The sequence below is a fragment of the Pseudorca crassidens genome, chromosome 18, assembly GCF_039906515.1.
Source record: "Pseudorca crassidens isolate mPseCra1 chromosome 18, mPseCra1.hap1, whole genome shotgun sequence".
Lineage (NCBI taxonomy): Eukaryota > Metazoa > Chordata > Mammalia > Artiodactyla > Delphinidae > Pseudorca > Pseudorca crassidens.
This window is the reverse complement of record NC_090313.1, coordinates 65,120,526-65,264,704: the sequence shown is the minus strand read 5'-3', so window position 1 is coordinate 65,264,704 and position 144,179 is coordinate 65,120,526. Positions and strand designations below refer to the sequence as shown.

At 43.6% G+C, this 144,179-nt stretch overlaps 1 protein-coding gene across 1 annotated transcript; it reads right to left on the bottom strand.

Moving 5' to 3' along the window:
- Positions 1-51,238: 51,238 nt before the first annotated feature.
- FOXO1 (forkhead box O1) lies at positions 51,239-143,258 on the bottom strand. Its single transcript, XM_067713152.1, has 3 exons — positions 142,142-143,258; positions 55,085-56,440; positions 51,239-54,611 (listed from the first exon to the last, which is right to left on the bottom strand). The coding sequence occupies exons 1-2, from the start codon at positions 142,793-142,795 to the stop codon at positions 55,103-55,105; spliced, it is 1,992 nt and encodes a 663-aa protein (XP_067569253.1). The 5' UTR covers positions 142,796-143,258; the 3' UTR covers positions 51,239-54,611; positions 55,085-55,102.
- Between the last annotated feature and the right edge of the window lie 921 nt (positions 143,259-144,179).

Below are 144,179 nucleotides of genomic sequence, written 5' to 3'. Positions count from 1 at the left end.
CTTCAAGAACCAATTGAGGTTCTCTTCCTTCCAGGAAACCTTCTGTGCCCACCCTCATGCTCAGCCCTAGCTCGCACAGCACTCAGATCCACCTTGACCACCGTGCCCCTTACTCAAAAGCTGTCCGCCATTGCTGGCCCATGAGACCCCACCAGCGGGACAGACGCTTTCCTTTTCTGTGTCACTCATGCCTGGAACAGAGCAGGATCTCAAGATAAGCTTATTGAACTGAACAGACTAACCCCTCTCCTCAGCGTTGATACCCGCTCATTCCGTCACCTACAATTCCCCAGCTCCTGGCCCTTCACAACACAGGCTGGACCCAAATGTATTCATTTTCTCTATTTTTACAAGATGATTATCAAGCATAGCTGGGCTTCACATTAAGCAAACTGGTGTTAGGAAAAATCTGTATTTTAAAAGAAAATCTCGGGTGATTCTCTCTCTTTACAAAAGTCTGCTAGCTTAGCTCTCCTGATCTAGGGAGCTCCAAGTATGTGGAGAAATGCATGATAGAGCGCTGATCTTGATCTTGAAACTATGAACGGTGATCACCTTGGGATTCTCTTACCTTCTTTATATTTTTATATATTATTTGAATCTTATATAATGATCATGCTTTATTACTTAAGAATCAGAAAGAAAACATAAATCCCTGTTCATTGTAGGCACACAGGAAAAAATTATAGGCCTCCAGATGATTTTTTTTCTTCTTTAAATAGATTTTAAAAAGTAGAGTTATGAAAAAATAAGACCCCAAGTCTCTTAATCTCTGGGCTCACTAGCAAGAATGAATTACACTTTTGTAGCACTTTATGCCCAAATGCATGTTAAATCGTTCAATTTGAAAACTGTTTCTTTCTTTATAATTTCCAGGGGCCAGTGTTTTAGAAATGGCATTTGCTATCAGGTCATTATTGTGACTTGAAAAATGCAGACTGTATAGCATGGAGCAAGTTCACAGTCAAGGAGCCTCAAATATCAATCCACACAGTAAACTAACTCTTGGCAAGTCAATTGAGTTCTCTGAGCCTCCATTGCTTTAAGTGGAAAATGGGGTAATCTCTGCACCATCCACTTTTTCCAGTAAAAAGAAGAAAATGAGATAATATATGTACACTTGCATTAGAAGCTAAAAGACTGAAGATGCCATGATAATAAGTGGTAGAAGGTTATGATTAATAATAATAATCTAGCAGCAGCCACTGCCCCCATCCCTCGGAGGCCCTGCCCTGTTCCCCTTGAGTACCAGCCATCTCCATCCCTACATTACACCATTGCATCCTTTCCAGGCTGGGAGGCAAACTGTCTGATCTCCATGAGTTTTCTGCATGATAGATCATCAAGTATCTTGGATTTAACCACACAGCCTGTGAGTGAGGGTGACGGGGCCAGAACTAGGGGCTCCAAACCAGAACTGCTTGGCCCATTGCACAATAAATGTTGCTTTCTCTTTTTTTCAGTAGGTTAAAAAAAAAAAGGGGGGAAAAAGTGTCTGATAACGACAAAGTAAACACATCTTCAGATACACCTCAGGACCTGGCAGAAATATGCCATTAAAAGAATTTAGCTTTTTTTTAAAAATCTCTGAGATACATCCTATAAAGTAACAATAACATCTTTGTCAGGGTTGGGTGGGGAGGAACCCTGGTTTATTTATAAGGATTGATATAAATTATATGGTAAGCACAGGAGCAGAAAGGAGCCAAGGTTCATTAGCATCAAGAAATCAGTAGAGGGACTTAACTGGTGGCTTAGTGGTTAAGAATCTGCCTGCCAGTGCAGGGGACACGGGTTCGATCCCTGGTCCGGGAAGATCTCACATGCTGCAGAGCAACTAAGCCCGTGCGCTACAGCTACTGAGCCCACGCACCCCAACTAATGAAGCCCGTGCACCCTAGAGCCCATGCGCCACAACTACTGAGCCTGCGTGCTGCAACTACTGAAGCCCACGTGCCTAGAGCCCATGCTCCGCAACAAGAAAGCCACCACAATGAGAAGCCCGCGCACTGCAACGAAGAGTAGCCCCTGCTCACCACAACTAGAGAAAGCCCGTGCACAGCAATGAAGACCCAACACAGCCAAAAACTAAATAAGATTTAAAAAGAAAGAAAAGAAAGAAAGAAAGAAAGGAAAGAAGGAAGGAAGGAAGGAAGGAAGGAAGAAAGAAATAAAGAAAGAAATAAAGAAAGAAAGAAAGAAAGAAAGAAAGAAAGAAAGAAAGAAAGAAAGAAAGAAAGAAAGAAAGAAAGAAAGAAAGAAAGAAAGAAAGAAAGAAAAAGAAATCAGGAGAGTAGAGAGACCAAGAGCTTAGATTTTAGAGGCTGAAACACTTGGGAACCCTTCCCAGCATGGCTACAAATGCACCATGTGAACATAGACTAGTTACTTATCCTCTCCTTGTGTCGCTCTCCTCATTTATGAAATGGAGCTGAGGGTACCTGACTCATAGAGGGGTGATGATTTGATGAGCTAATGAATGCAGAGCACAGAATAGGGAGCCTGGTGCATACTGAACACTCAGAACATTAGCCATCTTCATCTTTATCATCATCTTTATCATCATCATCAGGTATCAGCAACCCCAAACTTCCAATCACTTGTTACATTCAAAGAACTGTCCAAGGCACTGAAGGAGACACTTTGAGGCTCCCTTTAGGAAGCATGTCCGAGAAACTTAAGAGGTTATTTATCAAACTAACAATGAATTTAAACGTGTTCGAGAAACAGCTATCACTATCGCCACTTTTGTGAACTACAAAGCAGATTATATCCCATCAGCATTAGCTTTTAACCCTATAAATAATTCAAACTCCTTTGAAAAGCAGGTAATAACAAAGAAGAGCCCATTTGCCTGGGTATTCGTCAGCTAGGTGCTCTAAGGCTGAAGCCGGTTATTTCTTGGGAGTTCACCCACAGTCCCATTGAATGAGAGGTTTATAACTATAGTAATCTTACTTCTGCTCCTTTAATTTCAGAGTTCATAGAGGTAATACTATAGCTAAGTGGTCCTCGTCACTATATAGTTATATAAACTATATAGTTCTATAACTATATAGTTCTATAACTATGTAACTATATAGTTAGAATGTCAACTATAAATTTTTATGAAACTTTTGTTCACTTCTCTGATCCTTTGTTTTAGGACATTCTCCCTTTTACCCCAAACGTGGAGTCACCTCAGCCAGCTCGCTGACAACCATACAGAACAGCCCGTACCTCATAATGTAAGAATGTTCCACCCTATTGCTACAAGCCATTAAACTTTAAAGCACAGAATAGCATCCGTGTTTCCAGCTTTGGAAGAAGATAAAGCACTGACTTCATAGCCATTTGTCTCAGAATTTACTCACATTACAGCCCTGAAAACATTCCACTGTTTTGGCCTAACTGGCTTTCTTGAGAGAGGAGTATACACTCTTACAGCAGAACCACTGTGTCGGTTCGCAGGGTTAACCGAAGTACACTCTGGCTTTGGCAAAATTCCCAACAGCTGGAGCTATGGGCCCCAGATTAAGGGCCATTACTGTGTCAGCCATCCTCACCATCCAAGCAGCAATGGACCAATTTGGAAGGAGCCACTGGAGGGCTTTGTACTTAACAGATAGTTACAAGATTAGTAACAGAGAGTCATGACCTCTACTGAATGTTCAAAGTACTTCTACTCATCCAGAGACCCACGAGGCAGCCGACCTCGATGTGCTGAAAAGCAGAGTGAAGGGAAAATAGATTTGTTATGAGACAGAAGGTCTTGGAGCCCAAAATTAACTTACTCCAAACATCCATCCTTGTTCCCAGTCAGTCACACAATTCAGCCAACACCAGCTTCCAAAGAATTAACAAGGAGCTGCCAGTCCCTGTGCTTCGTCAGAACAGAACTCTCTAAGCCTCCTACCCAATTTGCAAAACCCTAAGGAGAGGGGCCCTCTCTCTTGTGTCTTTACATTCCCATTCTTAACACAAATGGCTGACCAAGCTCACCATAGATATTTGTGAAGTGAGTTGAATCAAGGTAAGCTTCACATTCCGGGGTTTGGTTTTCTGAGGAATCCCCCAAGCTATTGAAGAATGGCAGTGTGACCTCACAGCGCCAGTCACACCATGACTAGAGATGAATATTCAGCGCCACAAACAGCCCAGCCCTCACCCCCGCCAGGCCCCATTGTTTCCCTAAGCCAGAAGTCAAGTACTGGGATGCAGGCTTTCTGGAACGCACCTCCCTGGAATTCCCAGCATATGTTGATTCTATGAGTAATCGTCAGACATTGGCTACCACTATCTGTCATCAGATAATATCCTTTTCCTCCCACTAGCCAACTGGATCGTGAACCTGAAATACCCTTAGAAGGATATTTTCATTTCAGTTCGAGGTCTGGCTGCAGCCTCAGCTAGGCAGGCAGGCAGGAGGCAAGGTCACCACATATCCCTCCCAACTCTGGAAGCACAGCCCTCTCACGACCAGGGCTACGCCAGCCCACATCCACCCATAGCAAAGACATTCACCTCGCTCACGGGCCAACTTCCTCTGAGCTCTATTATTTGGAGGTACTTGGCTCATTCTTGTTCCTGTGGGGTGGCCTAAGTGGGAGGCTGTCTTCCACACGTCACAAGGCTGTGTTTCATCTTCTGTTGTCTGGCATCTCTCATACACTAGCTATATGACCTGGTGTGCCGCTCTCTCTCCAGGGTTCTTTAAGAATTGCTTTCCTGCGTAGCCGCTATGGAAAATGGTACGGAGGGTCCTTAAAAAACTAAAAATAGAACTACCATATGACCCAGCAATCCCACTCCTGGGCATAATTCGAAAATCTACGTGCACCCCAACGTTCATGGCAGCACTATTCACAATAGTCAAGACATGGAAACAAACTAAATGTCCACTGACAGATGGATAAAGAAGGTGTGGTACATACATACAATGGAATACTACTCAGCCATAAAAAAGAATGAAATCATGCCATTTGCAGCAACATGGATGGACCTAGAGATTATCATACTCAGTGAAGTAAGTCAGACAGAGAAAAACAAATATTATATGATATCACTTACATGTGGAATCTAAAATATGATACAAATGAACTTATTTACAAAACAGAAACAGACTCACAGACAGAGAAAGCAAACTTACGGTTACCAAAGGGGAAAGGGAGGGGAGGGATAAATTAGCGGTTTGGGATTAGCAGATACAAACTACTATATATAAAGTAGATAAACAACAAGGTCCAACTGTATAACACAGGGAACTATATTCAGTGTCTTGTAATAACCTATAATGAAAAAGAATATTATATGTATAACTGCATCACTTTGCTGTACACCAGAAACTAACACAACATTGTAAATCAACTGAACATCAATAAAAAGTAATAATAATTTTTTTTAACACGGTCTTTCCTGAATGTGCTTTCCAAACACTGGTCTCCAGTGTGGGAGCAGCATTTAGATTTCTCATCAAAAATGTTCTGCCGGGGGCTTCCCTGGTGGCGCAGTGGTTGAGAGTCCGCCTGCCGACGCAGGGGACACGGGTTCGTGCCCCGGTCCGGGAGGATCCCACATGCCACGGAGCGGCTGGGCCCGTGAGCCATGGCCGCTGAGCCTGCGCGTCCGGAGCCTGTGCTCCGCAACGGGAGAGGCCACAACAGTGAGAGGCCCGCGTACCGGAAAAAAAAAAAAAAATGTTCTGCCTGTTCTCACAACTGAGAGACAAGGGGCGCCTGGCTCCACATGGACTTCTCCCCTTGGAGTGGGCAAAGCGGGAGAAGAGCTAGAGCTGGGTCCTGGGAAGCAGGTGCCCACAGCAGAGAGGCCCACCCTGCTGGGGTCCAGGGGTGACAGAAGATTTGTTCTTCATTAATTAGAGTGTCAAGAATCCAAGCGTGTATCCATGACCTCTTTTGAAAGATCTTAGCTTCTTCTTCTTCTTTTTTTTAATTTATTTATTTGGCTGCACCGAGTCTTAGTTGCGGCACGCGGGATCTTTTTTGCCGAGTGCAAGATCTTTAGTTGCAGCATGTGGGATCTAGTTCCCCAACCAGGGATGGAACCCGGGCCCCCTGCACTGGGAGCTCCGAGCCTTAGCCAGTGGACCGCCAGGGAAGTCCCTGAACGATCTTCTTAACATCCTGCTGCTTTTACTGTGATCTGAAATGTTTTGTTACAATTCACTTGTTTAACATCAAAATATTTCTATGGACTTCCTATGGAAATGCATGAAAAATAATTTTTACATGGTACATTTATAACTGAGACGCTGCATTATCGAGTACATACTGGATAGGAGAGAACTCTTTTGACGAGGCATGGATAAGAACTGAATCCTCAGCTTAAACTTTTACATATCTGATAAACGAATAATTTACTATAGAATAGCTTCCGGCTCCTTCCATTTCCAACCCCGATTATCTTCTACTACCCACATATTTCTAGTGCCAGGTGCCTCAGCACCTGTTCACATGAAATACCAGCTCAGTCATGGCACTGGTGGAGTCAGTATAATGGGCATTGGGAGTATTTCTGGAAACCACTCTTAATAAGAGCAGCCAGAGACACTTAACTCTGCACGGAAGTGACTGGGAGTCTCATCAATATACGCTTCTAACCCAGACTGAACGTTTGCCCAACTCCACTTCCCTTAGCATGATCCAAAAAGTGCCTGTAGCCACCAATTCAAGGAGACGTGTATGCAGACAAGTCCCACAGAAGGAGGGAGTGGTCTTAACCAAGTAGAATTAATTTCTCTTAGGTGCACAAGTTTTACAAAAACACATGACCGTGGCAATGAACACATTCCTAGGGCCGTCACACAGCTGTGAAAATAAAGGGTTCTGAAGCTGAGGCCTGACTACCTTTATGTAAGTCCACTCTGGCACCAACCAATCAGAACAAATGCTGGGTGTAATCAACCCGCTCCATCATCTGGCACATGCTGGCTGAATGAACATCCCTGAATGCCGACTCCTGACGTTTATAAGTATCCATAGACGATAAATGCCCATAAAGACCCAATTCTCATTCTAACTCGTTACAAGTTCTGTTTTGCCATCCTTTCTTTTGTTAAACTGTTCATTCTCGCCTTCCTTTAAACTCGTTTTCTGCATTCTTAATCTCTCATTTTTTATGATATTGCAACTTGATCTGGGTAAATTAGACATTTTAAAAGATGTGTTGTGTTCAGGGGCTTTGTAAAGGCAGCATCACAGAACAACATATCTCCAAAGGAGCTGGAAGAGTAGCTTGAATTAAAAGGCAAGGTCAGGCAAAGAAGAGTATGAAGCAGTAAATTGATGACCCAACCAACCAAGCTATGGGGAATCCTAGAAGCATCTTCCAACCCATTGCCTATCCTCAGATTGGGCCGGTCTGTTGACTGGTTTCCCCTCAGCTAGAACCTAAGTGTGTTGAGGGCAAGGATGGCATCCTTCGTCTCATGTGTCCAGCCTGGTACAAGCAAAATCAGCTTTATTGCTGGGCGAATGGATGAAAGATCAAGCATGGGAAACGGTCCTTGTTTGTTGGTGGTTAGGAGTCATTGGAAACCCTTGGCAAGTGTGATTCTGGCAAAGGTGAAGCAGAGGAAATCAGATCAGAGAAATTCCGGAAGAGTGTTGTTTATTAAGGAGACTCATTGTGCATGCATGCTTCAGGACGCAGGGAGGGAGGGGGGAGAGGAGTGCAGCTGTACACCGGGCCAAACATCTGGGTTTTATTTTACAAGAGAAGGTATCCAAAAATAAGGGCTAGGACCCAAAGTACAGAAGGGAGCTAGGAGGGAAGAGGCAGGGCAGGGAGGTGTCAAGATGTGGGTGGCAAAGGGCTTTCATGAAACCAGTGACTTAATGGGTATGTTTGATATGGGGTCCTGGATCATTACACATGCCTCCTGGCCCCTTGTAGGGAAATGCTTACCTCAAGGGCCACGACACCAGCACAAGTGAATGAGCTTCCTGGTGAAAAGGAGTGTGACAACACAACCTTCTCCTAGAGGGGGAAGGTGAGGTCGTCAGGGACATGACGTGATGGGAGAGAAAGCAACACATAGCACCTACAAATGGCAACAGCGGGATTAGAACGCTTGGAAAGGTACTGATGGGAAACAAGAAGCATTCTGACTCAGCCCAATTAATTAACACAACACAGGTTTTTCTACTCTTTCCTCTCATCACAAATCATTCATTCATTTTCTTCAGTTTCTCCAGGATCGCCATCCTCCCATTTCCACTCAGGATTCCCAAACGTGACAACATTGTTGACAGGGTTAGAACCATGCTGATAAGCAGTGAGAGAACAGTACAACCTAATTTACTCCATTTTGAATTTGTATTTTTACTTGCACCTCATCTTTCCCTCCCCTTCTGCTTCAAACTTCACAATAGCCCTTCCTTTGATGGGTGCATATTTTACTAAGTAAATTACTCTGTGGTTGTAACCTTTAATTTCATCTCGATTAACTGTGTCTCCTTCCCCAATTGTCCCAATCTATGTTGAGGTTTTTTTAAAATTTTTATTGGAGTACAGTTGATTTACAAGGTTGTGTTAGTTTCTGCCGTACAGCAAAGTGAATCAGTTATACATATACATTTGGCCACTCTTTTTTAGATTCTTTTCCCTTATAGGTCATTACAGAGGACTACGTGGAGTTTGCTATGCTATACAGTAGATCCTTATTAGTTATCTATTTTGTATAGTAGTGTGTAAATGTCAATCCCAATCCAGATCTATGTTGATTTAATGTAACTCTCGAGGGTGCCAACTTCCCCAGCCTAACACAGCGTCACACACAAACTGAATGTCTACCTATCCACTTACTCAGTCAGGTACAAGAACCAAAAAAGATGGATGCTAATTTCCTCTTAAATGAGCTTTTTCCACTTTCTTTTTCTTTATGCCTATTTGATTCTTTGACCTCAACATAAAGTGAACAGAAATCTAGAAAGAGAGAGAAAGAGAAGTCCATTCTAGAAGCAAAAGATAGAGCCTTTTCTATTTCATTGGCTGGTAACAAAGCCTGAAACTCCATCACTACGTTGCCTGGCAACCTAGAAAATATTGTTCTGATTAAACAAAAACTATCTGGAGTAAATTCACAATAAAACGGCTGAAAAGCATTGTATCACTCTGCATTCCACCATTAAGACATTCACAGCAGACACCTTGCGATAGTTCACTTTCAAGAAAACGAGAACAAATATACTGACATCAGTGAGAGGTAGCCTGGGGGTCAGGAAATGTACTGGACCGGGATCAGAAGTCCTGGGCAAGGCTCATAACCTTTGGGAGACTCGGGTTGTTTTTTTTTTCATGTGCAAAAAGAACAAGTGGAATTAATGAACTGTGACATTTCATGATTCAAAAGAAACACTAAAAATGGAGAGCACAGCACCAGACATCTTTTGGAACGGTAGCATTTACTCTACCTGTGTAGGCCAAGAACAAGGGTCCATGCCTAAAGGGTGAAACTCATCCATCTCACCTTCAATGTAATCCACAGTGGGGATTGGTTGGTTACCTATAGGCTATCGATGCCCTGTTATTACAAGAAACTCCCTTAATTTAGAAAAGCAGATGCTCAGCATTATGAAAACTGCTCATCTCATTAAGACAAAAATAGCTCCTGGAAATTTCTTCAAGACTATTCCAATGAGCAATCCCAGTGAAAAGGTGCCCTGGTGAAATTAAAGCCACTTGCTTCTGGAAATCACAAATGAATAGATCCTAAAGTTCTCCAAACAGAGAAGCTGCAGTCGAAAATTTAAAACGCCAGCAACCAAGCTTTGAAGAGTATAGGGTGGCTGTTAAAAAGCAGACTCTGGGTTCAAATCCTAACTCTACCACTTACTGGTTGAGCTGTTTTTTAACCTCTCTGCATCTCCGTTTATCCATCCTTATGTGTGTACAAAAAGAATACACACCCCTTTTACGGTTATTGTAGAAATGAAATGAGTTAGTAATGTGTTTAGAATAGTGTTTGACATACAGTGAGCTGCTGTTGTTATGTCTGGCATGAGCCACTAATTGTCCACAGCAGTGCTGGAGTCAGATGAACCTGGATTCAAAGCCCAGCGCCACTGGTTATTAGCAATGGCCCTTTGGGCAAGCTTCCTAACCTCTCTAAGCCTGGGCTTCTTGGTGTATAAAATGAGAATAATCATAGTGTACCTCCTGGAGTTTTTGTGAGGATTAAATGAGATCATGCTTGTGACAGGCACAGCACAGTGTAGCTGCCATGAATCATTACTGTCCAGGATTCATCAAGAAACTTCTCTGCAATTTCTTTAACTTCTCATTGTTGCTTTTTCCATGCCATAAGACATAACGATGTATGCCAAGACATTTCAATGAGGAAAGAATGGTCTTTCAACAAATGATCCTGTGAAAACTGGATATCCATATGCAAAAAAATGAAGTTGCACCCCTTCCTCACATCATATACTAGAATTCCCTCAAAATAGATCAAAGACCAAAACAGAAGAGTTAAACTATTAAACTCCTAGAAAAAAACACAGGCATAAATCTTTGTGGCCTTGGACTAGGCAACGGTTTCTTAGCTACTGTACCAAAGGCACAAGCAACAAACGATAATTTAAAAATGGACAGATCGGACATCATCAAAATCAACAACTTTTGCACTTGAACTGACACCATCAAGAAAGTGAAAAAACAACCCAGAAAACAGAAGAAAATAACCGCTAATCATATATCTGATAAGGGACTTGTATCCAGAATACATAAAGAACTTTTATAATTCAATAATAAAAAGATAAATAACCCAGTTAATAGATGAGCAAAAGATCTAAATAGACATTTCCCCAAAGAAGACATACAAATGGTCAATAAGCACATGAAAAGATTCTCAAAATCACCAACCATCAGGGAAATGCAAATCAAAACCACAATGAGATATCATTTCACACCCACTAGGATGAATATGATAAAAAAGGAAGAAATAGGAAGTGCTGATGAGGATGTAGAGAAATTGAAACCCTCTGCTAGTGGGAATGTAAAATGCTGCAGCCACCTTGGAAAACAGCCTGACAGCTCCTCAAAGAATTAAACATAGAGTTAACATACAATCCAGCAATTCCACTCTTAGGTATATACCCAAGAGAAATAAAAATATGTCCACACAAAAATTTGTACACTAACACTCAAAGCAGTACTATTTACAATAGTCAAAAAGTGGAAACTGATGTCCATCGGCTGATGAATGCATAAATAAAATGCGTTATATCCATATACTTGAATAATATTTAATAATAAAAATGAATGAAGTACTAATAAATGCTGCAGCATGGAAGAAACTTGAAAACCTTGAAGGAAGACAGTCACAAAAGACTACATGTTGTATAGATAGATTACAGACATAAGAAAAATCCAGAATCTCAATCGATCCATTAGATTAGTGGTAGATGAGTGGTTCCCTGGAGGTGGCGGTGTGGAGGAAAGTGATTAGGGAGAAATGGGGAGTGAAAGCTAATGGGTATGAGACATCCTTTTTGGATCAGGAAATGTTCGAAAATGGATTGTGGTAATGGCTGCACAGCTGCGTATACTAAAGATCATTGAATGGTGCACTTTAAATGGGTGAATTGTATGGTGTGTGAATCGTATCTCAATAAAACTGTTTTTAAAGATAACAATGGAAATTTCAGAAGCCTCCTCAGCTTGGAGGACCAATTCTGTGGAACTTCAGATGGGCGCCAGACTTTTATCTTCCAGCAGAAACAGTAGGGGCTGGCAACAGAACTGCCTGGATAGATCCAGAGAGAGAGAGAGAGAGAGAGCTTGGAAGAGCCTCCAGAACCAGCTGCTGAATCCGTGTGAATTCCCTGTACCCCTTCCCTTTTTGGATTCACTGTCAAAAGTTCTGTGGAGATGCAGACACACAGTACCAACCCTCTTCCCCCCAATAAAACAGAACTGGGTCACAACGCAAATAAGCAGCTCATTTTCCCTGCTCAAACCCAATCACATGAATCTACCTGTAAGAACCCTCAGGAGAGGGACCACGACGAGGGAGGCTGTGTTTTGGAAGATGGCATCCCAAGAAGTTGGAACTGAGGAAACTAGAGAATATGCCCGCTTAGCAACAGTGTACAAGTTGAGAGGATTCTGGTGTGGTATTTGAAGATTTACCTCTAAAGGGAGTATTGAGGTTTTGAGCTTTTAAGATAAAAAAAGCCATCTTCACAGAGTATTATTGCAAATTCCTCCTAACCACCTGGTAGTTAAAATTTGGGGTGTGTGAGATTGTGAGGAAAGAACTCAAAAGTTATATTGGAGCAGAAAAGTAGAAACTCAGAGAAACGGAAAATTTTAAGAACTCTTCTTTCCATCCTTTTAATTTCTCCTTTATTTAGTCTTATTTCTTCGCCTTTCTTCCTTTGTCCCTCTTTCATCTTGCTCTCTCCTGTCTGGTCACCACATTTTCCAGGAAGCAGCTGACCAACAAGTCAGGGCATGCAGACCACCCTGTCTTTGTATGCCAGCACCTACCACGGCACCTCATGAGACGTGGGAGCTCGAGATTAATTCTTGTTGGTTGAATTAAATGCTACTGCACAGCGATTGTTAGTTACACAAGCCCAATTTCTGTGCGTCAATGCCATTTCCTTGGTTTATGAAGCAGGAGAGATAGATATTAGACCCTGGACCTGGATGTCTAACTGGTTATTCTCCGGGCCATTATTCTTTATATGCACATTCCTATTGCTTCACAGGAGCCTCCTGTGAAAACACATCAAGGCATTTCATTCTTCTAGGTCAGAGTCTGTGGCAGACTGTATTTTCCAAAGATGACCGCATTATTATGTTCCATCCTTATAATGTGATGTCGACACTTCCCCATTAAAAGGCGGGGTCTATGTTCCATCTCCTTGAACCTGAGTGGACCTTTGTAACTCTTCTGCCAGTAGAGTACAGCTAATGGACTTCTAAGGCTAGGTTGGAAAAGGCAATGCAGCTTCCCTCTGGCTCTCCTTCTCTTGGGATGCACACGTTGGGAATCATGAGCCGCCCTATAAGAAGTTTAGCCCTCGGAAGCTGCAGAGGGACCGCACGGAGAGGGTGCTGCCCAAGGAGCCCCAGCTGTTCTAACCTTCAACTGTTTCAGTCTTTCCAGCCCAGGCACCACAGTGTGAATGAGTGAGTCTCCGGACGATTCCAGCCCCCAGGCTTCAAATCGCCCCGCTGAACACAGAGTGGAACAGAAATGAGCTATCCCTGCCCAGACTGAAGATTTGTGAGCAAAATAAATGTTGTTGTCGTTTTTAAACCAGCAAGTTCTCTTTACGGAGCTTCCTGGCACAGAATGTACTATGGTGCCTTCCCCTCAGTTACCACCAGGCAGAAGCTGCTCTGTAGGGCAGGGATAGAACAGAGAGGTTAAGCTAGCTCCTCAGAAATGCCTTCCGGGTGCGGGGGGGGGGGCGGTGTCCAAGGAATTAGACTTCTCCCTTCCTGGAAGTCTTCAGTCGGAAGTGCCTTCTGCGCACAATATGGAAATGTCCAAATAGCACCCATATGGGGATTGACACATATACACTACCGATACTATGTATAAAATAGAGAACTAATGAGAACATAACTGTAGAGCACAGGGACCTCTACTCCATGCTCTGTGGTGACCTGAACGGGAAGGAAGGCCAAAAGGGAGGGGATATATGTATATGTATGGCTGAATCATTTTGCTGTACAGTAGAAACTGACCCAACATTGTAAAGCAACTCTACTCCAATAAAAAAAGTAATTTAAAAATAAAAAAAACAAATAGCACTCATCACCTTTCCCATTTCTTTTAAAGGCATAATCTATTATATAATCTATTATATATGCTATTATATGTATTATATATTATATAACCTATGATATAATCTACTATATAAAAATATAATAGAGAGAAAGAGTACATAAGTATGATACCACTTTTATAAAGCTCAAAACCAACAAAACAAAATAACATTTTAGAGATACAAACAGATAAGGTAAAATTATAAGAAAAATGCAAGAAAATGGTCAAACACAAAATTAAGGGTAGAACCAGGGATGAGATCGGCACACAGGTGTGATTGTGAGTGGTAGGTAAGCGGTAGGTTCAAGGGTACTTATTTGAATGTTACGCTTTATAACTTACATATACATTACCTATATTCCGCTCTGTATCATATACTGTATAATAAAAAAAATGATTAAAAAATGAATGTTAGGGCTTCCCCAGTGGTGCAGTGGTTGAGAATCTGCCTGCCAATGCGGGGGACACGGGTTCGAGCCCTGGTCTGGGAGGATCCCACATGCCGCGGAGCAGCTGGGCCCATGCACCACAACTACTGAGCCTGTGTGTCTAGAGCCTGTGCTCCGCAACGGGAGAGGCCACGACAGTGAGAGGCCCAAGCAAAAAAAAAAAAGAATGTTAGGTTAATAAATGTTTCCAACTTATAAAAGCAAAGCACAACACTTGGCATCGTGCCCAATGAGTGGCCCAGTCCTGGCCTCACTACACATTCTGTCTCATGTTCATTTACCCATGTTCTTGCCCCGTTCACATGGACTCTGTCCAGTACCCAGCCCCGGTCCCCTCTCCGCAGGACCCTTGCTGAGTCCTCACAACTGGATCCCGGTCCACGTCTCCCTCCCTCAAACCCACTGCGGTCCAGTGAGCCTTCTTGAAGCAGAACTAAACCTGCCTTTCACAGCTCAGTAACCCTCAGTGACCCCTCGTGGCCCTGGCATTAAAATCTAGAGCCTGACTTTCTTAGCCTGCCATTCAAGGCCTCCACAATCCAGCTGCTTCATGCTCTTTAAGCTCCAGCCAAACCAGGCCATTTCCTACTCATGCCTCAGACCTCCCACCTCGGTGCCTTCGTCCTATGACTCCCCTCGCCTCTCTCCTACTTCTCCACGTTTCCGTCCTTGAAATCCCACTTCAAATACCTCCACTGACATGAGGCGTTTCCCGACCCGCCACCCGGGGTTAGTCACACGCACAGGTGTTCCCACCTCTCAACTCGGGTAAGACTCTCTGTTACCGAGTGGGGCTGTTACCACTTTCAGAGCCTCGCTATTGGGTAAGTCAGGTCTGTTCACCTCCCCTGTGAGACCACAGGTTCCTTTAGGGTGGAGGTCATATCTGATTCATTTTTTTGTCCTCACACTTCCTTACACATACCAACTATTCAATCTTTATAGAACGAATGTATCACACAATGAATGGATTCCACATCAAGATCTACCCTCAGCAAAACTATAAAGTGAAGAAAACTTGTCCTTGGTATCTCCAATTGCCCTTCCCCGTGAGGAGCTTAAGCCCTCCCTACCCAGCTACCCAGTACTTCAGACCTATGCCCAGACAGAACCTGCTTTGGGAAAAAGATGTGATAAATTCATTCCTACCACTGTATAAACTACTGAGAAGGCGTCTGATGGGACTGCCCTTTCCTGAGAAGTACTTATTTTGTTAGCAGAAGCCAAAGTCAAAGAATATATCTGTACTGGGTTGAATAGTATCCCCCTGAAATTCATGTCCCCCCCGCCTCACAGAACCTCAAACTGTGACCTTATTTGGAAAAAAGGTCTCTCTAGATGTAATTGTTAAATTAAGGTGAGGTAATACTGGATTGGGGGGGCCCTAAATCCAACAACCAGCGTCCTTATTAGAAGCCCATGAAAGACACAGACACAGAGGGAAGACAGTCACGTGAAGAAGCAGAAACTGGAGTGAAGCAGCTACAAGCCGAGGAATCCCAGGGATTTCCAGAAACCACCAGAAGCTAGAAAGAGGCAAGGAAGGAGTCTTCCCTAGAGCCTTCAGGGGGATCATGGTCCTGCCAACACCTTGATTTTGGAACTCTGGACTCCAGAACTGTGAGAGAACACATTTCTGCTGATTTAATTCACTGAGATTGTGTAGGTGTTTGGTTACAGCAGCCCAGAAAGCCATCTGAAATGCTGGATTACCAGGCACCAGGGAACCTGTGGGAGAGAGATATTGGGAGAAGATCCTCAGTGCCCTAGGAGAGACCTACCCCACCTGTTCTACCTGCCCCCAACCACGGGGCTTGGCAGGTGAGAGGAAAAAGTAAGACTGAGACTTGGGTGAACTCTCAGTCATCGCTACTGACACCTTGCAAAATGTCAATGGACGAACATCCACCTCTTTTTGCGGTGGGTTTGTTCAGCTGCCTGCTGGGCAGGCTGAGACCAAAGTCAGGATCAGGGCTAGGAATACACGGACTAATACAGTGGCTACTAAACGCTTGGTGTCATTAATCCCTCTGAGAACACGGTATGATCTAAGGACACTCTCCCAAGAAATACATGCACATATCCCCTCAAATTTGCATAGAGTTTCAGCAGTTTCACAGGTCCCCTGAAGCCCCTCCATGGGGTAAGAAGATTCGATTGTCTAATACAACAATGATATGGCTAAACTGAAACTTACAGAAGATGTACACTTCCTGCAATGATGAGTAGCTTTGTTTCTGTATATGAGCACTAAGTACAGGCGAGGAGGACACCAAGTCCTTGGCATTAGATAGATCTTGAGTCAAATCCCGGCACTCCTTTTCACTAATAAATTTATTTAAACTCTCTCAGCATCAGTTGTCTTGTCTGAAAAAGGAGGAATAGCAATACCTACCTCCTACAGCTATGTGAGAATAAAAGAGAAGTAAAGTCACTTACACACTCCCGACGTGCCCTGGCCTCCCCCTGCATAGGGCTTTGCTCTCTTGTAATCATTCAAATAGCAGTTGTTCAGTGGCTGTCGCCCCCAGTGGATCATAAGCTTCTGGAGAGCTTTATTCACAACTATATTCCCGGGGGCTCTATAATTGCTGACAGAATGTTTCGCTCAGCACCGTTCCTGGTGCACGGTATGGGCTTGATAAATGATAGCTCTTATTAACATTCAGCTCAAACTGATAAAAACAGGGACACATTGCTAGTCAGCCAAAGGCTATCTGCTGAGACCTTTGACCTCAGTATTGAGAAAGTAAGTGGACTCCATGAAAAAGGAACGAGTATTGTATCCTCTGTTGCCACCTCCAAGCAGAGAAGCAGGGGATTCAGAGGCGCAAAGTCTACCACCCACACAGTTCACCGGGAAATGAACTTCTGCCCCCAGTTCTGGTCCACACAGCAGCTCTTGAACCTCAGCCTGATCTGTGTGTCCAAATGAACAAGACACCTACTGATGAGTGGGAGGCTGTATCATCTACTGCAAGAGACCTAGCCCTTTCCCAACTAGGTGTTACTTTTGATTTCCTTCAAGTACGATCAAGGTGGGTGAAGTTGGGGGGGCTGCCAGAAGGCTGTGAGGTGTGGGCTGGCTGAGTCAGTACTGGTCACATTCCCCTTGGGAAATTCCCAGGGGGAGGGGAGCGGAGGGCAGTTGTCAGCTGGGAAATTAACCAGGCATGACTTCCAGAGCAATGGGTGGGTTATAATCCGGGTCTAATGAATGGATAGAATCCTGGGGTGGAAGTGAGATCTGTGTTTGGAATGAAGTCCTTCACCTTGACCCTCTCTGTCTCCAAATGATAGTCTTTCCCACCTCTCTAGTTCCCAGGAATGTCCTTAGTATAAATAAGATGGAATGATCAATACATATTTTTAAAAACGGAAAAAGTACTTATGAAGTAGACAAATGAAATATAAGAGAACTGGGTGGATTTTCACGTTGTGTTACTTTTATAAGCAAAAAGAAATTGTAAGAAAAATACTATTGAAAAATCTTTCTGCATGGTATTACAAATATTATTATACTAGCCTCCACTTTGCACCAAGGAACAGGTTCCCTCATTCTAGGGGATAGAGCCGCAGCCAAGGAATTAAGGTCCTTGGGCACTTTTTATTTGATTAGCTGCCCAAAGACGCAAAAATATACATGGCCAACCAAACAATTAAAAAAATGTGTTAGAGACATTTTAAGCTTCCTCCCATAGCCTCATGTTTTAAATAAACATGTATTTCAAATTCTTAAAGACAGACTGGTAAATAAACTTTCATAAAAGGATTACAGGGTAGAAGTTCAGGGCGCTGAGGGACTTCATGAAAGAAATCTCGTGATAAGGACCCTTTCCTCCCAAAGATAAGCTCCCAGGGAAAACTTCTCCCACAACATGGCTCTGGCTTTCTTGGGTGAGTGACTTCTGTGACACAAGACAAAGGACTATTCCCTGGGACAGGAGAACGAACAGGCTTTTCATTAATAATGATTTTCATTTTATCAGACATCAACTATGCGTTAGATACTTTCTGTGCATTACTGCCAACCCTCAACCCTCAAAACAAGCCACTTTCTGTGCATTACTGCCAACCCTCAAAACAAGTCTCAGTTTATAAATGAGGTTGAGAGGGCACAAGAGACATATGAGATCATTATATTTATGTTTATTATACTTAGGAAAGATCATTATACAAGGTGGCCCAGGTTTTGAACCCAGGCCCCTGTGCTCTGTCAGCTCAACCTTCCTTCTGCCACGCTTAAGGTCGTTCCCAGTGAAACCCACAGCGGGTGGCACTGCTCGCCTTGGAGGGTGAACATAATCACATGGGGTCCAGCTGGGCATTTCTGCGGGCTGGGCTATGCCTCTTCTCTAAACTAGGACACATACTGCCAGAAATCCAACACTGAGCTAGACAACCCCTTATTTTAGCTTCTACCCAGTAAAAAGAAAATTTAAAAACCAGACATGAAAAAAATATTTTTAACATTTTATTACAGAAAATTTCAAACACACACAAAAGTGAAGAAAGTGGTAAAAATGAACCCCCCTGTACCCTGACCCGGCTCCAACTACCATCAACAGTTTACCATTCTTATTTCATCTATTCCTCTTATTTTCTGGAATATTTTAAGCCAGTCCCAGGCCTCATATTATATTACCTGGAAATTTCAGTACTGATCATCACCCATAAAGACTTAAATTTAACATGATGACAGATCCGTTATCGCTCCCAAGCAAAGTAGTAATCATTACTTAATATTATTTCTTTTTTAAATTTTTATTGGGGTATAGCTGTTTTACAATGTTGTGTTAGTTTCTACTGTACAGCGAAGTGGAGCTCCCTGTGCTATACAACAGGTTCTCATTAGTTATCTATTTTATACATATTAGTTAGTGTATATATTTCCTAATGTATTCGATTTTCCCCCAATTGTCTCCGAAATGTCTTCTTACAGTCGTGGTTTTTTTGTTTTGTTTTGTTTCCAGCCTCCCAGCGCGGCCTGCAGGATCTTAGTTCCCCGACCGGGGATTGAACTCGGGCCCTCAGCAGTGAACGCTCGGAGTCCTAACCACTGGACCACCAGGGAATTCCCTAGAGTTGGTTTATTGAATTCAGTCCACACCTTACAAAATATGGTTGTTTCGGTCCTATCCGATTTCTTTTTTTAGGGAAAAATATTTCACAAACAAGGGAATCTGACTGCTGGGTGGTCAAAGATGTTCCTTTCACAGTGAGCTCAGGAAGACAGAACCACCCAAGCAAACGACATTATCTGAGCAGTGTCCTTCCCGTTGGTTGAAATTATCTCAATGTTATGAATAGATTCCTGTCACAGCTGTGGGCACAGAGTGTATTTTTATTGTAATGAATAATGTGTGGACCAATGAAGGAAACAGAATGTGTATAGCACGGGTGAGAAGTGAACTTGGTGATCGCCTGAATAACCAATGTGGTTGTCCGGAAGTAAAAGACCTTTTTCTTCAAAATAAATAAATATATAAATGCAGCACTAACAATCATTGCAAACTATCCTTTGAAATACAGAAATACTTTTTAAAATTAAGAATAAGTTTTACACTCTCCCTCCTTTAGAAAATAAGGCCTCGCTGTTGAAGTCATGTTTGTGTTTTCTAATTCACATAAAAGAAAATGAGGAACGGATAAACGACATTAGCACTCCCTTTGGGCCTCAGCTTCTTTAGCTTCACAACGGTGGCGTCTAGGAGGGAGACGATGATCTTCAAAAGGTGCTTCCAGGGGCTTCCCTGGTGGCGCAGTGGTTGGGCATCCGCCTGCCAATGCAGGGGACACGGATTTGTGCCCCGGTCCGGGAAGATCCCACATGCCGCAGAGCGGCTGGGCCCGTGAGCCACGGCCGCTGAGCCTGCGCGTCCGGAGCCTGCGCTCCGCAATGGGAGAGGCCACAGCAGTGAGAGGCCCGCGTACCGCAGAAAAAAAAAAAAAAAAAAAAGGTGCTTCCAGTTAACCAGCTGGGGTGGAGACCGGCCCCCCCTTCAACACTGGGACACTCGATCCCCAGGTTGCCTGGCATCTTGGCGGCCGGGGGCTCACAGATAGTCCCTCCACAGAAACTATTTGTGGCCCAAGTTCACATTCCCTTTCTAGGCGCTACCCACGGCCATTGACTAGTGGATGTGGAAGGTATGAAGGCCCAGGACCAAGCATCAACTGAGAAGACTCTGAAGGGCCTTCCTCTTTTATGGAAGGCCAAGCGTTCTGTGGCAAATGCTTCACAGTCCAGCATCTCTTTCTGCCCAGTCCGGCTCCCCTACCCCTAACAGGTAATGGACTCAAGAGCACTCCCCAATAAACATTCCCCGCACCAGCCTGAGCATCAGGGTCCGTGTCCTGGGCACCGACCTACAAGAGTATCTGCGATTCCACGAGCTGCAGGTCATCAGCTGGGACCCTAGTGAGCTTCTCTGCCTCTCAAATCCCAGCATTTACGGTTCCAGTACAATGGTGTGGCAGCCAGAAAGGAGGTGGCTCCCTCTTGAATACAAGCGTCCCAAGGCCACAGGGCTGAGAAAGCCACACTCAGAGCGAGCTGGCAGCCCAAATTCCTCCAAGGTCAGCTTATTTGCACAATCACACGCAGTTACAACTGTCATCCTCAGTTGTGAACTCAGAAAGAGTTGTAAACAAAACTGCCCAGAAATGACAAAGACAACAATATTTCTAGGTAATAATTGACGCAGCAGCCAGGTTGAGCCTTTTAAAACAAAAATCAGGTCATGTCACCCCCAAGCTCAAAACCCTCCAAAGGAGAGCCATTCTTCCCATCTTACTCAGAATAGAATCCCACATTCCTACCTTGGACTCTAAGGTCTAACATGATCCAGATTGCCTCTCTGGCCTCATATCCTACCACCCTCTCCCTTATTCACTCTGCAACAATGAACACTGGCCTTCTTGCTATTTCCAGAACATTCCAAGACCACTCCTACCTCAAGGCCTTTGCCTGTGTGGTTCCTTCCGAAGAGCTCTTCCCCTGGATGGCTACATGGTTCCACCCTCACTTCCTTCAGGTCTCTTATCCAATGCCACATTATTAAGGATGCCTTCCTGCCTTTTCCATAGGAGGATCCTCAAAATAGGGTACGTGCCTCCAGATATACGAAATCTTCCCAAGGAACACCTAGGCACTCATATAGTTTTAAGGGAAATACCTTTTGGAGCCTCAAGTTCTACCTTCAATCTCTCCTAAACTGTTTGACTTGACTAGGGTCAAGTACCTTACAAGTTCCTTCTTCTTACTTCCTCTTTCAAAACAGATCCTTCTCTCACTTTACAAAAGAAATATTTACCTCTTCCTCATCCCAGATCTTATAATGATGGCTTGTCCACGTAAAACCTCCAGGTTGCCAGGCAAAGTTTTACTTGGAAGGTTGAGGTTGCATCTGAGAAAGTGTACAACACTAACGAGTAAATAAAATATTTTCTTGCAGCTCAAGTAGTTTCTAATTCATTGTTTTTAACAAAATGGAAGACGTTCCTAATAGATTTATTCACTATATTCATCTAAAACTAATTTTTGATGAAAGATCCCCAAGTGATTTGGGTATTTAAATCAGAAGGAGTTCAGAGAATTGGGTGACACTGCTCTAATAGAATCTTTCCACTCCTATCTACTTACGTATGCAGACAAGATTTCTTAGCACTTACATCTCTAAAAATGAAAAATAGTTACAGAATCGATATCAAATCTTGTATCATTCAAACAACATTATATTCAGCCAAGGATATCTGAATTAAAGTTATATTCTTTACAACTACTAATGATAACATTTAGAAGTTCATTTAAAAATGGGGAGAATCAACACTACGGATCCCATAGACATTAAAAGGAATAAAGGAATATTATATAAAATTCTATGGCCACAAGTTTGATAACTTAGATGAAAAGGACCAATTCCTTGGAACACACAAACGAACAAAATTCACACAAGGAGAAATAGATAATCTAAATAGACCTATATCTATAAGAGAAATTGAATAAGTAATTAGTAACTTTCCTAAAAAGAAAGCACCAGGCCCAAGTGGTGTCACTGATGAGCATTAACCAAACTTTTGTGGAACAAATTATACCAATTTTCCACAATCTCTTCCAGAAAATAGAAGCAGAGGGAATACTTCCTAACTCATTCTATGCAGCCAGGATTACCCTAATACCAAGACCAGATAAAGATATTACAAGAAAAGAAAACTACAGACCAATGCCCCTCATGAACATAGTCACAAAAATCCCAACAAAATATTAGCAAGTCAAATCAAACAATGTATAAAAAGAATTACCACGACCAAGTGGGATTTCTGAACTGAAAATCTATGCTCTTTTACCAGCCTCTCCCTATTTCCCCCATCCCCAGCTGCTGGCAACCACTTTTCTACTTTGTTTCTGTGATTTTGACTTTTTTCCCCCTAGACTCCACATGTACGTGACACCATTGTTTTTCTGTGTCTGGCTTATTTCACTCAGCTTGATGACCTCCAGTTTCATCCATATTGTCACAAATGGCAGAATTTCCTTCTTTTTTTATTTTTAATTTTTTGCGGTACGCGGGCCTCTCACTGTTGTGGCCTCTCCCGTTGCGGAACACAGGCTCCGGACGCACAGGCTCAGCGGCCATGGCTCACAGGGCCCAGCCGCTCCGCGGCATGTGGGATCTTCCCGGACCGGGGCACGAACCCGTGTCCCCTGCATCGGCAGGCGGACTCTCAACCACTGCGCCACCAGGGAAGCCTCCTTCTTTTTTAAGGCTGAATAACATTCCAGTGTGTGTATATATCTATATCACTTTTCCTTGATCCATTTAGCAATTGACAGACACTTAAGTTGTTTCCATACATTGGCTAATGTGAATAGTGCTGCAATTAGTATGGGAATACAGATAGCTCTTCAAGATAATGAATTCATTGCCCTTGGATATATACCCAGAAGTGGGATTGCTGGATCATATGGTAGGTCCATTTCTAATTTCTTGAGGAGCCTCTATAATGTTTTCCCTAGTGGCTATAATTCCAGTTTTCATTCTCACCAACAGAACACAAGAGTTCCTTTTTCTCCACATCCTCACCAGCATTTGTTATATCTCATCTTTTTGATAATAGATATCCTAACAGGTATGAGGCAATATCTCATTATAATTTTTATTTGCATTTCCCTGATGATTAGCAATGTTGAGCACATTTTCATGTATGTGTTGGCCATTTGCATATCTTTTTTTTTTTTTTTGGAAAAATGTCTATTTAGGTAGCTTGCCCATTTTTTACTTAGGTTATTATTATTATGCTCTTGAGTTGTATGAATTTCTTGTATATTTTGGATATTAACCCCTAATCAGATATGTGGTTTATAAATATTTTCTCCTTTTCCCTGGGTTGCCTTTTCATTTTGTTGATAGTCTCCTTTGCTGTGTAGCAGCTTTTTATTGTCATAGTCCCATTTGTTTACTTTTCCTTTTATTGCCTTTGTTTTTGATGTCAAATCTAAAAAAATCATTGCTAAGATCAATATCAAGGAGCTTACCCTTTATATTTTCTTCTAGGAGTTTTATGGTTTCAGGTCTTATGTTCAAGTTTTTAATCTATTTTGAGTCCATTTTTCTCTATGGTGTAAGGGAGTGGTACAGTTTCATTCTTTTGCATGTGGCTATCCAATTTTCCCAATACCATTTATTGAAGAAACTACCTTTTCCCCATTGTGTATTCCTGGTTCCTTTGTCATAATTAATTAACTGTATATGTATGGGTTTATTGATCTCTATTCTGTTCCATTGATCTCTGTGCCTCTTTTTATGCCAATACCATACTGTTTTGATTACTCTAGCTTGTTAATATAGTTTGAAATCAGGAAGTGTGATGCCTCCAGCTTTGTTCTTTCTCAAGATTGTTTCAGCTATTCAGAGTCTTTTTTAGTTCCATACAAATTTTAGGACTGTTCTATTTTGTGAAAAATGCCATTGGAATTTTGACAGGGATTGCATTGAATCTGTAGATCACTTTTGGTAGTATGAGTATTTTAACAATTAATTCTTCCAACTCATGAACACAGAATATCTTTCCATTTATTTGTGTCTTCTTGACTTTCATCAACATCTTACAGTTTTCAGTGAACAGATCTTTCACCTCCTCAGTTAAAATTATTCCAAAGTATTTTATTATTTTTTTGTAATAATTGTAAATGGGCTATATTCTTCATTTCTCTTTCTTATAGTTCCTTGTTGGTGTACAGAAATGCAACTGATTTTTGTATATTGATTCTGTTTCCTACAACCTTAGTGAATTCATTGTTAGTTCTAACAGTTTTTCAGTGGAATATTTAGGGTTTTCTACATATAAAATTATGCTGTCTACAAATAAAGACAACTTTATTTCTTGCTTTCCAATTTGGATGCCTTCTATTTCTTTTTCTTGTCTAATTTTGCTCTGGCTAGGACTTCAAATACTATGCTGAATAAAAACGGTGAGAGTGGGAATCCTTGTCTTGCTTCTGATCTTAGAGGAAAAGCTTTCAGCTTTCCACCATTGAGTATGATGTTGCCTTGGGTTTGTCTCATATAGCTTTTATTCTGTTGAGGTACATTCCCTCTATACCCAGTCTGTTGAGACTCTCAATCATGAAACATGTTGAATTTTGTCAAATGCTTTTTCTGCATCTATTGAGATGATGATGATGATTTTAATCCTTCATTTTGTTAACGTGGCATATCACATTATTGATTTGTGGATGTTGAACCATCCTTGCATCCCTGAAATAAATGCCACTTGATTATGGTGTACAATCCTTTTAATGAAATGTTTAATTCAATTTGTTAATATTTTGTAGAGGAATTTGTATCTGTGTTCATCAGGGATATTGGCCTATAATTTTTTTTTCTTGTGGTGTCTTTCTCTGGCTTTGGTATCAGAGTAATGCGGGCCTCATAAAATGAGTTTGAAAATGTTCCCACCTCTCCTGTTTTTTGGAAGAATTTGAGATGCATTGGTATTAATTATTCTTTAAATGTTTGGTAGAATTCACCACTGATGCCATCTGGTCCTGGACTTTTCTTTGTTGAAAAGTTTTTGATTACTGATTCCATCCCCTTACCAGTAATTGGTCTGTTCAAGCATTCTATTTCTTCATGATTCAATCTTGGTAGGTTATATGTTTCTAGGAATTTATCCATTTCTTCTAGCTTGTCCAGTTTGTTAGTGTATAATGTTCATAGTAGTCTCTTATGATCCTTTGTATTTCTGTGGTATCAGTTGTAATGTCTCCTCTTCCACTTCTAATTATATTTATTTAAGTCTTCTCCCTTTTTTTCTTGGCAAGTCTACCTAAAGGTTTGTTTCTTTTGTTTATCTTTTCAAAAAAACAGCTCTTGGTTTCATTGATCTTTTCTATTTTCATTTTATTTTCTATTTCATTTATTTGCTCTCTGATCTTTATTTCCTTCTAACCTCGTTTAGTTTGTTGGGCTTTGTTAGGGCTTAATTTGTTCTTCTTTCTCTAGTTCCTTGAGGTGTAAAGGTGGGTTGTTTCTTTGAGATCTTTCTTTTTTCTTAATGAAAGTATTTATCACTATAAACTGCCCTCTTAGAAGTGCTTTTGCTGCATCCCATACATTTAGGCATCTTGTGTTTCCATGTTGTGTTTCCATCTTCATTTGTCTCAAGATTTCTTAAATTTCCTTTGATCTTTCATTGACCAATTGGTTGTTCAGGGGCATATTGTTTACTTTCAACATATTTGTGAATTTTCCACATTTATCCTTGTAATTGCTTTTGAGTTTCATATCTTTGTGACCAGAAAAGATGACTGATATGATTTTAATCTTCTTCAATTTATTAAGACTAGTTTTGTGGCCCAACATATGATCTATTCCAGAGAATGTTCCATGTGCACTTGAGAAGAATGAGTATTCATCTTAGATTTAATGCAAACCCAAGCAAAAAAATCCCAGCAGATGATTTTGCAGAAAACAATGAGCTGATCCTAAAATTTATATGGAAATGTGAAATGCCTAGAGTAGCCAAAACAATATTTAAAAAGAAGAACAAAATTGAAGACTTGCATCTCCTGATCTCAATACTTACTATAAACCTATATAGCTAAGTGTGGCTCTACTGCAAACAGTGTGGTACTATTGTAAAGACAGGCATATAGATGAATCAAGGAGAATTAAGAGTCAAGGATAAATCCTTATTTTTACGGTCAATTGATTTTCAACAAAAATTCCAAGACAATTCAACTGGGAAAAGATAGTTTTTTCAACAAATGGTGCTGGGACAATTGGATACTGACAAGTAAAAAAGATTAATTTAGACCCTTACCACACACCATATACAAAAATCAACTCAAAAATGGATCTAAGGGACTTCCCTGGCAGTCCAGTGGTTAAGACTCTGCACTTCCACTGCAGAGGACAAGGGTTCGATCCCTGGTCGGGAAACTAAGATCCCGCATGCTGCGCAGTGCAGCCAAAATAAATAAATAAATATCAATCAATCAGTCAATAAATGCTTTTAAAAAATGCCTCTAAGACCTAACTATAAGTGCCAAAACTTAAAAAAAAAAAAAAAAAGGAGCTAAAACTTTAAAACTTCTGGAAAAAAATATAAAAGAAAATCTACATGATCCTGGGGTGGGCAAAGACTTAAAAATCACACCAAAAGTATGGTCCATAAAATAATTATTATATTTGACTTTAAACCTTTAAAACCTTTTGTTCTTCGAAAGACACCATTAAGAAAACAAAAAGCCAAACCCCAACCTGGGAGAAAACATTTGCAAATCCTATATTTGACAGAGGATTTGCATCCAGAATATATAAAGAACTTATGCAACTCAATAATAAGACAAAAACAATTTCTAAAATTAGGCAAATGATTTAAATAGACATTTCACCAAAGAAAATATGCAAATGGCCAATAAGAACTTGAAAAGATGTTCAACATTAGAGAAATGCAAATTAAAACCAAAATGAGAAAGCACTTTACGCCCACTAAAATGGTTATAATCAGAAAGATAGGCTGGGAACAGGGCAAAGCAAGCATTGGCAAGGATGTGGAGAAACTGGAACCTGCATACATTGCTGGTGGGAGTGTGAAATGGTACAACCATTTTGGAAAACAGTTTCCACACCTAGGTATCTGCCTAAGATAAATTAAAACATATGTTTGGATGAAACTATTCATAGCAGCATTATTTATAACGGCCAAAATCTGAAAACAATCCAAATGTCTATCAGCTGGTAAATGGATACATGAACTGTGTTATATTGTACAATGAAATACTGTTCAGCAATTAAAAGGAACAAACGGCTGATAGAGAGGAGGAAGGAAATATAATTGTACAATAAATTAGGTTAAAAAACTTTATGCTCTTGAGTTTGAATTGGAAGTAACAGCATGAATTAAGATGTATTTTATCTTAAACAGTATGAATTAAGATGTATTTTACCTTAAACACTTTTTTCTAGCTTTGCCCACTAAAAACCCTAGTGAAAAATAACCTACCCAGTATTAATGAGCCTCCTAGCACCCAGACTATGGTCTCTGAATACAATTTTCCACAGAAAAGAACAAGTACTCCTTGAAGAAATGATTGACTCCAGATCTGTGGCACAAAATGTACCAGATGAGCCTGGAAATTTTTGTCATACCACCAAAAAAAAAAAAAAAGAAGTTACCAACAACTACAAGAGTCATGTCCAAAAGAATGGAGATGCCAAGTTGATTAGATTCCAATCTTCACAAAATGGAACAACCAAGCATCAAAGAGGACAATTACCACAATAAATCGAAACACTTCCAGTAAGTCTGAATCTCTGACTTTATAATGACAGTAAAAAACAAAACAAAACTCAATGGTTGTCTTTGGACGATGCTAGGGAATCAACTCATTATTTTGAAAAATAATAAAGCAAAAGAATTAAGCATCTATCTTGCCTTTCATATTCAAATTCATCCTTAGGAGACCAAATGGTTTAAGAGGACAAGTTTATCTTACAGAAGTAATAAAGGCAGACGTAGAAAACCACCATTTTGCAATCCTAATGAAATAATAGACTTAGGCAATGATTATCGAAGGTTGCTAACATCAAGAAAAGAGATAAATCACACACCATGACACTCTGTTGGAAGCACACTACACCATTCATGATGTAATCATGCTAAAGAAAAGAACTGAACTTGAACCTGAATGAGTCTCTAAACCCAACTTACAGGAAATACAGGGGGAGAGAAACATGTTGAATAATATCTCAACGATGCAGTTGACAAAATCTAGACTTCAGGAAATTCTAAAGGCAAAGACCTATTTCTTCACTTAAAAAAAAAAAAAAAACTGTTATAGAGGGCAAACCTATACATTAAAAGAGACTTAGAAGACATCACCCAATCATAGTATAAGGGCCCTAATAAAATCATGATGTAAACAAACCATTAAAAATGTTTAAGTGTTTTAGGACTGGATTGTGGTGATGTTTACACAACTGTACAAATTTACTAAAAATCGAGTTGTACATTTACAATGGGTGAAGTTTATAGTTTGTAAATTATACCTCAATAAAACTGAAAAAAAAGTGTGTCAGACTATCAGGGAAATGTGAACACCAATGGATAATAAAGAATTATTATTAACTGTTGATTTTTTTAAGGCATGATAATCATATTGTGGTTTTAAATAAAGAGTCCTTATCTTTTAAAGATTAATGCTGAAGTATTTGCAGATACAGAGAATTTGAAGCATTTGAATTCAAAGCTCTCTGGTGTGGGGTGAATGAGGGCTAGAGGTGTCAAATCTGGATAACAATACTATTCTACATTTGTGCCTGTTAGAAGTGTTCTATAATAAAAAGAGTGAGGTATAAAAAGATGATTGAGAAACAAAAAGGAAAAAAGAAAAAGTGAGGAAGAGAAAGTCTTTTAATAAATCAGTTCTCTCTTCCTTAATTATTTAGTTCTTATCTTTCCACCTTTGATGTTAATGCAAATGCCTTGTGGGAATGAATGGCATATAAAGAATAACACTGTAAACCAGATGCTGTATCTTCATAACTATACAATGCATGAAACTACTGCCTCTCACCCCAGGGATGTTGCAAGGAAACTGGAAACCAACCACGTACATGGACTTGACCCACAAGTGATGGGCAATGATCAGAGTATGTTTTAGTCGTGGTTTACACACGTCCCAATGCCGCATACAGACTTCATATGATTTACTATAGTCAGGCTGATGAAGTAAGATCCCCAGATCCATTCAACAGCTTTTTATAAAGTAAAATACTTCACACTTCATGGAAGTCAGAGCTTACGTATCCATGAGTAACGTTATAGCAGGAAGATTCTGAGTAGAGGTGAGCTTTCCCCACAAAATTTGGTAAAATAGCCCTGCAGAGTACCAAGGCCTCACAATAGCTTTGCGTAATGGTTCATATTGGTTTACACAGTTTATTTCATTCTAACTCCCCCACCTCTTTTTTTTTCTTGAATCCTAGATTATTTGTTCCAGAATCATCAGTTCCAGGAGCTGGTTTGGGGGATGTCATTCAACCCATAACAGCGTTAGTATGATAAACCATCTTTACCTCCCAGGGGCTGCTTGAAGTGTGGCCTGTGTTGGGTCACACCTGTCAGGTGTGTAATGTGGTTTTCCATATTTGAACATCACTTGCCCTGGACACTCAGCTACAGAAAACGACTGACATTTCTTCTGGATTCATCTGAGTTAGGTGGTAAAGAACACGGCCTTCGGAGTTAGACAGATGGGCTCTTTTTCAACAGGATGGAGCTAATTCTTCCATTTTCTAATCCTCACACTCTTCATCAGGGAAATGGGAATAAAAACACCTTCCTCTCAAGGTCGACGCAGGGGATAAAATGAGACAATGCAGGGAACGCTTTTAGCGCCATGCCTGACACGTAAGACATGTTAACCAAAAGCAGTTGCTGTGATGGTTCCTAACACTCATACTTGCAGAAGATGAAACTGGAGGTGGACCTTGCAGCCTGTTTCACTGGCAAAAAATAAAAATAAAAAAATAAAGCGCCTGGTCTGCTGGACGAGCTGGCAGGGCACATGTCTGATGAACAGATTTTTCCAGGCATGATTCGGTAAATGGCAAAGACGCTTGAAAGAGCTTCAAAGGTCGGCGCCGGCCTCTCGGGGCCCACACAGCCTGTTGACCTCCGGAGGGAGCCTGGTGTGACGGAAAGAGCGTGGACTGGGGCGTCTGCATCCTTGGCCAAGCTGCTTCACCTCGGCCTCCTCCCTTGAAAGTGAAGCTGGGAACATCTACCTCGTGAAGGACGTTAAAAGAAGGAAGGGTGGGAGCTCACGCTGCCCGGGACTAGACTCTGTACAGGGAGTTCACGGTCACTGTTACTTATTGAAGCCTCACAACCACCCGGAAAAGAACGCATCGTTATCTCATTTTATCAGGGAGGAAAGAAAGGCCCGGCTGGGAGAAGGCACGGGCCCAAGGTTACATACCTGTGTGTGGAGGCGCCGGGACTCGACACTGAGTCTGAGAACAGATCCCAACCCTCCAACCACTCCTGCCTACCGCCTGCCACTCAGCTTCCCGCTCTGGACACAGAAAGGCCCGGGACCGCACTCGTGCCGGGACGCGGTGTTTTTAGGTCTACACGAATCCCCGTGATTTCGTGACCCCTTATCACAGTGACACGAAGGAAGAGGTGGCAGAGGGCTGCCTAATCTCCCTCCCTAGTTTTGCTACCAACTCTCCATGAAGGAGTTAGTTCTAGTGTCTACAGTGGGCCCAAGTCAAAACACTAGGTTCCCGGAAGGTAAAGGGATATGTATTTGGCATCTAGAGGTCAGCTCCTGGAAGGAGACAGATGGTAATTCATCTCTTTAGAAAAGTAATAAATGGAAGGGCTGCTGTCAACAGAGCCTCCGGAACTGAACATGCAGAGAGCGTAAGAGTTTACTCTTCTCAGTACGTGCTGTCTCGTTGCTTGAACTCCTCAAAGCTGCAGCTCTAGTCTCAAGACCCCAGGGTTAACCTAAGTCCAAAAGTCCTGCAGTACCTGATCTACCTCACAGCTGCTAAGCTTTACAGCTGTCGTCAGACTGTTCAAACACAAGCAGAGCCAAACATCCTCCCAGCCAGCACGGCCCTGCTCCAGAGAGCCATGTGTTATGGTTTCCATCACGCCCAGCCATAAAGTCCCACTTGAGCTTGTCATCCCTGGGAGCCAAGTGACTGCTGGCACCTACCTGGGTGACCCCTGCCTCTTCCCTTGAGACAGGGCTTCTCAGCAGAATGGCCACAGTCACTGGCTACGATGAGTCACAAGTTCCCCAAATCTCCTGACACCGTGGGGAGCAAAAGGAAAGGGACAGCAAACAGGCCCCGCGGGGGGCTGTCTAGCCATGACATAAGAATCCAGCACATTCCTTCAGAGGAACATTCATGCCCAAATCCACCCCCACTTTGCGGGGGAAGGTGTAGGGGGAAGCTCCAGAGACAGCGTTTCCACTGGGAGTGAGAGGAACTAGGCCAAGCCCCACACATCCCCTCCAGACATTCAGCGTACCCACAGAACCTTCCCGACACCCCTGGACCCAGTGACTCTGTCAGGCCAACGAGCTGACTCCCAGAACGTGAACGAGCCTGACAAGGAGATGATTCTCCCTCTGAGCAGGCAAGGTTCCACGTCACAGCAGCAAGCCCTGGTGCTATGAGAGAGTCACAGAGCAGACAGTAGCCAAGGACAAAGACCTGGGGCCCGACCTGCTTCCCCAGTGGCCCAGCGTTCACGGAACAGACCCCCTGTGCAATGGGAATCTCACCCGCCTCTCTGCACACACTGGTCTCCTGGTCATTCCCCCACTGCGGCCTCAACCTCCACAAAGGCCTTTAAAATACACCATCTGTTCCCTCATCACACCTTTAGCTGTTCTCAGGGCAATGGGGACAGGTTCAGACTGTGTCCCTGATCCCTTCAGCGGGTGAAGTCTCCCCATGCTCGGCCCAGGAGTGTTCTCAACAGCCTCGGCCTGGCTCCTGGCCCTCCACCTACTGCCATGAGGGGCCTGGCTCCTGGCCCTCCACCTACTGCCATGAGGGGCCTGGCTCCTGGCCCTCCACCTACTGCCATGAGGGGCCTGGCCTCCGCCATTCCTCTTCGAGGCTGTTGACCTCCAGCCAAAGCTACCCACTCACTCTTTTCCTGCCCTCTCCCGCCCTGTGCTTTGGCCCAGACTTTTAAAACACCATCCACCTTAGAAGCCTCACCTGCCCAGCCCAAACATGCATGTCGAAATTCTCCCAGGCTTTAAGGCCCAGCCAAACACCCCCTGCCCAGGAAGGCAGCCTGATTCCCCATCCACGTCCTCCACCCAGGTCCATACCTCCCACCTGACGGCAGGTAATTCCATCCCTCCACCCCAGAGGGGATGAACTGTTTCTCCTTAAACGTTGGCCCTCTAATTTACTATTCATCAGTGGATCTTCCTACAATAATTACTATGACAATATTGTTTTTTTTTTTTTTTTTTTGCGGTACGCGGGCCTCTCACTGCTGTGGCCTCTCCCACTGCGGGAGCACAGGCTCCAGACGCTCAGGCTCAGCGGCCATGCCTCACGGGCCCAGCCGCTCCGCAGCATGTGGGATCTTCCCCGACCGGGGCACGAACCCGTGTCCCCTGCATCGGCAGGCGGACTCTCAACCACTGCGCCACCAGGGAAGCCCCACTGTGATGATGTTCTATCAGTAATCTTTATTTCCCTCACTCCTTCCACATTTATTCACTAGGATTTTTCTGTAAAGAAGAGTTGTCCCTCCTCCTCACATATTTATTTCAGTCACTTATATTGTACTTATCAGTATTAACTCAAGGATGCTTACTTTATATAAAATTAATATTAAATATAATTGTGCTATATATGACATTATGGAATATATAAATTATATATATTATATAATATATATAATTATAATATATATATTATATATATAATATATATATAATATATATAATTATAAATTATAATGTATTGTCTATAAATTATATTAAATTATATTAAATATAAATACTATCGTGATTTATTTTGTTGCTCAAATTGTTCTAGCTTTGGTCAGGGCGAGCTCGTCTGGATTGCTACAATTTGCTTTACTAGATTATAAGCTTTTTGAAGATAAGAATCATGTCTTACTGGTCTTTCCGTTCCCACAGTCCCAAACACAACGTCATGAATATAGTTGATTCTCAATAATAATATTTATATACATTTCAGTTTTTCAAATGTTTTCAGGTCAATTATCTTGATTCTTACATTGTTAGAAGAATGTATAAATGAATAAGGACCAGACTAATTCATGAATGATTTTTGTGTATATCCCAAAAAGTTACCTAAATTGAACTCACTTAGGAGCTCAACTTTTATCTGTCTTTCCTTGTTTGAGTCTAGAGCCGCTATTAGGCAAAACACTTGATTATTTTAGCTGTGTCCAGCTGTGTCCACTTCTGACTCAGACCAACTCTGTATAGGGCTCTTATGAGTAGATCTTAGGTTGTTTTTGCTTGCGTGTTTGTGTTTCAAATCAAGCTAAATTTCCCCTGCCTCTCTGCTCATCTGGACGATGCTAATCTGCTATGGTACACAGGTAGAGAGTACTGAGATACCCGTCTGAAGTGGACAGCATCCCCAGCCATCACACCCTCTTAATATTGTTCTCGATTGTTGGGCAAAAGCTTCTGGAGTATTATATCCAGCCGTGAACATCTGGCCTCATTTTGTAAGACGGCAACTCAGATCCATGTGGACAGCCTTACGTGGAGCATGTTCGTTGCTATCTTCTTGCTAAACTGGCTTGAAATATGCTGCCTCATGGTTGACTTGAAGTGGCTTCAGATGAAAAACATGTTTCCTAGTTATCAAAAGTAACAGGTCTAAAGAAGAATAAGGTGGCATTCTCAGTCTCATTGACCATATCAGAGGAACAGTCATGAAACACTAATGATTCTTTTATTCAAGAAGAGCCAGGAGGTCTTTTGCGCAACCTGCTGACTCTAATCTTCATTCCCCCTGGGCTCACTTCCACCATTTCATGGCTGGGCCTAAAGAAAAGTAATGGGTGACTAGTGAGTACAGGTAACGTGCCCACATGATGTTCATCTACACCAAGACACTTTTGAAAGGGAAAGAGGATACTATTAATAATCACAACTGGGTGACAATCATAAGTTGAGGCTATCTTGGAGGAACTGGGGTGTATCCTCATTCTACGTAAAACAGAATCCCACCCTTAAAGCAATGGAGACTGGTAAACTTTTACTAAACATATCTGTATCTTCAGGAAAGCCAACAGCAATCCTCAGTGAAGTTTTCAGGGAGAACAGATTGTCTTATAACGGAGTTAAATGTGCAAAGGAATAGAAACTGCTGGGTATGTGGAGGATATTTTTGTGGAAGGGACTCAAAGGCAAGGAAACAGAAGGAGGCACAAGCAGCTGAACACACAAGACATAATCCTGTTCCTCAGATCAAGAAAGAGAATGCAAGCCTCTCTGCCTATGAACCAGCTGAAAGGTACATCCCAGCAGAACGGACTGCTATGCAGCATAAACTCATTAGTCTTTCAAACCTTAAACACTTTCTTCTTTCAAGTCAAACCCAATTTTAAGTATTCTGTTTAATAATTTCCTTCAAACATCTAGTCACTTAGATCATTTCCTCTTAAAAGACACGAAGCTATAAAGAAGGAAAAATGGGGGCTCTCACCAGGGAAGGTGTGTTCTCTGGAATGTTTTTCTATATTCATTTGGGAGCAGTTACAGACCTCACCACCTACCCAAGCTGTCTCCAGTTGGTCTCTAGTAGGAAACACCTCTTTGGCAGCAAGTCATGACCCAGTATTATTTTTTCCCATTCTACCAAGGAGGAAATGGAGCCTTTGTAAGGGGCAAATGATGTGTTTAAATTTCTGGCTTGAATCAGTAAGCAGCCAGATTTGGGATTACTCATGCTGTAGCCACGGCCCTTCTCTTTCAACTTTAATGGGAAAGTCAACACCCTATTATGTGACTGTTTGTCCCGAGTTCATATTTTTTCACACAGGGAAAGGCATTTAATGATATAAATCTTTTCAAACCTATAAAGTTAAAGGAGGAGGAAAGTCTTCCACATATCCATAGTGGAGACAGTGGCCTGGAAGATCAGAGATCATTAGATAAGTCTGCTATCTTATGGTAGAAGCCATGAGGATCTATGAGTAATAATTTCCAACTCAGAATATCTGATGAGTGAAATGCATTGAGTGCTTAGGTTAGAACCTGTCCCCAAGGTGCTCAGCATGTAGTGATTATTATTGCTGTTGTTGTAACTATCAATAAGCAACAACTTCAGCCTAATGCCTTGCAGAAAATTTAAATCTAGTGATACAAAGCAGATTAATAACTCCAGAAACACTGGCATTCCCAGAACTACTCAAGATAAAGTCCACAGGACATCCATATCATTACTTCAGGGAAGTCTCTTCATTGAAAGTTTCAGCTAGTGAATTTAGAAGAAATGATGGAATATCACCATTTTATGACCCTAATGAAATAATCACAATAACAACGATCGTCAATGGCTGCTAACATCATACAAAAGAGAGAGAATCAAACACCATATACTTCCAGCCCTATGTATTCACAGAATACTATGAAGTACTCTTGACAAAAATTGAGCCTAAATATGATCACGCCTTTAGATCTATTAGTTTTCAGGATACACAGGGGATGAGAAATATAATAAACGACCCCGTGAAGATGCAATCTGCAAAATCCAAGCCGTGGGACACTCTACAAGTGACCCAGTTTCTTCAACAGAGTGCAAAAAAAGTGTGTGTGGGGGGAGATATATATAGCTTAAGAGAGATTCTTAGAAACATATAAAAATAGCAATATATAAATGTTATTTGCATTCTAATGTAAATGTCAAAAACTGTAAGGAAAAATTAGAAAATAATTGAGAAAATTTGAACATCATGCTGACTAGATACTTAATAATATTAAGAACTTTTTTATTCTTTATGTGTAATAATGGTACTGTGGTTATGTTTTTGTTATTGTTTGAGTTCTTGATCCCATGTATACAACAAAGTGATTAGAAGAAAACATAAGAGAATACAGGGGACTTCCCTGGTGGCGCAGTGGTTAAGAATCCGCCTGCTACTGCAGGGGACATGGATTCGAGCCCTGGCCTGGGAAGGTCCCACACGCCGCGGAGCAACTAAGCCCATGCGCCACAACTACTGAGCCTGAGCTCTTGAGCCCGCGAGCCACAACTACTGAGCCCGCATGCCACAACTACTGAAGCCCGTGTGCCTAGAGCCCAAGCTCTGCAACAAGAGAAGCCACCGCAATGCGAAGCCCGTGCACCGCAATGAAGAGTAGCCCCCGCTCACTGCAACTAGAGAAAGCCCGCACGCAGCAACGAAGACCCAACAACGAAGACCCAGTGCAGCCGTAAGTAAATAAATAAATTTATTCAAAAAAAGAAAAAAGAGAATACAGAAGTAGGTAAAGATTTCTTGGTGAACACACAGAAAGCACAAACCATAAAAGAGAAATGAATATAAACTGAACTTAAAAGTACTATTCATCAAAAGACACTATCAAAAAAATAGGTAGCAGATTGGGAGAAAATACATGCAACACGTATATCTGGATGGATAGATAGATACATAGATAGAACACCTATATCTTTTTTTTTAATAAGGTGTCTTTAAACAGTCACACACAAAACAAGGTTATGTATTGATTGGTTGAAACACCTATATCTTGTATCCACAATACATAAAGACCTCCTATAACTCAAAAATAAAAAGACAAACAACCCAATTAAAAAATGGGCAAAATACTTGAATGGACACCTCACAAAAGAAGACACACAAATGGCCAATAAGCACATGAAAAAAGTTTCACCATCACTAATCATCAGGGATAGGAAAATTAAAATCGTAATGAGATACCACTACACACACTAGCATAGCTAAAATTAACAAGATGAAAAATACTATATTTTGGAAAGGATGTGGAACAATCAGAACTCTTCATATGTTGCTGGTGAGAATGTACAATGGAGACAGTCACTCCGGAAAACCATTTGGCATTTCTTAAAAAGGAAAATAGAGAATCTGAGAGATAATACATATACACACTTTGCCACACACCTGAAACTAACACAATATTGTAAATCAACTATACTGGAATAAAAAAAGAAAAAAAAAACCCAAAACAACAACAAAAAAAGGAAAATATACCTATGACCCTGCAATTCCATTTCTAGATATTTACTCAACAGAAATGAAAATATATGTCCACGAAAAAAGCCCCGTACAAGAACATTTAGAGCAGCTTTGTTCATGCTCGTCAAAAACTGGAAACAGTCCAGATGTCCATGAACAGAAGAACGGATCAACCAACTGGCGTATCTATACAATGAGACACTCCTCAAAAATAGAAGGGCTCAAGCCACTGATGCAAGCAACAACCTGCTTGAATCTCAAAGTAACACACTGAGTGCCAGAAGCCAGGAGCAGAAAAGTACAGTATATGAGCCCATTTACATGAAATTCTAGAATAGGCAAAAAATAACCAGTAGCAACAGAAATCAGATCAACGGTTGCTTCTTCATGCAGGGCACTGACTGGGAAGGGGCACGAAGGGATGGGGTGATAAAAACATGCTGCTCCTTGATCTGCAGCTGTCCAACTGACTGAGTGGTACACAAGTTCTAAGGATCTGAATGTATGTAAATTATGTGGCCAAAAAATTTTTTTAACTTAAAAGAATTCTTATCTATATAATTATATATCTATTTTTAACCAAGTGAAATTATGAGATATATGGGGTTTTCTTCAAAATAATCCAGATGCAAGGGTGAGTATACATGGAACAAGTTTGGCCAGGAGTTGATAACTACTCAACCTGGGTGATGAGTCTGTGGAGATTCCTGATACTTTTTATTCCTCCTACTTTTGTTTATGTTTGGAATTTTCCATAATAAAGAGGGAGTGAGAGAAAGAGAAGGGAAGGGGTGAAGGGATGAGGGAGAGAGATGGAGGGAGGGAACGAAGGAGGAAGGGTCCAACCATGAGATCCACCTCAAAGCACTGAGGAGGAAGCCAAGCAGGACCCTGTGGGGCTCCTGGGCATGAAGAAAGCCTTTCTGTGTCCCCCGTTTCTTGTTTGTAGGGAATAGACTCCAGCTTCCATGACCTTCCCTGAGTTCCAGAGGGCAGGTTCAAACAATTGCTAATCAGGGAAGGGAGGGGATGCAGGGACAAGGGAGGGGCAGTCAAGAAACAATAGTGCAGCCTTGGGGCAGGGTCCTGGTTCTGCCTCAAGGGATACACATAAAACGGTATCTTTGAGCTCTTCTACAGAACTGAAACCCCCAAGAAATGGAAGATGCTAGCGTTCTTCATTCCACAGAAGATCACAATTTGATAACCTTGAGAAGCTCATCAGGACACCACCTGAAGCCAGATTAAAGGACTGCAGGCCCTGCGCCCTGACCCTTATCAGCCACCCTGCCCTTGAACCATTGCTATAAAACTCCTCACCAAATCCTCCCAGGTCGGGACACACAGTTTTGAGGGGCATGGGCCCGCTGTGCCCCGCTTTGCCTGGCAAAGCAATAAAGCTATTCTTTTCTACTTCACCCAAAACTCTTTCTCCGAAATTCAATTCAGCACCGGTGCTCGGAGGCCAAGTTTCTGGCCTCGAGGACACCTCCAGACATCAACTTGGCTCAATCATAGACATGCCTGTGATGACCCTGAACTGGTCAAGCTGAATTGGATATGGTTCTTTTTGCAAGAGAGACTTATGTCCTACTTTGGAGGATATTTTACAAACAAAATAGAAAAAATCCAGGCAACCACAGAGGCGGAGACTTCCAGTGATCTGGAACTGTTCCCTTGTCTGGGGCAGAGCTCAGCCTGGGGACACCACCCAAATGAAGTGTCAAGGTGCTATCATCACGGGGGCATGGACCCTGCCCCAGGGCCGTGGCTGCGGTTCCTCACCAGGGTTTGGAAGAGAGGCTCTCCACCCTGGAGATCTCCACCCTGGAGATCTCCACCCTGGAGCACTCTGCCCTGGAGCTGTGCAGGCTTGGCCCAGCCTGGCTCTCCAGCTCGGTATTGTAAGCTCATCTCAGCCGGGACATCTGGGTCCAGCTTACATTCCTTCGAAAATCTTGCAAGATGAGCTATTTCTCTCCTGCAGCTATTAAAAAATAAAATTAAATTGTTTTTTAAAAAAAGCTTCATTCCCAATGGAAAACAGACCCTATACAGACTGGGTTCTTTTCCTCAGACCTGGATGCGCTTAGCGCTGCCCTCTGGTCAGTAGGGATCAAACTGGCTGTGTTTCCAGGTCTGCCTCTTGGCTGAAGCTACTTCAGTGCCACTCCACAGTGTCACTCAGGGATGGATCCTGGTGCTGGCGAGAGGCCAGACCGGGCCTGGATTTGTTAGCACCTCGAGGACAGAAGGCCAGTCTTCTCAACGAGCTTACTCAGTATGCCCCGCAGGTTAGGCAGGTAAAAGCCTTTGATGGATGTTGGAAATTTTAGAGTTTCAGAACCAGTTATCAGGCCAGTACTCTACCTGACCCCAGTAGCCTATTTTTTTTTTTTTTTTTTACATTTGTTATAATTGATAAACCAATATTGACAAATTATTAACTAAAGTCCATAGTTTACATTACAGTTCACTCTTTGTGTTGTACAGTTCTATGGGTGAGATTGTCTTCTTTCACTTACCAATGTACATTTAAGGTTCTTCCATGTCTCTCTGTGACTTGATAGCTCATTTCTTTTTTTTTTTTTTTAAACATCTTTATTGGAGCATAATTGCTTTACAATTGTATGTTAGTTTCAGCTTCACAACAAAATGAATCAGTTATATATATACATATGTTCCCATATCTCTTCCCTCTTGCGTCACCCTCCCTCCCACCCTCCCTATCCCACCCCTCCAGGCGGTCACACAGCACCGAGCTGATCTCCCTGTGCTATGCGGCTGCTTCCCACTAGCCATCTACCTTACGTTTGGTAGTGTATACATGTCCATGCCTCTTTATTGCTTTGTCACCGTTTACCCTTCCCCCTCCCCATAGCCTCAAGTCCATTCTCTAGTAAGTCTGTGTCTTTATTCCTGTTTCACCCCTAGGTTTTTCATGACATTTTTTTTTTTCTTAAATTCCATATATATGTGTTAGCATACGGGTCTCTTGTAGACAGCAAATATATGGGTCTTGTTTTTGTATCCATTCAGCCAATCTGTGTCTTTTGGTGGGAGCATTTAGTCCATTTACATTTAAGGTAATTATCGATATGTGTGTTCCCATTCCCATTTTCTTAATTGTTTTGGGTTTGTTATTGTAGGTCTTTTCCTTCTTTTGTGTTTCTTGCCTAGAGAAGTTCCTTTAGCAGTTGTTGTAGAGCTGGTTTGGTGGTGCTGAACTCTCTCAGCTTTTGCTTGTCTCTAAAGGTTTTAATTTCTCCATCAAATCTGAATGAGATCCTTGCTGGGTAGAGTAATCTTGGTTGCAGGTTTTTCTCCTTCAACACTTTCAATATGTCCTGCCACTCCCTTCTGGCTTGCAGAGTTTCTGCTGAAAGATCAGCTGTTAACCTTATGGGGATTCCCTTGTGTGTTATTTGTTGTTTTTCCCTTGCTGCTTTTAATATGTTTTCTTTGTATTTAGTTTTTGACAGTTTGATTAATATGTGTCTTGGCGTATTTCTCCTTGGATTTATCCTGTATGGGACTCTCTGTGCTTCCTGGACTTGATTAACTATTTCCTTTCCCATATTAGGGAAGTTTTCAACTATAATCTCTTCAAATATTTTCTCAGTCCCTTTCTTTTTCTCTTCTTCTTCTGGAACCCCTATAATTCGAATGTTGGTACGTTTAATGTTGTCCCAGAGGTCTCTGAGACTGTCCTCAGTTCTTTTCATTCTTTTTTCTTTATTCTGCTCTGCAGTAGTTATTTCCACTATTTTATCTTCCAGGTCACTTATCCGTTCTTCTGCCTCAGTTATTCTGCTATTGATCCCATCTAGAGTACTTTTAATTTCATTTATTGTGTTGTTCATCGTTGCTTGCTTCATCTTTAGTTCTTCTAGGTCCTTGTTAACTGATTCTTGCCTTTTGTCCATTCTATTGTCCATTCTATCTCCAAGATTTCGGATCAACCTTACTATCATTATTTTGAATTCTTTTTCAGGTAGACTGCCTATTTCCTCTTCAATTGTTAGGTCTGATGGGTTTTTATCTTGCTCCTTCATCTGTGGTGTGTTTTTCTGTCTTTTCATTTTGCTTATCTTACTGTGTTTGGGGTCTCCTTTTTTGCAGGCTGAAGGTTCGTAGTTCCTGTTGTTTTTTGTGTCTGTCCCCAGTGGCTAAGGTTGGTTCAGTGGGTTGTGTAGGCTTCCTGGTGGAGGGTACTAGTGCCTGTGTTCTGGTGGATGAGGCTAGATCTTGTCTTTCTGGTGGGCAGGTCCATGTCTGGTGGTGTGTTTTGGGGTGTCTGTAGACTTATTATGATTTTGGGCCGCCTCTCTGCTAATGGGTGGGGTTGTGTTCCTGTCTTGCTAGTTGTTTGGCATAGGATGTCCAGCACTGCAGCTTGCTGGTCGTTGAGTGAAGCTGGGTGCTGGCGTTGAGATGGAGATCTCTCGGAAATTTTTGCTGTTTGATATTATGTGCAGCTGGGAGGTCTCTTGTGGATCAGTGTCCTGAAGTTGGCTCTCCCACCTCAGAGGCACAGCACTGACTCCTGGCTGCAGCACCAAGAGCCTTTCATCCACACGGCTCCTTAATTTGGGATGATTGGTTGTCTATTCAGGTATTCCACAGATGCAGGGTACATCCAGTTGATTGTGGAGCTTTAATCCGCTGCTTCTGATGCTGCTGGGAGAGATTTCCCTTTCTCTTCTTTGTTCTCACAGCTCCCAGGGGCTCAGCTTTGGATTTAGCCCCGCCTGTGCGTGTAGGTCGCCGGAGGGCGTCTGTTCTTTGCTCAGACAGGACGGGGTTAAAGGAGCCGCTGATTCGGAGGCTCTGGCTCACTCAGGCCCGGGGGTAGGGAGGGGCACGGAGTGTGGGGCGGGCCTGCGGCGGCAGAGGCCGGCGAGACGTTGAAGCCTGAGGCGCGCCTGTGCGTTCTCCCGGGGGAGTTGTCCCTGGATCCCGGGACCCTGGCAGTGGCGGGCTGCACAGGCTCCCCGGAAGGGCGTGTGGCTAGTGACCTGTGTTCGCACACAGGCCTCCCGGTGGCGGCAGCAGCGGCCCTAGCGTCTCATGTCTGTCTCTGGGCTCCGCACTTTTAGCCGCGGCTCGCGCCCGTCCCTGGAGCTCTCTCAAGCAGCGTTCTTAATCCCCTCTCCTCGTGCACCAGGAAACAAAGAGGGACGTAAAAGTCTCTTGCCTCTTCGGCAGTTCCAGACTTCTCCCCGGACTCTCTCCCGGCCAGCCGCGGTGCACTAACGCCCTGCAGGCTGTGTTCACGCCGCCAACCTCAGTCCTCTCCCTGCGCTCCGACAAAAGCCGGAGCCTCAGCTCCCAGTCCCGCCCGCCCCGGCGGGCGAGCAGACAAGCCTCTCGGCTGGTGAGTGCCGGTCGGCCCGATCCTCTGCGCTGGAATCTGTCCGCTTTGTCCTCCGCACCCCTGTTGCTGTGCTCTCCTCCGCGGCTCCCAAGCTCCCCCACTCCGCCTCCCGAAGCCTCCACCCGCGAAGGGGCTTCCTAGTGTGTGGACACTTTTCCTCCTTCACAGCTCTCTCCCGCTGGTGCAGGACCCGTCCCTATCCTTTTGTCTCTGTTTAGTTTTTTCTTTTGCCCTACCCAGGTACGTGGGGGGCTTCTTGCCTTTTGGGAGGTCTGAGGTCTTCTGCCAGCGTTCAGTAGATGCTCTGTAGGAGTTGTTCCATGCGTAGATGTATTTCTGGTGTATCTGTGGGGAGGAACGTGATCTCCGCGTCTTACTCTTCCGCCATCTTCCCGGAAGTCCCCAGTAGCCTATTTTTAAAGAACACTTCATGACGTCTTTCTGGTAAACCTCACTACACATCTGAAGAGGGCAGGAAACGGAAAGCCTCATGAAGGCAGAGGACGGGTCTGTCCTGTGCACCACACGGGGCATCCCAGCACAGAGGGCCAGGTACACAGGTTCTCAGGAGACATTTAACTGCTGAATGAATGAATGAATGAACGAACGAATAGCAGTTAATGTCGCAGTATCTCCAGAGACTGGTGGTGGTTCTCAAATTTCAGTGTTCACAAAAGTCACCTGGAATGATTAGAATGCAGATTTCTCAGCCATCATACCCCCCCTTCCCCCCATCCCAGATTCCTGAATCCATAGGTCTGAGGAGGAGCCCAGGAATCTGCATTTTTACAAATCTTCCCAAATGATTCTGTTGACCGCAATTGGTAGTTTACACTTAGAGAAACACCGTGTCTTACTTCAGCAAGTTTCCTCGGGGTCTCTAGACATCTTCCCTAGTCTGTGATCCATACAGAGTGGGTTTCCTCTGGTCATTTTAATTCAAAGGGAGGCTGAGGAACTAACTTCAGCAGATGCTAGGTATGGCCCATGCAAAATGCTACTAAGATCACAAAACCTTTGGAAGAAACAAACCTTTCCTAATAATCCACCCACTTTCCTTAATTATAGTTTTTCTTCCATAAGTCTTAGAACTGCCCTGGAAAATAACATTGGCTCATTTCTCAGAGAAGCACTCAATTCCAACACTTTTTTTGTGCTGGTCACTGACCAGCCCTACAGCTTTCAAACACTCCGTATTTGGAACATTCCCTCTCTGGAATCTAGAAGGTGGCAGGAGGCCTTCCCCTTCCCCACGTGGGCAGGCTCTCTGCAGTGGAAGCCGGCAGCTCCCTTCCCAGGTGGGGACATTTGAGACAGAGTCAGGCTTCATCTCAAGACGATTAGGTCAAAACAGCATCTTTGGGATCCAAAGCTGATACAAACTTCTTTTTGCTGTCAAGAATATTAAGAAAGTCTAATCCCAGAGGGAGTATTATTGTCCATAATAAAGGCTGAATTTTCATTCATTCAACTGATATCAGTTTCTCTGACACTCAGATCCAGCAGGGGGGACGATGGCTGGGTTTTGAGCCAACTTTTGGAGCAAAGTAAGGTAACTCAGACTCCAAAAGTATTACACAACTGAATGCCCAAGCCTGGAAACATTCCGAAGCCTTTTTTTAGTTACCCAGAAATGACAAAGGAAATTATTTACTCCAGGAAGGTTTGCAGATTGGCGTGGCTAAGGGATCCAAGAATGCATTTTTTTTACATCTTCCTCCCTATTCCTACTCCTGCCAGTAACCAAGTGACAACAGAATTATTGCTAGCCATCTATTTTTTTAATCATGTGATTTTCTTACAAAAGACAAGGACAATTGTTGTTTCCAAAGAAAGGCACATGATAGTTACATGAGATTCCATACAGCTGTTAAATGCCTCCAGCCAGTCCAATCCAGGCTTTTGAAAATTATTCATGCTTTTAATGCAATATCAATCAAGACAAAGAAAAAAAGGAGTCAAAAGGGAACTGGAACATTAAAGATAATACTAATCTAAAATACAGCCCATAGGGCTCTAACAACTGTTGAGATCTCATAAGACACTTTCTTAAGAATAAATGAAATTTTCTATTCAGGGTGTGTTTTATCACAACTTCACACGTACTTCTAAACAGAATTGCCTGACTTCAGGAAATGTCTCCTTTTTACCAAGTCATTGTTTTGGTACATGTGGTGAATTGAGGTAGGAAAAACTGTTATCTTGTAAAGGAGAATGATTACGTTCCTTTCAGAATAACATTGTATTTCAAAAAATATTTGAATATTTCAAATTAATTTCAAAATATTATTTTATAATCAGAATGCAAAACCCACCTATTTTGTCTAATTCCTTTCTGTAGGGGAAAAGTGGAGACAATCCAATGACACAACACCAAGGCAAAAATTACAAATGACAGTGTCTTTCTCCAGCCAGGTTCTGTGAAAACAAGTCAGCAACTATCTCAGGGTGACCAGCTGTGCCTTTTTTTTTTTTTTTTTTTTTTAAGTGGAGAGCCTAGGACTGTTCCAGGATTGACACAACCTAGCCATTTCTATAGACGTACAACCCTCCGGAGGGTAAGCAGATAAACTGGCATTTCAGTCTTGTCATTGGCAATTTTGGAGGTGGGAACTAAGCAAAGGGGACTGACCCTGGTCCCTGAGCCCGGAGAAGAGGTATACGGAAAGGGAGGATTCAGCAGCCTGTGGGGATGGCTGGCTGGAAGGAAAGCCAATGATCCCATTTCATCATTGGTCACATCCCCTCTCTTGCCTCTGAACTTTCCTTGGTTGAAGAAAGTGAATAGCAGCTCCGGACTTGTCCAAATACCTTGGGCTTCTTGGTCTGCTTTTAACTTGCTGGAATGTAGGCGGACGCAGGCTGGCTCACCCCAGAGGAATGCCTTTGGCTGTGTCCAGTGGCAAGCACTGACCAGTTGCTTCAGCCTCACTGGGAGCCTGGTGATGACCCCAGTCAGTCAGGCTGGGCTCTGAATTTCTCAGCAGGATGGCTAGAGGGCTGCCTAGGGAGGACTATTGAGGATTATGACGATGGAGCCAGAGCTCAACAAAGGCACGTGCCTGCATTTGGAAAAGGAGTCCTGAGAACCATCTAGCCCACCTATGCAAGGAACCACTCTGATATGAGGGCCTTGAAGGGTAGGAGGAGGCTTTGAGCTGTACCTTGTTGACAAGGAAAGGAGGAGAAAGGCATTCCAGACAAAATCTTCCAGCATGTGGAACAGCTGGAAGCATAAAGGGGAATGGCTGTCGGGTGTGACTGGTACATTGGGTGGAAGAGATGAGAATGCGGAAGAAGGTAGGGAAAGACCTTGCACGCCTTAGATTAACCTATGCTATCCAGACACCGGGCTAACATTCCTTTAGAAGAAAAACCCTCCAGCCAGAGACCGCTTCTTCTAGGGGGACTCTTGGTATGTCCACTGTGAAGTGAGGGTTCTAGGAAGTAATTAACTGGAAAACAGTCATTTGCTGATGGGTCAAACATATAATTAACCACCCAAACACTTGACAAGAACAGCTAATAATAATCGTGCTGGGCACAATTAGCCCAAGCCTGTCTTGGCCAAACCAGAATGTCTGGTCACCACTATTTTGTGAGCCCTTTCTATGTGCCAGGCACTGTGATAGGGTCTTATCTCGGGTCATTTGTTTCCCTCAGTAACTCCGGTTGAGCAGCTGTGATTATTTCCATCTGGCAAACCATCATGAGTCCCCAAAGCAGAACTGGCATCCTTTTGTATTCCTTTCCCAGCTCCAGAACCTTCCCCTTCCACCCTCCTGTTTCAAAAACTTCTGTTGGGGAATTCCCTGTCCGTCCAGTGGTTAGGACACTACCGAGGGCCCGGGTTCGATCCCTGGTCGGAAAACTAAGATCCTGAAAGCCATGCGGCATGGCAAATAACAATAATAAATAATAATAATAAATTTTAAAAATTAAAAACCTCTGTCGATGCTTAGGGCATTCAGCTACTCCCCCGTGTACCTTTCCTAGCCACTGACATCTACCTGCCACTTGGTTCCTCCCCCAGATTAAAGGCTTGGGCACTTGAAGTTGAGACTTCCTCTCCACCCCAGCCCTGCAGTCTCTTTTGTTGGCTCTGAAGTCTAATTTGCACGCCCCATGCAATCTTCAGGCTTCCTCTTCCCCGACCTCTTCCACTCTAGGGCCCCATCCTCACTGCCTGTCAATCACCGACTGGCGTGACCACACCCTGGACCTTGAGACAACTTCCTGTTCTCTCCCTCTCTCACTGCCATTCCACCTGTTCTCCTGTGTCATCCAAACCGCAAGTCCTTTAATGCCTTCGTTACACCCGTCAGTGGTGCACTGGTCAATGTTTAACCTGCTCCGTGGAGGCAGCACGGAGCTGCATATATAACATATGCCTGCGCATATGTATATGTTTATTATGAATTTACTGATATAAAGAATATGCAACACACACTCTATAAATAACAAAATACACAACAGCCTTTACTGTAAACTCTATCAGGCCAATTGATTTTTGGCAAACTCTTTCATCTGTAGCCAACATATGGCAGTGAAGGCAATTCAGCCAGGATTTGACAAAGGGACTTGCATCCCAATCCACTAACTCTTTTCTTAATAAATTTGTTTTCTCAATAAATTTAACTGACATGGGGCTTCCCTGGCGGTCCAGTGGTAAGACTCCGCACTCTCACTGCCGAGGGCCCAGGTTCGATCTCTGGTCGGGGAACTAAGATCCCACGAGCTGCGCAGCACGGCCCCGCGCCAAAAAAAAAAAAAAACTGATATGATTTATTGTTAAGCCGTTTCCCACCCTCGTTCAAACTATATTTATTAAACTGAAACTTTGCTCAGCTTCAGCACCAGCAGTGGCAGCATCCCCATCCTAAGACACAACCAGGGCAAATATTTACTTCCAGAGCAGACAAGAGCCACGTGTAGTTCACGAGGACATGATGAGTTCTGAGTATTTACTGCCTTTGCTTTTAAATGTAACTTGGTAAGTTTGTCTAAGTTAATTGCAAATAATGGTGCTATCTGAAATCGGCTCACAGAATTCCTGCACACTTAAGCATCAGCTCCTGTGAAATGGGCGATCAGGCCCCAGCACACCACGAGGCCCCCTCAACCTCAGCCTGGCCCTCTCCTCTCCTCATTCCCTATCTTACAGGTTAGCCTATAAGGGCACATGGAGCTGACGTCCTCCACAGCCTCTGGGTGAACACGAGTAGGGTGAGGTCGAGGTCAAACAGTCTACAAATGTCTCTCAATTTTCTTAATATAGGTCCACTCGTTCTTGGGAAACAAGTATCTCGACTAGTTTGTATTGGGCACATAATGGGTTTACAACTTACTAAGTGCTTCTAGAGTTACCAAGGAGAGGCTATGGACTCTCCTGGCCTTTGGGTCTGGTAGAATGTCTACCGACTCCCCTGTGTAAGACACGGAGGCCTGCAAATGGGGATGCGGAAGAACCACGGAAATGAGCCAAGCAGCTCTTCCACTTGCCCTGCGGGGAAATGCTGACTGTCCAGAAGCCCCACTAAGGAAACGAATCTCCAAGGCCTACCATTACCTATGCTGACACCAACTCCTCAGTGGAGGCTTTTCCCCTGACAGGGGAAGTCATCCGCAGACATTACCTCACCCTCCAATCCTCACATCAAACCGGTGAGGCACGCAGAAGGTATCCTCAACTTACCTCATCTGTGGGGAAATCACTGCCCACGCATCAGGGAAGCTCACTGCTCTGCAAACACTCCGAGTGTCCCTGCCACCAGCACAGACTAAGCAGTGGGCATCTCTGGTTTGTTCTCGAACCAGTTTGCAACCAAAGTGCAAAGCGGACCGTCCTCTACCCCAATTCACCAGAGAGAGAAATCTGTGTTAGAATGGCCCACTGTGAGCTCTGTTCTAAGCAGCTAAGATCACCTCCCTGGAGCAGCAATTTTAGTAACGTTACAATCCCCAGAGTGCGTTTAGAGAAACTCCAGCAAGTGGGCTACCATCTTAGGCAATTTTAAGTTTTATGGGAACTCTGAAAGTTGCTTGTCGGGGATTGGAGCTCGCGGAAGGAAATGTAAAGAATGACTAACAAGCCCCCAAAAAGTTGCCCTCTTTCTCCTGGAGGATGTAAATCTCTACTTCCCACCAGTGGCTGCCAGTGCAAACAAGACTTTCACTTTTCGAAGACATGAACGTGATAAAAGTACTAATGCCAAGAAGTTTCAACTTTGCCTTTGAGTTCATGGGCAGTAGGGTTGAAAACAGTATCCTGCTACCAGTCAAGCAGAGAAAAGATGGCCTAAGAAAGTTGGCCTCCATCTCCTTTTCTCCTTAACAGGTGAATGCTTCTCCAGTATGCAGCTTCTCCCTCTCACAGCCATGTTGGCGAAGCCTGGGATCCACATAGAAAGCCTCCTCTCCCAGCCACCTGCAAAACTAGAAGTTCTCTCTTGAACTTCTAGATGCCCATGCCACTCTGCAGCTTCCTCTGGTCAAAGGATCCAAAGGCCTGCCCTTCACCTGCAGCTCGTACCTCGGCTGTCTCCATCTCACATCCGGATTACCCACCACCACCCAGAACTACCTGCCTTCCTCATTTTTTTGTTTGTTTGTTTTTGCGGTACGCGGGCTTCTCACTGCTGCGGCCTCTCCCGCTGCGGAGAACAGGCTCCAGACGCGCAGGCTCAGCGGCCATGGCTCACGGGCCCAGCCGCTCCGCGGCATGTGGGATCTTCCCGGACCGGCGCACGAACCCGTGTCCCCTGCATCGGCAGGCGGACTCTCAACCACTGCGCCACCAGGGAAGCCCCTTCCTCATTCTTTCATGCCAACACAGACCTCCCTTTCCATCCCACACTAACTTCACTCATTTTCCAGTTACTTAAACTGGAAAACATCCTAGAGACCATGTATCCATGTGATCACCAGGCTAATTTTCTACACGAAATAATAAATGAGAATAAGGAAACCTAACGTGAACACAGTCATTTTAGAGGTCACGGCCCAGCCTGGCTGCAGGCTCATGACCCATGAGGAACACTAACAGATGATACAAGGTTCAATGTCTACATGACAGTGACTACTGCCAAGACTGCCACTTAGTGCAATACGTCTCTAGGAACAGCCTGCCACCTACCTAACCACACCAACGGGTGTAAGTTTAACCAGCACCATCACTGTTACAGTAGGTCAGCTCCAACGAGGAGAACGATAGCCAAGGCAGAGTCCTTCAGTGTGGCAGGTCCACAGGTCAAGAGACAATCCGTCCGTCTCTGGTCACAGCAGGGGCCTAGATACTGTCCGAGGAAGGAAGTTTCTCCCTCCATGTTAACCATAGAGCTCCAACCATGGGATCTGTTGCTTCCCACTGTGTTGCTTCTTCTTATCAACTGATTGGTCTTAATGAATGACATCAGGTGCGTGATTTTACGTATATGTACAGAGGGTTTTGAAAGGCGCCTGCTGGTTTGAGTTCTGGTGGTACAATCAAGGCGTTTTTCTGCATTTGGACTAGATCACTTTTCAAAGTGATCTACGCACAAGACCCAGGCCTGGGGGTAGATGCTCTTATCTGTTCCACACTCTGGACTTCTGACTATCGTGTCTTTTAAAGCAAGGGTTCCATTGCTGAAAGGAAGTAAGGAAAAAACGAAAACTCTGAAAGCTGGACTGATCTTCCAGTGTCTACACAGACAAACATTAGAATGACCTATTTCCTTTTTGCTACTCCAACTCATTTGGATGTCCCCTTGCCTAGCAAAAGAGTCAGAAGCATGGAGAGACGGGACTTAATCCTGGTTTTAATCCTGGATTTAGTAACATCATTAATCTAATCCCAGCTCATTCCTCGGGCACTTTCTGAAAAAAAAAGCAAAGAAAGAAACCTCAACCTGCAGCCACTGAGTGGAAGGCACAATGCCCCCGCCCCCTTCATGTGGCCTTGGAAAGCCACTGCTCCCACCACACCACCCATCCCTGCTCGCTGACCTCCTAGCCAGGGCCCTCCCCAGCCTGCCCTTCAGGTGTTTCTCCCTTCAGCCCCACCTATTCCAACACGAGATCTCATATGCCTGGTCATTTCTGTGCCAGATGTAGTGTCAGGCGCTCCACGGATGAAGTGCTTCAGGGAGGTTTGGTACCAGGGAGTCTACTTGCTCTTCAGTTCTTGGGGATGACAGTTTGGTCCCAGAGGGACTGTTTCCACCCCCCCCCAAAGAAATACCAGATTTGAATAAACCGTGGCACCGTGGCTGACAAGGTTTGAACTCACGTGAGAGCAAAACATGAAAAAACGGAAAAACAAAAAAAACCCCATAAACCTAAGAGCTTATTCTGCACAACTAGAAAAGAATGACACCAAACCATTTAAACATAATTTATGTACATTTATGGCTTTATACAGTAACAGCAAAGATTGTTCTTGTGTCTGTAAGTACATCAGCATCATCAGGCACTTCTCAGAGAGTATGGGAACGGGAACGTGGAACCTGGTACTAAACTCGAGTAGCGAAATGTGGGCGGGAGTGACTGCGCCCCGACGGGATGGACGTGGCCGCACCTGGCCACGCTGCCAGGCTGTCAGCCCCCCGCCCCCGTCAGGGAGGAGGCCAAGAGTAATGCTAGGCTGTTCTGTTTGCATAAACCACACTGCAACTTTTACTGAATGGTTACTCCCAAACTAAAACCACAAGAGAAACTTCTTGTTTAAAAGTCAGTTATAAATTAAGAACTCTTAGGAGCTGAATGTAAGAATTTCCAGTTGGGGGTTGGGGAATGGTGGGTGGGAGGGGAGGACTGATAACATATATCCAGCAGCTGAACGGGTCCGCATTGTATATTTGGGGGTAACTGTTTCCATTTTAAGTGTCTCTTCTCTTTTGGGGATGATGTTTCACTGATTTACTGCTCATTGGGGTACAACATTTGCTAATTAATTTAGACTTTGTCAGTTTGTCAAAGCAGAACTTTCCAAGTAACACATCTATGACCTAAATATATTCCATACGTCTATATTACGGAAACAATACTTTATATTTAAAATATCTGAATAGCTCTATAATACAATATGCTTTTAATAACAGTACAAACCAGAGGAAATAAATCAAACAAGGCTGCATAGGTGATATCATTTGCACATTTCACAAAGCAATCATGTACAATAACTGATATACTCATTACTCCAGAAAGTCAGTATTCTTACAGAAAAAGAATTACTAGAGGTCACATAATGTTTGTTTTCAAAATAGACAAGGTGCCTTTCACTGGACTTCACTGTACCCCGGAGAGCTACCCAGGATTCCTGTTAGAATTTCAACACAAAGAAAAATTTGAAGGAAAAAAAAAAAAGATATTTACACAGACTCAAGAGGAAGCAACATCTTTTTAAAAGTCACTCTACGAAGTAGTAAGATTTTAACAGTGATTTGTAGCTACGGTTGCCTCTTCAATGAACAAGGCGGTGGGGAGTCTCACCGTGTGATGCCTGGGAGGCGGGGAGTGGTGGCAGGTGGACCCAGAGGGGAACACGAGTACTCTGGCTCCAGCGAGCTCTAGCACATGTGCAGGAGGCACTGCTCAGAACAACTAGGGTTTCTATGACCAGACTTATTTTGGAGTGGCCAACAATGAAGATGGCTAGAGAGGCGGCTGTTTTAATGAATTTTCAGAAGCACAGAAGTCACTGTGGGAGCTTACAGTAGAGCCTGTCTCCTGGAGGAGAGCGCCATCAGAACACCTGTGTTCTTGTTAAACACGGAGGAAAAACCAAGCCAACAGAGACGCAACTCACAGGCAAGACACAGCAAGTGTGAAGTGGGCTGGGTTCACAGAAATCAGAGCCTTCTCAAGAAGGCCAGAGGAACGTTTTTGTGCACCTGTTCCTTTTACTGTGCGGATTCTCAGCGTTCCACATGACGTGAACACACCGGTGGATTAAATGGCACGCAAAGCCAATTAACTTCGTCTATCAGTACAGGTAATTGGAAAAGATCAATATTACAACATAATGATCACAATTATAATTGGCGTTGCTAAAGGCAGAAGAAACACTCCAATTCTTAACTTACGCTAAGGCTTTTTAAAATAAACTCAAATGTACCACTTACAGCTGGTTCGTTGGTTTTCAAATTCATTGCCCCGATTTTTAAGCAAGCTCTATTCCATTTGGTAGCCACCTGCACTCATGAACACAAAACATTCTAAAAATCACTTGAGTGCCACTTAAAAATTCCCCGCTTCGACTTGGCCTTCCACAGGGTGCCAAGTAGCCCAAGGACAGAGGGAAAGAGGGATGAAGCATGAGTGTGGACCTGATTCTTCAAGGCAGAGCTACAGAACCAACCTCCACCTAGACCAGGAAGAGCACAGTATTACGAGGGAAAACTTTTGCTGAAGCTCAACTCAAAACGGTTAAGTTGATCAAAACCCCCAGCTTGAGAAAGGAGCACTGTTTTAGAGGTGGATCTCCCCTTCTGATCTACAAATATTACGAGGCCCCCCGCCAGGAGTATTTGCAACAAAGAGCATACAGGCATCCGTCAGCAGAGTCAATGCTGTGTGGTATGCTTAATTCACAGGATAGTAGAAGCGGATGGAATCTTTTAAAAACGCATACATAAAAACATATCAAGTTCTCCTAAACGTGAAACACAAAATGTTCATAACTATACATCACTCTCCTGCCAAGATAGGGACAGAAATGTTGAGTGTGCAAGTACTAATTACAATGATTGAAAGATTAGTCAGAAACATCACCAAGTAGCATCCCAAAGTGTACAAACCAGTTAAGCACGTATAAAATTAGTACTAATCCAGTTAGAAATACAAAATGAAAATTACGGATGCTGCTTCAAATATCTGGGATTCCACAAATTTACAAGCAGACTATGTAACAAAGTAGACTCTAGTTTTAAGAAAACATTACAGTTCAATATCTATTCCAAAAATGATCTCAAGTCCCAACAATAACATCAAAACTCATTCATCTGGAAATTAGAACCATTTAAGTGTTTGTACAAATTTGCAAATAACAAAATAAACAAACAAAACAAACCAAAAAAAAATAGAAAAGACTTGTACAAGGCTGGCGTTTAACCTATTTTCTATTCTTTTTTTTTTTTCCAAAAGAGTTCTGATAAGTCCATTAATTCAGCAGACGGACAACAGGCTACTGGTTCTCCTGTGAGTTATGTGGCAACGTGGACAGGTCCAGAGCCGTTCCATGGAGGGGTAGAATGGAGAGCTTGGTTCTTTGTCATTCATCAGTTCAGCAAAACACAGGTCGTACAAACAAAAGTTTAACTTATCAAGGACATGAGACCATCACAGTATTACAGAAAGAGTAGAAACTTTCCTTGGACCAAATGAATATTTAAAAAAACAAAAACGCACACAAATACAATTCTGTAGCTACGGCTTATATACAAAACTTGAAAGCACACCAGGATCCAAAAGTCTTTTCTGCAATTATACGGTGTAGTGAGTTTGGCACTTCATTGTAATGAAATTTCCAATGGCACAGTCCTTATCTACAGCAGCACGTAACCTGCAAACATCGGGCAAACATCCTGTACAGGAAAAGTGTCTTCGCTGCCAAGTCTGACGAAAGGAAAAAAGAAACACTTTTTTCTTTTTTTTTTTTTTAATCAAGAAAACGAAAAGGTAGGGTGAAGGACATCTTTGGACTGCTTCTCTCAGTTCCTGCTGTCAGACAATCTGAAGTACTTTTAAGTGTAGCCTAGGAAAGAAAACACATACACACACACACTCATTGAATATACAGCCAAATTAAAATCAATTCAACTCAACATATCAGGGTGACAGACATACTTGCAGGGGGGGCTGGACTTTCTCAAACAGCTCTGAAATCATTCGGTGGGAGAAAATTCCACTTTAAAAAACCCTTCAGCATTTGATTTGTATCAAATGTATTCACTTATTGAAGAGTTGCTAAAAAGATGCAGCCATCTAGTCTGTCGAAAGAAACTCTCTAAAGCAGTTAGAGGAAAAGCTTCCTTACGTTTAAGCTCCAAAGGAAAATTTATAAGCTGCAAAAGGGGTGGAGAATGAATGATAAAAGGTGCCTCTCGGCAAGGGGCGGCCAGCTGCCATCCAAAACTCCCCGACCATGGAAGATACAAGGCAAGGTACTGGGTTCCTCTCTTCTAAGTCCTGTTTTCAGAAGGTCTTTTGATATCGGGGTGCTCTTACCTGCTCACTCGCTCGCTCTCAGCCTGACACCCAGCTGTGTGTCGTCGTCTTGACACTGTGTGGGAAGCTTTGGTTGGGCAACACATTGTCAAAGTTAAAATCCAACGTATCTCCATCCATGAGGTCGTTCCGGATGATGGACTCCATGTCACAGTCCAAGCGCTCGATAAACATGCCGTCCAAGTCACTTGGGAGCTTCTCCTGGTGGAGAATGCCCATCCTGCCGTAGCCGTTGCAGCTGCTCACGGAGGAGTAGCCCCCCAGGGCATTCATCTGCATGGGGTGGGGCAGAGGCACTTGTAAAGCTGTCTTCACTGGGGCCAAGCGGCTCAGACCCGAGGTGTGGGGCATGGTGTTCACCGCGTGGGGCAAGGCACGCCCGTTAACCGCAGACGTCGACTGAGCGTGTCCAGGGTGGCTGTGGGAGCTGGGGTTCATCATCTTGTTATGAGATGCCTGGCTGCCATAGGCTGGCATGACCGAATTAGGGCCCATCAGCACATTCTGGCCAAGGACTCGGCTGCTGGGTTGAGCCACCCCAGGATCAACTGGTGTCATAATGTCATTATGGGGAGGAGAGTCGGAAGTAAGTAACTCCTTCAAGAGTCCCGGTGCACAGTTATACTGACTCATGCCTCCGTAACTCGATTTGCTGTCCTGAAGCGTTTGCATAGGCATCTGGGGCAAAGGGCTCATGCTGGACTGGCCGTACGTGTATTTTTGGTAGTTCGGGCTGGGTGAATTCAGACTGGTGTTTGGCGGCGCAAACGAGTAGCATGGTGTCTGCTGCATCATGGTGCCCGGCGAGGACTGGGTTGAAACAGTTAATGACGTTGGTGATGAGAGAAGGTTGAGATTATCCAAAAGGTTTTCCATGTTCTCAGGACTGCTTATCTCAGACAGACTGGGCAGGGTAGAAGCCATCTTTGCAGCAGACGGTGGGTACACCATGGAATGCACGTCCCCGTCTCCAAGATCATCCTGTTCAGTCATAATGGGAGAAAGCCTCCCACTAATAGTACTAGCATTCGAGCTCGTTCGAGGGCGAAATGTACTCCAGTTATCAAAGTCATCATTGCTGTGAGAGCCAGGGCTCGCAGGCCACTTAGGAAACTGAGACCCTGGGCTGTCCCCGGCACCCTCCTGGCCAGACTGGAGGGATGCTTTTTTCTTGGCAGCTCGGCCTCGGCTCTTAGCAAATTTACTGTTGTTGTCCATGGAGGCGGCTCTTCTCCTGGGGGATTTCCCACTCTTGCCTCCCTCTGGATTAAGCATCCACCAGGAACTTTTTCCAGTTCCTTCATTCTGCACTCGAATAAACTTGCTGTGTAGGGACAGATTATGACGAATTGAATTCTGTAAAGCAAAACACCACGTTAGAAATACAATACTCCTCCAATGGGAAAACCCGCTATTCGATACAGACACGTATCACATGGAAGACAAGTCAAGTTTTGAAAGGGTTTACGGTATAGACTTCAACCGGTACAGTCACTAGGTGAGAGCTCAAATCAGTAAAGGAAAAACAGTATCGTATCTTGAAAACAGTATCTGTGTCTTAATTTAACGACGAGACAAAGTTAAATGAGCATTATTATAAACACCTTCTTTTACACAGCTCTATTTTGCGGGAAATTACAGGAACTGGTTTTTAAACCACTTGGATTTGCTATGCAAATAGCACTCCACAACAAAGTGCTATCAAAACCCCTTTCCACTCCATCACGCCTAGAACTACTGCAAATTCTCTTTGGATGGCACATTTGCCACTTACACAAAGTGAGAAGTTTTATATTATGGGGCCCACGTGGTCACGGAAAGGAGAGAAAAGAAGCAGGATATATTCTTAGTCAAGAATTAAAAGCCTGAAAACTAGTAAGACATAGACTCATTTACATCCTTAAAGTCCATGGCAGATATAGGTGAATATAAGGACAACTGGGCTGTTGTTTAATTTTAGAAAGTTGAACTGCCAAAAAAAACGAGAGAGAAAGGAAGGAAGAAAAGAAAGAAAAAAAGAAAGAAAGAAAGAGAGAGAGAGAGAGAGAGGAAGAAAGAAAAGAGAAGAAAAGAAAAGAAAGAAAAGAAAAGAAAAAAAAGAAAGTTTAAATTCAAACGTTGTTCACAACCCTCTCCTCCCAGCAATAACCAGTAGCACGCACCACCTAGCTCAGCCTCTGACACCCGTCAGAGGTTACACTCTGGCCAAAAAGCCGGTCTGGGAGGGACAGAGTGGTGGAGAGGACAGAGAGCTGGTGGCTTTGATCCACTGAGTACGGCTCCACAACTAAATCGCATGCCCCCTAGGACAGTTAGTAAAGAAAATCAACTGTTTTGGGAGCACTTAGGTGGCTCTGCTGCTCACTGGCTACAAACCTTGGGTAACTGCTTGGTCCCCATGTACCTTATAGCCCCTTTGGGGCTGTTCTATGGATTCCACGAGATAAGGTAGGTCAAATGCTCAGTGGTGTGTGCAACATGGTAAGCGGTCACCAAGAAGAAGGTGTTAGAGCCCAACTTGGTTGGGGGGTGGGGAGGCGGGGCCCAAGGCACCGCCCATTCTGAGCCCATTTCCCCCCTCCTAGTCACTGGGGTGTCGGTAGGAGCTTACGGGTATCACGAACACAAACCCACCACTCCACTCGGAACACGCTGCAACGGTTGCCAGAGACGGTCGCAAGCTCCAGCAGAAGCCGTGGAGCCAGGCGGTAAACAAGGAAGCCCGAATGCAATTCCCCTACTGGACACACGGCGAGACTGACAGCACCTGGAGAGCCTCTGGGACATGTGGACAAGGAAAGGGGGGCTTCCGAGGAGGAGGGAGCTTCTCTGATAGATTTTTTTGCCCCAGCACAAGACAGGGCACGCAGCAGACTCCGTCATCAGGGCCCTGATCCCAAGTCCAGGGGCGGGGACCTGGGGACCTGGAGCAGGGCTGGGTGTGCTGTGTGCGTGGCCCCCAGACTTCCCTGGCTTCCTCTGCCGACTGAATGCAAGGCTCAGCCGACCGAGCCCCCCGAACCGCTGCGGCCCCCCTCCCTGGCCACGGAAAGGCTCTGGCTGGATTTGTGGTCGCCCGGGATGCAGCCACGACACCCACACCCTCACGCCATCGCCGTGGGACGCAGATGCCTGAATGCCAATCACTGCGCCACAACAAAGCCTTGGCACACAGCAGGGTAGGCCGGGACTCAACACAGACTGTGAGTTCACAATTTTCCTCATTAAAAGGAGGCAGAAAACAAAGGGAAAAAATCTCACTTTCTAAAAGGAGATGCAAAAGTCAGAGTGAGGCCGGACAGTCAAGGCTGAGAAATCCACATTTCAAAACGCCCTCTGACCCTCTGTACTACATTCCACCCAAGGATTGCAACACAGCAGCTATGTGATGAGCCCTTCTGCCAGGCCCAGGCGAGTGTGGGTCAGCCCCGGCCCTGAATGGGGACTTCCAGGCTGGACGCTGGGCAGGTGTGTAAGTGGATGGCAGTGAGGGTTTTCTTCTGTTGCCAAGATTCTCCTCTTCCTTCTCACCTACAGATCTATCCCCAACTCAAGACCGGCTTTGAGGACTTTGTGGACATACAAGAACCCTCTAAAAAGAGTCCCAGCACTGCAATTCCCCAATGTCCTATTTCATCCCCATAAGATTCCCCAAACCCCATGGGAAGGTTTTACTTACGCGCGCGTGCGCGCGCACACTCACACGCACGCACATACTGTGTGCTCCCAATATTCCATCATGACTATTTTGTTCTTTGAACACAACAGAAACACAGATAAGCGACGATGAAATCTCTGGAGGAAAGGAAGCTTGACTCCTGTCCCTGTCACGTTTAGTAACTGATAAAGGGGGGAAGATCTTCCTAGACAGTGGCTTCCTGGCTCTGCACTGCCTGGGGGAGGGGTGGCACAGCTCTATGATTCACATAATTAGATCAGATCATTTGCAACTGCAATTGGGGGACTTTTTTTTTTTTTTAATCTTATTTTTGCCTGGAAGCCATTCCTTTCTTTTTGTTTTTTGGGGTTTTTTTTGGCTGCGTTGGGTCTTCGTTGCTGCGCACGGGCTTTCTCTAGTTGTGGTGAGCGGGGGCTCCTCTTCGTTGCAGTGCACGGGCCTCTCAATGTGGTGGCTTCTCTTGTTGTGGAGCACGGGCTCTAGGTGCGCGGGCTTCAGTAGTTGTGGCTCGCGGGCTCTAGAGTGCAGGCTCAGTAGTTGTGGGATGCAGGCTTCAGTAGTTGTGGCACACGGGCTCACGTAGTTGTGGCTCGCGGGCTCTAGAACACAGGCTCAGCAGTTGTGGCACACGGGCTTAGCCGCTCCGCGGCATGTGGGGTCTTCCCGGACCAGGGCTCGAACACGTGTCCCTGGCATTGGCAGGCGGATTCTTAACCACTGCGCCACCAGGGACGTCCCTGGGGGACATTTCTAACAAGACTGCAGAATCTGTCATGATGAAATCTTTAAAAAGTTCAGGAAGCATTCACTAGCTTGGATGGGACATACGCTAACTTACCACTTAGATTTACCAAAAAAAGGGGGGGGGCGCGGGGAGTGGACGTAGAACAATCCCTTACTTATCAAAACATTATGCTACATATTTTCCTAAGAGGACATTTCAGGTCGCTCTTTGAGCAACAGAGCTGTCTCCTAACTTTGCCAACAATTAAAAAATTTTTTTCCGAACAGGAAAAGGTTTGTTGCGCAGGGCTTGTTACATAAATTCCTGTTTTTCACACAGCCGGCAGGACATTAAAGAAGCTATGATTTCCAATGGGGAATATCGGAGTGGAGGGTGTTGAAGAGGTAAAGCTTGTAAAAATACGTGTCGCTATTAATGATGTTATGTCTGCAAATCTCTGCCGGATGCGGTGGACACAGCCGAGGCAGGGAAATTGCGGTTCCCCGTGACCTGTGCAGAGAGCCACACGCGGACAGCAGTGCTCTGAGCTGTTCAGTTCTTCGACCACGAATAAATATCACGTGAGGAGAGAGGTAGGGTGAGAGGACAGGAGACTCGTGCACTGCAAACCACATACCTAAATCCTGAGGTTCTGCATGAGACCATCAGAGAAAAAGACCACTCAACAACTTTCCCCTCCACTAGCCGTAGTCTCCGCAGTCCGGGCTTGCCGCTCGCTGGTGCCCGGCTGGCTCCCCTCTGCACAAGCCCCTCGGCCGCCTGGCCCTTGACTCTCCCTCGCCTTCTGCGTGCCTGGCCACCCCGAGCAGGGCAGCGAGTTCTTGGGAAGCCTGACCCAATGGAAGTCCGTGGATCGTGTTGGGGGAAGGGGCAGCCTGCACCCGGTGTGCCCTGGCTTGCTCAACCTGCTCTGCCAGCTGTTTCAAATGCTCGGGTGTTCATTTTGTGCACTCTACAGACCAGATTCCAAGCTTCTTAAAGGGCAAGGGGCTGGAGTGTGTTTTTATCTCCTAATCTCAAAGCCCCTAACAGATGCTCTACACACACGATACATTCAATGAACGTTTGTTGACTGACATCCCAAAAACATCACAGGGAAGATGTAATGCCTTCCACCACATCTTTTCTCTATCCATTCGTGCACCAATTCATGCCAAGTAACTTTTATTGGGACTGATTTATGCTGGGTGCAGTGAAGGATGTCAGAAGGAATTAGTCACCGAGTCTGCCCTCCGGGTGTTTTATGATCTACCTGGGAAAGGAACAAGTCCACCTAAATGGCCACTCAGGACAAAAAATGATGTATAAAGGACTGTCCAGGAGCCTCGACTTCTTCCTGCCAAAGGTCACCACCATCCCCAACTTCTGTCTCAGCCCAAGTGTCCTTTCCTTCCGGAAGCATTTCCTGAGAAGCCCATCCCAGCCTGCAGCTAACATAGGACCTGATTTACTCACCACAAGCATGACTCTGCTATGTCTGGCTCCCCACTACCCTGTGAGCTGCATGAGCTCGGGGACCTGGGCTGTCCTCTTGTGCGCTATATCCTCACAGCTCCATCACCAAGTAGACACTCAAGTGTCTGTTGAATGGATTAATAGGTCCTACATGTACGGGGTTGTCGTGAAGATTAAATGAGATAACAGATGTCCTTACCTCAATCGATAGGCCCGCTGTTATTATTAAGATAATGGCACCTATAAGATAACATGTCTGTGTTTTAGAGACTCACCCATATTACAAACATTGGTCTCGTTTCTTTGTAATTGTACCTTGTACTGTTCCCACCAAGACGAGGCTTTTACATGTTAGTTACTGGGAAAATAGACCAGTTTTGAGGTAGTAGTTAAGATATTTTCTCTCTGCACTAGACAGTGTCTGCTGTGGGCAGGTGTTAATGAAGGAATTTAGATACTACAGCTGGTCTGTAAACGCGCTTGCCGGGCGCGTTCTCAGAATCCTCAAGGTGGCTGCCGAGCCTTGCGTGCGGGCTCCGCGCTCTGAGTTCAGCTGGCGTGTGACGGGGAGGCGGTGGCAGGTGTTAGAGCAGGGCCACTCCCAAGGCCACAGGCTGGTGTGTCTCCTCGGGGGACTGTTGTGACTGAGCTCTGCGGGCCCACCGCCCTCCTGGCTGCAAGAAGCCACGCTCCAAGGCTGGGCCCCAGAGACGCTGAAGACACAGGGCAGGAACTGCCCCTTCCCTGGACGCTCTTAGCCTGGATGTCTAAAGCAATAATTGGACAGCCATCGACGTGCAAGAAGAAATCTTTACACTTTTCACCTACTTTACATTTTTATCTCATTTTTAAAAAATAAGCATGGAGAAGTTGATTTGAGAACTAAGTTCCGTTTCTCCATTCTTTAGCCATTGAATAAAGATTGTCTGTTCCAGCCTCAAAAAAAATTAAGTAAATAAAAATGAGCAAATGCATTATACAATATATACAATATGTTGGTACAGTATAAATGAATAAATGTACCATCAAAAAGGATGTGATTTTTACAAAAACGTTTAGAGAGCACTAGTCTATTACAGTAAACTTCCAGTCTACTAGAAGCCCCAACAAAGAAAACCAAGGGAGCAGACAGAACTAGACCTCCGTCAAGTCTAACGAACTCTTTGGTCCCGCAAGGCCAGGGCTGAAAAAATGGCCTGGGGTCCAGCCCTCGGTTTGCTTCCCTCCTCCCCTGCCCTCCTGAATCCCGCCTTCAGACCTGAGCTCCCACCCGGCTCCATCCAGCCCACCCACGAGTGTACGTGGAGACCACCACCTCTCAGCCACCACTCTACCCATCACTGCAGCACCCTACTTTCTGCTGGGCATTCTAAGACTACTCTGGTCTTTGTGTTTAACCAAGAATAAAACAAAACCAGCAACTTAAGCTGAATACATCCTGCTCAGGATCCCCTGGCCTTCATACTTTACACGTGGATTTACCTTACAGTTTACAAACGGCTTTCAATACATCATGTCTCGTTCCACCCTTGCAAGAGCCCTATATAAGGCAGGTATTATTGGTCCCATTTTAAAAATAGGAAAACTGAGGCTCAGAAAATGAATCTCATGCAAAATAACTCTGCATACAACACCACTGCCAGCTGGAGAAACCACTTTTTGGCTTCACCATCATGAAGAAGAATCAAAGGAACATACTTAAGACTGAGGTTACATGTATGCATCTTGAGGGAGCGGAAATAATTCTCTCTACAAACACTAGTTTAGAAAACTCGTGTTCTGCCTCAACGGGTAATAAATTTACAAAATATGGTTTGCTTTTAATTCTAATTGGTTACTCTTGGTGGAAGGAAAGCAGAGCAGCTCAAGTGTGAATTTCAAATGTGAGCACCGCCCAGGGAAAGCCTGTGCAAAGGGGCTGTGAGGACCCACGAGGGAAATGGAAAGGCCCTCAGAGGTCCCACAGCCTAGAACTGCCCGTCGCCCTGGGAGAGGGTGGGTGTGAGCTACAGTCACCAAGCCAAACAAAAAGAGCTCCAAACTAAGGCGCTGGAACACGTGACTAAATGAACTTGTTGTTCTAGAAATTCTAGAAATTCTTTCAAAACGCTAGACACACTAGGTTTTTCCAAAAGCATTTTGTCTAATTTCTGTGAACTCTGTCAACGTGCGCTATGGTTTCGTAGGCTCCCAGCATGGACTCACCCCCTCCTCCTGCTTCCTCTGTTTTACACATCCCTTCCTGCAGTTCCAAGAATGAAAACAAACTAAGGAGAAAGCAGGAATAATCTCTGTTCAACAGAGTTCCCGTTAGAGGTGCTAATAAAACAACAACTTCATAAAATAATGCATTTTGCTTGCAAACAGAAGGAAACACGTGACCTTTGCCCATGCTTCTTTTTTACAGGTGATGTCGAAAGATGTATGTTACCAACCGACAGCATAAAAATTCAACTTGAGAAAGTGCTGCAGTGGAAGATTTGCTGTGAAGAGCTTGATCTACACGCTTACACACTAGGCCCTGGCATCCAGCTCTTCTGTAAAGCTGATTTCATTTCCCCGAAACCTGCCCTTCTTGCCTGCACATCAGTGACCCCAAAGGCCACTCTCACCCCCAGTCTGTACTAGGACTCAGGCTTCCCTGGGAACCCCTGTGGACAGAGGACTCGAAGCCTCATAAAACTTGTGAGCTGGAAAACCCTGGGAAGGTCACCTGGCCTAACACCCTCATTTTATATTAGGGAAAATAGAGTTCAGAAAGATTAAAATGCAGGTGAAAGGCTTATGGGTGTTCATTTACAAAAAGCAGAATCACATGGGGCTTTAGTCCTAGAAGAACCAGTGTCAAGGACATGCAATGACCCTCCCCCGACCAGACCAGTACTCAGCTACAGACTTCTCCAGCGGCTAGACAGACACACATTTGGCTCGAAGCAGCTCTATCTCTGACTCAAATCATTCCAAAGGAAGGAAAAGATGACTACATTAAATCGGCTTCTACTAAAAAAAGCACATCGGAGACTATGCTCTCATGTAAAACAGAACCAGAAAGACACATGTAAGATCTCATGCGAACCTTCATGTTTTCAGGAGGCAGTGGGGAGGTGGATCCCAAGGTCAGACTGTGGGACCCCTGAGTCAGCTGGTCTCCCCAAGCCCCAGTCTTGATGTCTGGGACACAATACCAACTGTTACTTGGGATCGTTAGGGGCGGGACGGCATCATATCCATGGAAAGTGCTCAGCGCATCACCTGGCACAAAGTGAGGGAACAGAGGTTGGCTATTTTGTGATGGGAAGTAAAGAGATGTATAAACAGGAATTTTTTAGCCATCATGAGTGGTTACAACCTGATTAAAAAACCATTCATCACAAACTTCCTGTTCAACAGGCAGCCAGCCTTCCTGAGGCTGTTTCCATGTCCTCACAACTGAGCTGCAAAACCCTTCTTTGACAGAGAAATTGTTCTCGCCCTTTAAGAGGATTTCAAAGGTAAAAGTCTGGATCGTTTGACTCCCGTGTTCCGTCAGCTGTGGGGGCGACCCCTGTCATAACCTGTGTCCACGAGCTTGTTCAAGGAGCGGGACATACACCAGTCGGCCAGTGAAGAGCTGGTATCCAGGAAGGCAATTACGAGGACAACGCTCTTCCGCGTCTCTTCCCACACAGTGGCCACCCACCGCCGCCTGCTTCACAGACAGCAAACCCTGAAAGAGCCCCCGAGGGGTGGGGGGGATTTAGAGCAGACTGCAGGGCAGAGTGCTGGGTAAAGGGGTGGGTTACAAAGTGAACGGGACCGTGGTATCAGGAAACAAGGCGTGCAGACGGACGCACCCCTGGCCTAGAAGGACGGCCAAGGAGGAAACCTTGTGATAGAGAAACAGACGATGCTCCACAGCTCGCCTGGTCTTTAATAAGCTCTCCTGTTGGCCAAAAGCCTCCATATTTCTGGGTAAATTTTCAGCCAACAACCTCAGACATTTAGGACTTAAGAAAAAATCTTCAGGGATGGAAGAGAAGCTTTACTTAATGATTTTAAAAGTATCCCAAGCTTTTGCTTCTCAGAAGGTGGTAATTAAAAAAGAAGCACCATGTTTCCCCATGCTGTGTCCCATAGGAAAACCCTGTATCAGAGAAAGCTACATTTTATGAGAGGAAGGGGTAAGTCCTTAATTTTCAGATGTGAAAACCTATACCATTTCATGCCCTGTGTTTTACACACTATCAGAAACCAGGAACTCCGAAAGACAAAACCCAGAACAACCCAGGTGAGGCTGAAACCTTAGATGCAAGCATCTTCCCTTCTGTTCCAGATCATGAGGCATCTATCTGAATCACTGTCCTTGTACAATCTCCGTGAAAGTTGCTACTGTGGAGCCCTGCTTAGTAAAGTCTGGAAAACAGAAACTACCTCCCACGGCTATACACTTGGGCCTGATGTTGCCATATACTAGCCAGAGAGCTCACTCTCAAGTGAATGTCATCAACCCTGGCTAGGAAGGTCCCCGTAATGGATATACAGAGACTAAATTTCACTTAGCTAAAATTCTTTTAAATGCCTTTTTTTTAAAAAAAAAAAATAAATAAAAAGGATGTGTCGGCTACTAAGGATTTCAAAGTGGAGCTTGTTTCTCCTGGGATTTAGTTCCAGTGCGGCAAGCAGGCATCCCTGGCCACCCTTTAACCCAGTCACTCCTTCCCCAGGGAGGCACAGAGACCGGCGGGCACTGCCAAGCCCACAGCAAGGAGCCACCACTCCCCACCCTGCCCATCAGCTGACCTGAAGGAGCCTATCCTTTGCGAAACTTCTTTTTCATTAACTGCCCAGAATACAGACTCTTTTGTGCTCTTGCCTAATGACTGCCTCAGACACAGAAGGCCCCACCAGCACAGAATATTAAGAGGAAACTCATTTGTTGAAGTGATGCTGCCATTTTCCTAATGAAAATCTTTGTCTATTTTACAGGCCATACCATTTTTCGAATCTTCAGTGGCTTTAGAAACACACCGCTTTACAATGCAATTAACGACCTTATGTATTTGGCTACCGGCATGAGGCAAAACAAAATACAAGCCAGAAACAAAGAACACATTAGCATTTACTCTCTTCTGATGAAGAACTTAAATTAGGCATAAAATGAAACATAGCATATATCAATAGTTTGATCCATTTTAAAGTCTTCTAAAGAGAACTAAAGTGAATTTTAAAGTATTTTGTCAGAGTTAGCGATGAGCCCGTTAAACCTGTTCGTGTTAAGTAAATGTTTATTCAAGGTTTGCAACCAAACTGCTTACAAGAGCCACAAAAAGCTTTACGAATGTAAAGGCAATAAGGCTGAAACTTGGACAGATTAGAATCTCTAGGATAAGATCCCACCCATAGGACGTACTATCTATAATTGCTTTTTACCCTAAATATGTTCACTGTCTGGAAAATCTAGGGAAAGATGAATCCACTGAATGCATAAGCTATTTACCAAAAACTGCTACTCATGGTCAACAGAATTAAAAAGTACAAAGTCTCGGTTCATGTGGGGTGTTTTTTTTTTCTGTTTTGGAACCCAAATATGATAAACCCAGATTACAACAACAAACTGCAATAAAATATAACACTCTGAATTACACATTATTTGCAATGTACGGTTTTCTTGGTTATACAGAATCTTGAAACCAGCCTTCTTGCCCATCATTCTGGCTAAGGAACCTAATGCAACAATGATTTGTCAAGTACACATTGTTTTAGGGCTACCCCCCCAAAAATTCTTCAGTTTGTCCCAAGTCAAATAGTTACAAATATTCACTGACTGACCCAATATTAGCAAAACCATTTGGGCCCATTTACTTCATGATAAAGCAAAACGCCCCCCACCGTGGGAGACTGGGCCAGCCACAGCTGTCCCCAAGGGTCCTGCAGATGTCAGGGATCCACCTCAGTGAACAGACCACAGACACAGCAGGTCTGCTGCACAACAGCCCTACTCTCCACACCTTCCTTCCAAACAACAAAGGCTCCGTCAGTACCACCGGGACCCACGCCAGTTCAGGGCCTCCAAAAGAACCCCCCCAAAATGTTTCAGAAATGCAGCTTTATTAGGTTACCTAAAAGCCTACATATACATGTCTCTCAAGGCCTTTCAGAATGTGTCCACCTTAAAACCACACCTCCTCACCAGCACAGCCCCTGTCCTGCACACGAGGCCTGCACCTAACTTCTCAAGCAGTATTTGTCCACGGCGCTGTCACGACAACATGGTGCTGTGCTTGTTTGTCACCCATGCTATGAACAGCACTTCACCTCTGAAAACTGCATCAACTGAACAAGGAAGGAGCCTGAGAACGTCCCCCCACTCCTGCAGAGTCACTGACGCTCCACCAGAAGTAACACATTTACAAAGTGATGCCCACAGGACCTGCAGCCTAAATCAGGTCTCAGGTCAAGATTAAGGCCAGCTCTGGGAGAATGTGCTTCGCCACGATCACTCCAGGGCTCAGGGGATGCTGGAAGGCTCCAAACTGAGTTTGCCCTGGAACCAGATTTAGATGACCTGGGGACATCTACTATGACTCCTGTGGGTTCCATTATTTTTGAGCTTAGCCCCAGGGTTAGGCTGGTCCACATTCCAGAGCGAAGAGAGGAAGAAAGCCAAGTAGGACAAAAAGGATCCTCAAATCACCTGAGGATCCCCAACTGAGCGATCAGCAAACCTCCCCATCTGGAAAGTTTTCCTTGTATTAAACTTTTTACTCTAATGCTGCAGTTTGAACCCATAACCTCTTTAGAAATATGAACAACATTGTCAATGCACCGGCTACACACAACACACATTCATTGTTCTGGGTTGAGAAAACAATGAGAGAGTTTTGTTAAGCTCTATTTTAAATACTGGAGGGAAACTAACAAAGAAAGAATGAATAAATAACTATATGAACCATTTCTTAAGATGATTCAAACCCATGGAGAATTAGAACTTCTCACCTGAGCCCACAGTCTGTGATGGTACACGTTAAACTCCTCTTTGCAACTTCACTGCTCATTGTTTTCAGTTTTGTCACTTTGAATTTTGTCCAAAATGGAACTGTGCATAGCAACCATTGTGGCTGGAATCTTGTACATGCTACAAATGTTTTGTATCTCTTCCGAGCTACTGCATTCAAGGATACTCTGAACCACTGCTACAGCTTCCACCACAATATATTAGTATATACATTTGGGGTGCCTTTTCTCCACTTTCTTAAAATGATGCATTTGCCCAAATGGTTCAGTATTAAGGGTCTTCCCAGAAGAGTAAGGGCTTATTTAGATGACGCCCTGTGCCTCACCACCATGTAACACAAAGGAGCACGGTGAAAGCTAAGTGAGAGTGCGTTTGGAAACCACACAGCATATTAAAAATGTGAACGACAATAACAATTTCAATTTCTAGAAATCCTTGATATTCTAAAACAAAAGCAGGATTTTCTGGAAGAAGTTGCTAACCCTATTACCACGGATACTCAAACAACTATGAGCAGTGAGGTCAGTCTAATTTCAACTCCTCTCGCTTTGTTCTAAACAACAGGTAGTCTCTTCGGTATTAATTTATTTTCTTTCTTTTTTATTACTCGGAAAAGTAACTGAGACAAATTCTGACAACCTAAATAAGGTTGTAAGTAGCATTCAGAATTGTTAGTGGGTGAACAAAGTTTCAAACAATCGTTCTTCACTACAACTCTACCCCCAAAGGTAAGAAGTTTTACATTTTAACCATTTTTATAGTCCATGATACAACTCTATCAAACAACTGATGAAGACAGACACCAATATATTGTATAACTACTTTAATCCTCAAAGTAACTATAAATTAAACTGGAGTAGCATGCAATTTTAGAACAAAATATTTTCTTTTGAAGAGTCTTCAAGGCTGGGTTATTTAGTTTTTTGTTTATTTAAATTATAAAGACACCCGACTGTTCCAAAAGGACCCCAGGGTCAGTCAGGGCTGGAGCAGAACATGTCCCATCAGCACTGCCCCAGCCAGCACCAGAGCATGTTCTGTTCTTGGGGGATGGAGGGGCGTGGAGGTACCAAGGATCTCACAGAATCTTGAGTCAGTCATTTTTATTGGGAATACAAACAGAAGATAAACTTTCACCCTCATTTTTATCATGGAAAAATCAATCCAAAATTAATCAAGAAATCAAGCAAAGCTTAGTTGAAATGGGTCTAACGTAAACTATTTAAATCCAGACAATCTGAGAAATTAATTTATTTCCATTCACATTTCAATAACATAAATCAGGGTCTTTTAATGGAAAGCAATCAATGTCATTTTCATTCAGCAGGTACTTATTGGGCCCCTACTGTATATTGGTACTGTTGAAACAACTAGGTAACATGAGGCTCTTTTCCTGCCTCCCAGGGTCATATACAGATGGCTGACAACACGAAAATGAAAGGTGGCACATGCGCAAAACAAGAAAGGAAAGACCCTAACCTAGAATTGAGGAAAGGCAAGATTCAGATCGCTGGATAAAAGGGAATTGTCGACGTGAGTGCAGAACACGAATAAAAGGTGATGGGTATACTACATAACGTGTTCTAAAACCCGAGAGCCCTGGATTCAAACCCAAACCTGAGTAATCCTGGGCAAGTGACTTACAATCTAACAGTACTTACCTTACTGAACCACAGTACTAAGTGCTCAGTGTGTACAAAGTGACCAACAAATATTAGTATCAGTACATGCAAAAAAGTTTGTTAAAAGCACTAACAAGACGTGTCTGGAGAAGAAAGAAGGGGTAAGAGTGGCTGTATTTGAGTTCAGACGCAGAAAGAGGGGAAAATAAGGTGGGAGGGGACTTTTAAAAATGAGCTAGGAGCTTGTATTTTATCCGACACGCAACACTCAGGAGAGCGAGAAAAGATCAGAATAAAGTTACGACGTGGAACCTAGAGGAAAGGGCCAACCTGTCTTCCCACGAGACAGCAGGGGAAAATGGAGAGACTGTGTCCTGCTCGGAAAGCAGATATTTTTGATTATCCAAAAATTTAAGTATGTGCGACGTCTGTGTTTTCATGTGCATATAAATGTTTGTTGATAAGCAAAAGCACCTCGAGGAGGTGCTGTCTTCAGTATGGTTCTTCCCCACCCTGAAAGGTGCCCTTTGTTCAAATCACTCCCCCAACAGGAGGCTGCCACAGCTTGTGTGGAGAGGCGGATGACAAGGGTCACCTTGAGGATCTCGCTGAAAATGATGGGGTTTTATATTAAAGCTGCTGCCGGGCTTTTGTCTCATGATTCAAATGCTACTTGGTTGTTTTGAAACTCGTGGTATAATATCTGATTTTTTCATAGTCAGAGGAGGGCAGGAGACTGGGACCGGGACCATTTGTTTTGAAAACAAATTCTAAAATTCGTAAAGTCTGCTGTGTTTTCATACTTTTATCCATCGTTCACAACATTTGGCATACAAATCCCGTTCTTACTTTTAGAAAGGTTTATTTTTGTTTCTTGAGGTCATTGTCTAGGCTCAACCATAACATCTTTCAGGTTGTTTTGAAAGGCTAAAGGGAAATTAAAGGAAATAATGCCCTACAATGTAACCATGGACTGTTCCACATAAACAAGGATAAAGCTACAACAAATCACTCAGTTATTCAGTACCTTAGTAGATGCATATGAGATCCAGGGCCAAGACTGGCCCATGGCTGGACAGCAGTGGCATGAGGATAAACTGAGATGGCATTTTCTCCCCAGTAACCACCCACACACACAACACTCCCTCCAACCACATACACACTTCCATCATCCTGAAAGGCACCACACACGCACACACACAGGAAAGAGGTCTAAATCTTGGGAACTTAATTTTTAACAGCTGACTATCCCATCAGAATTTGATTATAAAAGCATGACTGTGGGTGTAAACCCTACCCTCAGCAGATCCCATCGACCTTTCCTCTTCCACAGCCCAGGAGCCCTGGCCTCTATCTGCTTCCTTTCCTTTCTGCCCCCAAAATAAGTTAGTGCCGTGCAATTTACAACCAGATTTAAAAGTCACAAAGTTACCAGCAAACAAACAATAGCAGGCAGTTCAAACATTTTGTAAAAGGAAGATCTCACAGTCCAATACTTGGTCTGATCACTTTCCTGGAGAAGCCCTGAGGAACACCTGCTGAGAGAAATACCACACCACAGGTTATTAACCTCCCATCTATTTCACAGCGCTTTCTCCCAACCATTGCTCCTACTAGGATCCTTCTGTTCTCCCCACCAAAGCAAACAAAACCAAACAAAAGCAGTTCCCTTAATTCAGAGTTTGTATCTTCTGGATAGAAAATACTTTATGTGAACTTTTCATGTACACTCAACTCCTGGAAAAGCTTAGCTTAGGTATGGAAGGAAGGGAGGGAGGAGAATAGAGAAGAGAAGAGAAGAGCAGAGAAGAGAAGAGAAGAGAAGAGAAGAGAAGAGAAGAGGAGAGAAGAGAACATCAAGTGCAATGCCCAAGATCAGTTCTGAGAAGCTGCATTTGCTTCCTTAGTTTGAGGTTTCAATGCAAAATAATAAATCATTTCTGCCTGGCTGGAACAATTCACCTCAAAATAAAAGAGTTTTGTTAAGAGGTTCTGCTTCCCCCAAAGCAGAGGGCTGACTGATGAGAGGGATGCAGAACCTGCCCCGCTATCATAATCAAGCAATCTAATGAGAGCAACAAAAGAAGCAAAGCTGAATATTAAATATTAAACGAGAGCTGGGGGGAGGGGTGTTGACACAGACGGCCTCACTCGGGGAATGTGCCTCACTTCCAACACCTGCCAAGAGGAAGCAGTGTGCTGTTCTGGGTCCAAATTTCTTAAGTCCATCCTTGCCAAACAGTGCAGCTGTCACTCAGGCTATAGTTCATGAATCTTTACCTAACAACTCTGACAACCGTTCCTAGAATGCTGATCCTGTTGACTGAGAACCTTCCTGCGTCCCGGTTAAAATCCTACTCCACAAAGGTCCTGCTGAACTGCCGACAATGACATGATGACAGGATTCCCCATGGCCAGCCTCCCACCCCCCCCCCCCCGCCCCAGGGTAGTCTCTATCTCCAACCACTGCCCATGTGGATTCGTCCTCCAGGTCGCCAAAGGTTAGATTTTCCTCTAACCACTGAGGGCTCCTGGAGCACCTCCAAAGTAAATCCAGGACAAGGCGGTACACTATGGCCAAGGAGAGCATCTCCAACATGCGCTCCAAAGAATAACGGCTCCTCCTAGGGTGAAAGGAGTTCACTGAGGAAGTATGTTCGGGATATCTGGCCACACCGACTCAAACAGGACTCCCAACTGCAGGATTCTTGGAGTCTCTAATACACTAACTTCATGTTAATGTACAAAAGCAAAGCAAAGCAAAACACAACGCCCTTCACTAACTTAAGATGTTTCGTTCTGTTCTGTGGGTGTGATCCCATGCACCCACCGCGTCTCTGACACTTCCTCACAGCCCATACTGTGGAACCAACGTTTAGCAGCACACACTTTGGGAAATGCTGGTCTAATGGCAAGACAGTGGTCAAGAGACTGAAGACCTAGGTCTGGCTCTATCTTTGTATGTATGACTTTGGACAAATTTTATATCCTGTGTATCTCCGCTTTCTTGCCTATAGAGTGGAAAAAATAACACTTGTCCTAACTCCGCAAAGGAGTTGTAATGGATACAACCTCTTCAAAAAGCATAAATAGAGTACTGTGCCCTTGTGAGATTTCATGATTACGCCCAGGGTAGAAGGGCAGGCTACCTGAAAGCTGCAGAGCTATCCACACTTCCTACCAAAGAACACACCTGTCCCAGGTACCCTGGAAAGCCCAGGCGCTCTGCGAACCATGAACCATGCCCTCTCACTCTCTGAAGGACGAAGGAGACGCAGACTCTCCAAGCAGGTCAGGTTACTCAGGACGAAGCAGGTCCCGCACAGGCCTCTCGCCCGAGATCTCACAGTAAGAGCCAACATCAGTATCTTCAAAAATACACAAGGCAGAGAATGGGCCCACTCTAATTTCATTTCCAAATCTCTCCCACCTCCCTTAATGCTTTTGTGAGAGGAAGGAAGGCAAGCAAGGTACAGGAGGAAGAAGAAAAGGGGAGGAGAGAAGGTAGGAGAAGAGTGCGGTAGGTTGATTTGCTCAGACAGCGGAATGAAAAAAATGACTATGATTCCGGAGACAGCTCCCAGGTCAGGAAAATACTCCAGCTCTGGCCGTGACACCACACACTGTAAGAGCTGTGATGTGAGCAGGGAGACAGTTTTCTAGGGTCATGGAAACAGAGCCTGGAGGAGAGGAACCTGCACACAGGCGCTCCTCATTAGTACAACGTGTAGCAGAACTACTGTAGAACCAGATTGGGGAAAAACAGCAGCTAGGACTGGAAAGTTTACTTACAGACAACATTTGACAATGAATGTCAACTATCACATCCCCGAAACCTCTAGTGCATGCTATCTGTTGCTAACATAAACGGTGACCTTTATTACCAGTTACATGGGATCTATATGGTCAATCATTTCTTTTACAAGACAACCTCAGTGAATAATAACGATGATGTCTCTCGGTGGTGAAGGTAATGGGGATTTTTAATTTCTAGTTGTACGTTGCCCTTTTTGCTGTTGTTAAAAGAAAAAGCACGTATAACTTTTAAGATCAGAATAAAGCTACTTCCTTGGCGGGGGGACCCAAAAAGGAAAAAAAAATGATGCCTGTTCCTCTTTCATGTGTTCATTCAAAAAACTGATTTCCTACCAAGTGCCAGGACCTGTATCATATAATACACACACACACACACACACACACACACACACATTTACATAATCAAATAAGATGAAGTTCACAAACTACATCCTGATTTTTTATTTTTTCAGGAAATAGCTCTTTCCTTAATCAGAAGTAGAAAAAAACAATAGTTTTATGCTAGTTTTACACAAAACCAGTAGAATAGGGTGGCTGAGGACCAGGAGCCTGTTGTCGGACAAGCCTGGAGGCTAACCCAGTCCTAGCACTTAGTGAACGTGACCGTGGCTGAGGCACTTCAACTCCCCACGCTTCAACTGCCTCATCTGCAAAATGGGGACAACAGTTGCCACTTTAAAGAGTTTTTATAAGGATTAAAATGAGATAATCACACAAAGCACTTAGGAACACAAAATGTCAAGCAAACGTCTAGCCTCTGACTAAAGGCAAAGCAAACCTCATGTCGCCGCCCTGCACAGATTCAAAGAGAACCGAGTGCTGGTACCTTTTTTAGGCAAAACACATCCCTGGACACTGGGTCTTAATGTTTATCCAACCATTATTAGCAGTAGCAACAAAAGATGCTGCCACTTGAAGATGAAAGTCATCCAGGGCACGATCAAACAAAATAATTTCAGCCAGGAGCTCAAAGACACACCAGTTCAAGACCGCGTCCAAAGCACTTCTGAGCCCTCATCTACACACAGACGTACAAGGGTGATGCAGTTAGGGAGATACGGGCACCAACATTTTAAAACCCAGCAGGAGGGGGTGTCGGAAGAAATAAGAAAAAAATACAGAATAAAATCAAATGCTTGGGCACGTCTTTGGAGAATACAGAAGGGAATTCGGGTTTTTCCAGGGCATGAAAAGGTGTCTGGAGTGGACAGAGCACCACTGAAAATCTCAGCTGTGTTTTGTGACTCCTTCCCTCATCGTGGATAAACCCTGAAGAGAAACCGCTTAAAGGCAAAAAAGGTGAACAAAAATAGAGTGCAACAGCCTTCACACTTTGCTGAAACACATTCCTTCACCTTTGAAAGGCAATCATGAGAACTTGCGGAGGGCTGTCTTCATACAGTAGTACAAATTGTGTTTAAATTGGGAAACCAGCTGTTCCTTGATCAGTCATCCTTTTATCATCAACAGAACTTTAATTAGCCCCCATCTGCTTCCTGTTTTATGCCACAAATCTTAACTTTCACCTGTCTGGAACCAAACTGCAATAACTACACCCATAGTAAATAAAAACAATGAACTTCTCATACAACGTGCAATTAATTCTTGTTAAGTTGATACTGGGCTATTCAAAACAGTGCCTGATTCAAATTAACGATTTTCCCATAAATGACAAAGTTCTATACTAAAAATTCGACAGAAACTCTCTCCCACCCACATCTTCTTGCACTTTTTCCATTAAGAAGGTTTTCAAGCTGTCTGGCTTCAATTTCCTGACTTTACGGTTAAGTATGGGGCCACATCAGGTCATGTAATAACAATGGCTAAAACTCAAAAACACCATGCTGACTTTAAAACAGTCGCAGAATGATACCTACACTGACAACACTTATATAAATGTAAAGGGGCGGGGGGTGACTATATAGGACTTATGGACCCGCCTATATCAGCCCAGCTGGGGAGGTGGGGCAGGCTTCTCTAAGGAAAGGAGCCCCCAACAGCCCACCTCTGAATCAGTGACTGCCTCTGGGGAGACAGGAAGGCTTCAAGCAAGATGGGTGACAATTGTTAAAACCGTGTGGTAGCATGTGCGTACCAACTGTACTAGCCTCTGTGCACTTCTAGGTGTTGGGACTATTTCATAGAGCTGTAAGAGAAAGACAAGGGGGGGCAGGGCAGCAGCCAAGAGGGAAGGAGAATCAGCGCCCTAGACCTTCTGACCCCCACCCAGGCGCATGCCCATCTGAGAGCTGGGGCAACACTGCACACAGCTTGGAAAAGCTCCCCCAAGTTGTCATGCCGCACCCCCAAGCTCATCCTTCGGGAAGGCTGAGTAGCAGTCCACACGCCTCGAGGGCAGGGACGCCACACTCACTCATCCCGAAACTGCCAGCGCTCACCTACCTAGTCAGGACCTGAGACATGAATATTCCTTGAGTGAGTCAATAGCTATCAGTAAAGGCTTTCTTGCGCTGCTATCTCGTAGCCCGATAACCAAGCACGCCCGGTCAATTTCCCTTTCCTGAAGGAGTCTGAAGAGATGGGTGGTTACCACTCCGGACTAATGATCGGCATCTTCTAGGAAGTGTGGTGAAAACTGAAACCCTAAAGTCCTTGGCTCGGAGGCTGGGATTCACAGCACATACGGAGTGTGGCCCAGGGTTCTATATTTTAAAAAGTCATAATAATACTGAGGGTCACCAGGTTTGGGAACACCTGGACTAGCTTCACATCCAACATTCCTTTCAGTTCTAATATTCTAAGAAAATAACTCAACTGTCTTATTCCATATTGAGTCTGACTCAACAGGAGGAGAGTGAAGTCCCAGAATATTCTTAACGAGTTACCTCATCTGACAGGTAAGTTTGAGAAACACTGTTAGTGGTACTTGGATGGGTCATTAACACCAAATAATATAAGGCAACTTGTTAGTATGATGTTATTTAACAAGTAGTTAAGAAAGGCTGTTTAAAAATATAATTATAAGGTTATGGATAAAAGCCAGTTTGTTCTGAGATCAAACTTTAAACCATCATTGTTTTTCAGAAAGAAAAACAGAAGCATCGTTAGGGAATGAGGACGTGTCAGCCTCACCTTTCAATTTCCTGGAATTCTCCTCCCCCGCTTTCCTCTTTAATATATAGTATTTCCTTTGGACACACACACAGCCAACTTCACAATGAAGTCTTTACAAGATCACTGCTCCAGATACCAACAGGCCAGCCAGGGACTCAGTGGGAGGAACACTATTGCAGCTTGACTGCACGCGCTTCCACTGCTCCTGCTTTGGCCAAGAAAGGATAATCATTTCTTATCAAACACTGATATCACCTAAAATTCCTTGACTTTTCTGACAAGCCATCTGACTCCAGGGTGGAGGGAGACTTCACATCTGCTCTGGAAATTAACAGCGGAAAGTACTTTCATGGGATCAAAGGTTCTGAACACAGCTGACCACAGGTCAGGTGAGCCTGACCCAGGTTCATGCAGAAGGAAAGGAGAGTGAAACCCCATCCAGCAAAGTGGATCCAAGCAGCCGCCAGTTTTCAAGGGTCAAAAGCAGAATCTAAATGACAAAGATGTCCAGAAAAGTGAAAAATTATCCTGGCTAGTATGTCACATAAGGGCTCACGTGGCATCAGACATCTTTGAGGGTGTTTAACTTAGTACATAATTTTAACGAGATCATGTTTGAGACAAGACCAATCCAAAAAGGGGCTACTTCCTTCAGTGTGTGGCCAAGGGAAGTGAGAAGCCCCTCCTTCCATTCCATGACTGAAGGCCAGTCTTCCATACATGGAGGCATCCACTTCTCCCCTAACTCCAAGGTTACTGTGACATGAAGCTCTTTTAAAAATAAATGTGGGAAAGAACCTCATGCTAAAAACTCTGGACCACAATCCATAAAGCAGTGAAATCAATCCAGAGGGTTGAGGCCAGCATTTTTTTTTATTAATAGAAAGCTTTTCTATTTTGTAAAACTCTTGTATCACGTTTGTGCACATGTACACTGAGTCATACTGGAAAATGGATTTCTTACTATGCATCAGGCTGGGGACAAAAATGAGAAAGCCACAGAAACAGAAAGAAACGTATTACTTCCTAGAGGACACGCTTTCCCTCTCTAGGAAAGGCCTGACGACAAAGCCCAATGAAACGGAGCACAACTCCATCCCCAGGGTTTCCGGAGATACCCCAAAACCTTCAGGGAGCGCCCACTCTGTGCAGGCAACAGGGGGCCTTCTTCTCAGCGTCCTGTGAGGCAGATGTGACTCACTATCTGGGACAGGGAAGAATACAGGCTTGGAAAGGGTACTATCATGTTGGACAATTTTTTTTTTAACCAGGTAACTTCTGGCCAAGTTACTTTCTCGTCAAGAGAAGAAGCGTGGTATGCTAAACCTTCACATTTTAGAAGTGTGATTTTAAAGAACTATTACTTAAGTCTCCATCTTTCCTTTGGGTGGGTGCAGAGTCAGCACAACGAAACCATGGCTCGGGCAAGTGAGAAAAATGAATTTAGATTATGTTTACAAGCCAAGGAAAGGAGAAAAGAAGACACGTTGAACAAATCCTCTACTGGAAACATTGCTAAAGTGTTTTTAAACTGAAGATTATACCACCACTTAAGATATTTTTTCTCTACTATTTTGCCCAGCATATTACAAAACTGCATCTAGGACTGAAATAGCAGATTGCCTCAAGAGCAAATGACAATATTTGTACCAGAAATGTTGGCAACCAGCAGCACAGATGGGTTTCTGCATAGCAATCTTCAAAATGGGGCTCCAAGAATAACTCCACCTACTGCACCAATGCTAAATTGCTGAATCCAAAGTCAGAAGGGCTCATTACTGCATATTTTCCCCACCTCCTCCTTCCCAAATGCACGTGTACCTGCCTGACCTCCTCTGCCTGGGAAGCAGGGCTCAGAACAAAGAAGAAAAAGAGAGAGAGAGAGAGAGCAGACTAGAGTGAAAAGGTCCCCAGGCATCAACTGGTAGCCAATGGTCAATTATCCACAAGAGGCAGGAACACAGAAACAATGGAAAAGTCCAGATAAGCCCAACAGTTATTTACATGAGTAGTTTTCATCTTCCCCTTCAAATACAAATTTTAAAGTATTTATCCAAATTTCATCTCCTCTCCAAGGCTGGTATGTACCTTGGTCATTTTTGTTAAAAGAAAGACTCGAGAACTGAGGGGAAAAACTTGTACTAACCGTAGGAATTACTCTCCTGCACGTACAGCACAGCTCAAATCTCCTTCAAGAACTTGAAGAAAACAGCCACCTTTAAACAAAGGAGTTGGCACCTCCACGGCTGCTCTCACCACCGCCTGCCAACTACAACGTGCTGTTCTCCCTCCGTTCCTCTGCAATTTCTACCAAATGGTCTGGAAAAGCAAATTAAACAGAAGTCTTCACTTAAGGAGACATTAATTATGAAACCCATCCAATTAAAGTGCTGTCTTTGGCATTCACAGTATCCTTTCCCCGTCTTTGAAAATGGCCAGGGGGTTGGCAGTGGAAATGGGTCTTTGCCTCTGTGCTATGTAGGCTGACCTCCAAGCAAACCATAGGGTCCTCCATACAAAAGAGAACAAACATACAAACTTTTTCAGGTTAGGACAGTGCTTTTCAAATTATATAATGCAGAGTACAGAATACTGCATCGTGTTCCATGCCCCCACATGTCCTACGGTACAGGTGGTGTAGGAGGCCTGGAATCTCACAGATTAAACTCAATTAACAAAAGGTTAGGAGTTCAGGCAAACCGAAGTCTACATTTAAATAACTGTTAATTTCATCCTAAAGAAACCAAGAGTGGAGGATTAAGGGAGTGCTACATCTCCCACCTTTCCTCCCCGAATGACTTGTGTGTTCCCAAGACAGGCTCTGGTGGTAATTCCCTGAACTGTACTTCTCAGCATGAAGGTCAGATGTATCTGGAGAAAGGACCTCTACTTTCATTATCACATCTTGATTCAGCTGAAGCTGGATAAGCCAAGTGATGCCATGAGTGAAACAAAGTTGTCTGCCTTCCTTTTCATTTTCCACTGAGTCATCTAAAATCCTAGTGAAAAAGAGGGTGTTAATCGCCGCTAGCAGGAGCAAGCAATGTTCACAGAATCCCAAAGTCCAGAAAAAAATACCTCTAAGCTTTGGTATATATCTCCATCCTTATATCTGAATGAGTGTATCAGGTTTGGAGGGGAATTTATTCCAAGCAGAAAGTCACCTAAAGAAGCCCCCCGCTAAAAAGGAGTCGGGAAGCAATATGCTCGTTTCCCCGTTACCCATCGCACCTCCTTACTGGTAGAAGGCACCAGCCTCATTAGAGCAGTCCTCAACCAAACCTTCTCTAGAGAATTCAGACTAAGCAACGAAGGAGCCTTCCTTGGTACAATAAAGGGCAGGTCCTTCACAGTCAACAAGACAGGGATTTAGAAATGCCGCTGATGCCAGCAGCCCATAGGGCCGTCGTCAGTCAGGGTAGATCATCACGAAATGACGCCAAGAGTATCCGACACTAAAAGAACCCTGAAACAGTCCCATCTATTCTCATTAATTCTAAACAAGAAGAGACTGGCATGAAATTTACATTTTCTTCCCAATCAAGACCTTCCTCACCAACAACATGGAATTTAAAAAAAAAAAAAAATCACATAAGCACTGTCAGTATTATTTTTAGAAACAACTTTCATTTCCATTTCAATTTACTTAAAATTCAAAACTTGCTAATAATAGAAAGTATTTCAGTTGTCACTAAAACCGGAAGTTGCTGCAAAATAAAATATGGTATTTCAGAGTCAAACTCAAGAATCCGTGTTGTAAAATATTTGGTCTTTGTTACTCCCTCAGCATTCAATTTGTAAAAAGGAAACATGTTCTAGTCTGGTTAATTAACCAGTAACATAAGTCAAATAATGAACGCTGCTGCTTCCTAAGTAAATCAGAATAGATTAACAGAATCCTTTGAGTTTATTCCGTTTCAGAACACATTTCAAAGCCATCACGGTGACTCTGCCTGGAAGTTAAGAAGGAAGGCATGTGCTTCTGTATGCCAGCAGCAGAGGTGCTCAGGAGTGCCACCGTTCCCAGGTGCTCAGAACAGCGCGGCTGTTCGGATTTGGCAGGAAGAGCCGCCAGACTTCTGGGGCTGATCACCAGGGCATGACTGGACAAGAGCAGAAGCAGCAGGTGTCTGAGGGGTGCCTGGAAACAACAAGGTGAAGACGCAGAGACCAGGAACTTGGAGAGTGACAGAGGTCTTACTCTCTGCCATAATCTGCAAGTCAAGAAGTTTTAGCAAGAGTCTGCAATCTGGTCCTGTGGCAGTCTTCCTCTCCCTACTGCTCGTGGCCCCTGCCCAACTCTTCCCAGTAACAGTGGTGTTATTTTACAAGCCTACAGCAAGTCTGAAAATGTAACAGATTCGAAAGCCATCATTTGTCCCAGAATGACTACTCCAGGACAGTGTCAGAGAAGAGGCTCTCTCGGATAAAGAGAAAACCTGTTTTCACAAAACAAGGGATTGGATTAGACTAGTAACATCTAATAACATCTAAGCCAAAGGATGCAAACAAAACACTATGAGAGGAATTTACACCAGAGCATAAATGCCACAAATGGGGAAATCTGCTCCTTGCTGAGACTCCTGGGTCCCTTCTTACATAATAACTCCTGGCTGCTACTGTTGCTAAAAGAGCTTTCTTTCCAAAATGACCATTATCCAAATACCCACCCCTTCCAGAATTAAAGTGACTCAAGTTTGAGAGAAGCATTTGTCTGTCAAGGGTGCAGAATGGAGACAGAGATTGCCTTCAGTCTACATACCTTCATTTAAAAATAATGCTGTTGGGAAAATGGTGCCAGTAGACTTGTTCAACAGAGGGTTGCCACAAACCTTCAACCGGTGAAAACATAGTATCTGTGAAGCTCAGTGTAAAACAAGGCACACCTGTATCCCAAGTAGGACCCTAACCAGAACTAAAATATAGATACTCAAAACCGGAACTAGGGAAATCTAGAGATGAACCCCAAAGAGCACAAACCCAGAAAATTCAGCAGATAAAGCTGAGTTTTCCATCTCCGCAGCGTAGGTTAATCCCAACAGTCTGAAAGTCTAGATTTGTTACGTTGGCTCAGATTTGCTGTGAATGGAATTGCAATGAGAATGAGGAGACATGCTGAAATGCCAACCCTGTTTAAATAACACACCAAGAACTATATTAATGCCTTCTATGCAGCTTTTTTTTTTTTAAGGAAAATCAAATTACTTTTGAGGAGTGGAGTGGACTTAAATTTAACTAAACATTTTGCCTGGCACGTGGCAGTTTTTCATTTAACATTCCACTTCACAAGTTGCCCAGCAAAACGCTCTTTTACTTAATGTCCTCTCCCCTCTTCCTTTTATTCCCTTCTGGTTTTCAAGGTGGTAGGTATTGCTAAAAACACCATGCGTAGGTTCTAGAAGACCTCTGGAGGGCTGCAGCATGACTGATGGGTGCAGGATGAGCAGGGAGGCCAAGAGGACTACAGTCCCAGGCAGAGAGGATGGCCACTCAGGGAGTTCATCAGAAGTCCATCATTTCTGCTCTGCAAACCCACTGAGAATCAAAGAGGCCCTTCTGCCAACAAGTGAGGAGGACGGAGGGGGAGCAACGAGAAATCCAAGAGGGAACGCAGACTTTGGAAGAGGGCAAGTTGGCAGCTGGCTGCTGAGGGATGGCACTGATGGAGACCGTTTCCTAGGAGCTCCCACCTTCCGGACACGGAGCATTATGACTGGGTCAAGCCGTGGTCCAGCAGACAGTGGCTCATACGGAGAAGGCAAGCATCACAAAAAGAAGAAATCATCGCCAGCACTGAGCTTCGGCCAAACTGGGCAGAACTGCAAACTAGATGGAGGTAAAAGCATTTCGAGCAGCTGAGCCAGAGACAGCCAGGAAGTGGAGGGAGTGATGAAGAGGTCAGTACTGCCAGCCAAAGGCCCAGAACAGGAAGCCTCATCCTTCCCCAGCAGGCCCACCAGGTGGGGCACCCAGGATGGCTGGGTGGGACAGAGAGCAGAGTGGAGGAGGAGAGGGGAACCCCCAAAAGGCGTATAAATGAGAAAGTGTAAAACCATTAAAGGACAGTCACTTTATCGTTTTACTACTACTGTTTCCCTGTGATAAGTGTTATATTTGATTGAAAAACTGGATGAAAAAAAAAAACGAAGAAAGAGTGTCTTCTCCTTCCTTAGAGGGCAGAAAGAAAAGTACTTCCATCCAACTGTCCCTCCAGTCTCAAGGCCAGTCTGAAGAGATTCACAGTACCTGAGGCCCCACATGGGAAGGGGTCTCTAAGATGTCACAGGCTCTCCTCCCCTACAGGCACCCAGCTACACTGAGCCCAGGATTCCTTACCCACAGAAACTGTGAAATCAGGGCTGTGTGTTATTTTAAACCCCTAAGTTTGGGAATACTTTGTTAATCAGCAACTGATAACAAAAACATCCTATTTCATTAAAACCTTCAATATAAAAATTGAGGCAGCTGAAACTATCATCTCCTTAAGTACAAAGCCAATATTCAGCGACTTTTCCCACCTTCGGGTTCAAAGATGCCATTCGGGCCAGGATCATGAAAGAATGACATAGCACAGCCAAGAGTTGACACCATATATTCTTTTCCTGAGGATTTATTTCTAATATGGAAATATATGTATGTGGTACATATTTATTACGTACATACATATTTAATATACGTAATATATGTATGCGGTACCACATATATGTATGCGGTACAAAATTCAAAAGATCTGAAAGAAGACCTCACTATTTCAGGTGTCTGCATAAGTGTTACCCTAGTAAGTCTACCCTGGAACTCAGGATCTGCCCTCTTTCCTTGCTTGGCTGTTTTCCAGAGCACTTAGCCCCATGACACACTTCTTTCGCTTTACTTATCTAATTACTAGTACCAATTATTGCAGTCTCTCCTGTTGGGGCTGTAAACTCTGCATGGGCATGAATTTTGTAAGTATTGTCTACCGGTGGGTCTCCAGTCCCCAGGATGGTACCTGGCACGTATTAGATATTCAGTACACACCGACCAGGTGAATAATAAAGGGGAACAGTAAGAAAAGTCTCTGCATATCCTTGACATGGCTACTGTCATAAGAATTCATATACGAAACTGAATTTACAATACTTTTCCTCCTGGATTTGTTAACTTTTGATCTCTTCAAGATCTCCAAAAGAAACACGACTTGTACAGAAACACTGAATGCGGCCCTGCTGCATCTCAGAGTGAAAACAGCTGAAACTGAAGGCTTTTTCATTCAGTGACTTTTGTGAAATTCTATTGATAAGAGGTTTCAATGCATACTTCACCTTAAGTCAGAATCAACACAGATACATCACGGTGTGACTGCATCATCTTCCCAATCACTTTATTGTTTAACCACGTCTTTTATGGAAGAGACTTTAAATTTCCAATTAACAGGAGGCTGTGCACACCGTGGTGTTGCGGGCTGCCGGCTGTTTGTTATTTCCTGGGGACAGCGCATAACTTAAAACTACAGCAAAGACCATTTGAAATTTTCGGTTGCTGTAGTTCGGTAAATAAGTTAAAACTTTGCAAGTAGATTAAATGAAATAAATCGTTAGGCTGAATTCTCACACACTGGCATCTTCACCCATCAACATTCCATAGCTACGTACGCTTCACCCTTCCCAGCTGAGTATATATCATAGTGTGCGATCCCCGTCTCATTTCATCTTCATGCTTTCATCTCCGCTTCCAACGGCTCTCAGGTTACTAAGCTACGGACAAACTAATTTAAGAACCTGTGTACCTGCCCTCCATTAAAAAAAAAAAAATTATCAAAACTCAGGACACATGGCCAGTTGCTTCCTGCCCACTGCACAATTTGTTTTGTGAACTAAGCCTACAATGCCTTCCCGGGAATTATCTTAAATTTTTAAAAGCAGCAGATCAATTTGTATTTCAAAGATCCAGAACAAAGAACATTCTGTTTTTGAATAGCAGTGAAAGCAGGGAAGAAGCAAGACTAAACCAGAAGAGTGCCCTGATTACTACATTCCTCGGGAACATTTTCTGAATAGCTCCAATTCTACAACTGGAAATGCAGCATCAGGTGACCCCTGCCTTGGATGTAAGCTCCCGAGGGACTAAAGCTCTGACTCTGTCTTTCTGCAGTGCTTAGCATAGTCAGGAAACAAGACTTCTAATAACTGAGAAGAATCCAAGTTACTCCCTCCTTCTTTCCAATTTCAATAGTCGTAATTCCTATTTTCCAATTCCTTGTATTACTTTACTGCTTAACAGGGATGGCAGGCCCCTACTGTCTTGCCATGAAATAGTAAAGAAATATACTGGGGGCATTTCTGGGTCTCACATTATTAAACACAATAAAAAGGTACATGGCTTACGATATTACCAATCTCATAAGCAATCATTTCACCACCTACATAGCAGTTATGTTTATAAAACTTAACACTGATAAAATACCAACTATGCCTCAAGAACAGAAGGAGGCATTTTGAATGAGATCATTTAACATCTAAGACTCGGAGAGGTACTGAACCTTGGATCACACACATAATACAGTCATTGGAAAACAGTTCACTTCCGGGGTCTCAAGCCCCGGGGTACAATCATTCCGAGACGTTACTGTCTTCTACCTAGGTGATATGAAAAAGCTTAGCAAGGTAATTATACATGCTGCAAAGAAAGCACAGCACACTGTACAGTGTGCTTTAAAAATATTTCAAGTTCAAATTTGAACTCTGGTGATAAATAATACAAACTAAACTACTGGACATCCCAACCTATAAGCTGGTTCTAACTTACACCACAGGTAAAGAAAAGTGAAGATATAGCTTTCTGTTGTTTGCTGTTTTTTCAAACAGCAATTTATTATATAAAGAATCCTCTAGTTTCCAGTAAAATCTACCCCAATATAACAAAAATTCAGGACTTTGGATCCTTCTCTGACATCCTTCTTTGCTCCTTAATTAGATGTTTCATAGACTTTCAAGTGAAACCTAACAATTGGCTCTGAGATCATTTACATTTAGCGAGACATCGTAAGCCGCCCTGTCACCATCATAGAGCACTGCCTAATGAGGTCCTCTTAGACAAAGGCTCACTTGACAACAACCCACAATTAGTTAATACTAAAGTGATCCAAGATTTCCTAATTCCTCTGAATTTGGAAAGGATTTCGGGAACCCTCTTCCCTAAAAATGGGGGAATAAAGAGATAGTATTTCATACAGGGGTGTCTTCTGTTTGAAGGGCCCCCAAGAGAGCTGCACCATTATCAAGTGAGCAGTAATATACATTCAAATACACTCACAAGTTCACCTCCGAGTCCTTGAGCAGTTAATGGACAGCGCACAAAAAGCCCACGCGGTCACCGCTACGCTCTTCTGGAGTTTAAGGAGGCCCGTGAGGGCAGCAGGAGCCAAGCAGAAGGCAAGGCACTCAGCGGAAAGGAGGGTGTCAGCAGTGCAGGGGCAGAAGTGGCCCCGGGTCACGAAGAGCTGGCTGCAGGCAGTGGAAATGGGCTGGTGAGGATCTCCGGGGTGTCAGGATCTAACGCCTTCATTTCGGGGCTGAGGAAACTGAGGCTGTGCTCACAAAGCCAGGAAGCGACAGGAATCAGGCCTGGGTTGCTAGTCCCACCGCTGAGAAGGCAAGATGCGTGGACAATGAATGAAGAGGTTCAAACGGCTTGGTGTGGACCACCTTTCTACGTGTGCACCTCACACTCTCCCCTCCAAGGAGGAGCACAAGAAGAGGGCAGCAAGAGCTTCCCTGGTGGTGCAGTGGTTGAGAGTCCGCCTGCCGATGCAGGGGACACGGGTTCGTGCCCCGGTCCGGGAAGATCCCACATGCCGCGGAGCGGCTGGGCCCGTGAGCCATGGCCGCTGAGCCTGCGGGTCCGGAGCCTGTGCTCCAGAGAGCACACAACAGTGAGAGGCCCGCGTACCACACACAAAAAAGAAAAAAAAAAAAAGAAGAGGGCGGCAGAAGAGGTGTGCAGCGGGGGGAGGGGCCGTCTGGACCGTACAGTTGGTTACGGGCTTCGATCTTCAGTGGTACCTACGTGAGAGATCTGTAACTGGGTTGTGGTTTTTATACTCTTAAGAAGCCAAGGTCAACTCCTCTCCCCAAATAAAGGAACACTAGCAACTCTGCATTACAAATGGAGAAAACTGAGATGGAGTGATTAAGAGGTTTAATAAATGTCAGACTTTGCTAGAAATGGCAAAATGCCCCTTTGGTGCTAAACAGCTATACTTGAGACTTCTGTTCTTTAGGGCCTGGCTCTAAAAATATAAGGTTATATTCTTGAAACAGGCTTTGTAGAAAAGGAAAAAAAACCTCTATTCAATAAGCTTAACCGTTAACTTAGGGCAGTGAGTACCATAAAATCCAGTGCTTCTGCTATTAAATTTGCACAGGAATCACCAGGCATCTTATCAAAATGCAGATTCTGATTCCAGATGCCTAGGGTCAGGCCTGAGTTTCTAACAAGCTCCTGTGTGATGCTGATGCCACCAGACCAGTTTATGGACCGTACTTCAGGCAGCAAGGCCATAAAACAACATGAGGTATGAAAACCACATTTCAAGTCATGTTTATCTCACAACTTGGATCGCTGGCTATAAAACAGTGACATGTGAGTCTTTTTCCTTCTGGTGAGTGACAGGCTCTGCAGAAATGTCAACATAACTTTTTTTTTCTTGGGGGGCGGGTTCCAAGTCCAACAAGTAAACATAAAAGCATTCAGTACACGGCATTGTGATTATTTAATACAACAGAAGTGGCTCCGGGTTTGGGGGGAAAAAAATCATAGCCTGTATGTTTGTCAGACAAGAAAGGGAGAGCAAAGGCCGGAGTTAATAGAACCTGATTTAAGTCCTCTTGGGTGGCCAAATGGACCATGTGTTCTTTTGCATGAAAGCTAATCTTCCCCATTTGCACTCAGAATGGGTCCTGTGTTACTTTCCAGGAGTCCTGAGGCTTCTGTTGTGACAACCCACGGGAAAGCCTGGGCTAAGACCGTGGAGCAGGGTTGCTCTAATCCAGGCATACAATCATTTCTCTAACACCTGACACCATTTCCTTCCACGGTCTCACGTGCCTTAGTGGAAATGCAAGCTTTCTGAAGACTATCTTATAGTCTTTGTGGGCTATTCCACATTTGAGGAATCAAATTTTTAAAACCAGCCTTAGGAAGCAATGTGGCTTTGGAGATCTTGGCTCAAAACCCTGACAGTCACTAGTACTTAAGCCTTCTAAGTCTTTTCCTCAACTATAAAATGAGGACAAGAGCCACCGAGGGAGGTTCCCGCGAGCTCAGGTACTCTGAGCTCCCAGCAGCTCGGCAGTCAGCCCAGTGCGGCTCAGTGGCAGAAGTATCACCGGTACCATCACGGCCACCTTCTCCAGCTGAGCCGAGCAACCCCAATCCACGCTCTACTAAACATACATGTCACTGGCAGGCTCTGTTCTCAGCAAGCTTACGTTCTCAGCAAGCAACACGTATAGTCACGCCGATTTTTTAAACATCACTGATAATTCCTGATCTCTATGTACTCACCTAAGCACTGCGGTACACAGAGGAGAAAGACTGTCCCCAATGCCATCTCGTCATTAAACCTCCCTGCTTCCCACCACATCCCCTCATCCTCATTCTGTCTGAAGACAGCACAGCACCCCAAGGAGGAGGAAGAGAGCCTGTCCCCTCACCCCATCTCCCCACTACGTGTCCTTCCTGAGCCAACAGCAACTGGTCTCCCCAGCAGCATGTGAGAAAGAATAGACCGCCTTTCCCTGCGAGTTCAGCACTGATCACACAGGAAGGCTACTTACAAAAGCAAAACCCTGGAAGACCACTGTTTACAAATAAGTGCGTGTGATTAATGTTTTAAAGTCCATAGTCTTTCCACATACATTATCTCAATCAATCCCAACAATAACCCTGTGAAGTATTCAGGACTGCTATTTTTATTACCATCTTTACAGATAAAGGCTTACAAAGTCTGATAAACGAGACAAGTTCATGGCCACCTCGCCTTTGTATCTTCTCTCATTCTCTAAGACAGAGAGATCTCCCCAGGAAGACGGTGGTGAGGACATTCCAGAACCACCGACGTAATTCAGTTACACACATCCTTCTGACGGAGACCACTGGAGCCCATTTTATCAGCCTGAGCTGCGCCTGCCCGCTCTAAGTTATCAGGATCTGTAAACCACAGCCCACCATCTGTGGGCCCTTAATCATAGCCTAAACAAGGTCTCCTGTGTTGGAATGTAAATGGCAACGCTGAGTCAAGGTTGAAGCCGAAACCCTACATTTTCCCTCGGTGAGGGAAGGGCCCGGCCCTATGAAGAACCTTCCGTCGAGCTTGGGAAAGTCTCTTCTGCCGAATCGGAGCTGAAAAGAAACAGCCAGCCTCGGCACGTTCACAGGCATCCCGAGCACCGTCTGAGGGCCCGTTCACCAGCGTGAAAGCTGCTCTCTCCCTCCATCTGCCCACACACCCTTTCTCTGGCTGAAAGGGCCTTTTCAAAGGCATCAGAGGTGCTACAAAACCTCCGCTAAGTAATTTAATAATGAGCGTCTGGTACTTCAGTCCCAAACAGAAAGGAATGTGCCCGGGAGCCAGCAGGCAGAGCCACATTCCTCCTGTCACCCTGCTACGGCGGGCGGGCGGGCGGGCAGACGGGGCTGGAGCAGCGCTGGGGACACGTATTCTGACAGCACCGCTTTCCCAACATCAAAGGGTCAGGTCGCGTCTTCAATTTGTAACTTGGATTTTTCTCCGTTTCAAATCACAGGCTGACAGAGGTTGAAGACTTGACAGGGTATAAAATCATTGTGTAGTGAGTCAAGAATATGACCAGCGAAAGGAGACAACAGGATAAAAGAGGCCCCCGTTCGGAGAAGGAGACGGAAATCTACCACACAAGTGGCAGAGCATGAAGTAGTGAAGCTGGCTCTTCAAATGGCACAGGGCACAGCGGCGGTGATCCCGCCAAGTACTGTGCATGGAGCAGAGTCACAAACAGGCAAGGGCTGTGGCCTGTGGTGATACTTTTCTAGTTTGTCTGGTTGTTTTTGTTTTTAAGGAAGGGCATTCACAAATGATTCCGAGTTATTTCTCAATTTCTTCCCCTAAAAATTCTGGTTGAATTCACAACCATTTCCACTGATACAACATTATTTACAAGAGGGAACAAAAACAAACTAATGAAATCAGCCAGTCTTGCCCACTAGCACGAAAAAACAAAAATCCTGTAACACCACAACTTTAAAAGAAAGAGTCAATACTTTCTTGAATGGATTCTTTCAGGAATATTTTTACACAAACGTGGCTCACGTGACCACTAACCACCCAAATTTGAGGAGTGGTTTTTATGGGCTAAGCTGTTCTTGTTTTGCCCTTAAAAATGTCACATCTCTAAACCTGAATACACCCCTGACTCTGTGCTATTCGAAGGGTGGTTTGGAGACCAGCAGCATCGTCTAGGCACTGGTTACAAATGCAGGACCTCAGGCTTCACCCCAGACCTACTGAGTCAGAACCTATGTCTGTATAAGATCCCCGGGTGTGTAAGATTCGTACACATATTGAAGTTTGCTAACCACCATCTCAGAAGATGGTTTCTTATTTAAAAATCATTTAAACCCATTTTAACAGCTCTGCTAAAAACTCTTCCTTATACTGACTTGTAATACGCCCTCCCATAAGCCCATTTACGGATGCTTCCCTGGTAACTAGAATACTCAGGGAAAGAACTCCAATCTTAAGCCTGTTGTGTGAAATACTTTCAAAATAAACTTGAAGTTCTTTTTAACTGTGTGCAATGTTTGAGGGGGAAAAAAAATCTCTAAATTCACTATAAGCTTTCCATGACACACCGTACTGTCACTATTTCTACTGATGATCAAAAATGTACACAATAAACAAAAATAAAAGCAGGTATCCACACGATATCAACAATATCAACTGAGCAATAAACATGGCAATTCAAGTGAAGAAGGTACAAAACATGTCTCCAAGACAAAATTACTTGCCAAATGAGTCTTGCTGGGGAATATTTGCTATACAATTCAGAGTGAGAATGACAACTTTCTTCTCACTGAAAGAAATGGGATTTTCCCCACATGCCAGACTCTGTCCTCAGCATTTTCAATACGGTATTGAATTTAAGCCGTACTGCAGCCTTGTAAGGTGGGTGTGTTTTAGCCTACATTTTATTGATGTTCAACTTACACGTAGCCAAACACTGAAATCTGCTGCGTACAGCTCAGTGAATTTTTACATTTGTACACCCCCGTGTAACCACCCACCACGGTGGTCATGGTCATGGCCAGCACCCCAGCAGGAGGCTCCCGTGCCCCACAAAGTCAGCAGCCCCTTCCCCACAGGTTAACCACTATTCTGACTTCTGGGAGATACACTAGTTTTGCTTGTTTACTGAAATTCATATAAATGAAACTGTGCAGAATGTAGTTCTAGAAGGATCTATCTAGTGTGGATAGGGAAAGGGAATGCCCTGCTGGGGGAACAGAATGAGGGAGGAGAATGCCCTAGAGCATGGAAGGGGGAGCTGCTAGAGGAGTTCATAGGAAAGGAAGTTGGAAAGATGGTGGGTGGCCCTGAATGCCAATAGAGAGTGTGTGAAGGTGCTTGAAGGGATGAATGATATAATTAATGATATAATTAAAGTGACGTGTCAAGGAATTTGATGTCTCAGCTCACCCAGAGGAGAGTGAAGGAGGAGGAAACTGGAAGCAACAAGCCCAGTGTAGTGATCCAGGTACGAGATAGTAAGGACCACAGGGAAGGGAAGGGAAGGGAGGAGAAACTCCAAAGGGAGCCTGCACTTGCCACCCCACTGTAGGGGCTGCAGCTGATGGGAGGAGTTTTCTCCACAGCTCCAGGACGAGACTACTGAAAGAAGAGTGGTAGGTGCTATTCTAAAAATAAATTAGCCAGGAGGGGAAACCAGTTTTAGAGAGGAAAATAAGTTAAGTTTAAGGCCATTTGGTCACCAGCTGGTTGACAAATGAGACTAAAGCTCAGCAAAAAAAGATGCGAAGATGTCGCGTGGGAGATAAAGAACAAGACAGCAAGAGCTAAACGGTGTCCGGAAACCCATGTCTTTGAACCAAGGCAGCTGAAGCCAGTGAGAAGAGAGGAGACCACCAAGAAACAGCAGGAGGTACAGGACTGTACCTTGGGGGATACTCACAGGAAAGAAGAAAAAAGAGTATGCAAAACAAGGACAGGAATAGGGCAGGAGTAGGATAAAAACCTAAAGATGGTAGAATACGTTTAGCAGCAATTCCTGCAACAGGCACTCAATTTAAAGATCTTTTTCTCAAGTATAACCATTGTAAATGCTGAAATTAGATTCTCCAAGGAAGTGCAAGGTACTTCAGAAGCTTCATTAACTCTTTCTAGCGTCTTCAAGGTATTACTTTGCAAATTACTGTCTGGGTATGCTAAACTTAGTAAATTACTGTTTGGGTGAACTAAATAGTAGCCTAGTGCTCTGAAAGAGTTAATGCGGCTTTCAAACTGTCTAATTTACTCCTAAGGTGCTCGTCATATGCGAAACTCTAACTCGATTCACGTATCACCAATGATGATTTAAAGGCAATCCACTAAACTGGGCATTCACATTTCTGTCCAAATTGAAGCTAATAGATTTTTATTTAGACTTCCTAGTCATCATGACAACCAATGTTTAGATGATTAACAACCAATCAACAGTGGTCTTTCATGAAGAAATCTACTACAAATAAAAGCTGAAAAGAGACAGAAAAACAGAAAAGCTGAAATCAATGTCTGCAGGGTAATGATGTTTGTAAGCATGAGCCTGAGGTGGGTCTAGTCGAGGTATAAAATTATCCCACAGGCATGGGCCACAGCTCAATCCCCCCATCTTCCTTCTCTGCATTCATCTTCCCCCTTCACCAGATGACAGCTGGTAAATTTGTTTGTTAAAGTCCAGTCTTCAGGAGATATTAAGAGAGAATTCCTAAGGTAAGGTATGTTTCTTTAAACGATGACAACAGATAATATGAAAGGAGGAATTTAGCTTTTGATTTAAAGCTAATTTTTAGGGGGCTTTCCTGGTGGTCCAGTGGTAAAGAATCCACCTTCCAATGCAGGGGATGCGGGTTCGATCCCTGGTGGGGGAACTAAGATCCCACATGCCGCGGGGCAACTAAGGCCGCGCGCCTCAATGAGAGCGCCCACGCACCACAACTAGAGAGAAGCCCGTGCGCCACAACAAAGATCCCGTGTGTCGCAACTAAGACCCAACAAGCAAGCAAGCGATAAATAAATAAAATACATAAAAATATTTTTTAAAAAAACAGTACTGGGAGTAAAAGATTTTTTTTAAAAAAGCTGATTTTTATCTGCTCAAGTCACTTCCAGTTATGCTGCCAATGATCGTATTTTACATTATTCCCTGATTAAACTTACTTTATTAATCAAAAGCAAGTTGGCAAGTTTATACATAGCATTAAGCAGTGATTTTTAAAAGATACTGCATAGAAAAGGGGAACACTGCTAAAACATTAAGCTTTCTTTCATTAAAGAAATATGGCAAAAAAAAGAAATATGGTTCTTTTCCCTATTTTTCAAGTTTTCTTTTATGATTATGTTTTTTAAATTATAAATACAAATTTAAAGTCAAATTACTTCTCATCAAGTCTCCTAGCACATCTGAACAAATCACTCTTCTGAACTGCCCAACACACTAAACATTGACACTTGAGTAAAATATGATTTTGAAATTCCCATTAAAATTCTCAGTGGCTGAATGGCTTTTTTGTCAGACTTCCACTTTTTGGCACACGTTTTCAAAAATGTTAAGAATAACATCTTTGCTTTGCTATATAGAGCAATACCCAGGCATATATTTGTACAAGTACAGCTTAATCATTAATATCTTCATTTGAAAAATACTTTGAAATAGAAGTATCATCAAAGATCCTCAGTTCAGACCTGTTATGTAATCTAAAATTAGTATCAGTAGAAGATCTAACTACATTTTCAAATATTAGAGATTAAAAAGTAAGGTAATTGGAACCCTACAGAGGTACATATATTATTACTAATAATGAAATTATATATATATATATATATACACACACGCACATATAGCTTTCAGAGCACACAGAAAAATTCACATAGACCTTTGCAAAAAGACAGGCATTCTGGTTTTCTTTTTAGTTAATTTTTAGTTCCACCACGGCAGGAACAAATTAAATACAGTTTCTGTCAAAATTTTTTTTTAACTAAGTGCAAATTAAATAACCAACCTATGCCTTAAGTGTAGGCAGGTTATGCTTCCTCTCCCTAACTCTGAAGATGAATCTGAGCAAAGGAACGGGGACATGAACAACCAAGGGACAGTGAATCTGCACCTACTCTCTGGCATTTAAATTGGTCGCGTGCAAAAACCTAAGCCTGCTGTACACAGAGAAATTTTCAAAAGGAAGAGGTATGTGAGATAAATAAAAGCTTTCAAAGGAAATTTGAAAAGCCTTCCTTCTCTTTCTCCCCAGTCTCACTTTTGAGGACAAGAAACAATTTTTAAGTTCAAAGCATAAAACTCATTAATACAGATCCCTTAGGGATTAAATGTGGAGGATGGGGGAAGGTGCATAACCAATGCACATGTTATAAATATGAGAATAAAATCCATACAAGCAATATAAAAGATTATTTTAAACACCAATGGAGAGATACTTACCTTCAATTGCTAATAGAGCTTTTTTTTTTTTTTTTCCCCCGGTACGCGGGCCTCTCACTGTTGTGGCCTCTCCCGTTGCGGAGCACAGGCTCCGGACGCGCAGGCTCAGCGGCCATGGCTCACGGGCCCAGCCGCTCTGCGGCACGTGGGATCTTCCCAGACCAGGGCACAAACCCGTGTCCCCTGCATCGGCAGGCGGACTCTCAACCACTGCGCCACCAGGGAAGCCCTAACAGAGCTTTTTTAATGCTCATGTTTTTCTACACAAAATCATTTGAATTGGGGGGGAGGAACTGTTGTTTTAATTTCATCCCAACACAGAGCATTCTATCTAGCAGGCATGGTTTACATAGCCCCTAACACACCACACCTTTGGCTACTAATTGGCAATCATTTTAAGGCTTTTCCAGGATTTGCGAGTAGATTAACAATCTATCCTTTTTAGTTGACAGAAGTAAAGATGGTCCCAAATGCAAAACAAAGCCCAAAACCGCACTACCAAACTCATCTACTTCATAAGCAAAATCTTCTGCACCTCACTCACACTACCATAAAACTGATACAGAGTTCAAGGTCCCAGTGGAGAGGCAATTTTGTGCAGGATGAGTAAGGGATGAAGTGAACACCCACCCGCAAGTACACACCACACACGCTCACCCACTCACTGCCTCAGTCACTCAGCAGCTACACCACTGTTAGGGCCATTTCCCCAGTTTTACCTTAAGGCATTGGCAATAATTCTTCTAGCCTCTGAATTTCTTACTATGCCTATGCCTTTTATTTGCATTTCAGACTTTCCCAGCACGTTCTTGAGGTAATCTGTCACTCCAACACAAGGTAATGAAGAGAAACAAGACATATCCCAAACAAATGTGGCTTTTGGTGGTCGAAGTTTTTAATGCCACTGACCATTAGGTTAAAAAACATTTGTTACCCAGTACAATCCAAACCAGATCAAAACCCTAGCTGGCCAATTAATTTTAGAAAAGGGAAAGTTAAAGTACAGAATTTTTAAAAATTGATATACAGGGCTTAAACATTAAACTTAAAATAAATACATGTACATGTGCTTGAGATAAGGTAAAATCTTTCCTCTGAGACAAGGTCCAGTCTTTCTTATAAACCCACAATGCATTGTCACTGAAGATTTACAACGTTGATTTCTTTAAAGTACAGGAATCTACCCAACCACTGCACGCAGCAATCCCAACTACAGAATTCTTCATGCTTTCCCCCCAATTTTTTATGGGGTCTGACCACACCTAATTTATCAGCAATTTAAGTCTTTCCAAAGTATTCAACTTAGTTTTCCTAAAGATAATTATTTCACATTCATATTGAATGGATTCATTTAACATTTAATTAATTTTTTATTAATTGGGAAAGCACTACAACTGCACAAACATGTCTGAAGAAACACAAATGAGTTCCAAGAAAAACACAACTAAGCCTGTGTACTAGAGGGTAGCATAAGCAGCCAGGGAGGCATTGAACCAGGAAGGGTATTTCACGGAGGGAGTGGAGAGCCTGTGTTCACATGTGCTGGTGAAGCGCCGGTCAACCAGGAGAGCTGCTCCCGCGGATGCTGATGCCACCACCAAAGTGTACCCTGAACATTTATCTGCCAGATGGGGGTAAAGACAGGGAAGACTACAGGATTTTTTTTTTTTTTAACACTTGATTTCTGTTAAATGCGACTGAATTAACTTGAAATGTTTCACTTCCTTAAAAAAACAAAAAAACCTGCCACCCAAGAAGTACTAATATTAACACATTAAATGTGTTAAGAGTTGAATGTTACTTGTTCCTACAAGTCCACCTTCTGGAAAATCTGAATAACGATATTGTATATGTATGTGCGTGTACGTACATGCTAATTAACGTGCACATATGACCCGCATGTAACCCAATTATCTCATAATTAGCTGGGTGCCAGATAATTTTTTTTAACTCTCCTCGGCTTTGGAATACATGGTATGGTCTTTACGGAGTTCTCTTAGCACAGTTCTTTTCCTTTGTGCTCTCTATATTAGAACTGATTCAGAGGCCTTTAGCCCAGCGTCATACTGGTAGTAGGCAAGGACACCAAGACGCCAGTGTGGAGGAAAAGGCGACAGACACACAGTCTATACTGCAGATACTGAAAGGTAACGCCACTTAATCACCACCAGCCTTTCTCTGCTGAAAACTTTCTTCTTTAGAAATGTCATAACAGGCAATGTGGCTCTAAACCAGACAGCTCTGTATTTGCTCACATACTTGCAAATATTACCGTCATCCCTAAAAACTGTCCTATATAGAACAAAAAGCCACATCCTACTAGGTTAAGATGTTATTTTTTTTGCAGACGAAACCTAAAGTGTATTTACTTAACATAATAGAGAGCAAAACAGCTATATGTTAACGCCTTCCTTCTAAAATCCAGCTGGTTCCTATTTGACACAAACTCTTTCTCCTGGTTCTTAAACTGCTTCAGGAATGCAGTTTTTGCTATGAATAATCACATTTATTAAACACCATAGAGACCTGAAGTCTTTGTTTCCAATTGTTTCCAAAATTTAAAAATTGGTATGTATTTCTTGATTTATTAAAAAACAAATAAAACTGGGTAGTAATGTTCTTTGTCATTTGCTCAAAAAACCATGATTTTTTAAAAAATGAGATTTAACATTTTTTTTAAAACTTTGAAATGTACACTCTGAGTTTGTAATAGTAAAGGAACTGGCGTCCCCAGGAAAAGTAATTACGCTCAGTTATGTCAAAGTCCTTTTAACATGCTTAGGTAGGCAAAATTGGTAACTCAAAATTTCCAACGTGATAATTAATATACATATTGCTTGATAAACTGTAATCCAGTCCTTATTTTTAGTGAGCAAAACCACATACTGTAGAAAAAAAGATACTAAAAGTCAGTCACCAGTACATGACTACAGGAGTAAATGACTAAATAGAAAAATAAAACTCTTAAAATTCACTGCGTGATCATATCATTTTATTCCCTGACCAAGGAATAAGTGGGTATTTCCAGGATAATTCCAATCTGTTCGCAGATGCTCAGTCACAAATCCAAGCAGTCCAGGTTACCGTAATTGGCAATTAAAAAATTAATTAACAGCATCATTGTTAGCAATACACATATGAAAAATTCCCTTCTCAATAGCTCCCAGCTCTCAATTACAAATGATGGGGACAAGGTCCCCACTCCAGCATTATCTCCAGGAATCCATCTCCAACTACACTACACTTCTCAATTACCTTAACATGCCGACCCTCTCCCACCAATCCCTGTGTTCAGGTTGCTTCCACCCTGAATCTCCTCCCTGACTGGCCCAAAAGTAGTGTCAGCCCGCTGAAATTCTACCCACACTTCTGCACTCATCTTAAGCGTGGGCCATGCTTCTCCTGGTGCTTCCAACCCGATGTGAACTTTCTAGTTCCTGAAACCCCAGTACTCCCTTTTACACTTCTCTCCAGTCACTTGCCCTTAATATCTGTGTACCAGCAGCTATCTAAGCCCTGACTAGTTGTTAGCCTCTTAAGGCAGAAGCTGTATCATCACCGGCTGCACAAGGCGAAGGAATAATACCACTGGTGATCAACGGAGATGCAGGCTGGCAAAAACAACCAACTAGTGTGTGGAAGGATGCCACAAATTACACCAACAGTGGCGCCAACACTAACCGCTAAGAGATGCCTCTTAATATCAGCTGACGAGTGTTTAAAGCTAGTAAGTATGAACCTAATAACCTAGAAGATGTACATGGACCGAGCAATAAAAATATCGACAAATCTGAGACCAACATAAAAGATATTCTGACACAATGACGTGGTGGAATTTACTGTAAGGCATGTTCTACCTAACCAAAATATTGTAAAAAACTTTTTTTTCCAAATGTTAGATAGCAAGATGAAGCAAATGTAAACACTGAAGATCAAAATAACAGCCGTACTTTGGTGACCAAGGTGGTTTTCAAACACCCCAAGTTGACGTTTTACCAAACTGAGGTTATATCATCCTTCAACAGAGACTACACCACACCCATCCTGTCACCTGAAGCTATCTAGTCTAAAACAGACGATTTCAAGGCCTAGCAACACTTCAGAAGCAGTACAGCAGCTTCTGTCAGCGGAGGAAAAGGTTTTAAAATGACTGCAAGGCTTCCCTGGTGGCGCAGTGGTTGAGAGTCCGCCTGCCGATGCAGGGGACACGGGTTCGTGCCCCGGTCCGGGAAGATCCCACATCCGCGGAGCGGCTGGGCCCGTGAGCCATGGCCGCTGCACCTGCGCGTCCGGAGCCTGTGCTCCGCAACGGGGGAGGCCACAACAGTGAGAGGTCCACGTACCACAAAAAAAAAAAAAAAAACTGCACATCATGCTCTCTATTTTTTGGAAGGGCGGGGAGAGAGGCAGGGTGCCAACAGGGACTGAGGAAGGCTGTGGAAGTGGAAGTCTGCCCCTGGGAGACTCTACTTGGCAGGTGTCCCCTGTTCCTCCATCATCCCCAAGCCACACTTCCACCTGAGGGTCCTGCATCCCTGACAATGCAATTTCCTCGCAGCCACTCCTATTCCCCACTTTCTAAAAAAGCACATCTGATCGCATCCCTGACCCTGCTTAAAACTGGCTTCCTCTTTCCATCAGGTAAAGATCAAGTTCATGTAACACTCTCAGATGTGACCCTGCCTGCCTTTGCAGCCTTACTCCACCCTGCCCTCTCCCTTCAAACTCCCTTTGTACTTGGGCTCCCAAAATGTGTTGTGTCATTTCACGCTTCCCAGAGGCTCTCCATAAAGCCCTCAAGTTTCTCCCAAGAGCTCCCTGTCCCTCCTGCAGGAGATGCAGTGCCTTTATTAACCTAGCAGTTAATAGTAGTTAATAAACATCTTAATAGTAGTTAATAAACATCTTAACCTAGTAGTATGTGGCTTTTTGTTCTATATAGGACTGTTTTTAGGGATGACGGTAATATCTGCAAGTATGTGAGCAAATACAGAGCTCTCTGGTTTAGAGCCACATTGCACTGCTGCCTCCTGCACATCTCCCCTGCGCCATGTCCAGGCTTCTGTTACAGAAGGAGGCACGTGGTGCTGCAACTCCAGAAAAACCGGAAGACACCGACTATGTTGTTTTGTCCTGCACCCTGAGTGCCTAGCAAAATGCCAGAGACAGAGCAAGGAGTCTGAGAGTGTATGACGTCTCAGCAGTGGTGCAATCCTCGGACTACTGTAACATTCCGAATGCCCTGAGGTGAACATCTGTCCATCCTAGTTACTACATGTGAGTGCAGAAAACCCACATTCTTCTTGGAGACACTTTTAGGCTACGCCTTCACTAATTTCCCATTTGAGGCTTCTTTACTTCATCCATTTGTTCCAAATGTGCTCTACTACATGTCAGGCACTGTACTAGGCACTACAAATGAATGAATGGATGAGAGAGAGAGAATGGGAGGGAGGGAGGAAGGAAGATAGATAAGGCATTGTCTCCACTCTCAGGGAATTGAGAGCCTACTGGGGGAGTCTATAACCGCCCAATACAGCATTCAGTAACTAGTCCACATTTTTTAGTACAATACACATAGATAATAAGTAACTACACATTCGGTGCCTTTATTCTCATCCACTATTTAACCTCCTTTGGCTACTTAAAGTCATTCTGTTGCCCTTGGGTGTTTCCCAAGTTTTATACCCTTATGACACATGGCAACATAAAGCTGCACTGGTGGTGCCAATAAACGAAACGTGCAGTGACAGACAGGGAACGAAATCTCAATTCTAGTCGTGTTAGTAACTACAGAGACAGACTAGCCCAACAACTTCATTTTACAGAACAAAGCAGCCCAAGACAAATTACATCAACTGCCTGGGGTCTTCCAACAGGTTACAGCTAAACCTGACTCAGCATCGAGATCTCCTGTCTCAGCTCCATTCTTTTCCTCTGTCTTGCCCTCACCTGACAGTAACGTGTCCCCTGTGATGTGTTAAATTCAGATCACGGTCATCTGAAAAGCTGAACTGGTGTTTCTTGCGGCACAGGAAAGAACAAAAGCCAAAGGCAACAAAGCAGCACCACATCATCTCATAACCAAATGCTTCCTCCAGCTGCCAGCATTTTTCGAATTTGTGGTAAATAGAATTGTTGGTCCCAATTGTTCCGGTGTGGTTATTTCCATGGCCCCTTGCTAAAGTGCACTTCTCTCCTCCCTGATTTCAGGCTTGCCCATATGGCTTATTTTGGCCAACAGAGGCTGGAAGTGAACTTGCGCAGTAAGGCTCCCCTTCTTGTGCATCTGACATCATCCTGAGAAGAACGTATCCCTTCCAGCCTGGGCCTCAGAGTGAGAAAGAGTGAGCTGCCCTAGGCAACTTCATACATGTGAGCAAGATGTATAAGCATACATGCTTATACGTGTATGGCACTGAGACGTCGAGGTGATTTGTTATGCAGCAAAGCTGGCTGACACAATGTCTCATCTATCCTTCAAGCCATACTTATGGTTATCTGTCAATACTGCATCTCCTCAGAGTATCTGCCTAAGTAGAAAATATTAGCATAAGTAGAAACTGACTTATTCTCTTTTACTTCCATTTTGCTAATTTCTTGAGGCCATCTCTTATTTGAATTATCTTCAGAAAAGAACCTGTCTCCAAATTAAAGTGTCATCTCCAAGTGCTTCACTGATTCTTATGGTAGATATAAGTGAGAGAAAAATGTATCCTTTCAGTATAATCTCATGAAATGCCCCCTTCTCCCTTCAAAGCAGTAAGATTTGTCACCATCACCATTAATTTAGTAAAGATAATTTTCAGCTCATGTGATAGAGCCTACAGATAGATGGGAAGGGAATACATGTATCTTTCAGGGCAGGTACTAAAAATTTTTTAAAGGCTGCTTTAAAGCCCTCAGCTGGAATAAATGTTAAAAACACTGATTTTTTTTCTTAATACTTTTAAAGGCCCTCCAAATCAGGGTAACATTAAACAATGACACTCAACGTAAACGCCCTTTAATTTAGGCACTTGCTTATTCCAGCACATACCCCGACATTGTTATTGTTTTTTTGTTTTTGTTATTTATTTGTTTGTTTGTTTTTGGCTGCATTGGGTCTTCATTGCCGTGCACAGGCTTTCTATAGTTGTGGCGAGCGGGGGCTACTCTTCGTTGCGGTGCGCGGGCTTCTCATTGCTGTGGCTTCTCTTGTTGCAGAGCACAGGTTGTAGGTGCTCAGGCCTCAGTAGTTGTGGCACGAGGGCTCAGCAGTTGTGGCTCACAGGCTCTAGAGTACAGGCTCAGCAGTTGTGGTGCACGGGCTTACTCCCATGCATGCACAGTTACTCCACGGCATGTGGGATCTTCCCAGACCAGGGATGGAACCCTTGTCCCCTGCACTGGCAGGTGGATTCTTAACCACTGTGCCACCAGGGAAGTCTCCCCGATGTTGTTAAAACTACTCCAATTTAATTAATTATCATTTGTAATTTTTAAAGCTCAGTAGACTTGAAATAAAATTATGTTTGGATGACAAAACACATCACGCAACAGAGTCATCTGGAGGGCAGAATACCAAACTGAGAATCTACTGCTTATTTTTCCTTCTGCTTGCCATGACAAGGTTAATTTGTTTCCTTTCTATGTTCTTCTTTCTGTCTTATAAAATGAAAAGGATATACTTCCTTTAGAAAGGATGTAATTTCCACTTTATAAATATATATATGTATAAAAAAAATCCCTCAAGGCCAAGGGTTCTTAACCTGGAACCTATGTATAGAACTCAAGGGATTTAAGAAACTTAGACTGCCGGGGGGAGACATACATTTTGATATTTACTAACCAATCATTGAAATCTAGCATTTCTTTCAATTATGAAAATAGGCAGCGCAACACAGTATTAGCAGTACCTGTGACTTTGACACCAATGGAAATGGATCTGTCAAAATTCAAAAGATTTTTTTACTTGCGATGAGTAATTACCTCAAAATTACGGTGACGTGCCACTAAATCCTGTTATTGTAATGTATTGATAAAGAAGCACACGTCTTACCAAGTGACAATTTTGATAACTGTATTAGCTATAACTGGTTTGCTTTGCAATCCCATGCACTGCACCCACCTACCTCACTCCCCAGTCCTTGTGAACGAAGGAGCCCACGGCAGGGAGGAAGACACGCACGCTGGGGAGGGGAGAGGAGATAACAACCTATATATGTGTCTATAGCAGTGAAATTAAAAAATGGTAATCATGATGAGGCATCTGTCTATCTGGCACCATCTAAAACCAGCAAGCAGTAATTGTACAACAAGGGGGTGTTTAGTGTGTGAGGTTTAGGACACTGTACCAGAAAACCTAAAGCATCCAAGTTGTAAAGCACTGTAATAAGCAGGTAATCCTAGGCCCAGCGTCCAAGTTTCTGCCCTAACCTGTTCCTTATGATTACGATTTTTAAAACATCACAGTGTCAGCAGGTTCACTGTGAGTCAGACCTGAAATAATAAATGGCTTATTTTCCATCCTGATGGAGGAAATACATCACGGCTCATTGTGGCTCACTTAACTGAGGCTGTTTTTACAGGAAAATATAAAAAGTCATTCTGCCTGACCATTTTTATTTTAATTTTTTTTATTAACAGAGATCTTTACTACATCCACTTTAAAAAGAAAAGGCATGTTTTCAATATAAGCTATCAAAACAACGCCCCACAAACATCTAGAAAGAAAAATAACATAAATATCCAGAAAGAAAATTAAGTTTTTGACCAACAAATACCCTGGTGGGCCAAGATAACCAATTAAATGCATTCACTTCATCAAGATAAAGTGCTGCTTATTTAAACTGTCAACCATGTGGTAATGCTGTTAAATGACAGACAAAACCTTTCACCGCCATTTGCCACGGTTGCCAGGTTTCATAAAACTACATCTATTTAGACACAGATACAGACATACATTCCAGAACCCGAAGTCTTAGCTACTGCACCCGCTCAGCTAGAAGTTAAGGGAAAGGTTACATCTTCACCAAAGGTGAATGCTTCTTCAGTGACATCTGTAATGCATACAGACTGCAGAACCCATCTTGTCTGTGGATAAAATAACTACAGTGAGTGAGCGGTATATTCTAGAACAATGAGTTTGTTCTGTCCTGCCATTTCAACACATTCTACATGACCTTATGGGGTTCTAGAGGTCAATCATGCCACCACTTCAGAATGTAATCTTGCTTGTTACCCAAAATTGTGCTAGAGTAGGTTCAGTATATAAAAAAAAAAAAAATTAACAAGATGACACTGCTGCAGCCAATATTAGGTACATACAGTGTGTATTTCAGGATTTCACCAATAAATTGAGAATTACATATAAAGTATTCAGTGTATATAATACATTTGAAGACAAACGAATTCATAGCTCTGCTGACTTATGACATGAAGAGAGAGAGTTAAGCCATCACAGTTCCATTCCATCTCCTTGAAATGGTGCTGAGAGGCAGAAAAACCTGCTAGGAGTTACCATTGACTTACCTGCCCATTCCCTTGTCACCTGTGGGCCCTGAACACGGATGGGGAAATGGGGAAAGGAGACATAAAGGCAAACAGCAGAAGCTGCTTGTGTGTTCTTCTTCTCATTTTCAAATATGAATTTTAAAAGGCAGAAACTCTACATACAGTCTGTCACAAGCCCTACTGTCGCTCTCCTCCCATCACAACTGTAGTGTTATCTACAGTTTAAAAAAAAAAAAAAACCTAAGAACCAGGGGTCTACCTTTCACCCTGCATCCTGCAGGGATTACCAAGGACAGGATCCGCAGGTTGGTAGAGGGCTGGTGGAAAAAAAGCACTGCACTTGGGCATTCCAATTCTCCCTCTTCTATTTATTAGTTGCCACACCATGGAGACTGACAAAATCTGGCTTCACCACCTCTCCCGCTGGGTCCCATAAAGCTCAAATGGGATAGAGCATGGCAGGCACACAGCACATCACAGACACTCAAATATTAAGAGATCGTGCCGTTTGTGAGGGGAAAAAGTGTTACAGGGGTTCCATGAACCTGTGAAATTAAGTATCGGGATGATACCTCAGGTTTTCAACGTTAAAGAAAAAAAACAAAAAAACAAAAGGGATTCTTTTTTATTTTATTTTATTTTTTTTTGCTGCACCACACAGTTTGTGGGATCTTAGTGCCCCGAGCAGGGATCGAACCCCGGCCCACGGCAGTGAAAGCGTCCTAACCACTGGACTGCCAGGGAATCCCCCAGAAGGGATTCCTGACATATGTGTTTGCGTATGTTACTCATACATACACACACACAAATACCAGCGCACACGTATACAAGCACAAACGTACCTAACAAGATTTCTTTCAAAAAGAAAGCTGACCCTATCATTTCTGTGGCCAAGAAATCTTAAAACTCCCAGGCACAAAATTTCTTGGTTTTGTGGTTGCTGTTTTTTTTTTAAGTCAATTCCATGACTGGTATATCAATCGATCTAGAATTTTAATGGCAACTTTCTAAAGAGGAAATGACCCACAAACTCTGCTTTCCCTTTCCCCATATTTCTTTCATCAGCAACATAGAGGCAAAGAACCAAACGTTTACCAGCCACAATTTTAAGAAACCTACTAAACGATCCCAAGTATTTCAACCTTGGATCTTGGCTAAGAAGAGTACCTAGCATACATAAACTCTTATTTCCCCATCAGGATTACCACTAGGTCAATGAAACACAGCCAAGTGTAAGAGTCCTCTCCTGTGGCGGGTGGTGGGGTGGTATGTGTGTTGGGGGCAGGGTAGGGGCGGGGAACGGCTGTGAGTACAAAGAGAGAGTGAAAAGGTCAGGGGTCTGTCATCTCTCACTTCCTGAGGCATTTAAGGATGTGACACAGTGACATGTGGTTTGCAAGAAGTCTCCTTCCTTTATGATCTGCTTCTCCACCCCATCCCCAATCTAAATCAATTTTTATTTTCAGTTCGGTGTTTAAACAAAGAGAAAAAGTTACCACACACAGAGGGACTTTAAGTCTGAGACTTTAATCACATCAGAGTCTGGAACTTCAAAGTTGCAGTTCCCCCAGCAGCAGCAACTCGGCTCCCATGTGCAATGTGAGTGTTACTGTACACGCTAGTATCTCTGACTGAAGACCCTGATGTGTGTGGGCAGCGTGGCCAAATCACAGACACTGTGAATTTGAATCTCCTGACTCTTCCTTGGTTGAATTTAAGCGGGTGATTATGGGGTGTTAGCATCTGCATTTAAAACAGGTCCCCAAAGAGGAAGCACATTCAGGTCACTTGAACAAACATGCCACACCAGAACCATCTGACTGCCTGCTTGGCAGCCCCACCTCTTCAGCTGTACAGTCTTCCATCCGGGTCCCATGACCAGGACTGATGGGACAGCTCTCACAGGATTTAAAGTTGGATCCTCATGGCTGGTACCATTAAATGGCTCATTTTTCTAAGAGCCCGAGAAGAGCCTTAACAGACAAAAGGGACAGTAAATCAAGCCCCTCTTTAAAAAGAAAAAATCAGACGGAATAAAAAAAAACTAGCATGTGACCCAGCATCTGAACTACTAGCAGTTACCTTTCCTCTACCAAGCAGCAGAGTGGCTTCCAAAGGTATTTTCCAGCAGTTCTAGTTCCTGATTTCAGTAGCCACTCTGTTTCAGGAATAAGAACATAATTCAGTACAGAGACGAATGTTGGAAAAGTCCCAGAGAACTGACTTGGTGCCAGTAGTTATGTGCAAGTTCACCCAGCCATGCCAGGATGCTTCCCAAAGCCTAAGTGTTTGCTATAGGCTTGATCCCCACTGTCCCCATCTCCTTCAGTGGCTGGAAATTTTGAGGCTAGATACATTTAACTCCCAGGATATATGAGCTAAATCTGCTTTAGGAAGGCAAGAGCACTGCCGGGAATATGACTCTGTTTCAAAGCATGATCCTGCAAAGTGATGGTACCACACTTGATTCATCTGAAAATGATACCCCGAAAGTGGCCTACATGAGTCACGGTCACTGGAATTGTAAAAGACCTGAAAATACAGTCAGTCCACCTCATTTTGCAGACAGAACACTACGGAACAGAGGGGACAAATCTTCATGTAGAGGGTTTTGTTACTGAGAATGATGCTAGAAGAATTTTGGTGTTGCACAGGCCTGGACCCTGCAGAGGAAAAAGAACAAATACAGCAATACGCCTCGTATCTGGTGGTCAGCCTTCCAAAAACCTCAACCATTCAGAAAGCATTTAGACTCTGTGAACAAACATGAACCAGAAAGTCAGGTCAGAAAGAAAATGATGAAAGCAGAGTACTAATCCACAGAGCACAGAGACCCTCTGAGACCCTCCAGCGCCTGCTGGATCTAAACTTCGTATAAAATAAGGTCAGTTACTTAACATATTATGCAGGTTGTCCTGAGATCTTCATTCCTTCCTAGCTAGAAGACCTTTTTTTTTTTTTTTATTTTTGCGGTACGCGGACCTCTCACTGTTGTGGCCTCTCCCGTTGCGGAGCACAGGCTCCGGTCGCGCAGGCTCAGCGGCCATGGCTCACAGGCCCAGCCGCTCCGCGGCGTGTGGGATCTTCCCGGACCGGGGCACGAACCCGTGTCCCCTACATCGGCAGGCGGACTCTCAACCACTGCGCCACCAGGGAAGCCCTAGAAGACCATTTTTAAGTAGCTGAGAGACCAGTCAATGCACAGTCGAGAAGAGATGCTCCAATAGCCCCAGAAGACATTATGACACAGGTGGGAAGTGGGAAAGGAGATATTCCCAAGGATCACCCCAAGTCACGAAGTAAGGTAGAGAGCATACAGTGAAATCAGAGGCACAGGAAAAGTGCATTCATGCAACAAACCGTTGCTGGGCATCTACATGTCCTGGGTTCAAAGGAAGAAACAAACAAAACACACAGAAAATGCTTGTCCAAGCGGAGGCAAAGGATGGTGCCAAGGCCCTGAGGCAGGAGGATGCTTGGCCTGCAGGGAGGTCAATGTGACCAGAGGGACATGAAGAAGGAAATGAGTTCAGGGAAATGACTGGGGGTCAGGCAGGGGGAGGAACCACTGGAAGAACCTTGGCTTTTACACTGAGGGAGCCAGGCAGCCGGGGGAAGGCTGTGAGCAGAGGATCACTCTGGGGCTGCTGGGAAAGGGCTGAAGGGAAGCAAAGGCAGAGCAGGAAACCAGTGAGGAGACCCAGCAAGCAACCAGGTGAGAAATTACACAACTTGGATCAAGGGGATAGCAGCAGAGGAGGTGAGAAGTGGAAGAAAATCTGGATATATTTTGAAAGTAGAGATGACCAAAATTGCCGCACCACACGGCTTGTGAGATCTTAGCTCCCCAACCAGGGATCGAACACCCCTGCAGTGGAAGCACAGAGCGCTAACCGCTGGACCGCCAGGGAATTCCAGGAGATGGCCAAATTTGCTGACAAATTGCATGTGGGGTGGGTTGGGATGGGAAAGGAAAAAGGTCTTCTGAATTCAAAGGTGCTTTAAAGTTACTTGAAATATTTACTTAAACGGAACACAGATATCTTCAGCAGACCACGCTGAGACAAGAAAACTGCACACGCGACATAGAATGAAGTCAGAGAGCTCTACAGGGGGCCTAATGTTTGAAGAAACGTCTGAAGGAAGGAAATGGAAGAACCAAACAGGTACTTCTAGAAAGTTCTGCAGAGGAGATGAGTCTTGAGGATGAGACAATGTAGGTTTAATGAGGCGGTTGGAAAAAAGAATTTCAAACGAAGGCTCAGCAGACGGCAAAACGCACGTGGGCAAGGACAAGAAGTCAGTCTATCAGTAAAATCACGGGTTAGAGCAGCAGAAAGGGCACTTGGTAACGGGAGTCACTGAGTGGGAATTCAGTTCCAGCCAATGGAGACACGGAGCCACAGTACCCAAGCCTCGGCAGGCCGGCACCCCTGCTGTCCTAACTTATATTTGGGTGAAGGAACAAGAGAAACGCTATCAAATGAGTTGCTCGGCTGGGGGGGGAGCGGGGGGAGGGGGGCAGGGACCGTGATCTTTCAAATAGGAGAAAAAGAGTCAGGTAACAACGCTGAAGAACAACTAAGAAGAAAGCAAAAACAGAAGCAGTATTTAATTTTTACTTCAGAGTTTCCTATGCAATTAAAACATGGGTATTCTGTGCCATACATGGACACAATAAATGAGAAGCATTCCATGTGAAATTCTCTGGAGAGAATGAAAAGCTCTAGAGGGTAAGTTAAGGTTACAATGAACAAGAAATGAAGTCTAGTCCTCACACACGCTTGAGGCCACTGAACAAAAAACAACCGCTTCAGCCTCATTCTTTCATTGACAAAATAGAAACCAACAGGTGACATGTCTGTCAAAATTACATTATCTGGGGCTTCCCTGGTGCACGCGCAGTGGTTGAGAATCTGCCTGCCAACGCAGGGGACACAGGACCGATCCCTGGTCCAGGAAGATCCCACATGCCGCGAAGCAACTAAGCCCGTGCACCACAATTACTGAGCCTGTGCTCTAGAGCCAGCGAGCCACAACTACTGAGCCCACATGACACAACTACTGAAGCCCACATGCGTAGAGCCCGTGCTCTGCAACAAGAGAAGTCACCACAATGAGAAGCCCACTCACCGCAACGAAGACCCAACGCAGCCAAAAATAAATAAATAAAATAAATAAATTTATATATTAAAAAAATTACATTATCTGCATTTCTAGATATTCCTTCCAGAGTAGTTCAAGATTTAGGAACCTTCAATGTACATGTACAAATACCAATTCATAATAAGATAAACACTCTTCACACTTCCAATCTCCCAAGAGCTGTGTTCCATGTTACAGGATTACATTTTGATGGGTGATTTTGCTAATAAACTGGTCGATGAAGCAGAGTGACTATCATTTTATTGAAGAGCTGAGTGACAAAACTGAGAAAGGGGCAGGAGTTAAAACTAAGAGCCGTGGAGACAGACAGACCTGGATTTGATTCCAGATTGTCCTTTTCATTAACTATATCACCTACCTAAAATAGCTAAGCCTCACTTTCCACTTGGAAGAAGGGGAACAGCAACATTATCTACCTTATACGGATGGAATTAAGAATTAGAATCGCGCATAAGATACGTAGTACTCAGAAAAAGGCAGCTATCTTATTAGCTTGTCTCCAACTTAAGCTTGATTTTTATTTCTACTGCCATTCCAGAAGTAGAAAGCTGTACGAAAATGGAGTTCTTCTTACTCCTTAAAATCCTGAAAAAGAGACTGGCGGGTGTCTACATATGTTTGAGCTCCTCAAAAGATATTACTCCTCAAAAGATTACTATTACTCTTCAGCATTATATAATTATTTGCATAAAGCATTATATATGATTTGTATAATTTCTCCTAATTAATGAGCTTGACATTTCTCTTATGTAATGGCCTATATTCCATTACTTATCCTTCATTTTAAAATAAAAATCTCAAACATCACAACTATGGAAAGAGCTAGACTTACAAATGGGGAGGTGTTTGTTTAAAACAAAACAAAACCTTTGACTGAACTGGCTGAGTCTCAACATGACACCCTGAGATATCACTCCTTGGGGTTCCTGGTCACCTATGGAGTTTCTTTTCTGGCAGAAGGCAAACATGCCTTTCCCAAGTCAAAGATATCTAAACAAAAAATATCCAAACCTTTTGCCAATTCCACATAATTCCACTGTTCCCTGCGCCCACTTCTTCAACTATGAAACAGGGTTACATAGCAGGTGGTTACTTCAGGACTGTTGTGATGATTAAAGAAGATAATACACGCAAAGTGTATGCCTGGCAGACAGAGTGATGGAAAACAAAAAGTTAGCTCTTTGTTGTTATTATTAATATTAATGAAAAATTCTAATCCTTTAAGAATTATTTTCCAGTTTACGCCTATTTTTGCCCATTCCCCAAGAACTCCTAGAGGTAAAAGTTAGCATGGAGGAGGAAGGGTGCTACGTGTCCCGATAGGAGACTGCTCAGGGCACTATCTGCTCGGAGGGTTAGAGTCACAGATCTAAGCCTATGCCAATCATTTCTTATGGCTTCAGTATGCTGATGGCTGACACATTTATACAGTCAAATTCTCAGCGGAGAGTACCACTAAATCAAAACAAAACAACCTAATTTGCACTGATTCACCTTTCCTCTAGTCCTCCAATGGGAGAGTTAAAAAACAATGAACTACAGGTAAAGGGCAAGAGGAACACTGGAAACAGGAAACTGGCTTCTGAAAAATAGCACAACCACTATATTGAAATATATTTTTCCAACTATCAAAAATCTGACCATAAAACATTAATCCACTGGAAGGCCACTCTACAAGCACAGGCTTTTTAAAGCGGCACTGGGAATCACGTGGGACATTAGTTCTTACTGGTGCCGACTTATTAATAAAGCTCTTTTTACTCTATGCATATCTGTGTATCACATGATAACCCAGAAGGCAGACCAGCAAACGTGCCAATGACAAGCAGCAAAATGAGATAAGCAAGAAAATCAACAACAGAATTAAATTACACTGACAGGTTAGAATGCCGAGTTAAAAATCAAGATAAAATTGAGAGTTCAACAGAGATGTAAAAAAAAAGATGTGAGATATGATATCACTTATATGTGGAATCTTAAAAAAATGGTACAAATGAACTTACTTACAAAACACCAAAAAAAATAAATTAAAATAAAAGGGAATTCCCTGGCGGTCCAGTGGTTGGGACTCCGCACTTTCACTGCCGAGGGCGCAGGTTCAATTCCTGTTAGGGGAACTAAGATCCCACAAGACACGTGGCGTGGGCAAAAAAATTTTTTTTAATAAAAAAAGATTGAGTCACAGATGTAAAAAACAAACGTATGGTTACCAGGGGGGAAAGGGATAAACTGGGCGATTGGGACTGACATATACACACTACCATATACAAAACAGATAACTATTAAGGGCCTACTGCAAAGCACAGGGAACTCTACTCAATACTCTATAATGACCTATTCGGGAAAAGAATCTAAAAGAGTGGATATATGTATATGTATAACTGATTCACTTTGCTGTAGAGCAGAAACTTAACACAACATTGTAAATCAACTATACTCCAATAAAAATTTTTTTAAAAAGGATGTGAGAAATTGGAGGAAATGTGTTTGGAGGTAGTCAGAGATATGTTTGCTGACTGCAGGCTTCAGCCAAACTATCAGAGTGATGCGGATCCTGAATAAGCTGTTAAGATACAGGCTGCAGAACCAAAGTGTAGTTTCCAGATCACAGGAAATTAAAGTCCCATGTGCTCGGAAGAGGCCACGTAATAGCTAGAGGATAGGTGAGCTCTTTATTATCACACTTTAAGAAGCACACTGATAAATGACAGCACATCCCAAAAAGAGAATGGAAGCCAGTTCTGCAAACTTGGGTCAATCAAGTCCCTACCCCTGGAGAAAAACAGGGACTAGGCGACCCTCTGCAGGAGATGCTGAGAGGGGATGTGACCTAGTCCCGACTCTAAAATTTCAAGCACCTGGGAACTGTTGCCATATCACAGCCTGATAGCACCATCAACAAAAAAACAGATCAGTAATGTGATCAAAGCTGTCAGCAAAGAATATTGCTGCAAAAGGAGACCACTCATGAAGCTCCTAAGACCATACAGAAATAATGAACTACAGGAGCTTCCCCAAAACTCACCAGAACCCACAGCAATGCTCTACTTCCTAACATCTAAAACTTGTACCAGCCAAATCTCAGTTAGCGGGTATCGCCCCCCCTACCCTACCACCTATAAAATTCTAGCACTGATTCATGCTGTATTATGAGGGTGGTACTCTAAAGGAGGGGGGGTGGGGAATCACAGTCCCAGCAACCGTCTCAACGTAAATTAAACGGGAGTTGGCCGGACAAATGGCAGGAGGACACTGTGTATGAGTTTAATACTTTTTAAAGCTTATCAACTCCACTCTAAATTATTTTTTGGAAAATTTTAAAGTGTATGGAATTACCCACTCTCCAAATCTTTTTGTAAACATGAAAAGGAACATATGATTAAAACTTTCAGTGAGACTGTTTCAATAATGGAAATAACTATCTCACTGAGTATGCATAATAGTTTTTCATGTATATAGCAAAGAATATTTCTGGCAATCCATTAGGTAGAAAATTTAATAATACCGGTTTCAGCACTAAAGATTTGTGTGTATATTCTAGGGTCCTTTGCCAATCAATTATAAAACATGGTTTTAAATGCTATTGGAAAAGTAACAAAAAGTCTAGTAATAGATGAAGTTTTCATTGGAAAAATTTAAGTCAGCAGAATTCAGGGAAGCACTATTTACTGTGATAAGGTCAATTGCTAGTAAAGACAAAACTGATTAAAGCTTTAATGCAATAGAATTACCACAGTGAACTAAAAGAAACACAAAATGCAGTAAATTAATCTGGATCCAAGCAAACAAAGGTCGGGGTGGGGAGATAACAGCATTGCCGGGACTACCGTAAATGCGGCATGTTGATAAACTGCTTATTATGACCTAGAACTAATTTGACATAGCACAAACGCACTCATGATTAAGTATAAAATGTGTCACCCGAAAACTCTCACTTAAGGGGTCTCCTTCCTACTTAAACAAAATAAAATAAATATGGTGTCAGCAATTTATACTGCTTATAGTCTCCAATGCTAATGGATTACTTTTCCAACAAATCCAGCGAATTCTGACTATTACTCAATAAGTACCCACAATTTCCCACCATTAACACTTAGGGGGCTTCCGTGGTGGCACAGTGGTTAAGAATCCACCTGCCAATGCAGGGGACACGGGTTCCATCCCTGGCCTGGGAAGACCCCACATGCCACGGAGCAACTAAGGCCGTGCAACACAACTACTGAGCCTGCGCTCTAGAGCCCACGAGCCACAACTACTGAAGCCCGCGTGCCTAGAGCCCATGCTCCGCAACAAGAGAAGCCACCGCAATGAGAAGCCCATGCACCGCAATGAAGAGTAGCCCCCGCGCAGCAACTAAGACCCAATGCAGCCAAAATTTAATTAATTAATTAATTAATTAGAATAAGAAAACTTAGGACGGAAGAGCAGAAATCCAAATGTAGTAGCCTAATAGAAAATTCTATAAAACAGAGTTTATAATACTTAAATTTCCATTAACTCAGACTCAGTTAAAAAGTCTAATTTTCCACACAGAAGGAGAACGTAGTTATATGATCTTGTGATAATTCTACACAAGGCAACTGCCTCTTTAAAATATTTTAGGTGCAAATTAAAGGAAAATATGGCTCACGATAAGTACATTGTATGGATACCAACCTTCCCCCTACCATTTGAAGACACATCTTCGCATGCACACTGTCAAAACCAATCCAGGACAGAAGAGATTATCATCTCTATTTTAGAGATGTTGAAACTGAAACACGAGTGTTTAAATGATAAACCTGACCAGGGATCAGGGACCTGGGTGAAAAGTTTTTTCCATCTTTACCACTCTTTTAAAACCTAATCTATTTTAGAAAACACCTGGTTCTATGATATGTTCTAAGGAGACAGAATAATAGAAAACTCCCAGCCAGCAGATATTCTGATTAATAGGATGTATTTTAAACGAATCCCACCCTTAAATCATTGTAAAAACTCTGAATACAGTATTCCCAAGTCTTCCGACAAAGGAACCAAGTAAGATCACTGATTTTAGGTAGTTATGATCGTTTAACATAAGTGACAAAACATTTTACCAAATGGAAAACCTAACACTGTTTCTAAAGCTGTCCTATCAGTGAGAGGTCTCCTGCCCCACACCCGGCAATGTTCTTTGCGTCACAAGGGTTATAAAAATAATTCCTGGGCTTCCCTGGTGGCACAGTGGTTGAGAGTCCGCCTGCCGATGCAGGGGACACGGGTTCGTGGCCCGGTCTGGGAGGATCTCACATGCCACAGAGCGGCTGGGCCCGTGAGCCATGGCTGCTGAGCCTGCGCTCCGCGGCAGGAGAGGCCACAACAGTGAGAGGCCCGCGTACCGCAAAAAAATAATAATAATAATTCCTTGTCAGTTAAGATTCCCAAATTTTCCTGGCTCTACTATATAGAAAGTCCAGAGGTAACTCCTTGCACTTAGTGGACTGTTATACACCCACAGAAATGGTAACTACACTACGTAGGCTACCTAACAAAATTGTAAACTCTACCCATACCTCTCCCCCTTCAAATCCTGTCCTCAAGGTGACGCTCTCCATGTGGTCTCAGCTGGGGAAAGATGCCTAGTTTCACTTGCAGGGCCCGTGAGCTTCCCTAAAACTTGGTACACCAGACTCAGCCTAAGATGACACCAGCCTTGACTCCTTCAAGAGGACAAACTTCCCTCCATTTAAGGCTAAAGGGCTACCAGCTACCAATGTGCGCCCAAGGGTGACTTCACTGGCACGGGCCCTTCATGCAAAGAACTTCAACCTGGCCAAAGGATCCAAAACTCCTAAGATTTCACAACCTCTTTCTAAACCAGAGGTGTCACGGTGTCCAGTAAATATTCAGAAATGTATATATACAATTCAGGGACATAAAAATGCCTTCCCCATTTTTCTTTACTCCTCCTCCCTCCTCTTTCATTATTTCTTTAATTTTCCAGACCAAAAGCTTTACTAGGACCCTGCAATGAGCTCTGCTCTTGTCCAGTGCCATCTACAGCCAAGCAATTTTATCAGTACTTCCTCCACCCACCTGGCCTCTCGAAACCAAGCAACAAGGCCACTGCCCATGACGCTCTCCACCTTCCCTGTCCATCTCACACCTATCTTCCCAAAGCCCAGAGGATCATATTCACCCACCTGCTCAAAACCCTTTGACACTCTATAAAATAGCTGCATTCTTCCAAATTGTCAATTGCATGGAAGATGAAAACTGAGGAACTGTTCAAATCAAAGGAGACTACAGAAGGTAATGCTTAAATGCATGTGTGATCCTGCATTGGATCCCATACCACGAGAAAAAGAAAGCTGCTATTGATGACATTACTGGGAAGCTGACAAAACTGGAACATGGTGGAGGGGGCGGGAAAAGGATAAAAAAGGCTGTATTAATGGTAAATTTCCTGAATGTGATAGCTGTACGACAGATACACAAGAGGTTACACTTGTTCTTTGAAAATATACACTGAAACATTAAGGAATAAAGCAACACCACTTATATAAGCTACTCTTTTTTTTTAAATTAATTGTTTTTATTGGAGTATAGTTGATTTACAATGTTGTGTTAGTTTCTGCTGTACAGCAAAGTGAGTCAGCTATACATATACATATATCCACTCTTTATATATGCTACTCTTGAACTGGGGGGAAAATGAATGTATGTCTACACAAATTTACACACACCCATGCATATACACATAAGAATGCAAGCAAATGTGGCAGATGTTAAAAATTGGTAAATCTGGGTAAAGGGTGTGCAGAAGTTCTTTATTCTTTAAGCTTATCTTTTGAGGGGACACGAGGAAACTTCACAGTGATGGCTATGTTCATTATCTTGACTGTGGTGAAGTTCCACAAGTGCGTATGTGTGTCAAAACTCATCGAATGGCACGCTAAATACATGCAGTCAATGAATGTTAGTTATGCCTCAATAAAGCAGTTTTTTAAAAATACACATTCACAGCCCTTTGAGGGTTTCAGTCTTCGTGGGCTCTCTCACAAAAGCATCTCAACACACCCTGTGCCCGTGGCCCTCTCGTCCCTTTTCTGCACTTTTCATCCTTCCTTGCCACAGTCCTGAAAAACTCACTGTGCTGTCTGAGTTTGTCTTTCTTCCTCTTTTTTGTTCTTTCTACTACGACTTCCTGGAAAAGGGACAGTGGAATTCGGACTCACAAGACCTAGCCTCAAATCTCAGCTGTATCCAGTCACGTGCTCGGTTGGCAGCCCAGCTCCTCACCTGTGAAGTGGGGATTATGACCACCTACAGTCTAGGTGCAGATGCGACCAGGCCTGGTGGCTGAGGTTCAAGTTGAGTGAGGTGGGAAGTGTGAGAGTGCTCTGTAAGCTGAAATAATACAGAACAGTGTTAAGTGTCATTACCTCCACACATCTAAAGCCTGCAGGCTCAACCTTCTTCCCCAAGTTTTCTCCCAGGCGCCTTCCCTGAAACAGACTCACCTCTCCCCTGAATTCACACAGTACTATAGAGACCACCTACGGTCCACCAGGCTCATCACAGTGTACCCTGTGAATGAGGTAAACCTATCTCAACTCCCCAAGTGTAACAGCCTCATCTTGACGTGTCCTCCTTGCACATCCTAAGAGCTCAATATCTGAATTCAATAACATACTGAACTACGATGATTAGATCCTAATCACTGAAGGGGCCCAACCAATAAATGGCGCTGAGTAGTTACAACAGTAAGCTCTGAACTGCCTACGACTTCATTCACAACCTGTAGATGTATGAAGTGGCCGGACGTGGGGCGCACCCACCCGTGGCCCTCTTTTTACATACTGAGTTGTGAGCCTTGGCTAAAACCTCAGAGGAGACCACAGATCTAGTTTCCCTACGGCCATCTGGCTCCACGTGGCCCTTCTGGGGTACTGAGTTCTGTAAGAGGAAGTTACAGATGACGGGACTCAGGATGATTAAACAAGCACTAGTGGAGTGAGTACGCTTCATTCTGAAACCAGGGGACCTAGAAGGCAGATGGGAACTGGCGGTCAGGAAGCCTCCAGAAAGAACAAGTAGCTGGGCTCAGGCCTCTCTCAAGCTCCGCGCTCATGGAGCTCATCAACACATGGAGTGACAAGAACTTTTAATTAGTCACATTTAGGATTTTTAACTTACTAATGCCCACGACTTTAAAAACGTGGATAATATCATCTACCTTTCTATCTCCAAAAAATAAGGGAGGGAGGTTTAAAATGTAATTCGCTAAACCAGGAACCCCAGACCTGACAAAATGCTAGGCATTTTGTTCTAGGAATTCAAGTACTATTCATTTCAACAGCAAGAGGAACCAAAACCCCGCGAATCTGATTATATAGAAAATCTGCATGTAGTCTATACACATGCCAGCCAGGGGAATCCTTCACAACAGCCTGGGCCAGTTTTACCTTTGTTCCTACTGAAGAACAAAAATTATTTGTCAACACTAGAAAAACCAAGAAAGGCCTGCCATTTAATGGTTGGTCTGGTAAACAAGAAAAGGGCCTAAAACGATCTATTTATCCCCTTGAAGTACTGTGAAGGCTACCCGCTTTGGCAACATCACTCAGTCGTTTTCTTTGTTTAAATCTTCTACGTTTATTAAATGGGAGGGAAGTTGCCTTGAGATATGACACCAAGATTCCCTCCTGGCACCACTCTGCTGGAACGTGGCTCAGAAGAAGAACAGAAGAACGGAAGAGGCAGTACCTCCAACACAGGTGTGACTTCCGACTCCCAAAGAGGCCTGCTCAAGTAAGGGGGAATTTTCTGCCTGACATAAATATGTCGTAGGGGTAGATAAGCGAGAAAGAATGAATCCATGATGACGAATACAGAAAAATGAAGAGGATACAAAAATAACTACTGCCTAAGTCTTTGCTCCAGAGTTCGCAATCCCGCGGGGCTGAGAGGCCGGGCTGGGGGTCTTGCTGGAGGTGGGCGTGGCAGCACTGCGGTGGAGAAGGGCTTTCACGCTCCAGCTTCGCAGCAGAACCAAAGTAAACCTAACAACTGGAGGATACGTTTAGAGCCCCCATTCCCTAAACTATGAATGTGACCTCACACTACATACCAAAATTCACTCAAAGGATCAAAGACCGGGCTTCCCTGGTGGTGCAGTGGTTGAGAGTTCGCTTGCCGATGCAGGGGACACAGGTTCGTGCCCCGGTCCGGGAAGATCCCACATGCCGCGGAGCGGGTGGGCCCGTGAGCCATGGCCGCTGAGCGTGCGCTCCGCAACGGGAGAGGCCACGACAGTGAGAGGCCCGCGTACCGCCAAAAAAAAAAAAAAGGTATCAAAGACCTAAAAGTAAGAACTAATGCTATTAAACTCTTGGAAGGCAATGTGAGCGTAAATCTTTGTGACCTTGGACTAGGTAATGGATTCTCAGACATGACAACAAAAGCACAAGCAACAAAAGAAAACCATAGATAAATTGGACTTCATCAAAATTAAAAACTTGTGTACTTCAAAGAACACTACCGCCATTTCTACATCCATGTTCACAGCAGCACTATTCGCAATAACCAAAAACCAGAAGGAATTCAAGTGTCCACTGACGGATAAATTGTACGTATGTGGTACATACACAGAAGGGAATATGAGTCAGCCTCAAAAGGGAAGGAAATTCTGTCCTATATAACCATATCTGTTTGAAAACATTATGCTAAGTGGAAAAACGCCAGTCACAAACAGACAAATATTGTATGAGATGGATGGTGGTGATGGGCGCACAACAACATGACGGTACTTAAAGCCACTGAACTAGATACTTAAAAATGATTAGGATGGTAAATTTATGTGGATTTACCACAATTTTAAAAAGTAAAAGAAAAAAAATATCACACCACCACCAAGAAAGTGAAAAGGCAACCCACAGAATGGGATAAATTATTTGCAAATCATATATATAAGGGGTTTGTATCTAGCATATATAAAGAACTCTTAAATCTCAATTTAAAAATACATAAATAACACAATTTTTAAATGGGTAAAGAACCTAGGGAGTTCCCCGGTGGTCTAGTGATTAGGATTCGGCACTTTCGCTGTCGTGACCTGGGTTCAATCCCTGGTCGGGGACTGAGATCCCACAAGCCAGGTGGCAAGACCAAAATAAAAACAAAAACAAAAACCTTTTTTAAAAAATGATAAATAGGGCTTCCCTGGTGGCGCAGTGGTCGAGAATCTGCCTGCCAATGCAGGGGACACGGGTTCGAGCCCTGGTCTGGGAAGATCCCACATGCCGCGGAGCAAATGGGCCCATGAGCCACAATTACTGAGCCTGCACGTCTGGAGCCTGTGCTCCGCAACAAGAGAGGCCGCAATAGTGAGAGGCCCGCGCACCGCGATGAAGAGTGGCCCCCGCTTGCCACAACTGGAGAAAGTCCTCTCACAGAAACGAAGACCCAACACAGCCATAAATAAATATATAAAGCAAACTGTCAACAAGTAAAAATAAAAAAATAAACATTATATAAAATAATAATAATAATAATAAATAAAATGGGTAAAGAATCTGAACAGATATTTCTCCAGAGAAGATATGCAAATGGCCATTAAGATGCTCAACGTCATTAGCCATCAGAAAAATGGAAAACAAAGCCACAATGAGGTACCACTTCATATCCACTGGGATGGTTAAAATAAAAGACAGTAACGAGCATTGCCAAGGATATGGAGAAATTAGAATCCTCATACCCTCCCAGTAGAAATGTAAAATGATGCAGCCACTTTAGAAAAGTCTGGCAGTTCTTCAAAGGCTAAACACAGAGTTACCACATGGCCCACCTATTTCACTCCTAGGTATATATCCAAGCCAAGAGAAATAAAAAGTTATGTCCACACACCAAAAAAATTATACATGAATGATCAGAGCAACATTATTCATAATAGTCAAAAGGTGGAAACAACCTAAATGTCCATCAACTGATAAAACGTAGTATATTCATACACAACGGAATACTATTTGGCAATAAAAAGGAATGAAGTACGTATGTACAACATGGACGAACCAGTCACAAAAGATTGCATATTATATGAATCCATTTATATGAAATGCCCAGAATGGGCAAATCCATAAAGACAGAAGCAGATGAACAGTTAGGAGCCTAGGGCTGGAAGGTAGGGGGCAATGGGGAGTGACTAGCCACGGTTACCTGTTTCTTTTGGGGGTGATGAAAATGTTCCAAAATTGATTGTGGTGGTGGCTGCACAATTCTGTGGATATACTAAAAACACTGAATTATACTCTTTAAATAGGTTAAGTGTATGGTATGTAAATTATATCTCAATAAAGCTATTATGAAAAAATATCAATGTGAACGTCTATCCATTCCTTACCTAAAAGATACTGAGACACAGTAACTCTCTGAATGGCAAAGGAAAGAATTCACAGTCTCCTTATAATCAGTTATAGGAACTCAAACTACCTCAGCAGCCCCCTGGGTGACACTGGCCCGGGCACACATCATCAGTAGAAATCCCTGTTGTATGTATTAAGCCAAGCAACCAGGGTCATAAAAACAAAGTTACAAAGCACTGTACCGAGTAAAGCACTTACTATTAAGACTGGAAGCTCTTGAACATCGAAGTGTCTGCCCACGCGACAGACAGGTATGACAGGATACCAAGGTTTGATACTCCATAGCTACGTGATTTTACAGCAAAAGATAAAGAAGCCTCACTTTTCTAATAAAACTGCCCATGACAAAGTCACCTTAGAGTTTTCCCAATGACATCACAAAATCTTGCTTTGTGTTGGGGAAATCTTCAGAAGACTCAGCAATTTAACTGGTTCATGCCTACAAGAGTACATATTTAATTATCTTGCTATATAGGCAATAACAAATCTCACTTAGACATTAACAAAGAAGTCCCATGTTCAATAAACTGAATACAAACCTAAAAAGTTGTAGTAGAACACATATAATTTTTAAGTCACTCTGAGTAATAATTACTAAGAAAAGTGACTTTGGTCTTAATTTTTTTTTAAAAATGTACAATTGCAACATCATTTTAGCATCATTCACTAAAATCTAGGCGTCTAAAACCTAACTCATGACATTTACAAGTCATAACCAACCTTATGGGGCATCTGGCATTGTTCTGCATGCTTGAAATGAAATATGAGACATCCGAAATGCTTATTACCAGAAGAGCCTTTCAATCAAGAAATCTTAAGGCCTATTTCCACATTAACCATCCAAAAAAAAGTTAAGAAAAATATTGCTTCCCATTCATTCTGCTTCTTCAATTCTTCCTAGGAAGAAAGAAGATAAGGAGTCTGCAGCTTTACAGAACCATTACATTACAAGCTTCTCTTAATATTAAGAAAAAATTTTAATTGTTTCTAATAAAAAGGCTTTTAACACAGAAGGGCAACTTCTCAAGACTTAACTTACAGTTTAATATTGCGACACATCGGAATGAGGAGGAGGCACTTTATACATTGCCAAGGTTGTTTAAAAAGAAAAAAAGAAATTACCATGGTCAGTTTTGTTTTTACTCAGCTTCATAATTTGCTTGTCAGAACCAGTGAAATTTTTGTTAATCAGGTTTATAATCCTTAAACAAATACCCTGCTAAGACTATAATGAAAATACTTTTACAACAATCCTGGCAGAGAATTTGTGTATAAGAAATGTAGAAGATGTCATGTCTGGGCAATTCCTTGGACTAGATTTCTCACCTCTAACCACTGCCCTCTACAACTGGGCAGGGCCGGTCCCTTCTGCAGGAAGGGCCTCTGGCGGTCAGGAACACCCTGATGAGTGTGATGGCTTCACCGAGTCCTTTGCCTTCCACTGGGGGCCCACCCTGCCCAATCTCAGGGGCTTGAGAGTGGCCCTGGCCTCTGGGATGCGCTGCAGTCTAGCTGGGGGACCCAATACATGCATTTCACAGTCCCACAGTAGCACATGTCTGCGGGAAAAGCTGTGGGGTCAGTTATACCTCTGCCACGACAAATGACACAATCTTGGGCGAGTTCTTCTAACTCTAGGGGTCTCGTGAGGATAATACTTACCTTGAAAGGTTGCTGTGAGAACCAAATAACATCTCACAACAAGCCAAGCACAGTCCCTGCCACCAGGTACAAGCTGAATAAACGACAGTGATTATAAACTGTGACATTTCTTGAACGATGACTGTGCCAGGCACTGTTCTTTAAGCACTTCACACATATTAACTCATACAGTTCTCAAAACAACCCTCAGTCATTATTACCCTGATTTACAGATGAGAAAAATGAGGCAAAGAGGTTATGAATTTCACTCACCAGTCAGGAAGTCTGGATTCAAAAATCAGACAGGAAGATTCCCAATTCGACAGCCATCAGCCCTTCTAGCAGTGGCAGTTGTATGCAACGGCTACTGATGCTAGTGTAAAAGCTTACAACAGGTCCACATGGGGATTTCACCCTTGACCCAGGTGTTCCTATCTGTCACATTTTAACCAACTCAAAAAATGTCAGTCTCATCTTTCTTGCCTTCTATATATACTCTGTTCTATGCTAAAGTAATAATAGCTGGCATTTATAAAAAAACACTTCCTACATCCCAAACACTGCCCTAGAATAGTTCATATTTTGCTGAATTCTCACAACAACTTATAAGAGAGTTACTATTTACATTTTTCAGATGAGAAAACTAAAGCACAGTGAGGCCCAAGTGACAAAGTTGCTAAGTGCTAAGGGCAGGAGTCAATCCAGGCATGTGACTAGCAAACCCGAGTTCTCATCACTTTAGAATATGGACTTCCTCAGCAACAATTACCTTTATAACGGTCACATCTATAGTTCAGATAACCAACTACAGAATTTCAGGAAAATTGTATGTTTAATGTGTAAATTAACTACAGATGAGAATAACATGTTTGAAGCACCACACTTCAGGATCACTTCAAGTTGCAATACACATTTTTACCAACATCTATTACTTAGTTAACAGTGACATGGCTGCCCACTTTTGTGTCTATTTTTTTAATTCTTGGAATTTCTTTTTCTGCCAGCACAGTTCAGCGGCAGAGAAGACTGGAATACTGCGGAGGATTCCATTCCTTCCTAAATTTAGGAACAGCATGGACTGGTTTAGGTTAGGTTAGTACAATGACAGTGAACCAGATAATTTAAGGACCCAGTAATTTAAAAAGCTGCTCTAGAAAAACACGTCAAGCCAGATGAGAACCTCTGGCATCACCATCATCTAACTTACAGGGGAATATTAAAGTGACGCACGAAAATGTAATGTGAAGGAATAAAATAAATTTTTCTGTCCTCATCAAGAACAGTGTAATAATGTATTATTTTCTAAATGTCTGTTTCATATCCATTTATGTGGGAGGAACTATACTCAGGTGTTTCCAGGGACCAGGAAAGAGAAGGGAAGAATTCTGCCCTAAAGAGCTTGCAGCCCATGGAGAGACAGAAAGCAAGAGACAAATCCATGAGAAAGCGTACCCATCATAGGAATCAAAGGAAAGAGAGAGATCCCATTCAACTGGGAGGGAATCAGGAAAAGCTTCCTAAAGGAGGTGGGCAAAAGAGGCAGCAGGGGAGGAAGGGAGCCCTGCAGAAGGAGTGGGCCACGACCAATGCCCACCCCATAAGCGTGCGAGGACCAGCCTTTGCCATCACACACCCCGGGGGACCTAAGATTTCAGAAGGCAGCAACCGTCCTAAGAAAAGAACTGAAGCAAACTTTATATTCACACCAGGCAGAGGGCAGAAGAAGTTTTGAAGTCACTTAGTAAACAATAAATAACGAAATTCTAGTGCAGGAAAAAGAATAATGGAGGGTAATTTTGCATAGAGCAAGGCTTCTCAACCTCAGCAGTACTGACATCTGAGGCCCAACCACGCTTGGTTGGAGGGCTGTGCTGGGCACTGCTGGGTGTTCAGCAGCAGTCCTGGTCTTTCCCCTCTAGGTGCTAGCAGCAACCCTACCCCCCCATCCCCAATTCTGACAACCAAACATCTTTCCCAAATGTCCCCTGGGGGACAAAATCCCTCCCGGTTGAGAACCACTGGCCTAGTCTTTTGTAGGGAATGTAGAAATACAGGCATACCTCGGAGATGTTGCGGGTTCCACTCCAGACCACCGCGATAAATCACATACGCGATAAAGGGAGTCGCACACATTTTTTGTTTCCCAGTGCATATAAAAGTTATCTTTACACTGTGCTGTAGTCTATTAAGTGTGTAATCGAATTATGTCTAAAAAAGCCATACGTACCTTCATTAAAAAATGCTAACCATCATCTGAGCCCTCAGTGAGTTGTAATCTTTTTGCAATAGTAACATCAGAGACCACAGATCACCGTGACAAATGTAATAATGAAAACATTTGAAATATTGCAAGAATTACCAAAATTACAAAGAGACACAAAGGGAGCAAATGCTGTTGGAAAAATGGCATCAATAGACTTGCTCCACGCATGTTTGCCACAAACTTTCAATTTAAAAAAAAAAAAAAAGCAATATCTGCAAAACACAATAAAACGAAGTGCAATAAAATGAGGTATGTCTGGAGAATTTTTTCCTTTCTCTCTTCTATCTGAAAAATCTCTCCAGATAAAATGGATCGAGGACAGAGGAGACAATCACCTTTGTCTTCTTATGTGGCAACCCCAATCTCTTAGCCCTCACAAAAATCCCAGGATGTATTATTCTCATTTTACTGATGAGGAAACCTATACTTAATGTTAACTTGTCCAAAGTTCTGCTAAGTTCAACAAGCTTGAATGGATTGGTGACAATACTCCAGGTTCTAAACACTACTTCTCCAAAAAGGAGCCCTTTTACTTAGGGAAACAGAAATTCCATTATCTAAATAAAATAAATATTAATAACCCTCTACAAAACCCCACGCTAAATAAAATGGCACAAATCCTGTCCATCTATTAGGAACTACCTATTCAGGAAAAATCTAACATGCCACCACTTCACACAAGAAACATACACAAAAGTAGTTGGAACAAATAATCACTGTAGGTTGACGTGATTTTTAAAGGCTGTATGGGAAAGGTAGGGAGGAGGAACAGTATTTGGAAGCAGGACCCAAAGCCAAGCAGTATTTACCTCTGAAGCCCGGGCTATCATTTCCTCCAAACCACAATACTCTCGCCAAGCAACTTCCAAAGCAAAACCAAAGACTTTCTCTCAACAAGGGGAATCCGGGATGATACAGACTGATGAACTATCTAGTAAGGTCCCATCCGGGCAACGGAAACACGGCCAAATGGTAAAGAAGACTGACTAGCACTTAGTAAAGTTTGGGTGACAGCTTAGCTAAGAATTTCACCTCATCGTTGTCCCTTAAATGAGGGCTTAGTAGCCTTCCTGAAGCGTAAGTTCACCCCAAACAAAGTCTTTTCTGTCCAAATGGGTCAGTATTTGTTCTTTCTATTTGTCAACCCCAGAGCATCAACAGGCCAAGTCCATCTCCCTGTGACAGGAAGTACTTTTCCTCCTCCTAAGCAGTGTGTGGACATAGTGACAGAGCTCACAGAACACTCTAGCACCCACTCGTCCATCTGGTGAGGAAAACATGGGGCAAAAACTCCTTTTTGCCACGCTGTGAGCCACGACTGGGTCACTGGGTCACTTCTCCCAACCTCTCATTAATCATCACCATAGATGCACTCCTTCCTCTCCTCAGAGGACAAGAGAATTCACTACCCCAAAGGCTCACTACACCAATGTACTTTTCCATCTTTAGGAGTCTAGTTAACTAACTGGACAGGTCAGCAAAATTTCTGTCTTCGGATTGTCGGTATGTGCATTAATTGTTTAGATTCTGTTAATTAACTGATTATCTACCCGTTAATTTTACCTTCATATTTCCAACTTTAAATTTCAGTCCTAGTTGTTCCTCCAAGATTCCAAAGAAAATCATTCTCTCTGATGTAGCAAAGTGAAGTGCTTAAGAGTCTGAGATCTACAATAAAAACCCATGGCTTCTTGGTTCCATCACTTACTGTGTGACACTGGGCTGTTTAACTTTATGCCTCAGCTTCCTTGTCTAAAAAATGGGGATAGTAATGATAGCTATCTTATACGTTTATGCAATCACTTGCTTGAATCCAATATTCTCTCTCTCTCTCTCTCGAGGAGGAGGGATGGAAAACCCCAAACTGCATTTTCATTTCAAACACTTAATACTTCTAATACAGGTGTTTGTTGCTTAAAATATAAAAAGGCCACAGGGAGATCAGCTCGGTGCTTTGTGACCACCTAGAGGGGTGGGATAAGGAGGGTGGGAGGGAGACACAAGAGGGAAGAGATATGGGAACATATGTATATGTATAACTGATTCCCTTTGTTATAAAGCAGAAACTAACACACCATTAAGCAATTCTACTCCAATAAAGATGTTTAAAAAAATGTAAAAAGGCAAAATATAAAGAAAAAATAAATTACCCATATTTATACAATCCAAATACAACCCACCAGCTCTTTTCCCGTACTATCCAAAGTTCTTCCAAAACACAAAACGAGTCTCCAGACACCCTCCTTAAACTTGCTACGGAAGTACTAGGAAAGTTTAGGAAAGAAAGACCTAGTCAGGTGGTTTAGCTTTCTTTGGTTCTATTCTGTTTTTTACCTAAACGTATTTTATATAATCAAGAAGCCCAGAAACAAAAAATGAAAGCCCCAGACTCTCAGCTACTCTGAATTTTAAGCCCAAGTATCTTGGCTAATACTAAAATGTACAACGCGGCCTAACTACATAGCTCCCTACTCTGAGCGCCCCAACCTGCTCTACAGGCACTCCCCAGTGGTATCATTAACCCCATTTTACAGATAAAGAAGCTAACACAGCGGTGATGTGACTTGTCTAAATATGAATTATCAGGTTACCAATCTAGAAACAAAACCCAGGACCTCTAATATTTACTGAAAAATCACAGATCTGGGCTAGGCTCATGAGGGCATTACAAAAAGCAAATGCTAGAGGGAATTCTTATAGCTCTGAAATGACCCCAACATCGATTCTCAAACACCCTGGTGATCTAAGGTCATCCTCCCAGGCGTGTGACAAAAGATACCTAACCATGGATCTAAGCATGTTTTGCAGACACTGGCACTGGCTAGCCAATTATTCCCAACAATCTGTGATTAAAACAGGACTAGTGTTCCTCTCCCACCTTGGCTGACCCCAAGTGGAGCCAGGTAAGCAAAGTTTCCATTCGGACTGACAAGGAAGGAGTGGGAACTCTGCTGCCTTGAACAGAAAAGGAGAAGTTACTGGGAGGACCAATGAGAAGGCAGTGATAAGGGTGAGCATCAAATCCAGTGGACCCAGAGAAGAACTCATGATGTAAAAAGATCTGTACGTGAGGAATGTACCAGGTCACACATACAGTAATGGCTCAGGAGCTTCCTAAGTGGTTTACAGGAACTTAGCATCCTTGGTATTGCAGGCCCCAACCCCATAAAGCCTGGTTTGACTGGGTCAAATCTCTGTAATCAATAGATAAAAGGTCTATCTATGGAATTACTCACCCAAAACGCAGGGGAGGCATTCTCTCTCCTCATTAAAGCACAAAAACCAAACAACCCTGAGATTTTAATTGCTTTTACTAATGCAGAGACTTCTCCAGCCTATGGCCTCATATTCTCTAGGCCAGAAATTAAAATTTAAAACTTCAGAATGTGAAATCAACCAACACCACCCATCTCAATATTAGTAATTTCCACATTTAACACAGATGGAGCAGGAAGGTTGCAGACTTTACTAATCCAGACTATGGCTAAAGACAAAGTTCAAGATTCACCACTGAAAAGCTCGAAGACACACTTCAGCTCAGTAAGAAGAGCTGGTGACAATACACACCTAGCGTAACACCAATATGCCTGTGATTACTCACATCTTGCACCTTGGTGTGGTTCTCTCGTCCCAAAAGTCAAGTATAGGTTAACTACACATCACTGAATGGGATGGATTTGGTAGTGCAGATTCAGTAGAAATTTACATCTATACATTTGGACTATCCCACATCCAAAAAGCTGTTTCCTTCCTTTCAAAACCCTGCCTACTTACCAGTACAAACTGAAGTTTAAAAAAAAGAAAAAAACTTTCAAGACAGGCAAACACATACTAACAGATATTTAGCTTAAAAGGCTAAAATACACTGAGTTCTTCCATTCAGCTTATTCCCCTCAGTTACTCTCCTCCTCGAGGACTTTCTCTTTATGTGCCTTGCTTAATGTGGGACTTGTCGCTTGTTCACCTGAATCACAGGACCACCATCCTAACCAAACACTGACGAGGATCCACACAGGCCTCTTGGTCCTGTTCTTTTACCTCTCTTCTATGTCAGAGGGTGACACAGCATCCAAAAGCTAGCACAGGCTTTCTCAAGCCACCCTACCAGAAGCATGCCGTCCCTGGACAAGGGCACTGCCAGCCCCGCCGTGTACTCCACTGGTCATTCCCCATCCACAGACAACTGGGTTTGGGCTTCTGTGTTTTGACAACGTACAGGAATCTTAAGTCCCTGGAAGGGTTTATTAAGGAGTTAGGACTGGTTAGCTGGGAAAAGAATAATTATGGGAATTGGCTTCAGGTACCTGAAGGGGAAATTAATTAAGCTAAGTCAATGGAGCTCCAAAATCCAGAAGCGCGGCGGGGGCAGGGGGGAAGGGAGTTACACGTGGACACACAGGCTCGACACAGAAGTAGACCTTTCAGCAGCGCGCGAGGCAGTGATTCCCAGATCTCCGAGTGGCCAAGCGGAGGCTCCTACACCAAGCAGTTTTAAAATCTGTTCAACTAAAAACTTCATGATTCCTCATACCTTCTCTTACACACAGTTCAGTAAATTTTAAAGGCCTCGAGCCAAAACCCAAGGACTAGGAGATAAATGGGGATGCCAACAATTTAACATAACTCCTATACAGACAACTTGTCAGACAGAAATCTCCTTGTAAATACTTCTCAATGGGATCAGATCTATTAATAATTTAATGACCATTTCCAATGGCAGTCGAAAATACAATGGGGTAGCTGTAATGAAGTAAAACACACCGGTAACCAGCAACAACCTTTAAAGAAAGATCTCGCCTAATTTACATTAATAAGTTGGAGAAATGTATTCAAAACAAATAAATGAGGGGGCTGAAAATGAGAAGGAAAGCAAAGAGGAGATGAAAAAGTAGGGAGCGAGGGTAGGAGATAATCAAAAAGAAGCGCTCTTTTAATACAGGCATTTGGATGTGTGCCCTCGAAAGCTCAGAAGGCTGCACGGGGCATTCTTCACTTACTGCATAACTGAGAACAGAACAGATCGACTCCCCCTACAGTGTACACTGCTAACTAACCTACCCCGGATATTAACCTTAGATGGGAAATGAGAAAATTAACACAAAAGCAAGCCTATTAATGGGTTATTGGGAGGCAGGAGACACGGATTATGATCTTCTGTTTAAAGCACTTAAAGCAAAAGGTGACTTTTGCAACTTTTAAAAGGAAAACATTGTAAAACTCTGGCTTCAACTTTTCTCTCCACTTCATCAAATTTTAGATACTAAAATTTCATGACAATTCAAAGGGGATAATTTTTGACGGCGGTTTTGACTACATTCAGGAAACAGAATCACACATGTAAACTTTTAGTCAGTAGCAGCAAAACACTCCCCCCTCAGAGAGGGGTGCAAATATGTTCCCCCTTTGCAGTTTTCTTTGCAGTTGACTGCATACTTAGGACTGGTAAAGACATCACAAAAACGTAGTTCTTTTTACCAAGTGTACTTAAATGAAAAACAGTTCAAAGACCCTAAAATGTCAAACCAGTGATAAATTTAAATCCAGATCAGAAAAAATAAAACTAGGGATGAGTATAACATTTTCCGAGTATTCTGCATTAACTACTTTTGTAGGCTCAGACTCCTGATAAAAAGCATGCCAAGTGAACCACGCCCAGCAGAAAAAATTAATACCCTCTTTGTGCGTTCCAATTCTACTTTTTTCCTGTCTTCCTCCACTTCTGTTGAAAAAGCCAAAATGTGTATTCCCCACACTATCACAGGAAACAAAGCAAGGGAATTCCATCTACATTGAAGGATGTCAAATTCCCAAGCACAGCCAAGCAGGATGGCAAAGGTCATGCCTCAGATTTGGCCAAACAAAAATACTACTAATATAATTACAGCCAGGATGAGTAACTATAAATCCAAAAGCTATAACCTGATGAAAGACAGAAGGGACATTAAATTCAAACGTTTTTAAGCCTACAGGGGTATGCTGTCCTACTGACATTCAAGTTCATCTGCACAGTAAATGTGGTCTAACAAGTCATTATGCTCTTATTGGTGGGCCGTAAGGTGGTGATGTGCCGCTGTGCAGGTCTGCAGAAAGCCGGCTGCTACCTTGTTTCAGGCCTGAGTAACAAGACAGCAGCCCAGGGGAGCAAGGATAGCTCACCAGGAGAGGTGAGCTTTTGTGCAAAAGGCAGGTGGTGGACTTGAACGTTTGCTTAATAAAATTCAATGTCATTGTTTTAAGTGAGTCCCTGAAACAGTCTCAGCAAGCCACCCAGAAACAAGCTGAATGGGGCACGTGATTAAAGGGAGGGGGGTGTCTCCATTTCCAATCCCAGGGGTGTATTCACACAGTTAAGGATCACAAAGAATTTAGTCATGAAAGGAATCCCTCTGAAATGTTTTAAGTTTTCATGTTATCCTCTGACTTCATTAATTCTTCCTTCCAGGACTCTTTTAAGAGAGTTATTTGAAACACAAATGGAGGTGGGGAGTGTAAATGAGGCTTAATTGCAGGCCCTGAGTTGTCAATCGCAGTGGAATCAATCTCAGCTCAAGACTTCCAGGACTGAACGTGTTTTCCCTTTTCTCTTCTTGGCTTTTAAATATAAATATAGGCAGAAATTATGGTTAGTCTAAGAACATAGCCATCAACAGCTTGTCTTTGATTAAAATGTCTCCATAATTTCATCACGAAAGAAATTTAAGCAGGAATTCCTTCTAGGAATACATTCAGCATTTGATATAACCCAAGATCATTTACATTATTCAACGGGAGCACACAGCACAATGATCAGTATTTTTAATTTTTTTCTTAGAAATACAATTTATAAGGCATGCAATCAAAAGGTAAATTCTGAAACTGATTAACTTCAAACATGCACCGTCCCATTGTTCGTGGAGAAAAAACACTCAGCGTAAATATGGGTTGTATCAGTATCAATATTCTCTCCATTTTATTCTCTACCCACCCTTTAGCTCAAAATAAAGCAGTCACACTAAGGAATGCAATGGCACAAACTTTAATATTCAAGCTACTCACTAAATGGCTTGTAACAACTAGGCTGAACAGATTAAGAATATTTACTTCTGAGTTAGACAGCACAGTGAGAAATTCAGGCTAAAAAGATCATGAGGAAGGGCAGTCTCTGAAAGGATCTCTGAAACGATGGTGACAGACGGCGGGGGGGGGGGGGGGGGGGCACTAGTCCTCCAACTCAAGGACCCGCCTAAGCACTGAAGTGTGGGGAAAGTAATTCTTGAAGCTTTTGACAATCATTCTTACAAAATTTTAATGTGACTTCTGCTTTTTAAAAATATGTTCTCAGTATAATTACCAAAGGCGTCAAAATGGCATTTCAAGAAATATAAAGCACCTTAAGGAAGCACCTCAGAAATACTGGAATATAATAATACAGGACTACTACAAAGCCATGTGGTCACAGCTGGGGAAGTACCCACTACAGAAGCAAAAAAGAGGATGTAAATCGCATCAAAACATGCCTAATTATAGGAATTTTTAACCCTAAAAAAATTTCTTTAGCATTAATTTTTTAATTATCCCACGTATTTCAGAAGATAATAAAAACCATTATGGTGACCTCTTCTAAAATGGAAAGCCATCAAATACTGTGTTTAAAATCAGTGTTAGATCACAATCTGAAAGGCTGCACGTTAATGCAAATGTATACAGTAAATATAAATCCAGGCCCTACATAAGTCATTCTATTTCATGAATTCTAAAGGGGTCAAGAAACCCTCTGGGCCCACAGGTAACGGAAGAGTGAGTGTATAGGAGGAATTTTTCACATTCAATGTATGCAAATGTCATAATGGGCCACTAAAGAGAAAGTTAAATTCCAAAAGGCTGAAGGAGAGAGACCAATACAGTCACACAGATTACAAAAAGGTCTCTCAGTAGGATGGTCCACAGGAAGCTTTCACATTCATTGCATGTAAATTTCATGATGGCATGCATATCTACCCATCCAGAGGAAAAACGTTTCCATTCAAGTTTAGAGAGATGCAACCAAACCAGTGAGGTACCAGGTACACAAACAACTTCCGTTGATATTTCCAAGTTCAACAAGTTCCCCTCTGCAACTACCTCCCCTCCAACCCCTTCAGAGCTGGCCCTGCAGAACAGACAGGTGATGTAACGCCTGCCTTAAGGTAGCTGGGTTTCTCCAGTATTCAAATCACAGTTTGGCGGGCTGAAACTTGACAAGGAACACTCACTGGTGTGACAAATTGATGATTCCGCAAATCAAGCATCACAGAATAAAGACGCTATAACATCTCGAATGCACCTATCTTGATGCAACCCTACACTTAACAAGTGAAAAAATTCATGTCAAAATAGGAGTGCAGTAAAATACACTGCCTCGAGAATCTGCCAAAATAAGAGCCTCTAGCTAAACCATATGCAAACCATTTCCTTTGACCTAGCTTCCAAGCAACCAAGCTGTCTGAGGTATGATATATTTACTTATATAGACCATATCCAGATATTTATATGGTTATTTTGTTTTCAACCTTTGAAGGATGCACAATATTTACAAGTCTAGGAATTATGTAATTCAGTCATAATTTATCTCTCCAAATTGGACTTGAAATTCAAATGCATTTCTTTTCAGACAGACCCTTTTCACTCTTACCCTCAAACACCACTGCAAAGATACCGCCCCCGCCCCCAGTTCTGTGTGCAGGCATTTTCAGCTCGGACAAGATGGGTCTTCCCTCAAGCCACCTGCATGGTGGGCTTCTGAGACATGATACTAGTGGAGGAAAAGCACTGATTTTCTAACTAAAATAGAAAAACTGATTTGGGGGGCAGTGCTGGAAGGCGCTAAGTGCCTCCAGACCTTCCCACAAAACCCAAACTGGTTCTCCTCTCCCTCCTTCCTTCGCTAGGCCTCTCTCTTGGCTTGAGTCCAAATAAGACTGAGGGGGCTAATCATGCTCTTTGAGACTTTTTTACTGCAGGTACAGAACGCAACCACTGAGGTCCCCTCCCCCTTCCTGAAGCCAGGTTCCTTTAGCTACTTTCAAAGTTTTAACTCAGCAAACCAGGCCCCTCACTAGCAATGCAAAGGCAGCTGTGTAACAACTTCGGGATCATGGCTGTAAACAGAAAAACATTTTTTCTCAACCCTGGTTCTTAACAAATCTCTAATATAACAAAAGGAGAGATTCACAAAACCATGACCCATTTTCTAGATTTGGGAGGAATGGCAACTGAGAAATATCTGTTTGACTTAAACAGAGGAAAAACAAATGGACACAGGCCACTGGCTCTTGCCACCCTGTCTCTCGTTACAGTTTTGCTTTTAATCAGCTGTTTGCTCTTAAACAGCATCTCCAGAGCTGTTAAGGTCATGGAGTTTAGTATTAGGATCAGCTCTGTAACTTAAGCCACACAAAGAACGACACTGTAATTAACACAAATATCATCTAGGGGGAAAATTAATCAAGGCAGAAAAAGATTTTCTTTTCAGGTCAAAGATCTACACAGATTTTTCAGAACCAAGTCACACTCAAAAAAGGTGGCAGCCTCGGGATTTCCACGCATGTGGCTAGCAGGGGTGTAACTAAGAGGCGCAGGGCTTGCTGCAGGTAAAAGCACAGCCCAGACCAGTGGGCCACATGCTTCAGAGGTGACATTCTCTTCTCAAAAGACGGCAGTGCCACCCACGATCACTAAGAGTTAAAGAACTCATATGACTTAGTGTCAGCAGGAATGGGGCTACCTTGGAAGAAATGACCTATCCTCCCACAGATCTCTACACTGCTTCTGACTCTCCTCCCAGAGGGAGGTAAAACCCCTCACGTTGAAGAATGAAGATGTTTCACATCTCTCTCTACTTATGGAATGAAAAGACCAAAGACACAGCCTGCAATTTTGACCCTCACTCAATCTACAAACATTAATAGCGGGAAAAAATTAGATTGGCCAATTCCGTTTTGTTTCCTACCTGCGTTTGACAGTTTACCCTGACATCATTAGCAGCCACGCAACTGTGATGGCCTGGAGTGCTTTGAAAGCTGTTTCATCCATGTGGAAGGTAACTTGCTCATTTAACAAAACCTCACAGTGGTGAGTTTTGCAGTCTATTTTTGCTTCACTGTCCCCCGCCCCACAGCAGGGTATCTTTTGAATAAAGTGCTACCTGCTACTACTTAACACTAGTAAAATAGTTTCCTACATTTCTTCAACACCTGTCATTTCTAAAATGGCTAATAAGTTTCAATAAATCTGTATTTCTGCCTTTTGATGTGCCACAGTAGAGTTTTTATCATTTAAACCTTTTAGTTCACCGAAAGCTAATCCGACTCATTCCAAGCATTCTGAATACATGCAGTTATGTCTATCTGCTTGGCATCAATTTGGGGTTTAGCCTATCCAAATTTAACCTCCTCTGGATCTGCTGAGACATCTCATTATAACCTTCTTCATCCTGTACTTGGGTTAGTGGGTAAAGATATAATACAATGAGAAAGCTATCAAGGATAGCTAATATTTAGCTAATACAATATGAGAACTGACATTTAAATTGTAAAGCATCTTTTCAAGTCAATATAACTTTCACTCATAATTGCCCTAAGTATATTTAAAGGTTGCTAACTTCAACTTCAAGATATCTCACTTAAAATAAACCAGTAAGAATTACAATCAATAGTGATCTTTCTTTGTTTGAATCACTCTGCCCCCAGGACACCTGGCGTGAAAGTTGATTTTAAAGAACAAACCAAGCAAAAATCTAAACATTTTATACATGTCTACTATGACAATGTCGCATTGGCAATTACGTAATCTGTTCCCTGCATTACCAAATTCTGTATATCAGTTTTAAATCAAATGCAGCATATTGTCTTTACACTGCATTCCATGCTCTATATTTACACATGAACACGTTTCTGAGAAATTGCATTTAAAAAACTAAAAATATAATCCTATTTTCATAATTTCTTATATTACAAAAACAAACATACAGTCTCATAGAAAAACTTGGTCTATAACACAATATTATTTTCATAATGTATATAAAGTCCAAGTTCAGTCTGACAATAGAAACTCTCCTTCCTACACTTTTCAAACCTTCTCTGTGTGTTGCATACATCCATCACTCAGAGAAACTGTTTCCCCAATTTTCATGCCTTTATGAATGCCAGTCCATCATTCCAAAAATAAATTTTAAAAACTAAGAGGGATTGATGGGAAGATGGATGTGCCAATGGATAAATATATGATAAAGCAAGTATAATAAAATGGCAGAAGTAGAAACTAAGTGGTAGGTATATGGGTGTTCAGGGGAGAATTCTTCCAACTCTGCTGAATGTTTGAAATATTTTATAATGAAATCTTGGGAGAATAACATCCCATTTTCAAGGCCCACCTAAATGGCCAACCCAGAACTCCATTTTTCTCGAAGGCACTTAACCATGCTACCATGTATCATAGTTATTATGTGTCACATCTAATCTCCCTACAGGATCCACACTTGAATCATTTTTCTATCATTCAAATGCATCTAATACAACTTATACACAATAATCATTCAACAAATGGGAAAGAAATACTTTGACTATAGACTGAAAATAATCACTGTTCTTTAGTAATACTACTAATAAAATTATCCTCAAGTATTACAGAATGTGATCTTTTTTACTGAAGTATAATTGATGTACAATATCATGTAAGTTATAACCTACAGGCATACAATACAGTGATTCACAATTTTTAAAGGTTATACTCCATTTATACTTATTATAAAATATTGGCTATATTCCCTATGTCAGAATGTAAGCATCTTGAACACAGAGGAAGCTGAAACAGAAAAGATCCATGTCTCAAGAAAAAATTTTTTCCACCCATGTATTTACAACATAACTGAGCTACCAAAAACATGCAGATGTTAAAGTTAAATTAAAATACGCAGGGCTTCCCTGGTGGCGCAGTGGTTGAGAGTCTGCCTGTCGATGCAGGGAACATGGGTTCGTGCCCCGGTCCGGGAAGATCCCACATGCCGCGGAGTGGCTGGGCCCGTGAGCCATGGCCGCTGAGCCTGCGCGTCCGGAGCCTGTGCTCCGCAACGGGAGAGGCCACGGCAGTGAGAGGCCCGCGTACAGCAAGAATAAAATACGCAGCAGCAGGAATTAAGCGGTTACCAGGCATTCACTCAGAGAATCGAAAATGCCTTCAGACACAAGCCAAGGTTGAAAGTTGATGGAACTGACTTGAACCTTGCAGACTAAGCAGAATTTATGGAAGCTCCAGTAGACGCACAGGAAGCTCCAAGCCCTGGGGATAGGATGGACTGGGCCTGATATAAGAGTTAACCCGGGGAGTGGTTAGAAGCTGGGAAGTGAAAGTCTCAAGAGACCCTGAGAAAGAAGAGCTAACAGACTTGGGGACACTAACATCATGAGAAGAAAGTGCTGAAGGGGACATCGAGGAGTGAAAATGGGGGAAAGGGCTAAAGACCATTAACCAAATCAGGGAACTCAAGATGGGAACCTCATCTGAGAGGAATAAGAAATATAGTATGCTTGGGTTTAGACATGTCGAATTGGAGGTGAAAGTGGGACATCTACAGCCTTAAGGTAACTGGAGACTTGGACAATAAAGGGGTAAGTTATCCAGGAAAGAATCAAAATAAGTCTACACCTAGTCCTAGGCATACTTACAACTGAGCATAGAAGGAAAAATGAACCAACTGGAGGAGAAGCCAGAATGCGGGCAAGGATCAGGACAATGTAACTGAGCCCAAGGTAAGAAAGGATTTCTACTGAGAGGTCAAGGGAAAACTGAGAAAAGGGAAGAACTTAGACCATAAAGAGTGCAGCTTCGGCAATCATCAGAAACCAACTTGGGGGCTACAGAAGCTCATCACGCAGCTCTGTCATTTTTCTTTTCTATAAGGAATATGGCCTGAAAAAAAGGACACAAGTTGAATTTATGTCCTTATTTAAGTAATGCATTAAGGTGAAAATTCACTAAATAAACTGAAAAACGGTTGCAGATCTAGCTTTTCAATTTTATGTGGCCCAATATCAAAATTAGCTTGCTTTTCTTTTCTTTTGGTTATATCAAAGCTATATGAGGATGGATAAAAGAGCCAGGGGGGAAGGGGGAAGGAAGGCAAGATTCATTATTTGCACTGCTTAACCCACAAGTCAATAAACCATAGGCAGACTGAGTGGAGTAAACTGGGATGCCAGTGGGAAAAAAGTTCTCCTTAAAGGTTGAACCATATGAAATCAATAATGTTCAATTATTCATTTGCATGTTTCTTATGTTCTGTAGAAGACCCCAATAAAAAAAAAGTAGTAATACTCTGCAAAGAAGTTCTGTGCCACTGACTTGAGTGTTGTTGGTCCTTATCAAGAATTAGCAAAAAGGGCGATTCCTTCTACACCTTACTGTGCACTGTATACACTGTACATTCGTATACAGCATATCCGTTGGAATACAAGCCTTTACCCCTCAGACAGCAAAATAAACACCTTCAAGTTCATCTGGTCTTCTCTGGTTCACAACTGAGGAACAACTGCACCAAGAAAAGGTGGTCATCTGACCCAAGGGGCGGGTGCAAGTCTCTGCAACTTGTTACTATGAAGGCCAAGGCAAGTCCTGAGGTGCAGACAGGCAGGGCTGAACCCACTCTGCTCATTCCATGCAGAGCACAAGTGCAAACTCCTTTGCTCTCTCGCATCACCATGGGGTTTACACTGCCTTGCTAAGAGGATTCCAGGAAGCCCCAAAGTGATGGCACACGAAGACAAAAAAACCTGGCAGAGTCAATTCCCATGATGCCAGGGTACTGGGTAGTTTCCAAGGGCAGAGCGTTCCAGAAAAATGCAAATAGGGCTTCCTAAAGAAATTCCAGGCCAATACAGACAGATGTTCTCTTAGAAAGGCACACAGAATTGCAGTTTAGAAGCTTGGATGAAGAGGTTAGAGCGCAAGGGCGAGCAAAAAGTTGGCACCCTATTAGGGATTCTAACCAACCACTGAGTATTCGCTCCTCCCTCTCCATTTCATACATCCACTTAGAAGACCCCTGTGCAGCTCATGATAGCTGGCGATATTTGTGTCCATCGCCAACGTGATGGCCTTTCAGTAATGGGGGAAGGGGGTGCCTCAACAAACTTTAACCTTTTTTGAAGTTTACATGAGAATTAAAAATGCCTTCTTTCCAGTATTCAAATGTCTGCCACTTTAAAAAAGAAAAACAAAGCTGAGTATCATTCAAAAATAGAAGCCACCCCTCCTGCCACATCTCCCCAAGGATGTGCCACAAGACCGAAACTAAAATCAAAATAAAGTTCCTTTGAGGAGCAACTAAGGTATTCATATTTGACAACTATTTGGGAATTTCTGAACAAAACATCTCAGCCATGAGACATGGTCACATCAGTCCCACATAACTTTCAGCCTTAGAGCATACTTCGCTGTATTATGCCCTTTCCCAATTCTCTTTCCTCATGCTCCTTTCCCCAAATACATATCTTGAGATTTTCACCCAACTGTAAGAAAGGCTTTAAGTAAGGTGATTTCAGTAATCCTCACCAGGATTCTGTCAAACGTGACAGTGCAGCAAGAAAGCAGCCATCATCCCTGCCGTGGAACCTCTGTGGCTAAATTACTCACCTGCAGGTTGCAAACCCTAATAATAGAATAGATATGAATTTTTAAATACGAGGAAATGCACTCTCAGTTCACAGACAAAATTAAAGAAACCTTATTCCAAAATAAAGAATATCTGTGATATCTCATAATAAAACAATTTAAAATTTTAACAAGTGTTAAGTTCTACTGTTGAAGCATTCTTTTAATCTACATTGTGTTCCAAATAATTTCAAAGCAAAACACAAAAGTCAACTCAAAACAACTATTAAAAAAACAAAACACAGAGCCAGAGCTCACAATATTACTTCCCAAGCTCTAGAAAGCTTTCTATATAGGGGGGGAAAAAAATAACAGGTCACGGAAATGAAGTTTCACTATGTATAAATACTGTACATGGTTTAAAAGATCCCGGGATTTCCAAAAGTCTCAACTTCCACTTTGTGTGTAACCTTATGACAGTTCTAACCAACTGCAAAGCAGATTTAACATACCATTCCTACAAATACAAAATGCATACCCCACAAATACTACCAGTGTTGAAGGAACTAAAAGGTTTTGAACTTTTCAACAGCTTTCCAACCATTTTGTCCCATGCAAATGACTTTCAAATTCTCAGGCAGGCCCCAGGAAGTAAAGCACAAGAAACTATATTTACTTAAAGATTCAGTCTAATTCCCTGTAGTAAATCACAGGAAATAATTTAGTTCCAAAGCAGCCTCTCCTCAGTCCTCAAACAGTTAAGTTTTGGTCGATTTGCATTTTAGAACTGAATTTTTTTAAGCTAAAAGTCATAGTAAAATTTCTCCTTTTTATGAATGTTTAAAACAAGCAAGTTTTTCAGATCTGAGAGTGAAACTTAGTTTTAACAAGTAACTCATTTTTATGAAAACTCCAACCAGAAGACTAGCTGTGAGTTAGAAACACTTCAGGTTGTTTCTTTTCTTCTTAAAATACCCTTTTACTCAAAGTGAAAATGTGCTTGCTGTAATCTGACTTCCACCAACTGACTCTGATTGCACCTGAAATATTTCCTCACTTGAGAATGGCAGCCTGCTCTCTCCCAAAGCTCCACTAGGTTTCCACTGGGAGCTGCTACCTGGCCTCCAATTCTGGACAGACAATTCTCACTAACATTTAATAGATCTTCTAGCTCTGACCAGTAATTTTTTTTAAAAAACTTACAATTGCATTTGGGGAAAAAATTAGAACAAGTAAAGAACCTAATAAAAATGGCCGGGGGGGGGGTGATTTGGCCTTAGAATCTGTTTTTATAAAAAGCACTAAAGCTTCAACGTTTAAGTTATAGTCCTACAATAGTTTAAGAATACCTTGACTTAAGGCCATTTGAGAGGCAAAACTAAAAATAATCCCCAAACTCTGCCTTTCCCTATCTTTAAAGAACGCCACTCCAGCAAGCTGAAGCAGGCTGTATCCATTCCCAAGGACATGAGAAAAGGTGTAAGTACGTACTGTACCTTGAATGCCCAACAACAACAAAAAAAATGGCTTTTTTAACAGCAAATGCTTTGTAACAGCTCAAGTAGGACTGATAAATAAACAAGTCAGTCAAATACTTAAATTCAAATGTTAAAGTAAAATTGGATTTGGCAGGCAACCCCGATTTTCTGACTTAAAAGAATATATACCTAGCTTAAAGTAAGGAGGCACCTTACCTTTTTGAAGCACTTGGTAAAATTGCACGTAATGCCTAGTAATGAGGTTATAAGTGATGCCTTTACTCTAAAATACGCTTTGGAAAAAATAAGATCCTGACTCCTTCTCCAGGAACTTTAATACGAAGTGATTAACTTAACCTTTTTTACACACATTAACCACAAAGATAACAGTGTATGTAAAACCACCTTGCTGTAACAAGTGCTTAGCAAAGGAAAATCTGTATTATGCTGTACAGTCCGGATGAGGGGTAAGGAAGGAGGTTAGCTCAACTAGAGAACCTTCGCATCGATCCTTCCACCTGTGACAGTGAGAAACTGGCAGCTTCTGGCAGCCGCAGGGCGAACGCACGGCCGGTAAGCCTCCGCACCGCCAGCCCCGAGCCTGACCTCCCGAGGGTCCCAGGGCCTTCTCCACGTCGGGGTAGGGACGTGCCTGCCCACAGAGTCTCTCCTCGGGTCTGTCTGCCTGTCTCTCTCAGAAAGGCAAAAAGTGCGAGGCACCTCCTCTACAGGCCTCCATGCAGGCAGAAGTTCCCTACGGTTCCCTAGATTCGAACCTCCACTCCAACTCCCCCAAAACACTAGTGTCAAAGCCCCCCGCCTTGCCCCTCGGATCCGTAGCTCCGTGCTCGAAGGCACTGAGGTGGCAAAGCAAGAGATTATACACGCCCCCGGCCCTGGTCATCCGGGGGAGCCTCTCCTCGCCTAATTAAAGGCCTTGAACCTTGGGCGAGGCCAAGTTTGGGGGTACCTCCCGGCGCAGATAAGAGCTGGCCGCGCGTCGCCGAGGCCGGGCCCGGAGGCACGCAAGGCCAGGGCGCGCTGGCCCTTTAAAGGCACTCGCTTCCTGCGCCCGCGGCCCCTCCCTCGCCGTCGGCAGCTCCCGCCCCCGCCGAGGGTCACACTTGAACTTTAGCTCGCCCCGCGCGGCCGGGCGCCGGCGCTCCGCAGGCGGTGGCCGCCCCTTCGCACGTGTCGGAGGCGCTACCTCGGGATGGGCGCTCCCGGCCCCCCGCACTCGAGGCCACTTCTAATAAAATCGAAACAAAACAAAATGCACACCGGCCTCCAAAATCTGCGTGGCCATCCCCGACGGGCCTCCCGGCTCGCGCCCTGCCTGTCCCCTCCACCTGCAGCCCGGTCCCCTGGCGGCGGGGCTCTGAGGCCCCTCGCCACGCTCTCCCCAGCCCAGAGCGGCGGAAACGGCTCCGCGGGGCGTCCCGGGGCTAGGAGGACGCGCGCCGCGGGGGCGGAGGGGAGCCGCCCTCACCCCCGAGGTCCTGAAGAAAAGCAGCAGCTGCACGAGTCCGCGCGGGCCGTGGCGGCGCAGCTCCCAGTGAACCCCCCTTTCCTTCCACTGGCGAACTTTTCTGCCCGCTCGGAGGTCCACTTCTTGGCGTACTTTTTTCACTCCCTTAGGTCTCAACGAGCCCATTCCCCGTCCCGCTCCAACTCTCACTAGAGCGCGCGCAGAGACACTTATTCCGGTCCCCCGACGAGTCCGGGTCAAGCCCACAACCCTCCCCTGCCGCTTCTCGCCCGCTCCCTTCACGCGCTGCCCGCGTGCTCTGCACTTTCAGGCCAAGCAAACTTGCCCAGCCGCCCCCTCATCTGCCCCACCGCGACCTCAGGAGGAGGCAGGCAGGCTGCCCGAGCCCCCCTCCCGCTCCGGCCGTTATCCCCGAGGCCACTCACCTTCCAGCCAGCCGAGCTGTTGCTGTCGCCCTTATCCTTGAAGTAGGGAACGCTCTTGACCATCCACTCGTAGATCTGCGACAGCGTGAGCCGCTTCTCGGCCGAGCTCTCGATGGCCTTAGTGATGAGGTCGGCGTAGGACAGGTTGCCCCACGCGTTGCGGCGGGACGAGCTGCTCTTGCGCGGCTGCCCCGCTAGCGGCCCGGCGGCGGCGGCGGCGGGGGGCACGGGCGGGTGCTGCGATAGCGGCCCGGGCGGCGGGGGCTGCGGCGGCGCCGGGTGCAGGCAGCCCGCCTCCGGGCCCTGGAAGTCCCCGCACAGCCCCCCGGTGGCGGCAGCTGCGGCCGCCGCCGCCGCCACCGCGGCCGCTGCCGCGGCTGCCGCCACGGAGCCGGGCGCCTGCTGGAAGTCCCCGCTCTCCTCCAGCAGGCTCAGGTTGCTCATGAAGTCGGCGCTGACAGCGGACGCCGAGGCCGAGGGCAGGCCCGCGGCGGCGTCGGGGTTCGCGGCCGCGCCGCCCGACGGCGCCGGGCTGGAGGTGGCCGAGTTGGACTGGCTAAACTCCGGCCTGGGTAGCGGCCAGGTGCACGAGCGCGGCCGGGGCAGCGGCTCGAAGTCCGGGTCGATCTCCACCACCTGGGGCGCTTCGGCCATGGTGACCCCGGCCCCTCCCCCAGCCGCGGGACTGCCAAGAAGTGAGAGAGTGCAGCACCGGGGGCCGAGGAGAGAGAGCGAGAAGAGCCGGTCCGAGATTTGCCGGGGCCGGGCGCGGGGGGCGGGGGGGGTTGATGTCGGTGCCACGAGCGGACGGAAACCGGGAGGAAGGCGCGGCGGCAGAGTGGAAGCGCGAGCCCAGAACTTAACTTCACAGGTCCATCAACATCTAGGCTCCTCCGGGTCCGCTGCACGGACGGGACGGCAGGCCAGAGTCACCGGGCCCCGGCAGCGCCGGCGTCGCGCTCCTGCTGACACGGCCCGTGGAACGAAGGACGGACGGACGCCGCGGACCGTTCACTCTCCCGGGCTGCGCGACCGTGGCGCTGCTGCCTGTTGAATGTGGCGGCGACGGCGGCAGCTGCAGCAACTACGCTGCCGCCCGACTTACTGGATCTGCCGCCGTCCCCCGCCCGCGGCGGCGCGCGCGCCGGCCCGCCCCTGACTGACAGCCCGAGAGACCAATGAGCGCGCGGCGGCTCCGCCCAGGCAGCCAGTGGACGCCGGCCTGGGCGGGGCCCGGTTTTCCACCGGGAGGCCGCAGTGGGTTGGTGGGGGGTAGTGGGGTGTTTTTCTCTCCCACACACACACGCACACACACTCTCGCTCTCTCACTCTTTTTTTTAAGCTCTCTGTTATTATTTTCTGGTAATTCTCGAGTGTTTCTGTGAGTCTCTCGCCCTCCCAGTGTTTTGATTGCTAGGAGGAAAACCAACGTGGAGGCGACGGCGACACTTTGTTTACTACTGAGGACCAGAGAGTACTCGGGAAGCCCGAGTGGAACGAGTCGCTCGCTTCGCCTCGACCTCCGCTCGGGGCCCAAAGCCGGGCCGGGCGGGGGCCGGGGACGCTCAGCGCTCCGGGGGCGCTGGGTGGGCGGGCGGGCGGAGGCGGCCTCGCTGCATTCTGCTCAATCGCCCCCTCTCGACTCTGCCCACGATTTCTTTGCAGAGAAACGTGGGGAAGTCGGTGGGTTTTGTTTTTGTTTTGTTTTGTTTTGTTTTGTTTTCCCTGCGACGTGTCGAGTCCTCCGGCCCCGGCGCGAGCCGCACACGCCCCCCCGGGGCAGGGGCTCTGACGGTCAAGTCCGCGCGGACGACGCAGTCGCTGCAGCTTCCGCGCCGGGAACCCACCTGTCCGCACCCGTGGGCTGAGCCTCTGCGGTTGGATGTAGACGGGGGCCAGTTGTCCAGCCCAGCAGCCACCAGCCGGGTTCACTACATTCTTGACTTAACTAGAAATGAGGGAAGGGGGCTCGGCGTGGGCCGAAGATGGTCCTACCTCACACGCACCCTCGGGCCCAAAGGCATCCTCATCCTCGTGC

What these genes read in the sequence shown, in the direction of transcription:
- FOXO1 (XM_067713152.1), bottom strand. Translation starts at nt 142,795, where the DNA reads ATGGCCGAAGCGCCCCAGGTGGTGGAGATCGACCCGGACTTCGAGCCG. An exon ending in ACAGCTCGGCTGGCTGGAAG is followed by an intron (nt 56,441 to 142,141) that starts GTGAGTGGCCTC and finishes TTTGCTTTACAG; the next exon opens with AATTCAATTCGTCATAATCT.